The following is a 130,241-nucleotide window of genomic DNA, read 5'->3' as shown; positions in this document are numbered from 1 at the left end:
GCTGTCAGGTTTGGGAGCACCATCCAAGCCAGACCTTCACTTTCAGTCTGCTATAGCAACTGAACTCTTTGTCTTGGCCAAACACACTTGCAGCATGGTCTGCCAGTGCACCACATGTAGGGGTGGATCACTCAGTTATTTGTCTTAGCATGGTCTGCCCTTATTTCATACCTACAGCTCTTGCTGCAGAGTCTAAAATGGAAGTATAAAAAAAAATTAAATTGATTTGAATTGCAAAGTATAAAGTTCTGAGGCTGTGCCTGCTTGAATCAGCACACAGGATGAAATGATGTCCATAAATCTAGACTTTGAAAAGTCATGGCTTGTACACAAGGGATACTTTGTGCTGTTGCCTTTCCTGTCACATAATGGCTCTCCCATGTCCCAGAGGCACGGCCACCACTCCTGGGACAGGGTGCTCCTTGAGCTGGAGAAGCAAACAATCCTCCTGTTGTCCAGCACTGGCCCACGAGCCACCAATTAGACTGCTCTGAATGACAGCATTCTGTTTAAAGGGTTGCTAATTGTATTTTAATGATGATTTAAATGCTGCTGACGATCATTTCAGAGACATCCAGATCACTAATTACTCATAGTCTATGTTCAGCTTTAAGCAGGCACAGGCACAGCACTGTAGAAGCATCAAGTAATGTTATTAATATTCTCAAAGGGTTCACTGCCCTCCCACATGTCAAAAGCATCATCTCCTGTTCCCAGGCCCAAGCCTGGCTCTCACATCTGGGGTCCAGCAACCCAGCTGCAGCACAGGTTCTTGCAGCATTCTGGAAGTAAGGAAAGAGAAGCAGCGAATCAGAATTACTTACATTAATTAAACAAAGTTCTACCAATATTAATAAAAATTAACTAAAATTCCTACAACAATACCACTTCAGAATATTTTAACTTTTAGATAAAATACTAGCTCAATTGAACTGCATCTCTGAACACAGCGTGGTCAGTATGTTTGAATAAACTCACCTGAAATGCAGATCCTAACAAGCTGCCTGCACAGCCAGGAAGGACCTCAACCTGTTGGCACAAGTCCAGAGGAGGCCACCTAGATGATCAGAAGGATGGAGCACCTCTGCTGCAAGGAAAGGCTGAGAGCATTGAAGTTGTTCAGCCTGGAGAAGAGAAGCTTCAGGTTGACCCAATTGCAGCCTTCCAGTACCTAAAGGGAGCTTACAAGAGAAATGGAAGGATGCTATTTACAAGGACCTGGAGTGACAGAACAAGGGAGAATGGCTTTAGACTGACAGAGGACAGGTTTAGGTTAGATATTAGAAAGAAATTCCTGGCTGTTAGGGTGGTGTGGCCCTGGCACAGTCTGCTTACAGAAGCTGTGTCTGCTCCATCCCTGGCAGTGTCCAAGACCAGGTTGGATGGAGCTTGGAACACCCTGGGATTGTGGAAGATGTCCCTGCCCATGACAGGGGTGGCACTGGATGATCTCTGAGATTGCTTCCAAGCCATTCAGCTCTGGGGTTCTCTGACTCTCTCCTCGCTGTTGCAGCAGGAGCAGTGGTGTTGTGGGAACATGGCCGGCCTGCAGAGCTCACACAGCCAGAGCTGTGCTGTGCAGTCAGTCCAAGGGAATTCAGTTTCCAAGGCTGGCAAATCAATACCTGCCATAAGCATCAAATTCCTTCCCAAATGTTTACTTGTATTCTTTACAAGATGCTCATAGTGTGTGGAAGAATCTATTCTCCAGAAAAAATATTTAGAGTGCAAGTCACAATTTTTCCCTTCAGAAATTCAGCCAAAACACACCAAGTCTGCTATCCACTGACAGTGTAGAGCTGGTCAAGATGTTTATACATAAAACACTCTGTCAGTGAGAGTAAAGCACTTATCTTGCCTGTGTAATTGATACCTACAAATGGGGAGGCTGGCTGAGCCCTGTTCTAAAATATGTGCTTTTATGGGAACCTAGGTTATCTGTAGTACAGAGGATTTTACATGCCAAATCTAAGGAGTCAGAATTTTGAAAATACTTTTAATGATGCAGAGAAAAAAGGGAGGCTTGTTTTCTCACTGAAAATAAAATGCATGGAAATAAATCCTAACGCTGTTTTGTTTTTTTTTTTTCTGGTGAAGATTTATATGAGATTAATTACTTTATAGTCCTACAGCGTATTAGTTTCGCTAATGTATCCTCAGTTTGATGTGAGCTTGCTGGCCTAGGACAAGAGTAAGAAGTTTGCTCCACTCTGCAACCAGGCACACGGTGAAGAGAGTGGGATCATCTGTGCACACCTTTCCCCATCGTTGTTGTGCCTGGAGCTACAGGGGCACCTCTGCCTGAGCAAGCCCCTGAAACAGCCTGAAAGGAGACATTTGCTTGTGCAGCTCAGGTAGCTGGTACAGAACAATGAGATTTGCACGTGGGAAAGCCATCTGACCTAAGAGTTTTACTTTTGTCTTGTTTTGAAAGACAGGTGTCTGCTAAGAAAGGCAGGAGCCTCTCCTGAAGTGGAAAATGTGAACTCCCTCCCTCTAAATTATTATAATTTTGAAATTAAGGAGCTCTGAGGAAAAGATATGGGAATAGGAATATCAGTTCTTTACTAGGAAAATTTAAATAAAAATACAGTAATACAGAAAAACAAAACACTGACAGAGTCGGAATACAGCTTGACATCCCATCAGTCATCAGTTGGCAGCAGTCTGATTAAATGGTGGCTGCAGTCCTCCTGAAGTAACAGATGTGGTTCTGTTGAAGCATTGGTCCTGTAGAAGGGTGCAGTTTTCCTCTAGAATCCAGTGGATAAGGCTGCTCTGATGTTCCAAATATCAGATTTTGTCTAGGCAGGAAATGCTTGGCTCCTCTCCCTGAGTGGAGCATCTCCCAATGGGATGATGTGATTTTATTAGTCCTGCAGTGGGATTCAATGGCCCATTAACAGAAGGATATCTCCCTAGAGGAAGGATGGGTTGTGGAAAAGATAAAGAACACTGTCCCACTTGGTTCTAATAAATGGATTAACAGAAGATATCTGCCCTGGAGATAAGGATCACTGCCCCACCTGGTTTTAACAGACAGTGATAGAATAAATCTATGTGCATCTAACTTTTAGTTACATACTGCATTGCACCCAAGACAACTTCCTACATAAATGGTCTGTTTTGCTTGTCTGAGGAAGTCTTTAAGTGTGTTTTTTGTGTGTCTCTCCATTTTCTGAGGACTGTGCCAGCCGTGACAGCTTTGGAAATGAAATCGTGAAAAATCCTTGCACTTTGTTACCAAGTACAGTTTTTTTCCTTTTACATCATTGATAGTATTTGAAACTGAGTAGATATGAGGGTGAATAATTCCCCCCTTTTCTGTTTCAGCAAACACCTGCCTCAGCTGCCAGCCTGCTCCTACAAACCCCACACCTTGAACAGAGAAGCCAAGCTGAGCTGATGCCAGGAAAGTGAAGGTCTTGTAAGAGGTAATGTTTAAACTTGTGTATTCCCAGCTTTTGTAATTGCAGGTTAGTAATTTGTTTTTCATTCCTTTCAGCGAGGTCTGAGATGTTGGTGTCATAGGTTTTCTGCCTGATATACACAGGTTACTTCCTTCATTTATTCTTTCAAAGATACATCACTTGAACATTATCCTGTGGCTTTCTTGCCTAACATCAGTCAGGAAAACATTTAAAATTTAAATAATTAAATATTTTTGGATAATAGATAATCTCTTTTGCAAGAGATGCAAAGAGTTAAACCCTGCAAGCTTGTCACTTGATGACAGAAACCCTTACTTCTGAAAGTTGTACACTTGTGCAGCATGGTCTGTGATCAATGTCTTGACTGCCATGAAACTAGAAATGTTAATTAGCATAAAAAAATTTGCAATCTAGTTCCAAAAGAACCCAAAAAAACAAACCAGAGCAAACAAAAAAAAAAAAAACCCAACCTCCCCCCCAAACAACAAAAAAAAAAACCAAGAAAAAAGGCAAACACTACATAGCTCTCATTTATGAGAGCATTCTTATGTTCCAGAAGACATCAGTTTAATTCTCCAGTTAGTCTCACTATACCCAACAACTTTTGATCTCCCCCCACATAATACAGCACAGAAGAGTGTCTCTTTAAATTCATTTATAAAATAATTCAGGACTGTGGGTGTCTTTGATCTGTTCCTCTCTGCTAAAATACAGAAGAGAAGAACATGTCGCTTAGCAACCCCGCTTAGCCAGCACTGGGGGAGGCAGGAAGGATGGATGGTCCAGAGCCACAAAAGAGGAGGATTAAGCTCCATCAGGAAACTAAATTTTGGACAATCTTTCTCAAAACTGAAGCAAGCAAATATGGTTGTTTGCAAAATTGGGTAATTGGGTAATCTCACTTTTCCCAGTTTTTTGATATCCACTTATGGTCTATTAATAGCAATCTTTCAACCAAATGGAAAAATCTGGCATGGGTTGGACAACACAGGCTTCAACAGCTTCAGGGCTGGGTTCCAAGTGAAGGGAACTTGAAGTTTAATTTTAAACCAGGTCAATAGATTTTAAATAGCATAAGTGTTGTCAAGACTAGTGGTAATTAATCTAATATCACAGTTTTTATCTTAACAATTCAAAGAAATTTTGTCTGAGTCTCATCCTGTTGTACAGCTGGACAGCCTAAGTGTTCCCAGCCTGACTTATTCAGGGTCACTTACCTTGTTGTAAATAAGCCCCAGAATTCTCTGAGTGGTTATCAGGCTGTGATTCGCTGGTAACTAGGTAACATCTTAGAGCTGAAAAAACCCACCAGATAGGAAAGTAACTTTGCACTGAAGCAGATGAGCAGCCCTCAGCCTTCTGTCCTCCCTGCAGCTGCAGGATGGTGACGTCCCAAGAGCCATGCCAGGAGCAGGCACCAACTCAAACCCTCCTGCTCGTGCCCTTCCTGACCAGTGCTGGCCTAGAGCAGCCTTGATTGATTTTTTTTCCCAAACATCAAATCCTACAGTAATGTATGACTGAGTTATGGAAGAAAAAATTATGCTAAAAACCTGTGTCATAGGAAAAATGGCAGAACTACCCACTTCAGCATCTCACACAGACAAAATATAACTCAGAATGAAATGCAGGTAAATTGTTACACCTGCTCTTCTATTAGTGATCATAAAGATTGTTCTAAATCTCCTTAATTTTTGCACCACTTTCATGTACTAATCACCTATAACTTATTAGTGAACAGTTAAGAGAATCCCTAAATTCTAATGGTTCAGGTTTCTCCCAGAGCTTAGTGCAGGCAATCCTGTGTTCAAACTCTGCAGTAAAACTGCAGGTTATTAGACTGATACCTACCTCTATCCACAGGCAGGAAGCTTGTCTAAACTGGCATCTGCTGCATATTCCAGCAATTATAAACATACCTGAAAACAGACATTATTGGACTCTGAAGTAACATTGTTTTTACCTAGTAAGGGAAGTGGCAAGTGCCAGTGTGGAGCTATTCAGAGCTAAGGTTCTTAGAACAGTGTACTGAAGAAGTAATTCATAAGTTACAAGATCATTTTTATTACCCTCTATAGAAAAGACCTGTACAGTAGAATCGTGTCTTCAATGGGAATTTTACTGGTTACTGTAGGGGTACCTGGATTTTACCCAGGATCTCTAAGTGTTCTTTTTGTACTGGCAAATACTCATGTAATGTGATTCTTTGGAGAAATTTAATTAAAGAAAAATGTGTAAGGCACTTGGCATTAAGTGGTGCAGGTTAACATACAGTATGGAGAAAGAAGCTCAAATTAGAAGCAAACAACACTTATTCAGCTGTGAGCATTTCCATAAAAACTACTTTAGTAAAAAACTTCTCTTTTTATAGCACATATTTTCTCTGTACTTTCGCTTTTATGATCCAAACAAATTTAGAGGCTTTATTTGAAGTGTCATAAGCTGAAGCAAATCCTGTCGACTTGACTTTGTCTTTGCTCTCAGTTACACCACAGTTAACAATTCTTTACTGTAACTCAATACTGAGAAAGTAATTTTGCTGACTGCCTACATTGAGTAGGAGGAGTCCAGCAACAGTAGAACTCTTTTTAACTTGCACTTGTGTTTACAGTACCAATTCATACACACAGTGGGTTTTAGGTTTAGGAAACAGAAACATGTCATATCCATAAGGCCAAGATGCTCTTTGTTGGAGATTCTTGTTACAAACAATTTCTGTGATTCCTCTAACAGATACGGACTATCTCCAGCTTCTTCGAGCAGACTTTGTGATGCTGATGGTCCTGAGGAATATGTTTTGGACTCCACTGGCTTCCAAACCTGTACAATTAACATAGCTTTCTGCTTATGGCATTCAGGTTCCCAGATCAGGATGATGCATGGGAAAAGCATGCAGATAAGGCATAGTTTGCCCGAACATGTCATCAGAAACTGACTTCCAAAAGGTATCTCTCAAGTTGGAAAATACAAGCAGATGTGTGATATTTTTCCATTTCAGAGCAATCCTTATAATATCACTATGAGGCAGATTACCTTCATGACTCCTTAATCCCAGCATCCACAGAGAAGTGTAATCTAAATTTGCAGATGCATCATGCTGAAGAACTCTCAGTTTAATGCAGCAGTTTTTGAACAGTATTGGGGAAAACAGCTGACAGTATTGGGGAAAAGATTATCTCTGGCATGGCACCACACTGCAACAGCCCCTGTTCTCAGAGAAGAAGCTCTAATCTAAAATCTATCGGACTATTTCTTTGTCTTGTAATCTCCTGAATGAAAATAGAATTATTCAGCTTTTTGTTACGATGCATAGAAAAGTGTGAAGTTAAAAGTAGATCTCAGCTCTTCCTCAGTGGATGGACAATGGCTGTCTTTTTAAGATAAAAGCCCACTGGTCCCATTGCCTTCTGCTAAACACTTGAGCACCACAGAAGGGTTTTTTGGTGTTTGAGGATCAGTTTCCCCAGAGATCAATAATTGCAGCAAGGAGAACTGCAGAGTGGTTGGACATCTTTACTTCCTGCAGTACTATCACCACATGTCTGACTCCAGCACCAGGCAGCTGGAATATAAATGGACTGAGAAATTAACTGAAATGCTTTTATGTTGTATAGATGCAGAATTTGAAAGGATTATGAGTGTCTATTTTTAAAAGGGAATTAATAAAAGACATTATAAGGCAATGAAAAATACTGTGTGGTATAAAGGAAGATCAGGAAATTCTTGTTCTTCTCACAGTGTAAGGAATACAGGCATTCACAGAAAGAAATACAGTGTGGAAAAAATATGCAAACAAACCAAAAGAAGTCATTCCATGCTGGATTTCACTGTGTCTTGACTGCCTGGTTCACCTGAGTGGAGACCATGGACCAGCCTGCCCAAACCAGCTCTGCTTGCTGTCTCTCACTGAAGTCATGATGAGTATCACCCCCATAGTGCTGCAGCTCTGAAAATTTGTGACTGGAAGCAAATGGTTTTGAAGGAGAGAAAAAACAGGTGCAGAGAGGTCCTTGTCCTCAGAAAGCCTGCTGAACCACGCCTTTTTCCTTGGAAGAAGTCATATTTACATGACAAATTTACATGTAGCGGTGACAGTGGCAGAATATTTCCAAGAAAGTGGAATTATTAATGTTTTGGCAGCATGAGATTGTTTTTTTTTTTTTTTTTCCCAATTGCAAATGTTGCTCCATCTGCCACAAAGCCATTAATTCCAACAGCCTGGCCTTCCCCATTAAAGGTGCATCACAACACATCATATTAGTGGCTGGGGTGTGAGGAGAGGAAGGTGATACCAGTGTGTGACACACTGCAATGGTGTGTCCTGTTGGTGAGGAGCTGGCTCTGAGAAAACAAGGCAGTTGGAGAGGTGTGTCCTTCTTCCTCTTTTCTGGTTAAGTTAGTTGTTGACTGTTAAGTTAGTTGTGTTTGACATCATCTATGTTAAGATTTCAATAACACCCCTGGCTTATATCTGAGTTATACCATAGAAATACTGGTTGGATGGGGCCTTTAGGTCAGCTCCTGCCTCTTGCTCAAAGCAGGACTGAACCAACACTGGATTAGGCCTGCTGTGATTTTACCTGGCCAAATGTTTGGTATCCCCTTCTGGGTAACCTCTTCCCTCTGCAGTCCTCAACGTTTTCAGAGTTTCAGATCATGACAAGTCTGTCTCTGCAAAACACTCTGTTTTAGCAAAACATCACATGCCCACAAAGATACCTTCCTGATTTCTTTTTTGAAATCTGAGTTATAATGAAGGTAAAAGGTATGCAATTCCTTAAATCTAAGGAGACATCCTACATAAAAAAGCGACCTTAATTCTGAAATTACTATTTTAATGATGACTTGTAATCTATGCAGTTTTATCTACTTGATAATACCCAGCTTAGTGCTAGATCTAAAAAAAAAAAAGAATGAAATGAGAAAATTATTCCTTTGATACACATTAACTTATTCAGTTTGTAAATTAGTGGATCTTATCCTGTTATTGGCTATTAGCATGTTACACTTCTTGATGTTGTTCATGAAGAATGCATATGAAAATGAGGGGGAAGATTACCTTTTGAAGTTCCTGCCACTTGATATGTTGACATTTCTTTTAATTTGTGACTGTCCTCTTGAATGCAGTATTCCACTGTCTGGTTTTAATGAGAGATTCTTAATTTTTAATTTGTTCTGCCATTGATCAGACTTTTTTTTAAATGGGTAGCTCTCAAGATAATTACCCTTTTAAGGAAACCATGTTCTCCTAAGTAGTTATTAATGTATCTCTCCCATTCAGTATTCTTAGCTCTTTTTCATTAGGATACTTTCAAGGTCTGGTCAACCTGTACCTGGTACTACTGAAGACAGCAACAATCTCACTACAGATTTCAGGGAGAACAAGAGCAGACCCTGGGAGTCAAGAAACATAATTTGCGTTCACTTTGGCAGATATCTGTGTTCTAGGAGAACCTACAAACAGTTTTTGAGACTCCAGGGTAGACTGAGGGAGTAAAATGAGTGAAAGAAAATAAGGTATGTTTTTTCATCTTCCTTATGACCCAGATTTACATCTTCAGAGGATCCCATAAGCTGCAGCAGCTGTGCTAAGGAGCCTCAATTAGACTGCCCTGTTCCCAGTGCTGGAGATGAAAAGCTCCCTTTTATTTGAAGTCAATGTACATTACATAAACATAAACCCATTCAAACCAACAGTCATTCTGTATATGAAGTTATTTGCTGTTTTTGTCTGCACTGAGTCACAGCCAGTTTCAGTGGGGTCTTATTCTGTACCTCAGGTTTCCATAAGCAACAGAAAATAACAGTTGACTATTTTGTCTGCTCGTCCTGATTCTGCAATCCCTAAAGACCAACATTTTTCCTTTGCAACAGACACTGCACATTTTTTGGAAGAAATACATCAAAAACTTCAATAGGAAAAAGATTCAGAAACATCAATGACACCTTTCAGGAAGAAAATCAACATGAGATTAATAAAATTGGGAAAAAAATTAGAAATAAAACCACAGGTGATCCAACTTAGGTTGTAAAAGTCAGTATAAATGGCTGACCAAATAATCATTGTGCAGTCATAATTTAAAGGGAAGCTTCACTTTGGAGAAGAGCTATGCTTATAGAGATGCTAATTTTATCTTATTGAATACTATTAAAATACCTATTAAATATTACAGTTGTAGTCCAAAATACTGCAGTGCAGCTCAGAGGAGAGCTACCACAGGCTATGAACTTGCTCACATGGTGATCTATGCCTGATACTATAAAAAATACATTATTTCAAGAGCCCAGGCAAGCTGCATGGGTAGAGCCATGTCCTTGCTGCAACTGATAGTTTTGCTAGTGACATTGGTGAAATGACATTTTCCTCTGGTTTTAGCCCATACCAAGTTTAAATACTGGGCCAGGAAACCCATAGCAGTTCTGCTGCATGCAATACCAGTGATTTTAAACACATTTGCTTAGGAGGATTACTAAATGGAATTTGAAGAGTGATTTATTATTGGAAATTGTTTTTGTTTGCTTATTCACCCGGTTTTCCTAATTGTGCCATATTATTTTGTATGGTAGCGTGCCTCTGTTGTACCAGGACAAAATATGCATTTAAGCCTTCGGGCATATGAGGTGAGCTGTTTCCCTTCCCCATTCCACTGGAAAAATCAACAAAAGCAAGCCTTCAATAGCACGAATTCCATCGTGACCCGCCTTAGCAGGCACCTAAATCCTGCAATGATAATTCATCTTTGAACTCGTTAGTAGAGGTGCATAATTAACAAGTAAGCCGCAGGAACATGCAATTACTCCGTATTTACCCGGTATTTGCCGTGCAGTTACGGTGTAATTACAGAGGTGCTACCTGCTCTCTCGAACAGGAGTACACGATGTACCTCATTTTGTGCTATTTCACAGCAGCAGAGCCGAGCCCGGCAGGACGGAGCCGAGGGGATGTTCATTCTGCGGAGGGTGCAAGGGAGCCCCGGGCGGGGAGCGGGCAGGAGCGGTGCCGTGAGCCGCGCTCCGGGGGCTGCCCGGGCTCCCGACAACTTCAGCATGCAGACCCAAAGGCAGGCAGGCAGGCAGAGCTCGGGGCTGCTAGTACAGAAACTTCCCCCTCCGATGTATGCTACTGTAGGTTTCTGTAATAATTACAGGAAATGCGTGGAGAGAATCGATCTTCTTACAAAGTTTTATTTTTATTTTTTTTTTTTTTAAGTTTGTTTGATGCTAGTACATCCCCTCTGCTTTGCCCTAGAACTCCATTGGTGCCGCAATACCAAATGTGAAGTTGCAGCAGATAGGTGCTGGGAAAAAAATACCAGCACCAGTGGTGAAAAGTGCAAATAAATAATGCTGTGTGCCTCTGAGTTGATCACATTTTATGTGATTCAGCATAAACTGTAAGTAAAACTAAATTTAAAGTTTCTGCTAAGTTTGAGATCCACATCTGACAGGAAAGGGAATACTGTACCCATCACTTGGTGCACAAATTGCTGTGCCACTGCTCCAAAGCAGACTTTCCACTCATGCATGCAGAATTGCCTTCTCCAAGGAGAATGCACAGGCCTTTCTACAGCATGGATACAGCACCATACTAGTTAAGCAAATCAGCAGAAGAAACATGGATTTATTTGCTGTTGCCAAAGAGCAAAATTTAACTTCAGCAGACAATAAAACCATCCAAGAGTTCCCTGTTCTGCTCCGGGTAGGAAAAGTAGGGAGCTTTTCTAACTGTAAATTATTGTCGTTCAACTTAATAATAATTTTCCTGTCTTGAGGGACATGATTTATGAGTACAGAGTTAGCAGCATTTTGCTCTGAAGGACTAGCAGTGCAACATGACAGGGCATGAGCTGTGCTGTATTGATTTCCAGCATTGTGTTGGCAGTGTACAGCTAAATCACCAAGATGAGATGCAAACCACCACGGTATAATTATCTCATTTGAATGTCTCACAGTGATTTCACTCTGTGCCACAACCAGGGCTCTCATGGTTTGTATGGGTTCCGCTGACCTTGACAAGGTAGGGCTCCCCCATCCTTATGGCTGAGCTGCATCTGGCACCCAACTTGGAGAACAAGCCTAAAACTGATTGTTTGAACCTTGGGTTCAGGGAACTCTGATGTTTAACATCAAGAACTTATTTCTGAGACAAACATTATCTGAGGAGTTGTTCATGACCAGCGAGAGTTAGCATTTCAGTCCATCTCAGATGGTGCTGGTTAAGGACATGAACACAGTACACTGAGTCTTTTTTGCACTGACAGATTTAAATATCATCTCAGAAGAAGCTAGAGAGCAAATATAAAATGAAATTTCTATTCCAACATTATTAGCTGAAAAAACGGTAATTGGTTTCTCACTAGCAGTATTTCTATGCGGATTTTATCATTTTTTATTGTTTTTCAAGGTCTTCCTGTTTTCATAGTGGACAGTAAGGAACAATGGAGGAGATGCCCATCCATGCCTCATTTACAATCACAAACATCATCATCATCATCCGTGAATTCCATGAATTTTTTCATTTCCATTTTCCCTACTTCACATCACAGAGTGCTGGTGTGGCAACTGCAGCAGCTGTTTACTGTAGCTGGAATATCAGCAAAGCATTTCCCTGGCACACCAACCAGAGCTAAGCCTGCATTTTACAGGTGCCTTCAAAGCAAACACTTCAGGCCAACTGTGAGATTTGGATTTGAAATTCTAAAGCTCCTTAGCCCTGGCGTACCGTGGCACTCAGAATTTGACTTTTACCTCCTTTTCCATATTGTCAGAGTCACTCCAATGCTGTTCTGTGTAAGAGGACACCAGGTACCCAAACCACATCCCACTGAAAAGTGTAATCATTCCATTGAACTTTTCTCTTAAAAGACAGTGTTTTACTGTCTGAGAAGGGCAGTTTCCTCCATCTAAAAAATGGAGAAATAAGAGCTTTGCACTGGGTCCAGCATCATCCTGGTGAGACTCTTCAGCTGGGGTTCCAATACAGCCTTGTTTTTCATTCAAGCATTATAATAACCAGGAGAATCCTGCCATTATTTCTAGAAATGAAGTAAGTTTTAAATGGTGAAATTGTGCATAATTTCAGTTGTTCTCAGGGAGAATACTCAAGACTGAGTATCTCATGACTGACTCATCTTTTGATGTTTTGTTCACAGAAATAGACATGATGCAACTTCATATATACAATGAATGGACTTGGGACAAATGTTTGAAGACTTCTTGCAGCAAATTGCTCACAAATGATCTACAGCGAGAGTTACTTCCAGAATGGTTACTGCACATGTTTGAAAAGAAGATATTCAAGTAAATCAATCTGCTTGTGGACAAATTATAAAAAGAGAAAAAGGAAAAGTTCTTCGAACGAATATGAAACTGCAGATTATTCACGCAGCTCAGTTGGCAACAACCAATTTTTGTGGTAGTAGGAGCTCATGGAGTAGGAGGTAACTATGTGAAGAATGATTGGTTTGGTATCTTATATTGCAATTCTGGAAGGGCTTCAATTTCTAATTTAAAAGCCATCTTCCTCCTTTTACCCAGTAAAGAAAACAAAATGATAGTTGATTTCTGTGAGCTATTGTGGGCAGATAGGATCTATTTTATGTCCCCTGGACACTGACAATGGCTAGCTCATAAGGAAGAGCAGTTATTTATTAGCAAAGATCTCTCTTGCCAGAAAAAAGCAAACAAAGCCTGCCTAAGGAAGGATATTGTCATCACAGTCCTCTGTGCATCTTCCCAGGAAAGACATGTAGTGGGTCTGAACTTGGTGCATCCTTGAGTTGTGGAGCCTTGTGTAAAGCTGCACCTTCACAGCCCATCTTTCAGTATAAACACTGATTTACTTCCCTCTTGGAAGAATATTGGAAGAATATTAAATACATCTGGGACAACTCTGAACTAAGAGCCTCTCCTTCCCCACTCCTGGGATGAAGCCAGCCACCCTTTTGGTGAGAGGCTCTGGAATGCTGCAGTGGGATGCCAGCAGAGTTATCTTCTTCTCCAAACAAAGTGACTGTAGCATGCTCTGTTTGTGCCTGTGGAGTGGTGGATGAGCATTCAACTCTTCTTAACTCCTTACACATGTATTCTTGATTGAATATGTAACTCCTAATTTATTCCTGAGCAGGCACATGCTCTCTTCCAAGGCATAGCAGATGCAAGGGAGTCCACTTCATCCCTACTGCTTTACTTCACAAAACCCTTAAAATGCTGAAGCCATAAATAGGCATTATAGAATAATCTTTGGCTGAATGATCTCCAACATTACTGCAGATCTTAGTCATAGTGAAAGCTTTTACAAGCTACTTTGAGCTAATGGCAAAACGGTTTTCATTTAAAGCAGTGATGTCTTCCTTCCCACAAATGCTAATTGCCATGATTCTACTGTAAATTCTGGGCTTAGTTATACTGAGCTTCAGTTAGCTTGTTATAACTTAACACTAACCATTAACCAGAGATTAATTTTACCCTTTCTGTGGTTTTAGAGAGAAAGACTGAGACCCTTCCATGTCACCAAAGTCAACAATGGGAAGAAGGTGCATTTCTGCAAGAATGTTCTAGGCAACCTCCCCAGCAACAGAAGAACGTGCTGCAGAAGGTGATGTTCAGGAGCCCACGAGGATAACAGGATGACGATGCCTGCACGCAGCTGAGTTGTGCCAAAACCACCTTGACTTCCTGCCTCTTACACCTTTCTTTCCATGTGCTGTGCAGGCACAAGGGAACAGGTCATCTTCGTGTAGAACACCCACAGTGCTAAATCATGATCCTCATCTCCTGCTTTCCCGGCTTCAAGCAGAGGTTCTTTTTCACAACCGACCTAAAAGGGCTCAGAAGAAAGCTCTGTCTTTGGTTTAAATAATTAACTGCTTTGACCTGAATGTTCTGAGAGGCCCGACTAACCTCAGCCTTCACAGCAGTTTCTAAAATAAAGTAAAAACAATAGAATAAGATGAAATAACACAACAACAAATTAAATGAAATAAAATAAATTAGCCCAAGTCACCATCAGTTTTATGACTGAGCTCTTCTGCCACATTCACAGCTCCCACTTATGATCAGACCTGCTGCTTCTCCATCCTGGTTGGTTTGTGCCCAAGGCAATGGCAAGACAGCAGTTTATTTCAGCTGAGGATTTGATGCCAGCTATTTTGGGACTGAGTGAAACTTGTCCTCCATAATTACTTTACAATCAGTGAAGAGTTCTTTCTAGAGCAGCCTGATGTGATACAAAACATGCTTTAAATATTCTGGGTTTGTACTGTGTAACAGCAAGAAAGGACAATGGCCTGGACAGTGCAGGGTGTTCACTTGAGAGGCCACACAAGTGCTATGGCTGTGACAGAAGGGGCAGAAATAGACCATTTAACCAGCCCTGAGGCTGCTAACCGGAGACCAAGGAAATCCACAGGAGAGCTGGAAAGTTTATGATGTGTGATAACACATCCCTCTGTAGCGCTACACGGAATCTTTTCACCAAAATATACGTACTTTAAAATAAATGAAATATCAACCTGTGATTTTATTTCTCTGTTGTAGAAAGAAGGTGAACATATCATTTATTGGGACCCTCTGTGTGTGCACGCACTGCCCGCAGTGTGTTTAACCATGCCTCGGGGCAGGAGCCAAAGCGGGACAGCGGCCACACCTGGCACTGGCACTGAGTACGTGTCCCTTGGTGTCACCTGACGCACGTGTCCCAGCACCTCCCTCAGCCACAGGTCAGAAAATCACCATTTACACACCTGTTCTTCACCCAGCCCTGGATGCGAGATGATTGCACAGACCTTGGGCTAGGGGAGGGGACAGCGGGGTGACACAGCCGAGCCAAGGCCCAACACCTGCCTGCAGCAGGGCAAGAGGTGTCATGGGCACAAAGGGTCTCTGCTTACCTGCCCCGGATGTGGCAGTGCCGTGCCCTGCAGGAGGAGTCCGGGCTCCTGCTCGTGACACGCACAGAGGCAGAAAAGTCATCGGGGGGTGGGTTCCTGGTGTGTTTGTGCCCAGACACCCATCTGGCCAGTGACAACTGCTGGTTGTGCTTGTGATGTGCCCCACGTCCCTGCACGCAGCAGGACGCCAATTCCAGCTCTCGGCACCCTCTGCCAAGGCCGAGGTCTGCAAGTGAGAAGTTGCCACCCAGCCTTGGCCTTGCCTGTACTATGAGGACACTGGGCAGCACCACGAGCCAGATGCCAGGATTTTAATGTCACCTAGCAAATCTCAGTTGCATCCTGTTTCTGGCTGAGACAAATCTTCAGTGCTTGAGAGGATGGGAAAGAATAACAACCCAACATCCACAAGTTAGATGATCCACCAACAGGGAATTTTTTCTTACCCCCACAGATAACCCAGGAACCTAGCAGGGGAAAAACCAAAAGTGCCTTCTGTTTCCAAATACAGAAGTCTACCAGATCCCTCAGGACTCACAACAAAAAGCCATTTTCTCCCTTCAGGAATTTCTACTCAGTTGCACAATCCTTCCACGAGTTTTTCAAACCACCTCTTCAATCACAAGGTGCTCCAGAATTTTTATCCTCCCATTACTTGTTAACTGTCTTCTAATTTCCAGCCTGCATTAACTCAAGACTAACTGATCCCCATTAAAAGAGAGGAGTTAACTTTTAACTCATGTAGTTCTTCCAGCCTGATACTTATCCCTAAGGGTGTTTATGAGTAGTTGTCTGTTGTTGTGCTTTGTTTGGTGGGGCTGAATAAAAGAAACTGATGTTTATCAGTCATGAAATCCTTCCTGCTCAGGAATGAGTGTGTCCCTTCACCTGGGAGCCCAGAATAGGTCTGCAGTTGGCTAAAACACAGGATTCTCAGCTGCATGTAGAAGTTTTTTTTGGCTTGCAGTGAAGGTGGGTGAATTCACAAAGCCCCACGTTGGCAGGAGGACTCAGCTGTGCCAGCGTCCCTCAGCAGTAAAGAGTCGCTGTCACATCCCTCTGCAGAACTGCTTCTGCCACTTTCCTACAGTGTTACTGCTTTTAAAAAAAACTTTCTCCCAGCAGATTTAGACTAGCAAACAACAGAGCCTTTGGGAGCACTTCCTTCAGTTCTGGTAAATTCTCTGTAGTGGTTGCTGGGTTGCCCTGTCCCTGCCCTGCTGCCTTCCTCGCACCCTGCTCCGTTTGCCATCTCGAGCCCCTGCTGTCTCTCATGGAGGAATTACAGAGAGTCCCTGCATGTTCTGAGCTCTGCTGGGCAGGACACAGCCCTACCCCACCCCTCCCTCTGCCCCTGTCCCAAATCTCACACACCTCCTGTACCCTGACAATGCCAGCAGTGAACCCACAGCATCTGGAGGGGCACGAGCTCCAGCCGGTGCATTAAGCACCATAAAAGCCCTCAGGGCTGGGAACGGAGCTAGAGAAGATCATCTCCCACTCATAGATGTTATATTTGGGCCTCCATTGTGTTTAGTCCCCACAAATATTCTGTCAAAATGAGGTGGGTAAAAATATTTGCTAAGAAAGCAACCAAAGCAATTATTACTGCATGTTTGTGAAGCAACAAAGAGTTGGAAGGGGCACATGTCTCCCGGATGCCGTGCTGGGCGCAGCCAACAGCTCCACGTGGGACAAGAGTGGAAATTCCAGCTCCTTTTGTACGCTGAGAAGGTCCAATAGCACCTGCATTTCCTCCATCGCCGCTCCTCCTCCTGGGAGGATGGTAAGGGGCTGCCACCATGGCACTGCCCTCCCAGAGCTGCAGGCCAGAGAGAGCCTGTCCTCCTGGGACACACCACAGTAACTCTCAGACAGGGCTAGAGGGGTTTTAGGGTCCCTGTCTGGTTTTACTTTGCACACGAGCTGAGCAGTGACCAGGACACAGCAGTGATCCGGGGACACCGGATCTCCCAAACTCTTTCCCAACAGGGTGATGCCACCGCTGCTGCCTCACACAGCCAGTGGGGGATTCCTTCCACTGTTCCTGGGCTCACACAGAGCCTTTGCTCATATGAAATTTTAATAGAAAATGAGCCTGTGTGTCACTGTGCAGCCGACCTTCCCCTGGCTGGAGCAGACACTGTGCCCACCAGCTGCAGTGGGTGCCACGCGGAGCTGTCGTTCTGTCTTTCTGTCTTTCTTCATCCTCCCACCCTCCTGTGGTGGGGCAGGAGCAAGGAGCTCTGCTGAGATTCTCCCCCAGGCATTTTGCCACTTTTTTTTTTTTTTTTTTTTTTTTTTTTTACCCAGCAATGCATAAACTCAGAAACTAAACATAGTGACCAGGCTCCTGCCCCAAGTAAGGCAGTGATAATGAATGCAGCACAGCTGCAATACACTGGCTCTCAGCCTCATCTTAGCAGCTCAAAAGACATTTTCCAGAGACATTTTCAATTTTTCAAGGAGGTTTCTGGACAATTAAAAAATCAGTGAACTTTGCTTGGTGTTACGGTACAAAATTCAGCCAAGGAGGTGAAATGGAGTCAGATTTTTTGGAGGACAGCAGCAATCAGGTCTATCTGATCCCGGAATGCTGCTTTCAGTTGACTTAATTAGTTTATACACTGAAACTATGAATAAAGGGGCTGTGCATTGCTTTGGCTTCAGTAGTAACCCCGCAGCCATGACAACTGCGAAGCATTGCTGATCACCATGACAAAGCTGCTGCCACAGAGAGCCAGCTCCAGCATCCAGGCATTCGGTGTAAGTGGAAAAACCTACCCTGAAAAACAAACCCTGAACATCCCCCTCACCACCACCACTGCTGTACTCAACTCTCCAGTTCCAGTCCTCTGCAAAAATCTGTGTTTGGGGACAGGTTTGGGCAGCTCACACATGTTCATGTTGTTTCATGAACTGCTGGTAACAATATCTTGTGACACCAAGATGCAACACAGAGGTTTCTTAAAGAATTTGAATAGTTACAGGCCAGTAAAAGAATGCTGTGCCCCTGCTGGACCCAAGCTCCCATCCTGGCCTGGCACAGGGGAATTCTTCAGGCTCCAGCCCACAACTTGAGGATTTTGTCCTAGATCTGATTAAAAAGAACAATAAAAAAATTCCGTATTTGCTCCAAGCCCTTCCTTCTGGTTCACTCCGTGGTAGGAGACCGGCTCAGCAGTGAATTGGCAGCCACAGGGATGACACTGTCACAGGGTGTACAGGTATGCACCCCCTCCAGAACACCCCCTTCTGCCCCCATGGAGCAGCCCCAGCTACCAGAGACCCTTCCCCCAGGGTGGGCACAGCCCCTTGGGATGCTCCAGCTTTGCAGAACAGGGAGTGGAGGAAAGAAAAAGGGGGAACTTTGATTTTTTTTTTTTATCTGGAAAACACCATCTCGGGCTGTCCCTCCACTGGGGTCCAGCAGGGACCCCCTGGCCCAGCTGAGCCCCCATGCCCTCGCCCACTGGTGGCCAGCACATTCCCACCTGCCCTGCACAGGGGCCATCACTCCTGGGGACACTGCATTTGTCACCATAGCCTGAGCTCCTGGTACTGAGCACAGCCACAAGTTTACCTAGAGAGACTAAATAAAGTGAATAAGCAGTGCTGTGAGAAAGACATGGAATTGAGGCATTTTCCCAACAGGACCAACTCCGCATGCGTGCAAATGCAGATGAAGCACCCAGGGAAGGGAGGTAACTCAAAGCATCTCAGACCTGGCTGAAAAAGTGATGGAGAGCCCAGCCCAGCTCCAAGAGGGTCCCACACCTCTGGGACAGGGGCACAGCCCTACTCTGGGCACTTCTAATTGAGCTGGAAACCTGCTCACAGTGTCAGCTCCAGCTGAAGTGGAGCATTTGGGTTTGCTTTGCAGCAATTGCATCTTCCCATGGAGAAACCACCCAGGCTGGCAATTTCTGAACAATTTTCCTTGTCTGCTTTTTTAATGAGAGGTGGTAGAAAGCAGTGAAGAATAATCATACAGTCACAGAATGGTTTAGGTTGGAAGTGACCTTACAGCTCTTCTAGGGCAGGGACACCTTCCAGCAGGTGGAAGGAAACAGAAAGAAAAGGAAAAATGAAGTCTCCAGCTTCTGAACTCTACAAGATACATGTCCCTGTACTTATATTTGCTCATCAGTAAACAGAAATATTTTTCTTTCTGCATTGGTAATTGCCAGCTTCTTCATATCATCTCTCAGTGTTGAATAAATATAAAATAAATACAGAAATATGCCTCTAGAATCCTACTGCAAGAGCAAATGGGACACTGCCAGCGATTTTCAGTGTTCATCACTTCACACGTGTGAGAGCAAACCCACAGGGAGGGTGTTGAGAGGAGGGTGTCTTCTTCCTGATGCCTTCTCCCATCCCTGCCTCACCAGCCAGCACTGGGATACAGAAAGTTCATTCTGCCACCAATAGGCAGCACAGCAATGCAGAGTTCCACTAACACCAATTCATGTTGTTTTTTTTCTTAAACCAATGCATGCTTTGATTTAACAAGGATAACAAGCACAAGTCACCTTCCAAAGTGCCCCCAGACAAAAGGTTCAGGGCTGCAAAGCCCTATGGAGCCCCCATGCCATCCCTCCCCAAAGCACACACACCACTGAGTCCAGCAGCTCACGTACCATCAGCAAACATTTGAGAATTATGTTGCTATATTTGACATTTTTAACTGGCTCTGCATTTCCGTGAGTGCATTACAAGCCCCTGGAATCCTTGTTAAACATCCAGCAGCCTCAGATAACTCCACATGCCCCAAGTGTCACATCAGTGTCTCACCAAATGTATTCCTTCTTTTACTTTCCAGACATTCTCCTGCTCAGACCACTAAAGCACTGAGAAACTGCACAGAAAATAATATTTAAACATTCTCTAAAGTCTTACAGAAACTGCACAAATAGAGAGGGGATTTGAAACCTTTCTAATCTTCCCCACCCCTCAAAATCAGCAGCCACCCAAACACTTCACTGCTTCAGGAGCCCCTGAAGTTACAGGGAACTAAGCAGTGCTTTAAACATTTGCAGGAATTTCCTTCAATTGACATAAACCCCCAGCACTCACAACCCTTCTTCTCCAGCAGGAAGGCTGGGATGAAACATTGGGACCACAGAATCCTAGGATGGTTTGGGTTGAAAGGGGCTTTACAAGCTGTCCTTTTCCAATCCCTGCCATGGCAGGGACATGTTCCACTGTCCCAGGCTGCTCCAAGTCCCGTCCAGCCTGGCCTTGGGCACTGCCAGGGATGGGGCAGACACAGCTGCTCTGGGTACCCTGTGCCAGGGCCTGCCCACCCTCACAGAGAACAACTCCTTCTTAGTATCCAAGTATCCAATCTAAATTTCTGCTTATTTAGTTTAAACCCATTCCCCCTCACAGAATGATGGGGTGAATTAGAGGATCCCATTCAGTGGTTCATCCCAGAGGAGCTCAGGGACCCCCAGCAGCTCCAAACTGCCAAGCAAGCAGCAAACACAGGGGAACCCTCCCAGGGGGAGCAGCCCTTCAGAGGAGAGATTATCCAAAGCAAAGTGGGCTGGGCAAGGTGGGCATGGGCAGATGTGGGGAGCAACCACTAGCCAGGGCTTGCTGCATCTTCCACTCCTGAGCTTTAATCCTGATACTAACCTTTATTTTTAATCTGAATAGTAATAGAATATTTATAAAATACTTATCTGGAATCAGAGGCCCCTTGGTTCCCTGCAACTGTGGAGGAGCCCAAAGGTCTGTAGGAGCAGTGAAGAGGTTCAGATCAACTGATGAAGAAAGTCTTGGACCCCAGGAGACCCTACAAGGGATTTTCCTGGAGAAAACTACCTTTTAAAATCGGGAACAAAAATCTGAGATGGGGACACAGTGCTTAATTTCTGTGATCACTGGAGTAGTGGCTCATCCCTGGAGAAGCACCTCAGAGACAGACATGATATCCCTGTCCCCCCACCCATCAGGGAGCTGCACTCCCAGCCATGGAAAAGAGAACAACCAAAAGAGAAACAGGAAGGTGTCCTGCTCACCTGGATACCCCTTCTCACACCAATTAGGGAAGGGACAGAGGTCGGTCCCTCCTCTGAGAATTAATATAAACATGCATATTTTGGCCCTGAGGCTTCCAAACTCTGAATTAACCAAGTGCTTGAATGGTTCTGGAGCTTTACAGGTACCTCCACCTGTGCTGTCCTCACCCCTGCTGGTGGACAAGAGGGGCAGAGGTGGAAAGGAAATAGGGAACAACAGCATCAAAGTAAGATTTATTATTTAGGACCACGTTTTAGAAGAGACAGACATGGCAGATAATAAAAAAGAACACCTGGCTCCAGCTGCGAGGGAGGGTGGTAGCGAGAGGCTGACGGGCAGGGGAGGTTCCTGTGGCTCTGGTATCAAAAACAAGAGTGAGGGTGAGAACAGCCTAGGCTGGGAATGCAGGAGGAGCAAGGGAGGCCCGTGGCTGCAGAGACTTTGTAGCCCAGATACAACAGCAGGAGCAGCATTTTTCCACTTCTTGGGACCCAGCTTTCTGAAAACCAGGTGGGTAGTCCTTGGATTAATGATTGCTCGTGAGGTTATTGCTACAAACTACTCTGTCCATCACCTCAGTCCAAGGAGACAGCTGAAACCCACCGCCAGTGAACCCAGAGACAGAAACCCCCACTGCATGGGTTTAGATCATTGAAGGCACTTTAAAGTCTTAAAAATGGCTCAAATTACCCACTCATCCGTGGAAGGATTTCAGTCTTGCGTTTAAAATTAGCAGTGACTTGAGACTGTAGTTAAGTCTGGCAAGAAAACGTGGCCGGTCTATGAGAAAAAGAGAGAGGTAAAAAGGGAAGTGACAAGCAGACTCATTCTCCGGCGCAGGATCTGGAGGTTTTTTACTTGATTTAAGTGGATTTAAAATAGAATCTCATGTTTAAAAAAGAACTGTGAGAAATTTAAATGGAACTGGAATTTATCTTTCTTGTATGTGTGCCTAGTTTATCACTTGGAAAATTGCTTAAAGGACAATGAACTGCGTGAAACAAAAAGCATTTGAAGGAGTGCCTCCTCCTCTTCCTCCTCCTCCCTCTTCTTCATCTGCTGTTCATGGAAACCTGGCTCACAACAGAAGGGAACAATTTGGAACAAAATCCTTTTCCCCCAAAATAATTCTCCTTTATTTTTTATTGCATAACATTTTTGTTTTTCCAACTATAAATAAAAAAACGATTAGAAAGAAGTTACAAAATAGCATTGAATGGACCAGAACAGCATAGAATTCCTCACGCACGGTAAATCATTTCCCATCTTCCTCTTCCTCCTCCTTGGCCGCGGCAGGGCCTCGCACTTGGCACCGTAGCTGTGGGGGCCACGTGTCAGTCGCTGATGGTCTCATTTTCAGAATCTACAAGAAAAAAATCCACATATGGATTTCACATCTAGGAAAACCCAAACCAAACCCAAAAGGGCCATGTGAGCTAGTGGACCTCAAGCGTGCGGGAGGCACTGCTGCCAGAGCACACTCCTAGTCCCACAGGAAGCAGGGACAGAGACAGAGCTTGTGCTCAGAGCTCAGGTGTGTCAACCACATCTTCTGGAGGCAGAAGCCCAGCACCTCTCAGGGCCCTCAGACCGGAGCTCCGACGCGCGTGGGGGAAGAGCCAGGCTCCCAGGAGGCAGAGATGGAAAGAGCCAGCAGACACAGCCAGCGCTGGGCTCCGTTTGCTGGGAGGAGGGAGATGGATGGGACGTGGTGTGCGGGTGTCACAGGAGGGTGGGGGTGCCAGGCCAGGTCGTGGCACTGGCTCCCCACGCCTGCAGGTTTGGCTCCCTCGTCTCACAGCAACGAGCCAAGCCTCAGATCCCAGGAACACGGGAAGAGATGGATGGTGGGCTGGAGGAGAGCTCCCCGCAGCGGGGCCACCACAGGGATGCTCTGGCCACCCTGGCAGGGAGGGGGGATGCACCCGCTGCACAGGAGCAGACCACGGGAAGGTGCTTAGACAGACATGGAGGGCACAGCAACCACAGGACCGGGGCAAAAGGCAAAGGAGGTGCCGAGAGCAGCGCATCGCTGAGGCAGCAGCACAGGGTGTCACCTCGTGTCCCCCCAGCCCACACCACACGGCCACAACACGCACTGGCTGGGCTGGGGACAGGCTGGGGGCCGTGCACCCCAGACAGACAGACAGGCAGACAGACGGACACATGCACGCTGCTGTGGAGGGGCAGCCACAGCCAGGTCTGATGGAGCCGACGGCCCCGGGAAGCGCTCGGAGCTCATGCAAGGAGTCCCTGGAGCAGCGGGGAGGCAGGGGACACTGGGGACACTGCCGGGCTCTGCCACAGCTGCTGCTGGGTCTCTGTGGCCTGGGCTTCATGTTCGTTAAACATAACCCAAACCTTCTCCCACCTGTATTCCCTGCTCTACCTGTTCACGGGAAGAATTGACTTCTAAGGTAAGGAAAAGCGTGTCTTGCTCATAATTCCTCCCCGAGCTTTTGATCATCAGTCCTGAAGATCTGCCTGGATCTACCCCAACACCTGCCCACTGTGGATAACCAGCATTTGGCATGGAGTTTCATCCAGGAAAACAAGACAAAATTAACTATCCCCAGGTAACTGGGAAAAAAACATCTGGCAGCAGCGGGTCAGCCACAACACCCAGAGCAGAGCCAGCTCCCCAGGCACCTGGCTCCTCAAACAAACCCCCACAGGTGCTCAGCTATGGGCAACCACCTCACTTCTTACTCTGTAGTCAGCCTGAGCTTTCCCAGTTACCCCAGAGTTTGTTCAGTGACAGCAGAACTGTGACCAAAGGCAGCCATAGCACACCCTGTTGCTGCTGCCTAATGGGGACAAAAATACCAGATTCAGTCCGTCTAGTCTGATAAACAAACTAGAAATGCTAAGAAAGTTTTTACTTTATTGGCGAAGCCATTGAAAAAAAAATACAAGAGTAAATACTTTTTGGGGCTATTTCATGTCAGACCCGAAGAATCCCCATTTGAAAAGAACTGGCAGCTGGCTATTCCTTTCTAAATCTCCTAAATTTTTACATAGTGTCAGGGCCCTAAATGCCTCAAAAAACTGCAACAGGCCCAGAGAAGTCCCCTGAAGAGTGCTGGAGAGGCTCTCATCATCCTCAGCTCTTCAAAAGCAACAATGCTATAGCTGGTGTTCAAGTGGTGCCTCAGTCATGAAAAGCAAAGTGTAGGGATGTGCTCCCTTCTGAGGGGAAAAAAAAAAACAACCTTAACTTTTCTCTCTGCCTTATGACTAAAACAATATGCTCAATATTCACCATATTCATCCAAGTGCTCCTCGCTCACCAGATTTGGAAAAACCAAGAGCTTCTCATAAGAATTTCACTGTTGTAACAGGTACTTCATCAAATCATAGGGCAGTGTCTATGAACAGCTTCTCCACAGTGACCAAGTGGGCCCTAAAGCTTCCTGAGGCTTTGTGTGTCAGACTGAAGGCTCAACCCATGCAGAGCCTAAACTCCTCGTGAGAAAATTATTTAAAGGGAGAAGTTTGATAATCAACTATAGATCCAGGCATGTGCAGCAACAGCCTTGATAGTGCACACTACCCCTGAGAAGGGAGCAGAGAGGATCACAGCATTCCCAACAGCAGCCACCTCCTGGTCTGAGCCTGACTCCCACCTGAATCAGGTGTTAAGTGATCTATGTGCTCACACAGCCACTGCTCACACAGCAGTGAAGTGCATCCAAACCCCTATTAGCAACAAATTCCTTCATCATGCAGAATTTGTAGCCTGACAGCTCCTAAAATAAAATCCATCTCATTACACTGCACTTGTGGAGCCCGGGAGCCGCGCGGTTGGGGCTGGAGCATCCCTGTCCTGCTGAATCTGCAGGGATCACTTCACAGTGTTGCCCCTGCTAAAAGCCAAGGACACACGAGTCACAGCACAGTTCCCATCAGATCAACAAACTGGTTCATTTCTGGGGTATACTGACGGGAAAATGACTGTCAGGGATAAAACAATAACAGAGATCAGCACATCAGACAACTCCACTGAAGCTGAGTCTGCCCAAGCACCAGCCAGGCACTGCCCAACACCACAAACCACTGAGGTGCTCCTCCAAGACTCAAGCCATGATAAATAACCATAGCCAGAAATCATGGTTTTGCCGTTTTATAAATTCAATCCCATATGAGACCTTAATCCACCCATGACAACAAGCGTGAGCTCCCTGTCGTACACTCAGTAGAGAGACCATGCCCACGCTGCCCCACAGTGTCACAGTGTCACCCCAAATCAGGACAGAGGAGGGCAGACGAAGAACTGGAGAAGCCAAGGAAACCTTACTGTACATGACACACAGTCAGAAACTGTTTCATGGGTGACTGTCTCCAAGCCAACACTTCCAACGCTATCCATGGAAAACTTCAGAGGAGCTAGCTGGCAGCAAGGCAGAACACAAGGCAAGGTTTTGCCATAATAGCTGATATCTGATGGTTAACATCCATCTCACTCCAAGAGCCTTGAACCTTTTCCCTCATTGCAGCAGGGGTGGTGGGAGAGTGGGGATGACAGGGAAAGCAATACTGACATCACATAAATTTCAGAAGGGAGACTTCCAGTTGCAACTCTCCAAAGCCAACTTCCAAGGCATGTGTGAGTACAGATGTTTTTTTCCTGCTCAAACACATGCAAACCAAACAAAACAGACACAGACCCACAAAACATCCACGGGGCTTCCCTGGAAAAAATTCTGCATGTTCCCAGACCTGACAGTAATGCACTAGGATCTTTAAAAAGGCTTGAAGAGCTACCATTGGCAAAGCCAAGTTAAACTAATGATTCAAAGTATTAGCGATTTCCTTCCACAAATACTGAGCAGCAAAACCTGCCCCTGGAGGAAGAAGCTCATTTCAGAAACCCTGTCTCTTAGCACCATGCTCCCAAGACAACTATCTCTGCAGGAGGACAGAGAATGCCACATCTCACCCCTTCAGTCCCTTGTCTTGTCCCCTGTAAATGTCAAGGATTTCAGAGAAAAGAAGAAGGCACGAATGGAACAGTGTAAAGACACCTATGGAGCAACAGTTAAGTAATCATAGAATCCCAGAACGGTTTGAATTGGAAGGGAAACTAAAGCCCATCTCATCCCACTCCCTGTCCTGGGCAGGGACACCTTCCACTATCCCAGGATGCTCCAAGCCCTGTCCAACCTGGTCTTGGACAATTCCAGGAATCGAGGGGCAGCCAGCTTCTCTGGAACTTCTTAAAGATTTCTTTTTCTTTTTAAAAGGAATTTAAAAAATATTCCCTCTTTAAAGTTGTGGAATAGAGACCAGAGTTAAACAAGCCAACAAACTGCAAGGGCCAGGGCTGCATCATTCTTTTGAGTGAAATCTGTGCCAGGGAGGTTGAATCCAGATTTTCAAAAGAGCTTTAAATCACTGCAGAGTTCCTCCCTGCCATCTCCAGTGCCTAGCTTTGCATCCCTGTGGCAGCTGAGCAGTGCCAGTGGCAGCAGCTCCTCTCCATGTCCAGTCTTACTCCAAGCAAGCTGGGAATGCAGTGGGAAAGCAGGATGTGGTCATGCATTAAGGTACTCCATCAAGACATAAGGCAATCAGAAAGCCAAATGAAAGGCACACAGACAAACTTCAACTACTTTCCCAGCTTCCCAAACCGAAAACTCCAAAACTTTCCCACTGATGGATGAGTGACTTTGGAGGTTAATCATTCTTTCAAGATTTGTATTAAGTTTCTGTAACTGAAAGACTGAAAATCAGGGGATCTGTGAGCTCCCTCATTGCAACCTGGTATTTAAAGCTGAGCATCCGTGTTGACTTCCCACATGTCCCTGCAGCACAGTGCTGGCCAGGAACGTCGGGTGATGGCAGAGCTACAGGACATGCAGGACTGGAGCCAGCAAGGCCAGGAATCCTTACCAGCAGGTTTGACCCATTTGCTGCATGTTGAAGCAATATTCAGTCAGGAATAAAATTAGTTCAGTTCTGGGATCTGTAGGGGATCTTTTTAGGTGCAGTTTTCCCACTCTGATGGGGCAACACGGACCCCTCAGTTCCATCTTACTCCTTGGCTAACCTTTTGCTCAAAAAGTTGCTCCATTTATTTAATCTCATGCCAATTGCTTAATTGCCACTGAGGTCAAAGCACCCTGCGACACAATCCTCATAACTGAGGGCAAAAAACCACATGGTTTGAAGTGAACAGCCAGAAGAGCTGCAGCCAAGAGGGCCATCAGGAAATTGAAGATCATGAGTACAACAATGCCAGCCAACAATGTTCTGAGCTCCTGCTTGGCTCCAGTGCAACAGGCAGAAGCACACAGGCAGGAGCACACCCTGGAAGCTGCACCCATGCCCTGCTCCCCAGCCAGCCCACCTCTCCCAGGAGCACAGCCATGCAACACAGCCACCGTGGGGCAGGCAGGCACCAGCATGGCCCAGAGACTTCCCAACCAACTCAGCACAGACAGTAAAGCCACACAGAGAGACAGAAGCAGGAGTGTCACACCTGCACATACTTCCCTTGTTTCTCCTGCAGCCTCACCCAATGACTGTGACCGCCAAGCGGGTGCTGGCAACAGGACCAAGCTTCCTCACACTTAAATTGGTGCCAGGATCCTTCAGAATGCCTTCCCTAGTGCTTTGCAGCTCAGGAGAGAGCTCACAGGTCTCTTTCCCACCTATCAAACTGAGCATCCTCACGAGCAGCACCAGCAGCCCCGAGAGAGCCAAGTGCTCAGAGGAACCAGCTGAGGCTGCAGCCCCTCTGCTCTGCAGAGCCCAGCCCCAGGAGCAGCCCCGGGCAGGGCTCAGTGCCCCCGAGGTGCCAGCACCCACCCTGGGCACTGCTGTGAGGAGTACCCAACAACTGCTGAAGGCACCACATCTGCTCCTGCTACACAACCCAGGGACAAGAATGAGTCTGGAAAACAAACGCAGAATTAACTGGAACAGCTGGAAATTGACACTGTTCTATGTTTTAGGAAAACACTGGGTTTTTCACACCATTTTCAAGCACAAAATGTTTATTTCTCTTTTTAATCTATACAATTCCTCGGGACTTTTAGTGCCACTGACTTTGTCAGTGTACAAGGGATGGACTGTACAGGCAATAGCGACATAAACTGTAGGATTCAGTGCAAGCCAAAGGGAACCCGGTGTGAGAACATATTTTTCCATGTTTGCTCATGAAGCATACAGACATGAATCTAAAAAACCCAAACAAATTAAAGATACATGGTACAGAGAACAGAAATCTCTTACTGCAGTAAGTATTTTGCCCAGGCAGAAGACTCTGCATAATTGTCTATAAAATTCAATTCCAACTGAATTGATGGAATAATATATTCAAAGGGTACAAACAAAGTAATTTAGACAGGTATAATGCTTGAAGGACAATAGAACTATACAATTCACAGCTTGGCAGCACAGGACATCTCTGCCCCTCAGCAGAGGGTTACAAAACGTGGTCGTGGGGCCTTTGGGTGTGGCCACACCCAGGTCCTGTGCCTGTTAACGCTGGCCCTACAGCTCAGGGAGGGAAGGAGACTTACCATGGCAAACCAGCTCTAGTGATTACCGTGTGCCTTTACACCGAGGTGCAGGTGGAGGCTCTATGCACAGTAAAATGGGCAAAAAACAACTCTGAACAGGAGAGGTGTGTCCGTGCCACCTGGAGCACAAACTCGGGTAAAAATAAAGATAAATAATTAAATAAATAAATGGGAAAAAAATCCCAACACAAGGCGGTGAGACTCCAAACCTAAAGTGTCAGACATGATAAAGAACAGCCTCACGTTTTTATTCTGTTCTGGCATGAACACAGCTGGCACACCAGGGCCCAGATGTGGCTGGAGCAGAGCCCAAAGGCACACACGGGGCTCACAGCCACCTGCAGATACCTTCTGCTATGATCAAGAGTTCCATTACTTGTCTTCACCTATGGAACATGCATGAGCTTGCGGTTTAACTAAATTATAAAAGTCCACATACAGAAAGGAAATGAAATCCAGTGTGCTGCTGATCCAGAGGAAAACACCATTTGCTGCCTGTTACAAAATAAAGTTGCCATCTACAATCACTTTACCACAGGCTGGGAAGGAGAACAGAGAGTGCTGCCTCTGAAGCTGTTCCCTGTCCTTGTATGCACCTTCCTTGGATCACCCTGTAAGTGCTCCTACATTACAATGTGCACTTCACTACTCCTTGTACAAACACCAACAATTTTACAATCAGTGCATCAAACAAACATGTCAAGGAAACCTCACATCACAATTCTTATTTCTAAAAGCTTCAGAAATGAAAATTCAACCCATGAGTAAAAACAAAAGCATTTACAGCAGAATAAAGCTGATGAGGAACATCAACAGTAAATGTGCGGTATCTTTGCAAATATAAAGGACTCCAACTCACAAGCAGATTGTAAATAAAATACACCTTCCAAATAATTGTATGTCTCTTTCCAGCTGGGACTGGAAAGCTGAGATTCAAGGCACTGAACTCCTGCAGGGTTAGTACAATTTGCTAATTACCAATTCAAGTACAATGATATTAAGGATTGCAAGTGTGAAACCGAACACAAGAACAAAGTGTCTTCAGCAATGGGACAGGAGCAGATATTGCCGTGACCACAGACGGTCTGTAGTGATGCCATGTCACAGTGATTGCTGACGCAGGGCATGGCTGTGCCCGGGGCCCCCCTCATCCCACGGCACGTACGGAGCAAACACTCCAAGCTGACGGAGTCAAAACTCCGGGTTCCAGGGCGGGCTCACCCGCGCCAGGGTCACCCCCGGCAGGGTCACCCCCGGCAGGGTCACCCCCGGCAGGGTCACCCGTGTCAGGGCCCTGCGTTAGGTCATGCGCAGCCGCGGGCCGGGCGGCCGGGCCGGGCGCTGCAGCGACACCGGGTACATCCGCAGGCAGGTCCGGCCCAGGGGGGAGAAGCGCACGACGCCGGGCGCTGGCACCAGCCCCGGCTGCGCCGCCAGGCCCGGCCAGGGCACTCCGTATACGGGTGAAGGGAACACGGCTCCGTAGTGACACACGGGCATCGCGCACGGCGTCGCCACGCCGGCCAGCGCGGGCCCTGGCACCGGCACCGGCACCGGCAGGGACGGCGCAGCTCCAGGAGCTAATCCCGTGGGCACGGGGCAAACCACTGGAACGGGGCACTTGCTCCCCCCCAGTCCTGTCCTTACCGAATTTACCTACAAAAAGAGAAACACAAGAAGTGTCGCTACAGGGCTCCCGCCATGGCAGCAGCAACCGGGCCCAGCGCCGGGCCCCAGACAGCAGCAGACACAAGTACAGGGGTGCCACAGGGTCCTCGGGGCTCTCTTTTGGGGTCATTTCTTTTGTCCTTTCATACTTTTGTTGTTGTTTGTTTTTGTTTTTTTTTTTTTTTTAAAAAGACAGGATATTTGGAAATTAAGAGAAAAGGCTTATATGAGGCAGAGGGTAAAGTTACCTCAATATAACCTCATTCTTTTAGAAGGCAGGAAGCATGATTAAACAAGTGAAAATGAACACCCTTGCATGTCCACAGGAACTCAAGTATCTGCTAACTTGTGCATAAAGGTAAATAAGCTTCACTAAACTTCACAAAAGTAAATAAACTTCAGAATTAACCCGAATCCTATGCTATTACAGCCAACCTCAAAAGAGCTTTAAAAATTCTAGCCCTTATTTCTGTACAAAATTGTTGCACCCAGCTGTGGGTGAGTGTAGCACGAGACCTGCTGTGGTGGCTCGGTGCCTGGCACCAATGCTGGCCATGCCAGGTGAGGCAAAGCCAGTGAGGACACAGCAGGGCTGCTCTGCCTCCTGGATGCTAAGAACATTTCCAGCCAGTTTGCTAAAATTCTATTAACATACACTTCAATTATTCAGCTTTTGCATATGAGGGCCAGAGAAAGAGCACTCGTCCCTCAATATGGCATGGCAGAGCTTCCCAAATTACTCCATCCTGCATGATGCCATGGGAACTGTTGCTACTCCGAACGTTTGCAGCATTTCATTACATTTTTCATGTCACAGAATTTACAGCTCCCTGCCAGGTTTGCCACCAGCTCATCACCTATTTGTGGCATAAGGAAAAAAAAGGGTGTTATTTAATTCTAGGAGTCTCCCATCAATGTGATAGTTCACATTCAATTGATAAAACTGGTATGAAGGTGACATTTCAGCAGAGAAAATGAATATACATTTATGGCTGCGTGGGATGCTTACTCCACGTTTCTGATTTTAATCTCTCTTCTCAATTAACAATAAAAATGGCAGCGTCCCCTGGGATGTCCAGCTGTGGGGCATTAGCCTCTGTTCCACAGGCAATTTTAGAAAAATACAGAACTATGTGATACTCTCCTTCGCTTCCCCATCTCCCTGAAACCCAAATCTGATGGTGAATCTTGAACTGAAAGAGATGCTTCAGATCATGAATTTAACACCAATAATGCAAAAAAACGTTATAAGAGCAAAATTAGCAGAAACAAAGAACAAGAAACAGAGGAACCAAGGATGTATTTTTAAGACCTGCAGACTTCTGTAAGCTGATACTAGATTCTTGTTTTAACATCCTCAAAATGGTTGTTTCCACCAAACTAAGCACCCGTGAGGAATGCCAACAGATGTTTGTGAAAATACTGCATTTTGGACAATGCTCTCAGGCATGTGTGGGACTGTTGGGTGCCCTGTGCAAGCCCAGGAGTTGGACTATACTAGTAAGAGATTATTCAGTGTCACTGAAAATGCAAGGTGACATTTTTGCCCTTAAAAAAATAATTTCAAAAAGCTTATTTTCAGCTCTTTTAAAGGACTAAGAAATGTGACTCACTCCAGCTCAGAAAATTTGCCTTCTCAGCTGAAATTCCTCAGTAAAGCAGTGGCTGCATTTAATGCTTCATATGTGTGACCAGAAAAAATTGTCATGCCCCAAACCCAACATTACACACACTCATATTAAACCTGACATTGCCATGATAAAAGACACATTAATGGTTTAAGTTTGCTTCCTCTACCTTCCTCCTATGCTTCAAGTGAGCTAAATACACATTTTAAGAGCCATGGCACCTGCCTCTTGCATCTTCCCCTGGGTAGAGGCCTCCTGGGTATGGCCTTTTTTAACCAGTTCTGATAACTCAACACTGACGGAAGCCCACACATCCCATCAATTCCTGCATGAAGGTGCCAACTGAAACATCAGAATTAACACAGGCCAGAAAAGCAGCCCCAAAGCTGTAGATTTCCCAGCTCCAGGAAAGCCATGAGACTGCAAGTCCCTTTGCTGGTCCTGTTCAAAGGGCAGCAGATGGACATTCAGGCAGTGAGGGACAAGGTGCGTGCGTTACGCTGCTGGGATCACGGCACAGCCCTGGCTCAGCATCTCAAGCCAGCCAGGGTGACGTAGGACGACAGCCAGGGAAGGCTCTGGGCTGCACAGTGCTGTGTCCATGGTCAGGGGTTCACTGAGCTGCCAGGGGTGACAGTCACCAGCGCAGCCATGAGCCCACCTGGGCTCCTGTCCCTCCTGTGCTGGCCAGCTTCAGCCCTCAGAGCACCCCCATGGCCTCCCCTGGACTCATTCCAAGTCCTCCCTGTGCTGAGGACCCCAGACCTGCAGGGAGTCCTGAGAGTGGGATCCCAGGAGAGCAGGGTGGCATGTATTATATGGGTAGGAAGGGAAGCTCTTCCCCTCTACATCTCCACTAGGCTCCTCTGCCAAAGCAATGAACTGAACCAAGAGAGAAGTGGCACCTTCACCTGCCACCCTCACACCTCTGCAGTGCCACCTCCTTACCTGCACCCACCCAACTCTCCCTGCACTGACAAACCTCTGCTTGGAGCACCTGTACAAGTCCCTGCAGGTACTAGCCACCAGCTCCTGCTTCCCCCACACCTACCTTCTCCTGACAGTTTTTCCTTTGCGGCTGTTTATTCCCCTTCCCCCAAATAATCACACAAACTCATTTAGAAAAAGAGAGTAATACATACATGGAGAACAACATGCTGGAAAACACTGGTAAAAATGAAAAAACCTCACAAGACAAAGACTAGGGAGGTTCATATACCCCAAATCTGTTCTTTGGACTTGTTTTAATTTTTCCTGTGCTCTACCAGGTAAACATCAAAGTGCCACCCCAGTGATACTCATGGCTCCAGTGCTGTTGAACTACACAGCCAAGCACTGGTGTGACTTACCAAAACCATAAATATGTCTGGTTTTATATCAGAACAGAGGAAAACAGGTAATTCTGCTGTGAAAGCTGACCATAACTATCACAATACATTTGAAAAGGCCGGACTTAGGTAAGTCTTCTTTTGCTGGCTACCCCATTAGCATCAGTGTTTTCCTTCTGTATGGACCAGCTACCGCTGAAATGAAGCTGAATCGCAGGGCAGAGTCAGAGCTGGCTGCCAACACAAGCAGGTAAGGATGCTAGTCCATCTCTTTTATCACTTCTGATCAGTTTGCTGAAACCCCAAAGTTTTAGGCACTCCTGAAGTGTGCATGTACGCTTTTCCAATTCCCTGGAAAACCATTCTGCTTCAGACCAAGGCAGTGTTGAATAGTTTCAAATACAGATTCATTTTTGATTATTTGCCCAATCCAACAGAGACAGAAGGCACAGTGAAGGGGTTATGGCTAGGTTTTGGCACCATGGCCATGCCTAGCCCAGCTGCTCCCAGAAGCACACCCAAGCCCATGAGTCAGGAAACACCAGCAGAGGTTCAGATGCTGCTGAGGGTGTCCAAGCCCCCAGCACACATCACCCAGTGACACAGACCTGTGTGTTCTCACAAACAACCTCACTATGCGCTGGGAATATGGTTCAGCTTTTTGGGGGTAGTATTTTTTTCTGTAAAACCCATGGAGCTACACACAGCCTGAAAAATAAAAACATTTTTGGCAAGCCCTTAATTCTCAGGCACCTCCAAATAATGTGCCTAAGTACACAATATTCAGTATTCTTTGCACAGAAGGCAGCTCACATTCCTAATCTTACTCCTTGACTAATGCTACCCAAAATTACCTGTAAAAATTATTATTTCATCATATCTTTACAAAGATCACAGAGAGAAATCACTCAGGCGGTTTGACCTCAGTTCTTTCTAATATTTTGTACTTCATTTTAAACTGCTGCTGCTGAGCATCTACCTGCATTTCCATACTTCATAAAACCATTTGAAAAGGAACATTTCAATGCTCCTATGATACAATTGGATGAAGGTTCCTCCCCTCCCCCCCCCCCCCCCCCCCAAAAAGGTCCCCCCCAGATTTCTAATATGATCAACCAGGATTTGCAGGCAAATGGACTGGTAACTTCCATAGAAACAAAGTAGAATATGAAGTTTTCCTTTGCATCCCAATTACATTATTTCTGTCTACACTTCTGATGGTAGAGGATGAAAACCACTCACTCTTATTAAACACACTACCAGTTTCTTTTCTATTTCCAGCCTTAAAGAGTGGCCTTCACTTAGTTAAAAATAATGTATTTTATTCACAGCAAACAATTTGCTGCTGGTGGTAGAAGGACTCTTGAGTAAAAAAAGAGGTAACTCAGGTAAATGAGCCTGCTGTCCCAGGAAAAAGAAGATTCCAAGTTGACCACACAACTGCCCTGCATACTTGTAACAGTGGGTGAACAGTAAGGAATTTTAAAGAAAAAATATTTTTCTACTTAAATGTATAGTTAATACTTTATGTTTTTGTGTTGTAATTTTTTTTCATTGTGGGACAACTCCCTTCACTCCCACTCCTGTATGAAACCTTTAAGGGAAGCATTTCTCTTTACAATAACTCCCAGAGATAAGGCAGAAGTAAAGATACAAATCATGCTGCCCCCAACCCCTCATTTCTGACCATCACAAGGGACTGTTCTTCCTAGAAAAGCAACAGCTTTCCCCAAAACTAAGCCCATGTGAGACAGCCCACCCTAACAGCTCTGTACTAGTTTGTACCAGTTAAAAAAAAAAAAAAAAAGCAAAGGCATAAGAATCACCTTGTTTACTACTTGTCCAGCCTTTATTTCCAACATAAAACCTTATTAGAACCTTCTCTGATGGGCTGGAAATCTGCTTAGTGCTCCTTATTATTCTCTTGCATTTTTGAAAAAAAAGAGGCGACAAAAGACAGTGCTGCCAGATGAACTGAAGAAGTACAGCCTGAATTTCAGATTCTCTCTTGGAAAGCTATTTTTTCCACCCTTTCTGTGATTTCCCAAGTTCTTTTTGTCTTTCCAGTTGACTCAGCTGCGATTCAGCACAGGTGTAACATCTCCCCATGGAGCTCATCCCTCCAACACTGACACACAAGTCACTTGTCCAGCTGTCCACAACAGGAGTCCTCTCACGCTGCTCCCTTCCTCCTCCTTTGGCCATTTCTCTCCTAGCACCATGCAGCCCTCTTCTCCCTCAACTTAAATTTCCCCTTTAGGGTCAGTTTCAGAGGGTACAAACAGCAGAATTATGCTGATCTCCCACACCAACCCTTGTCAAACTCTTCTATGTCATACCTGCCACCTGCAGCATTGTGTGCCATCTTCATGGCCAAAAACACTCAACAAAAACTACACCAGCAGTGTTTCCCATCTGCCCTTGCACCTCTGCTGCAGCCAGCACGGCCCTTACAATGATTTCATGCCCCAAACCACCCCAGGTCTCTCCCACCCCAGGACTCCAGCTAACAGCACTCTTCCACACAACAAGGAATGACACAAAATGAAGAGCAGGGAATCTCAACCTCTGCATGCTCTTGGCAAATCACCTCCAAAAAAACTTTTCAGCTCTGCTGATTCCCTGGAACAACTGCCATGGTTGAGAAAGACACTGAACCCTCTAAGATCCAGTGTACTGAGACAGGGACATTCCTGCTGCTCTCACAGTGACACACTACCTTCTCCACAGGCTTTGAGACAGACAAGCCAAAAACTGCAGGAGGTTAAATCAACCCTAAATTGATACTAACAGGTGATTTAAATAAGTAAAATAACCACTTGTTTCTCCACAGATACAGGTGGGCAAAACATCCACATCAAATAAGTCAAACTTCTGCAGCTGTCTCCAGGGAAAGACACCAAAATGCTGCAAAAAGCACATCACAAGAAAGTAAGAAGTGACTTAAAAAAATCTGTGCTCTCCCCACCACTTTATGGAAATCTTCAGTTTGGGTTTAACTAGCACCAACTTTGACTTATTTTATGAAAACTGTTAGGGTCTTAAGTAGACACTGCTTACTGCTGGCTAAAGCATTAGTGAGTATAAGGATTATTTACTCAGGAACCAGCAGGTACCAAAGCAGATGCACTGGTGGGGCTCCTGCTGTGGTGCATTTTACCTCACCAACAGCAACACAGCTACTGCTAAAGCATCTTTTCCTTCTACATCCCAAAAAGGCAGTGGTTTGCTACCCAGATCTAGTTCTCTTGCTTTTAGGGGATCACAAAATAGCTCCTCGCTGTTATTTTCCTCTATTCTGGCTCAATTTGCAGTCTTCCAAGAAAATGAACCCTGCAAAAACTACTAGTCAAAGAATCTCCACCTCTGAGAAGAAAGTGGTTTGGAAGGCCAGAACAGTGAACTGGGATTCTGGATGTGTGCTCGTTCCTTGCTGTGCTGCCTCTATATCAGCCCTCAGCAGCACTGAATGCAGACATGATGCACCTGCAATGGCTTTGTCTTGCTGCTGAGAACATCAAGGGACCAGCATGGGCTTTCCAATTCCCTACCTGTTGTAGGATACTTTGACAGCATTTCTGAGGATGGTATTGTCCAACAAGCAAGGGTCAGCACACCCCCAGCTGTCCCCTCTCCCAGCACTCCAATTCCACTCAAACAACGGCTCCCAACCATGGAGCCACCAGCCCCTATTCTGAGGAAGGTTAATATTAAACATCAAAAAGAAAACTTTAGTAATAGTTGAAACTGAAGTTGACTGAAAGACGGTAACGATAGAAATACTGCATGTATTGCTGTTAAGAAGCAGTTTGGAAGTTAAAAATATATATTTATATATTTCTGCCCATATATCCCTTAAGGTTATTCCAAAGGACAATTTTAAAAAAATTGATTTAGTACTGAATGAAAAGAGCTGGACACTTATAGGAAGCATTTATCTGGAGTATATTTAGTCTATGTCCTCCTCCACATCTGAGTCCTGCAAAGGCTGTCAGACACATAGCAAAAGGTATGTCCTTCAAGGAGGGCCACTTACTCCACATGTCTCACTCTGCGTTTGCATGGGGTTAGCCTTTGGCTCCATGTCTTGCCTTTTTTGGTTCTGCTTCAGTTGATTTAAAGAAGGTTTTGTCTGTGCAGCTCCAACAGTTTTGCTCGTCCACTGGTCCACCAGCTTGTGCAGGTCATCTGTGAACGTCCCTTTCTTGTTGTTACTGTTGTTGGCCTGAACCTGCAGCGTCGACTGCGGGAGGGGCTCAGGACATGTCACCAGGCTGTTGGTCGAGGATCCTGGAAAATCACACAGAGAGCTGAGATGGGGTCTCTGCCTCACCTCTGCAGCTCAAACCTCTTCTTACCTACTGCCACTCCAATGGTGGCTTTTAGGATTTCTAACCCTCCCCCTCCTAGCTGCAGAACACTTTTCCTTGAAGAAATGGTCCAAGTCCAATTGGTTTGCATTTTCTATCACATCATGTTACCTTGGCCACTAGGTAACTTGTGGGTGAAATTAGGGACAGGGAGTGAAGCCAGGAATGCAGCCCTGTAAAGCTGACATCCCATACAACATCTCCTCAGAGACCTACACGAGGAAGAGGGAGGTAGGATGTACTGCTAACGTTGCAAGCAATATGAAATGAATTTACCATTTATTTTACTTGCATAAGTTTACTGTCCTCCTGGAAAAAAAAAGTCATTGTCATAGAGGTTACAGGCAGGGCTCCTGCACCTCCAAGGCTCTAGGAGCCCACCATCTCTCCTGATGATGCCAGGCTATTTGCATATTTTAGGGAAAAAACACATCAGGAACAAGAAAGTATAGAAGAAAAAGGAGAGAGGATGTAGAGGGCAGGGCAACTGAGATAAAAATAGAGAACTTTTGGTATAGATAAAAGCAGCCTGGAAGCGTATTGGTAGAGATTTAATTTTCTATGTTCACTTCTTTCTAGAAGAACTAGTAAAAAAAAAAAAAAAAATTCTGTCCTTTTGCTGCTTAGTGACTGCAAGTCTGACACAGCAAGCTCAGCAGGGGACAGAAACTGAAGGAGCCTGAATCTAACCTATGCAGAAAATGTAATTTCTCAGCTAACATACTTGAGATAGCTAAAGATTGGAACTAAAGACCATCTCTCCAAGCAAAAAGTTCATAGAACTGTAGTAAAATTATTATATAAGCAAACATGAATAGTGTATTTTTCTCCGTTAAATCAGTTACCAGCCAATGAAACAGAGTACACTAGTTAGTCCTACAGTTATATAAAATACATTCATAACCTTTAAATGATCATGCATTCAACCTTCAACATCACTTCTAAATGAATACTGCTCAATTCCTTTTCCTTTACTTGGGGTAAAAGTGAGAAAAGCAAGGACTTTGAGAGGAAAGCTCTTCAATTGGTGTTTAATATTCCATGCAGCTCAAAGGGGCTGGGATGGTTTTACGCTATCAATTCCTCCAGCAGAGAACTGCAGTCATATAAAGGTGTGTATTTCAGAGACAGACACTGGACCCAGTTTCCTGGCCGCATGCGTGCACGGTCTCACACACAGAATACCACGACTCTCTTGCAGCATGCGAGATTCCCAAGACATCACAGCACATGCATTACTCTCAAAGTATCACAATTTATACAGTCTACTTTCATATAAGTGCATCAGCTCTAGTTATTAAACAACTAGCTTATAGTAAACAAAAAAAAAAAAAAAAAAAAAGCAAAGAACATCCCATGCCATGAAGGAAATACTGAGAAACAAAAATGGGATAGTTACTACTACTGTGATCTTTGCCTAGACATAGTCGTTTCAAGGTGGACCCTACAAGGTAAAACAATACAAGACACACAGAATTAGGTAAGACTAAACACAACAAATTGGATGGACAAGCTTCTGTACTTTTAAGCAATCAAAAAGTAGTTATTATGCAAGAAAGGACAGACAAAGTCAGCAGTTCAGGTGAGTAAAGGAAGCCTAAATAACTGGACAGCTCAAACCTTTCTTAATGTGCAGCCATTCAAAAGCTTTCAAAAGTACAGCATGCCAAAAGCAAGAGCTCGTGACTTAAAGATGCATTTGTTTGGGTTTTTTTGGTTGGTCAGTTTGTTTCTTTTTTTTTTTTTTTTCCCAAATTACCTTGGCTTCCTAATAGAAGGTTTTGATTTGTTTCCTATTAATGCAGGAAATGATGTCAATTTAGTTTGTGATTGGAGGCCAAAAATGCTTTCAGGAACAAGTCAAGCTAGTCTGGCTGCAAAGACAAACCATAAAACAACCTAAAAATCTTGTTTTACAAGTCCAAAAAGATACATTGTTCTGCAGGTCTGAGGCCAATTGTTTCCAAATAGTTTATTTGTAGGATTTGTGTCTAAATGTGAGACTCTGAACTTCAGTTAAACGGAACTGTTAATGAGTTTCCCTTATGCCTTGTCCAAGTACAGAAAAATAATCCAACAGGGTAGGCGAGTTTTAATTTAACTAAACTACATGGTTTTTCCATTATTGTCTCGTTCCATCCTTCATCATGATTTTAGTCTGTTGATAGATAGCAGAGTGCCAGAAGTGTGCCGAGACCCCAACTCGACTGTCAGATCTTGCCAGACATCGGCACCATTGCTATTTGGGTGCCAAATTTCCTGAAAGGTATTTTGGACTTGATAAGAAGAATATTGTTATGGGATGGGGGTAGATGACTGTCTGACATGGGCTATGGTGGGTTCATTGGGAAGAAGCACTTGAAACCATGAGCAAAATCAGACTGGGGCAAAAAAGAGAGGATGGATGTACTTTTTCTCTAGAGTAAACGGTGCAACATTTTGTTACTGTGCCAGAAATATAGTTTTAAACTCAGACTGCAGGTCCAGGCTGACACAGGCCCTGAATGAGTCTTCAGAGGAGAGGGAAGCAATTTCAGTCAGAGACTGAGGAAGAGCAAATAGAGAAATGAGGGAAGGAGGGAGGGAGGAAGTAAGGGAGAAGAGATGTTTGTGCTTAGATATGGGTGGCATGAGGAAGAGAAGACTGCTTTGAAGGAATTTCTTATTATTTCATACAGTTCATATAGGTTTCTACCCTGGGAAAAATATGACTACTACAATACAAGAATGACCAAGTTCAGGTCTCATCTCGAAGCCCAGACAGCAAACAGTCGCATTCACAACTCAACCATCTGTCTTGTATTCTTACATCTTTTGCCCTCTTCTCCCTCAGATACACCTTACCTTGCCTATCCCACAGTTAGCTACCAATTCCCACAATGGAAACAAGTCCCCACGATGGCAGTGGCCACGACAGCAATCCTAGAGGTTACTTCCTGCAGCAACACATACTTCTTAGCATAATATGAATGCAAATGGGAAGCACCTGCCTATGAGAAATAAAAAGCAGGCAGCTGACTGCACTATGTGCTCAAACGTGTGTAAAAACAAATTAATCACCAACCTCTCTGCTTCCTGCACAGCCAGGCACAGGTTTCCCAGCAGCTCAGCTGCCAAAACCAGCCCGGGGAAGTGACAGAGAGTGGAGATGCTCAACACACTCACAAAACACCTGTGTGAGGGGCACCTGCTCAGAGGAAAACATCACAGGAGAGTCAGGCACCGAGAAGAGAGCTGCTCCTTCCAGCAGCATCACTCCAGTGTGGGGTTTGGGAGATGGGAAAAATTCCCTAAGCAGTGAGACTGCCTCAAGCAGGGACTGAGAGTCATTAGCCACAGCTGGTTATTATCTCAAATTCAATTAAAAATTCACTTTGTAGATCTAATTCACCAGATTAATTGTATTACTGCTAAAATTAACGTGCATAAGAACTGTAAAGTTAAGGAGATGAACTGTAATTAAGATTTAATGTACGACTGCAAAAGTCCAGCAGAGCATTTTACCTCCAATTCCAGATCTCTTATCTGAAGAATTAAATAGCTATTATATCATACAGAACAGAAAAAAATCCACTGTCCCGTATTTGGACTAACAGCTGCTAAAAAGCTGGAAAGCTACAAAAAATGGAAATGGCAACAAACTGCTACACCATTTCCATAACTGCATATGCACATAGACTACATGAATTGCTACAGACCTGGCAAAAATTGCATTACACAAGATTCCAAGCACAGCCCAAACAGAGCTTTGAAAATTCCACTCACGATCAGTGGAAATTCTTCCCTAGGGCACCCTTGCAGTTTAACCCAGGAAAGAACTCAGGAAAAAACTATGCCAAAGGCAATCAAAAATATTTTATTTCATGAAACATACAAAGGTGGAATCAACACTGGACACGGGCAACAGATCAAAAAGTCCTGGGGAACACTGTGAAAGTGTTCAAGTCCTATGGATCTTGTCACCAAAGCAAGATCCTTGTGATATTGTCTTTAATCCATTTGAACATTCATTGCCAACTTTTCTGCCAGCACAGCAGGTGTGCTGGCATATCCCCCCTCACCAAAGGGCTGGTTTTCCTTAACCAGATATACAGATCCAGAGCATTTCTGAAAACGCAGCACAGTATTTCCCAACAGTTCTCAAACAAAAGAATACCAGGGAAACCTTGACTTATGGAATAGACCCAGGGCTGACTGTCTGGAGCTGACACCAAGCACAGAGGATGGAACCTACCTGCAGTGGTTTGGCTTGGAAGGGGCCTTGAAGCCCATCCAGTGCCACCCCTGCCACGGGCAGGGACACCTTCCACTGTCACAGGCTGCTTCAAGCCCCAGTGTGTAACCTGGCCTTGAACATTCCAGGGATGGGGCATGGATGCAAACATGCTTAGCACCTAATCCAAATGCTTGACTTTGCCTGTCTGCTGGGTCCACTGACTTCCCTTCCAGAGGGGAAGGAACACGAGCCAGCTGGTACTGCCAACATCATCACCTTCAAATAACAGAATCAAAGGATGGTTTACATTGGAAGAAACCTTAAAAGCCTATCTTGTTCCCCATCCATGGGCAGGGACACTGTCCACTAGACCAGGCTGCTCCAAGCTCCATCCAACCTGGCCTTCCTCAAGCAGTTTTTCCTGAGGCTCCAGTCACTGCTGCTCTAGATCCCAGCTCCACAGAACATCCTGCTGTCTGTCCTGCCCACCGCTGTCCCAGCCCCAGCCACCCTGGGGAGGGACAGGAATGCACAGAGCCCCAGCCCTTCACTCACACACATCTCACCTGCTGGGCTCACAGGAAAACAAGCCGGAATATCCTCCTGCCCCACCAGACCTGCCTGTAGCTCAGCCATGGGGACAGCTGAGAGGTACCCCAGGTGAGAGGCTCCCCTGGCAGCCAAGCTGTTCTCAGGCCTGGGACCCTCAGAGCTGACCTATGATTGTAGTGCCACATTAAGTGCCTGAACTCTGCCCGCCTCCCTGGTGTGACTCAGGGACAGAGGAGCCCAGACCTCCCCCAGCATTCACCCAGAGCCTGAGAGAGCACATGGGCTGAGAACAGAAAGCAGTTAGTCATGCTGAGTTATTTAAGCATCAGGAAACTTCACGATTCAAAGGATTTACATATTCCCTTGGTTTCATTCACAACATCCATGCACCCAAACATTTTAAATACACTGGTTTTTAATTGCCATCTCCCAGACTTTTTGCCTACTACTGAACAGTAATTCCATGGAATATTAATGGAACAATTTCTTCCTCTGCACATGTAATTCCCAGAAATTATTGTGGCCACTATAACACTGAACGGGAACATTCGGGAGCTATAATTCCCCTCAGGTTCTCGGAAAAAAAAAATCCCTAAATGCAAAATAGTCTCATGACTTCACCAGCCATTAAAAGCTTACATAATAATAAATTCTGTAAAAGTCAGACACCTGAGTGTTTGGACTTTCAGTTTGCTCATACAAAAAACTTGAGATTAGTTTTTAAAATATTGTTTGCTCACAAAATTAGGAGGCGTGTATTGGAGTGGTCTTGTGCCCCTGACCTGACCCACTTGGATATCAATGAATAGCGCAGAACTCCAAGGGGAAATCTGATCCTACTGTAAACCCACAGTTATTTAACCAAACACTTTCTCAAGAAAGTTATCAGCCCTTCTAAGGTTATATGTAAGTGGCCTATAGTACCTGTTCAGCACAACATATCTTTATTGCACAAGCAAAATCTGTTTGCCTAAAAAGCAGCATCTACAATTGGGTAAAAAAAGTCTCAATTTTTTCATTAAGTAGCTTGATATCGTTTGGTGGAATTGCCAATTACTTTAGAAGTCAGACAAATAGGGTACAAATAGAAGGTGCACAGTTATTTGAGACAAAACTCCTGGATCCTAGCAATCCATATTTCCAAGTATCATCTGAATATCTGATATTGCTTTTTACTTATTTATGCTTTGATGAACTGCTAATTGACTTCATCTCTGAGGTCACATAAGGTCATAAGAAAATAAACTGAGTCAAGTGCTTCAGCCAGATCAGCTTACATAAAAAGTTGACGGCACTCTCCCTTAAGAGTGACCAGATCTTCCTGCTGCTTATGAGTTCATAAAAAAAATTGCTCACTTTAATTAATTTAAGTGACTGCATGGGGAAAAGCCCACCTGGGACAGAGATTTGGAAAGAACTAGCTGGAGCACTGTTGTCTCAGCATTTCCACATGCAAAGAGCGGGGGAAAAAATTAAAGAAAATAGAGTGGATATAAACAGTACTGTATATTGAGTTAATACAGCCCTTGTATGGAAGTTATACCCTCCAGTGACCTTCTAGAATTGTATCAGCTTGCTACATGCATGTCTTCAGAGTCCAAACATGTGTGAAAGAGACCATTCGTCTACAGAAGGATGGATTTCGTTTTGTTGTCGCTGGAACTGGGACAGCAGACACGTATATTTGCCACATTGCAAATAAAATTACTTCAACAGAAATCACAAAGTACAAAAGCTTTGATAAGTTCAGGGTAAAATTTACCATCAGGCTATATATAATAAATGATGAGATCTTCCACACATGCTTTTGGTGCCCAGGCACGAGCCAAAAGCAGTGCAAAAAAAGCTTTCACATGAAAAATTAATATAAATAAGGAGTGTTCATGATGATTACTTAAAAGAAAGAGAAAAAGAAAGAAAAGATGGTTCCGAAAAAGGGGCATCCTGCCAAACATATTAGAGATATAAACCATGGAATTGGAAAAAGGGGTAAAAGAAAGATGGACTGTGATAAAATACAAAAGAACAAATACAAACAGATGGACAAAGACACAGGTCCACTGAGGAATCTGGTACGAGGTTTGCTACTAGATTTATAGGTCACTCTCTCAGACGTTTGGTGGAAAACCGTCCAGCCTGTAAATGAATATAAAGGGAAGAAAACAAAGACACTTATAAAGTACAAGTAGCTGTGATCAGATGTCCTAAACCATCAGTCAAATCAGCTTTGTTAGTTAAACCTCCACATCTCTCCCTTAACTTTGCCAAAGAGGAGCAAGTTCACTGACCATACACAAAGGATGCAATAACAGCAGAAGAGGACAGGTAGGTATTTTGTCAATTAGTTTGGCAGGATGTGCAATGAGAGGAAGGTATTTTAATCATCATTGGAACTTCCCATATGTGCATGGCAACAAGATCAGTCAAAGCCTATGATGAGGGGCAATACACAGACGTCTCAGGGCTGGGGTCTTGGAAGCACAGCCAGTCTAGAGTCCTGTGGCTGGGACTCCAAAATAATGCACTAAGGGAACCCCTCATAGAAAGGAAACATAACTTGGTCCCCTGAGTTTGGTTTCCTTTTAATTTCATTTTTATTTTCTCTCATGCCCAAGACTGTTTGGTAGTTCATAATGAGGAACTTGGGGTCTACCAGAATCAAGGGATTTTAAAGAAATGAAACAAAGCAAACACTCTCCCAGCCTTCGGTATCTTTTTATTTTCTGCTCATTTTTTCTCAGGAATCTGTAAGGCAGACTCCAGAGAAGGAATGAGGATAAAGCCACTGCTGGCAAAACTGAAACATATTTCTTTCCTAAGAATTAGGGGTGTCTTGGGCATGCCTTCTCAAGTGCTGGCAACACTTGTTACGATACTTAAATTTTGCTCTTCTGACTATACTGCAACGCTCTTTTTAAAGATAAATCAGTAATCTGGATTGTCAGAGGCTGACGTTCCTCTATCACTCCCAAAAAGTTCAAGCCTAAGGGAAGGGAACTAATTTCAGCATGTGCTGGGAGAGACAAAGAACAGGTAGCAGGAAAAATCACCTTGGCCAGAGCTTGCATTGGCGTCGGCTGCGTCGGGGCCCAGGCCAGAGCAGATGTCAGAGGACAGAGAGGCTTTGACTGAGCAGGGCTGCTGGGTCTGCACAGCCTTGCCCACGGCAGGGGCTGCGCCGGGAGGCACCGCGGCCGCTTCAGGGGAGCCTGGCTGCGAGTTACTGCTCTCTTTGTGGGACAAGTCTTTAGAGTCTGAAAGGTTACCTGAAAGAGCAAACAAACACGACACATGTGATGGCAACAGCTAGGAAAACTCTGAATAATCTCGGAAAACTCTGCCTAGAAATAATCCGTATCTTGACCCCAAGAGGAACAGCCATTCACCATTCTGATGTACTGGATGGAGCAAAGACTTTGGGGACAGCCTGCACTAGAAAATAATCCACACCTCTTATCACTGATCCTGTTTCTCCAGGTTTGATTTTCATAGTTTCTCCTCTGTGTTTTCTGCAGCCTCAGAAGGAGCACTGCTAGAATAGAGAGCTGCTGGGGTGCTGAGGAGGAGGATGAATGCACAGAATGACAAAGGAAGACATAGAGGCTTGCTCTCCCACACCAAAAGTGGAATTAAGTAAATAGAGAACACTAAAAACTTGCAGCAAAGACGCAAAGAATATTTTATTTACAGCTATTTGAGTGTAATTATCATTGCCACTGTTAGATGCTTCTGTTGATAAATTCATGTAACAACATTATTGCAAAGGTATTTTGATTTTTAAGCCTCTTTACCTGAAATATTTGTGTAGACAAAAGTACAGATAGAGACATTTATCTAGGTATCTACAGATAAGTATCAATATATAAATATCTAGATAGATGTAGAAGTACTGAAAGTATCAAACACTGCTTCAGCCCCTGTGGACAAGAACACTCAGTCTCAAGATGGGCCACATTGCCTCTGAATGTATTGGTTTTTTCCCAACTCAGCTGAAATCCTTGGCTAAAACCAAAATCCTCCTCAACACCCCGTCTATAAAGATTAATGCAACAAAATTCAAAGGGGCCCTATGATGCAGTAATACTGAAAACAAGAGCCACGAGGTTTGAAATAAAGGGTGAATGCTGGAAATGCTGCTGCTCCCCTCAGATAACAGCATGAACTAAACTGAAGAAAAAAATATGCATATTCTATTCTACATTTTGCTGAATAAATAGGCACTGGGGTTTATCAATATTTCCCAGATAAATTGTATTTTTGTACTTTTCCATGAGTTAAAAACTCAAGACTGTAGTGCTGTGTGAAAAACCCACAGTACTTCAGATGGTCAAAGCATCCACTGTGGTTTTGTAACTGCTTTTACCCCCCCATCCATCAAGGGAGCAAATGCAATCCCATCTTTTATATATGACATCTTGGATGAAAAAGTAAACAACAAGAAGATACAGCACCTAATCAACAGCACATACCAGCACCTAAGAAATTATTACAAACATCATTAAATTGCATTTGGAGAACGGCGAAGATGTAACGAGGCTGTTTTCCAAATTAAAGTGGAATGTTATTCCTCTGCCAAGCACTGTAGCCAATGCAGAGCAGGCAGGTATGGCTCACCACGGGGAGATGCGACAAGTCTGTTGAAAAGCATGCCAGCTCAAAACCAACAGAAGTTCTATCCTTTCCAGCAGTCCCAGCCATCACACAGCAGAACCACAACTGACACAAGCAACAGGCAAAAGGAAGCACCCAGAGTACCTACTTGTGCTTGATGTTCCACTCCTGAGTTGCTGGACCAGAGGGTTTAAGAGTTTTCCAGCTTTCAATTTGTTTTTGCTGGTTCTTCGGCGCCGGCCACTTGGCGGGGCGGAATGAAGGAAGCCCAGGTTGGGAGGAAGGGGTTTGCCCAGTCGAATATACAGTGCCTCTATCTCATTCTTCTGCTGTGTCTGCAGCTCAGCAATCTCTTTCATATGCCTAGAAAATTAAAAGTACTCTGCTAGCTATGTATTTGATAGAGCACCACATCCTGACAGCACAATTAATTGTAAAAGAAGAAACAAAACAGTTGTTGGTTATAAAACAATCAGCTGCTCATCCCCAAGCACCCAAAACTACAACAATCTATCTGTGGTGACTCCCCACCCCGGGAAGTGTCTGAGGCCAGGCTGGACAGAGCTTGGAGCAACCTTATGTAATAAAAGGTGCCACTGGCCCATGGCAAGGGGTAGAACAAGGTATCTTTAAGGTCCTTTCCAACCCAAAAACATTCTGGGATTCTACGAGTTATTCTTCTAACTGGAACCGGCAGATACACAGCAGGATGCATGGTGGGGGAAGGTCCTGGCAACACCTAATTTGCCCAGAACCAGTTTACTCCTTACATCTCTGCTCATCTTAAGCTGAGCTGCTGCCAAGATAGGGTAACACAAGCTTCCCTCGCATCACTTGCAACCCAACATACTTTTCTCTCAGGTTCTGCAATTCTTTCTTCATATCAGCATCTTCAAACTCTGAGTCGTTGTCACTGCTCATGTAGGACGACTGCGAGTGGAAGGACGTGATGTTGATGGTAGGAATCTTCGCACCTTGCCCACTGGGCGACTCTGGGCCGGGGGAGCCACCTTTGCCAGACCTCTGCAGAAAAGCAGCTGCTTTTTTAATTAAGTCCGTGGCTGTGCTGCTGCTGGGCGGGGAGAGCTGTGCAGCCGCAGCCGCCGGCTGCCGCGGGAAGAACTCATCAGCCGAGTCGCTTGAGGCCTGGTCGCACAGGACATCCACAGAAGAGGCCGTCTGGACCCTGCGGACAGCAGCCTTCACGTCCGGGCTGGAGGGCAGCTCGTCCAGGTACACGTCCGGGGGCGCCGAGAACCTCAGGCAGTGCGGCGCCGCCAAAGTTAATTCATCCTGCATGCTGATGACTGAAAACCTGCCAATGGTTTTGGCTGGCATGCCGCTCTCCTGAGCCTCAGCCTGTTTTCCATAGGAAGCAGAGCCCGAGCCCGGAGCGCCATCCCTGTGGAAGTTACTCATCGCCCCATCTGCTGCTGCTCGCCGCGTCACGCACTCGGCGTGCGCGGGCGAAGCCGCCGTCCTCTCTGCCTCTTCACTCCTCTGGAAAGCCTCCATCTGTGGAACTGTGCCTGATGATGGAGGTGCAACCTGGAGAAAATAAGAGAGCTTAACAAAAGGAACTGGAAAAATCAAGCAGAAAACTGCTCCTAGTTCTGGTTACCTGAAGGAGGCCTTTTGCTGGAGCAGAAGGAGCTGAAGCGATGCTTGTGGCTGGATCTGTTTTAAAGTTGGGAAAAAAAATGTTTATGTTTGGAATGCTTTAATATAATAAAAGCTTATGTTTTTATTGTGATAAACTGAAGTGTACCACTGAGGAATAATTTAAAACCCCAATCTTTGTAACACAGGCCTAAAAATGCAGGAAGCAATAGCAATATAAAGTATCTGCAGGTACCCAGATCTAGTGATTTGTGGAATTCAGATAATAATAATAATAATAATAATAATAGGTGTGTAGAATTTCATTAGTCAGTTAAAAACTTTTAAGGAGAAAAACGGAAGAATGAAACCTCCATGGTACATTGGGCCTGAACTATCCTGGTGTTCTTGGTGTCTCAGAAACACACAGGGCTGCTGAGCATGGACGGGGCTGCTGCCCCACTCCCGTCACTGACACCTGCTGACACTGAGCAGGGATGGCCAGAGGAGCATTACCTGTTCCACCTGTTGACCCACGTCTTGCCTCTGAGGGATGAGCACTCACACCAGTGACTTCCAGCTTGTCCAACTTCCAGTAAAAGGAAAAAGGAAACACAATTTCAGTCTCACTCACAAAGCAGAATGTGTTCTCCTTCCCTCACTTTCCCTTGCTGCCCAGGCACTACCAGGGAATACTGAACTATTTCACAGTGCCTGTGTGGAGGTGGCCTTCAAGTCTTGCCTCCAACTTCTCAATCTTTTTTGTCCTTCCTTGGAAGAAATAAAGCAGTGGTGGCATCGCAGTTGAAACTGCAGCCCAAGCTACAGAAACCCAGTATATTATATATACACGCACGCTCGGGGCTTTGTTCTTTTTGGGGGCTTTGCTTTTCCAGCCAGACTGTACATTCCTCATTGGTATGTCCAATTACTGGAGACATAACACCTTTCACAGAGAGAGAATTCTGTTTGCTGTGGAAAAGAATTTATCACTAGAAAACAACATGCTCTAAAGAGTCACTCGAGTACAGCTCTTTCTTGTATTGTACAGCACATCTCGAGCAATTTGATAGAGTCCCTCCAGCTGATGCTACACAGAACACGCTCAGCCTTGCTAGTGGGGATGGAGTTAATCTCCAGAAATGCTACTTCTGAGTAAGATACAGAACCACAGAATGGTTTGGGTTGAAAAGGACTTCAAAGCTCATCCCATTCCACCCCCTGCCATGTGCAGGGGCACTTTCCATTAATCCCACCTTGCTCCAAGCCCCATCCAACCTGGCCTTGGACATTGCCAGGAATAGGGCAGTCATAGCTCCTCTGGGCAATCTGTGCCAGGGCCTGGAATAGACACTAATCTAGCACAATGTGCTGCAAATCTGATTATTTCATAAACTTGGAATTTTATCTGAAAAAACATGGGGGCTCAACTGAGACAAAGTAACCACTGCCCCAGACCGCCTGCTACTTCTTTCCTTAGAGGCTTCCACAGCAGTCTTGCCCTATGAAGCTCAGGAGAAGACAAAAGAAACTATTACAGGAAACAGAAGAAACTCTTGCCAATGTAATGGCTGCCTTAGGCTGCAGCATTTGGAGAAGGCAAAGGCACGTGAAGCGTTTGCTTTATCCAGGCTGACTTGGAAGGAAGCAATTGCAACCACTGCCATTCATTTAAACTTAAAACTGAAGCAAAATCGTCTTCATTAGAACCAGAATGACAATACCACACATGCGTTTTACATTCTTAGACTACAAAGAAATTGACACATTTCTGCCTGCTTGGGATGGGACACAAGAGGAGACGAATTAAGTATTATACCGCTTCTAAATCCAAACGGAAAGTCTGGCTTTCACTAACAAGCACTTCCGAAAAATGAATTGGGATGCATCTGACAAGAAAAACTTAAGCAAGCTTTCACACTGGAAAGCAGTCAGCAGGCAAAGATAACGTACCCTGGAGCAGAGCTATGAAATGTTTAGGGAAGCAAAAGATCTACAGGTGTCCTACTGCAGGAGAGTGGGTCGTGAGCTCTGCCCTGAGGCCAGCCCTACAGGCTGGCTTTGAGGGGATGAGCCACTGGGGGACTGACCAGCGGTGGGCAGGGCACGGCCTCTGGGGGAATGAGGGGCACCAGTAGCTCAGCAGCAGCTTTCACCTCCTGGCCGGTGTCCGGAACGCTGTAGCCTGGTTCTCTCCCATCAAACACCATGGCAGGAATTTGCTCTTCGGGAAAAGGTGGTAAGGTAAATTCACTGTCACCCTGTTCAGGTGGCACAGAGGCGTCCGGCGTCCCTGCTGACGCTGAAGAAGTTGGAACGTATTCTTGGTAGAGCAAATTGCGCAGCTTCTCATCAAGGCTCTTAATAGTGTTGTCCACGAAGTCCACCCTGGGAGGTCCCTCGCCGTCAGACTCGGCGGTGCCGGGGGGGTTCTGCTGCTGGAGCAGGCTGACCCCCGCCCCGGCCATCCCCACGCCACCCTGTGCCACCGTCAGCTGCTGGGACGCGGCCGGCGGCACCTGTGTGGGGCTCTGGAGCTGGGACCCCACCAAGGCCAGGGCGTCGGGGCCAGCGGCCGTGGCGATGGGCTGGCTGCCAAAGGGCCCCGTGCCAGGCTGGCCACCCTCTGGCAGGCACGGCCCCTGCGGCGCCAGCTGCCGCTCCAGCCCCACGGCCATCTCCGCGTCGGGCACGCGTGCCGGCTTGTCCAGCTGCGGAGCTGGGGCGTCAGGGGGCTCCTCCAGCCCCACGGCTCGGGGGGCCGGGGGCCCGGGCCGGGGGTACTCCAGCTGGCCCCCGCCAGCCACCGCGGGCTCCAGGACGCTCGGGGCAGACACCAGCGGTGCTGGGGCTGGGAACTCTGGCTGGCTTGCTATGCTGGCAGGAGCCGCTGCAGCAGGAGCCGGTGCCAAGGACGGGGTGGCTCCAAGGGGGCTGTCGCTGACCCCTGCGTGCAGGGGAAGCTGCTGGCCAGCCCCAGCTCCAGGAGCCTCGGTTACTGCAGAGCTCGTTGGCTGGTCATCCGACTGCTCTGGGTCTAGAGAGAACAGGCGAAACAAAAGGTGAACCTTTAAAGGAAAGGAAATCACTGTCAAGCCCCCCAGTGAGCTGCAGGGACAACCCACCAGTGATTCCCACCAGCAAATAGCTATTACGCACATCAAACGAGAATTTTCAGATTATGCAACAAATATTTCACTTAAAAGACACTATAGTGATGAGAATTTCAGCTACCCCATAGCATAAGGTATAGCTAAAATACTGACACTTGACTGAAGCTCAGATAAAGATTCCCAATTTGGTTCAACACCTCAGGAACACACTGTAAATGCACAGCTTAACAAAATTCATCACTTTCTTCCTCTGACTAAATCAAGTGACACCATCACAGCTTAGTGAGGTAAGGACAGAAGAGAGACAACACAGCAGCTCTGGATAGGATGTTTTCTAAAAAGTAAAGGAGATACCTGGCCCTTCCATCTGCTGGGCACTGGGAGGCACCGGGCCATCTGTAGTAAGGTTTTCCACCACTGGACATATGATAAACCACCTTTTTCCAGTATGCAAAACTAGGGATGAAAGGAAATTAACAAGTAAATATATGAATTTCCATTGGCTCCAGATCATGACTTTGTCTTAATTTCACAGGATGGTTTGGGTTGGAAGAGACCTTAAAGGCTTAAGGAGTTCCAACTCCCTGCTATGAGCAGGGACACCTTCCACTAGAAATTCAAAGAAACTCTTTACCATTTTGCTGATACACAGGTGTCTTCATTTGAGACTGACGCTTCTCCTGTTAAAGAAACAACAGAAGAAATAGTGCAAGAGGACATCATCCCACTCATATTGTAAGGCTTAACACAGCAAAAGCATCATTTTTCTAGTTAAGAAATATTTTTAGATTTGTTTTTTTTAACACAAGATGAAAAAGTAATTTAAGTATCTGGCTGTTAAGAAAAAGGAATCAAACTAGCAGTCTTTATTTAGCATTTCTTACCTCACTCATTTCCAGCCTATCAGCATCTTGTTGGGGACTTGTTCCCTGGTCAGAACTTCGCTCTCCTTCTGTATCCTCACTGAGCATATCTTCTGCTTTATCAATTATATCCTTCATTTGCTCAATAAAAGTCTCTTTTTCACTTTGCAAAATGAATTCATTCTCCACCTAGAAGGCCACATCAAAATAAAGAGGAAAACAGAAATGTTTTAATTAATGCCTCATTCCACAGCTGCCGGACAGATCAGGCAACAAGCACACACGAGGAGCTGCCTGAATCAACTGGGAGCTCTGAGAGCCTGTGGACCACCACATCTCACCATGTAAGTGGCAATTTCCTCCGGCGCGTCACCATCCAAGTCGAACTTGAACGTCACCATTTTGTGGTTATGGGTTTCCAGCTGGCACTCCACCATCTTATCTCCGGTGTTACACACCTGCATGCAGAGATTAACAGACCTTATTCCTGGCAAAGCCAAAGGAACTCTAGAGTTACCCTCCAACAGGTTGTACTTGCATTTAATATGGTCAGTTTGGGTCTGTTGGACTTCTCCTGGCGTGAACGAGCACGCGTGGATTTCTTATGCTTCTTCGAAGACTTTCCTTCTTGCTTTCCACTTCCTGTTGCTCCTTCCAAGCTGTCACTCATCTCTTTACCAGAAGCAACATCTGGACTCATGTAGCTTCAAAAGGCAAATGAAGAACAACCCCAAAATAAAGCCAGAGTCACACAAAATGGAGTCATGCATCATGTGTAAGCTACGCAACAGAGGCTAGCAAAAAGGCACATTTGCACTTTCTTTGGCTGGCTCAAACTGAGTCAACTGGAAGATATGCAGTGAGTGAAGGGCACTTCTCCACACCAGGCACATACCCTGGCTACAACACCTAGCAAGAAATGATCTATTAATGTTTCTGGCAGTAAATATATCCCTACATCCCCAATCCCTTCACTTTAGGGGTCCTGACAGTCCCTCTCTGAACTGCACAAGTTCCTACTTTTCTAAAGTCAAGTTTTCTCAGCTCCTGCCCTTCTGCCATCCCAGCAGAAGAGCAAACAGGCTGGGTTTGCTGCAAAGGGAGGAAAAGACAGGTTGCATACAGCTGTACATACACCAAGGCTAGGATGCTGCACCCAAACTAAGAAATTAAAAGAGCTGCAGGTGCCAGAATGGGCACACTGCACACAGAACACTATCAGCTTCTCCCTAGACATGTTCTCAGTCCATCTCCTGGGTCAGGTCAGAAAAAACTGCCTCCCAAAAGCAAGCATTTCTTATGGCAAAGAGGTGATGACAGTACCTTTCACAACTCTGGGACAGAGCTTGGAGCTTGTCCTGTATTGCCTGCTCCTAAAATGCAAGAAAAAGTCATTTAAGCAAACATTATATTAGCAGATGAAAACACCTTTAGGAAAGGATTTGCTGTTGACACCAGTAACCCTAAAACCATTCTGTTTAGCCAGTTCTTGGAACCTGGAGATAAAATAAATGTCCTATTTTACCCTTCCAACATTGCTTCTGTCCAAGGTACCAATCATTTTTTCAGACAGAGACACTAACCCGCCAGTTCCCTTCCTCTGCCCACAGTAGATGAGATGGTGAAAATAATAAAACAGCTCCCACCACCATGGCAAAAGCCAGCTAAGGGACAATTCCACACCACTACCCACTGTCTTTTATTTTCTAATGTATCTGCTAATTTGCTTCATTGCTTTATATAGATCCCTGAAATATGCTCAGTATTTCCATTGTGTTTGGCTTAGTGGGAAAATTTCTGAGGAACTTACAAACAGAAGATGAAAATTCGTCATTTAAGAACACCACTCTAGCATCGTGTCCTTTACACAAATTTCCCCTAAAAGCTTCCCTCTTCAGTGGCTGCAGCTCTGGGACAGACACCACACCATGATTTTCACATCGGGTAGACCCAATCTCACAGAATTTGTGACAATGCTGCAGGCCCTGCTGCAATAAACTTACTATGTATGCACACAGACACACACAGCCGTGTAGGTATATAACTGTGTATATATACTCACACCAGATACACCCATAAATATATATTATTTTATATATATATATATATTTATAACACACGTCTATAAAACCCTTGTATAGATGCACAGCTAGAAACAAGCTCCTCGACTGCCATCGCTATACTGAGCACTCAAGCAGTGGTGGGCTGGGGTTAAAAGCTCCATGGGGAACTGCCAGCCCCACTGGTTCTGTGTCACTTAACCAGCCAGCCCCACTCCTTGGCTGTAACACCACACATAAGCCATGTCAAGCTTAAATGCAGTTTCAATAAAACTGCAACACCAATGAACAGTGAGAACACAGATATAAGGTACTGACATTCTGGTAAAGCATTCAACCCAGTGCCTTACCAAACCTCTCTTGCCTGATTGGTTCAGGTTGGTTTGGATGCAAGTGCTGCCATGTGCCTGGACACAACAGAAGAGATAAAAATGTCATGGCAAAGCAGCAACACAATGCAGTGTTTTGATTATACGGACAGGTATGAAACTTCTTTTACACCCAAGGAAACTTTAGTGGTATAGGTCAGAAAACCAGTATGGAGAGGATGTGGATTGGTACTTGCTTCATTTCTTAAAGTGAATGAGAGAAGGGGGTTAACTTAGAGATGGACATGAGAGTGAAATTAGCAAACCAGTGGTTAAATGTTCTGAGTGATGTAGGATGTGAAGGACAGACGTGTGCCTCAGTGGCCATGAGTTTCTCAGGAGAACTTGTATCCCCCGTATCACAGTGCACAAGGATGAGGTTTGTTCATACTTCCAGAATCTCTAATGGAATGGACCCTGCACTGAAGGTGCCAGCACTGACCCTGCCATGAGCTGTGCATTCAGAAAAAAAAGCAGCTGGAGAAGGAATACCTTGAGCGATGGATATGCCTGACCCAGCCCAGCTTTTCTGGGGAGTCTGCAGGTGAAGCACGGCAGACAGGCTCCACCATTCCTGCTACACCTAACCAACAGGATACAGACACCCACCACGCAATGTCCCACATCACAGCAGGAACACTGGTGTGGTAAGAATTAAACTGCCATTGAGGGACAAGAAAAATGGGGAACTAGAATCCAATGTTAGTGGATCCGTTTTTGCACAGCCCTTCCGGAGCATCATCTGGAGGCAGCATCGAGTTGTGCCTCCAGTGGAATTTCAGGCCACACTAGTCAAGGCATGTGACAAGCCATGGGAACGTGGGCAAAACCAAGAGATTAATTTTGAAAATGTGAAATACATACTTTGGAAGGAAAGGTAACTCAGAACAGAGACTCAAGAGGAATGACTCTGAACACAGAATCACAGGGACATTTCCATCTAGGAGTGGAGAACAAATCAGACTTATTTCCTGAAATCAGGTAGAAATGCTAAAGCTTTAGTTTTGCTTTGTTAACCGGGAGCTGAAGAGAAGGAAATGTTCCGTGATCAAGACTGAAGATTAAACAATTATGGGAGTGGAAAGAAAAGTCAAAATAGCAGACAGGAGGAACTGACAGTTCTATAAGGAAATCAGTAAAAAGCATCCTGCTTCTATGATCACAGAGAACTGGAAACGCCTGAGTGTCTGAAGAAACAAAAATCCCAGGGCTGCAGCAGACATCAGGCAATACAGGAGGATACAATGCTAAATGAAATGGGAATAGGGCTCAAGCTGACAAGCATGAAGGGCTTTCACAGTACAAAAAGACTCAGACTGTGGAGCAGTTTCTTAAGGCAAATGATAGTTGGGTGAACAATTGCCTGAGACATTTAAAACAAGACTGGACAAAACATGCGTGAAACTCTACAGAACATCTAACTCACCCACAGTGAGAATATCTTGAATTCTATATCCATGCTTGTGCTCAGCTACAGACAAGGAGGTGCTTAGCCTTGCTGCCTCATGAATTCAGTGAGACATTTCCTGAGCTACAGCATGAGGTTTCATTTTGAATAGCCAATTATTTGCTGACCCAGAGCTGCTGGCTTAGAGAAGCAGTAGCTGACGCACGGAGGGGGGATAACATCCCTTGTGCAACAAGCCCCCTGTTTCACACAGGAGAAACTAAGAAGATTAAGGCTGAGGCTGATGAATTACTTCAGAGGAAGGGCTCTACCTCTTGAGATGTCTCTGCGCCTGCTGTGACAGCCGAGCAGGGAGCTGGGAGCTGCTGGCCCAGTGGCTGGGAAAGATCAGGCTGGAGCTGCAGCAGAGCAGAGGGCTGGAGAGGCAGGCCAGGCTCTATGGGGACGGGCGGGGCAGCCGTGGCAAGGCTGCCATGGACCTGGGGAACACCGTCGGGAGGGACGCAGGGTGGCACCAGCTCCGGCTGCAGCTGCAACGGGGGCGACATGACCATGGAGGGCTGCACTGGCAGCACGGGCACCTGGGCTCCAGCTTCCAGAGCAAACTGAGTGTGTCCAGGCATGGGCTGCAACACAACAAGAGCTGTTAGCACACGCCTCTGCGCCAAGGGCTCGCCACCTACGTGACAAGGGAGCAAAGTCACCGGTGTTCATGAAGAAAGGACTCGAACTGCAGTGTGACTGGGTTTGGGTGCTCTCAGTAACAACTACAGAGATTAAACATCCTCTGAAATAACTAAATAAAAGCTAAGGAATCTCTCTGTACAGTTACGACAACATGCATTGCTCAGGTACTAGTTTATTAGTAGGGACAATGCCAGATTTTGCTAAGAAATGAAAAATCACAGAATTCCAGAATGGTTTGTGATGGATGGAACCTCAAAGCTTGTCTCATTCCACCCACTACCATGGGCAGGGACACCTTCCACTAACTCAGGCTGCTCCAAGCCCCATCCAACCTGGCCTTGGACACTTGGCCAGGGATCCAGGGACAGCCACAACTGCTCTGGGCACCCTGTGCCAGGGCCTGCCCAACCCCACAGGGAACACTCCCTTCCCCATACCCCAATCCAGCCCTGCCCTCTAACAGCGGGAAGCCATTCCCTGCGTCCTGTCCCTCCATCCCTTGTCCCCAGTCCCTCTCCGGCTCTCCTGGAGCCCCTTTAGGCCCTGGTAGGGGCTCTGAACTTTCCCTGGATCCTCCTCTTCTCCAGGTGATCACCCCCAACTCTCCTCCGTGGCCTCCTCTGAACTTGCTTTAAGATCTTAAGTGATGAATTCATTCTCCTGAATACTTGGCTCTGCTTTCAATAACCCCACACTGTCCATGCAGAATAAAAACACACTACCCATAACCTAACATGGTATTTTAAGAAATCTGCCATATATGTAGAACCAGGACCACCAGGCCACAAATTAATTAATTGATTGTGTCACAAATGACACAATTAACTCTTTCACTGAATATACACCAGTGTCCTACTTCAGTTTACTGCAGTTTACACACTGAAGTCGAACTTAACCCTTGGTGTGTCAAGCTCCCAGTCCTGCCAACACTTCCATGTAGACAGAGGGAGTTTCACTTATCTCACTGGATTTCTCCAGTGCATTAAAATAACTCAAGCATGTGAGAGCTTGGTGGGAACCAGACCCAGTCGACAGGATGCCAGCTACCTTAGAGACTGGGTTGTTACACTGCCTAACAGTCTTTTGGGTTGCACATTTAAAAAGAGAACATTCTCCTTTTAGGTGCATCATGTATTTTTCTAGGGGGACTAAGCTTGTGGGAAGCTGAAGAAGGAAAGAAAGGAGCATATGGAAGAAAAGACAACTTTTAGTACTAGGTAAAAGTGCGCCCAATTTTTACTTTTTCTGAAATATCATTACATAGAGACTTAAGGCTGCTGGAAAATATATTAAAGAAAAAGATGCAGATAGCAACTAGGCCACATGATTTCATTGCTGCATGCTCTCTACAGGTTCTGGGTATGAGCTGAAACTATTATTTAAAGGTTTTAATGTGGATAAAAATAAAGACAGGATGTGCTTCACAACACCTCAGCATTACTTGGCTGCCCAAGGGGAGATTGCTAGACTGATAAGTGTGGCGCAATGCCACCAAAGGGTGGTTCAATTTTAAATCTTATAGAATAATTCACAAAATATTTCAACATCAAATCACAGAATATTCTGACTTGCAAGGGACCCACAAGGGTCATCAAGCTCAACTCTTAAGTGAATGGTGTATACAGATGTAGCCAAGCAAAACAAAATGCAGAGGTGCTAAACATCAACTGTGAAAATAGCATGGCATTATATACAAAAATACCTCTCCATTAGAAGTCTTCATATCAGAACAATGTTTTTATGATATTCCTCTGCACATTGTAATAGCTATTTTTTATCCTAAATTCTTCCATATGCAACTCTTCCATACATATGTGATAGCTAATGACTGTCACGATGGTTTGACAACATCAGCTCTCCAGGTGTGGTATTTGCCATGCTCACTCTGTCTAATGTGCTAGATCCCATTCCCTCTAAAGCCACAGGGAGCACCGAGTAACACTCCCAGGCTCCATGCTGCTAACATTCTCGATGACAGTAATTCTATACCAAATACATGGCTAAAGAGAGAAATTTAAAAATTATGTACTGCTCTGAAGATGCCATGACAGGTTGAGATGGTATGCTACGAATTTTTATTAGCGTGTCATGGTGAAGGGATGTGGCAGAATACAGATTTTCCAAATGCTGTATTAACAGGCTGAGTGCCCTCTCCAGCATGCTTTGGTCAGACTGTTTCACACTGACATATCACAGATGTGCTGAGAGAAATATTTACAGACTTTGTCAGTCCTGAGGCAGTTTCCATGTAAATACTGCTAATACTTGAGCTCATTTATGCTTCATTTCTTTCAAGGGGGAAAGGGTCTGCAGCTACAATCTATCCCTGCAGGTCTGACAGTGCTCTTCCAAGCAGTTTTCTGGAGTCCTTACCAGAGGGCCACTTCCCTTTGCTGTTTTGAAGATGTTATACACTGAAACAACTCCACTGCTCCTGTCAGCTCCCCCATATTTGCTGTCGGTACCCAGCAGCCCCTGCATCTCACACAGACCTGCTACAGGCACTGGCAAAGCTTGGCACACCCTCCTGACCCAGGAGAACCACAGCTCACACTTCCCCAGATCCGAGACGAAGAAGGAAGAGGAAATTCAGCAAGTGCTCTGCTCATTCACTGTCCAAAGCCAGTTGGATTATGTCCTACACCCTTGACGACCCCCACCCCTGCGTAAGGACACGACCTGCTACCCCACCAGCTCCAGAACTGAGGCCAAGAGCTCAACAAAACACCTCCAGAACAGGGATGAACGGCGGCGAGGAAGAGAGCCCGAGGCAGGGCTGCGGCACATTTACCTGGTGAGCCGGCTCAGGAGGGTGGAGGACGCCGGGCTGCAGGGCTGCCGGCGGCGGCTGCGACACAGGCTGGGAGCTCTGCGCGTCGCCGGGCAGCAGCGGCTGGAAGGCGGGCTGGAACACGGGCTGCGGCGGCAGCGGCGGCACCGCCAGCAGCGGGATGGTGGCCGCAGGCATGTTTGGCACGATGGGCTGGCAGGGCAGCACCAGAGAAGCCACGGTGGTGTGAGGCAGGTTGACAGCCTGCATGGGCAGGGCGGGGGAGTTGGGAGCCATGGGCAGCGTGGGGTTCATGGGCAGGCTGGGCAGGATCACGGCTGGGGCGAAGTATTGGGAGGGAGCAGGAATGGGGGGCACGTTTGCAGTAGGGATGTCGGACAGGTTTGGAGGAAGGCTGTCAAGCCCTGCCAGAGGAGTAATTGCAGGAATGACAGGAAACTGAGGAATCTGAAAAAAAAAAAAATATTGTATCACAAACTGCCAGAGCTTTTACTGATGGTATAAAGCAGTTTCATTTGCCACGCAAGTCCCTAAAAACCTCCTGTGCCATGAGGCTAATTACATTTGTTTGTTAATCACTTGCATTCATTCCCTGAGGTTCGCAAACAGCAATAAAAACTGATTTATGCTTAAATCATTAGTAAAAGCAAAAAAAACCAAAAAAAAACAAAACACTCACTTGATGGGGATGCTTTTATACCTTAGAAGCTTGAAACTAGTTTTAACACAAGCTTGAAGCCTTCAAGCAATATCCTAATTAAAAGCTGCTTTCATTTTAACATAAATTAAAAGGAATTGGGCGAGACCTAACGCAGAACTTTTCCATGCAAAATTAAGTGAGGCAATTTTAACCCTTGTTTTCAAACAAGCTGCAACTCAAGCAGCGTGGAAGAGCTCAAAAAAAGGATTTTTACAATCAAAACCTCCCAGTGATGGAGCAGATACTGGCAGCAGCTTGCTCCTGCCCTCTGGCACGAACTGCTTCACGTTATGGTGCTTGTCACTACCAAAGACAGTGACAGCACCATCCACCTTCCTAGGCCAAGGGAAGGGTCTGTCCCCTGCTCCAGAGAACAGACACAGTAGAATGACACAGAGCTAGTAGGTGTTGAGGGAAGTGGTGAAGTCAGGTCAGAAAACAGCAATAAAACCAGCCAACTGCTCATGCTCTCAAGCCTGGGATGGGGAAGAGATTGTGCCAGAGGGGACAGTGCAAAGGAGCAAACCAGAACAACCCCAAAAAATTACTGCCGTTTTGGAACTGCCATTAACTGGATGGCACAGGGTTGGGCACACAGGAGATACCTGATTCACCAAACAAATAACAAAGAAACACACAGGAATTAGGAAAGAGCAGTAATATTCTTATCATCTAAATAAACTGGCATACAGTCAAAACAGCCACACAAAACCTGCAAATCACGTTAATTATTAGCTGGCAATTTCTCCTCAAACTGCCGTGCTCACAGGCGTGGGTTACCTGGGACGGGGCCACGGGCGGGAGCTGCGGCACGGCGGGGATCTGCAGGGGCTTCAGGGGGGTGCTGCTGGCAGGCACCTGCGAGCCCTGTGCCGGGAACGGCGGCAGCAGGTGGGGGGCTGGTGGCAGCGGGCACACGGGCTGGCTGCTGAGCACCTGCTGCAGGGAGGCCGCCTGTGAGATGGGCTGCTGCTGTGGGGACAAGAAGGGAAAGGTTACTGCTCCTGTGCTGCAAAGGAGCCAGATGGCTGGCCACGCTCCCCGCTTCTCCCCAGCTTGCTCTCAGGACAGACCTGGCACTTGGAGTACAGAAGCACAGGCTCATTAAGGTTGAAAAACAACTCTGAGATCACCGAGTCCAACCACTAACCCATCACTGAAAGGTCCTCTCATACAACATGTCCCCATGTGCCATATCGAGATGCTTTTTGAACACTTTAAGGGATGGTGACTCCCACACTCCCCTGGGTAACCTATTCTAATGCTTAACCACTCTAAGTGAAGAAAATTTCCCTAATATCCAACCTAAAGCTTCCCTGGCACAGCTTGAGGTCATTTTCTCTCCTCCCACCCCTGTTCTCTGGGAGCAGAGCCCAACCCTCACCCCTGACTGTCCCCAACTGTCAGGGAGTTATGCAAAAGCTGGAGGTCCCCCCAAAGCCTCCTTTTTTTCCAGGCTGAGCCCCTTTCCCAGCTCCATTCCCTGCCCTGGTCATGCTCCAGCTGGGACAGCTCCCAGGAGAGATGGGCACTCCTAAGTCAAACACTGCACAGGAGCCTATGCTTAAAACACATTTAAATGCAAGACATATGAGCTAAAATGACAAACGATAATTGTCTTGGAGAGGCTATTTGTAATGATTCAGACTCTTTAAATCCCAGAAATTGTTCCAGTTGGCCCTGTGAAATCCCCACCCACTAACTTCCAAGGTGCAGTTAAAACCCAGCTTATTCTGGCTAGCAGAAATCGCTAGACAATGGAGCAGGCATGGAAAGTACAACACTTACTACCTGAGACACAATCAACCACAATAACTGCAGTAAAAGCTAGGTTCCAGATATTTCTGATGTACTGTAGTGACAATGCGGTAGCCAAAAAAGTAGCTTTACTTTTCAGGGAAAGCAGCGCTCCCCTGGCCGTCCAGGCTTTGGACAGCAGAATAGAGGAAAAAAAGTTGCATTAAAGCTGGCAGTCATCAGTTAGAAACCTCCACATTTTATGTGCTATTGGTATCTTCTTCTTCAGTTCCTCTAATTAGTTTTGAAGTACTTTAAAAACCCTTCCGGCTCAAAAGGATGACTCTGAGGCATCGGCTGGCTCAGGGTCACTTACTTGGGACCACAGGGCTGGTGGCTTCAACGGGCCCTGCAGCACACAGAACCTCTGCCATCTCACGTTTGGGAAAGACGTGGCATCTTCCCAGTTACAATCCCAAGCCCACAGGAACAGCAGTGCGGGGGCTGACCTGGCACAGGTGATGGGACAGAGTAAACTGTCCAAGGTGGAGGCACCTGAACAGTCTGAGGGAGAGGTGGATCCCCACTTGCTCCATGGAGGAACTCCTGCTGGACCAAGCCGCAGCTGCGGGCGGCAGAGCCACATGCCCACGGTGCTGAGCAGGAGCTCATAAAGCTGCCAGCTCCCAGAGCCAGCTAATTTCTAGTGCCCCAGGTGTGTTAATCTGCAGCTCAGACAGCTGCCCACAGCCCACCAAGGGGACGGAGGGCACTGGCACTTGTGGCTAGCCACCTCCCACTCCAGAAGATGTTCCATTAGAGCAGGAAAACTGAATGGAGTGGCTTCCTAAAACCTCCCCCTCAAATCCAGCTCGGGACTTGGAAAATGCTTGTGAATGGGATAAGGCACAGGAAGGAGAAAATATCCAGGCAGATTAGGTAACTTTGGCCCATTATAACTTCAGCAGTATAAATGCACAGACACTCAAACTGGAAACAGGAAACAGAACATGATTCCGCACGTCTGGTCCACCAGTGCATATTGATACAAGACCAAAACAATTCCTTCTGTAGGCAGATGAGTTTCCCTTTTCCTGCTGTCCTGCCCAGCCCCTCTTAGCAAGGAGATTCACTAGACACTGCTGTCTCTGAGGAACGTTAAGTGCTCCGGGAAGTTTTGCAGAGAAACTTGGGACACCTTCCACTGTCCCAGGCTGCTCCAAGCCCCAATAGTCAACCTGGCCTTGGGAACTCCCAGGGCTCCAGAGGCAGCCCCAGCTGCTCAGGGACATCTGTGCGAGGCAGAACAGACACAGGCAAGGCCTGTGTTGGTCATAGCTCCATGGCAGAGCCCAGCTCTCACCTGCTGGCCGGCCAGCACGGGAGGCGGCGGCTGCCCCAGTGGGAGCGGGGCCACGGTGCTGGGGACCACGGGGAACGGCAGCGCTGGCTCCTGGTAGTGCTGGGGCACCACGGCGGGTGCAGCCGGCACCGCAGGCAGGACGGGCTGTGGAGAGACAGCAGCGTTAGGGAGACACTGCCAGAGATCCAGGGACAGCCACAACTGCCCTGGGCACCCTGTGCCAGGGCCTGCCCACCCTCCCAGGGGACACTCCCTTTCCCATATCCCACCCATCCCTGCCCTCTGGCACTGGAAGCCATTCCCTGTGTCCTGTCCCTCCATCCCTTGTTCCCAGTCCCTCTCCAGCTCTCCTGGAGCTCCTTTAGGCCCTAGTAGGGGCTCTGAGCTCTCTCTGCATCCTTCTCCTCTCCAGGTGAACATTCCCAGCTCTCCCAGCCTGGCTCCAGAGCAGAGGGGCTCCAGCCCTCAGAGCAGCTCCATGGCCTCCTCTGGATACACTCCAACAGGTCCATGTCCTCCCTGTGTTTTGCTGCAAAGCCACTAATGCAGTTCAGTGCCAACAGACTGGTAAGGGACTGATCAGACCACCATGAAGAGAGGTGAGTGAGGAACACATACAGAGAACCCTGGAACCTGTATCCTCTGGGAACAAGACCATAAAGAATAACATGAAATATGACCCAGGATACAGAACTATTTGAAAAAGCCTCGGACTTACTGCTGAGGGCTGCTGGTAGTGGCCGAGCTGGGGGAGGCTATGGGGCACAGGCTGGCCCTCAGTCAGAGGGGGGCTGTACACCCTCTGGATGGCAGGAGGGACAGCATCCGGCAGGGACGAGTAGATGACGCTTTGCTGGCTGCTCTGCGAGTCCGAATAAACTGTGGAGCCCTGGCCGCTGTCAAACGTGCTGTCAGCTGGAGGAACAGGAATTTTGATAAAAAACTCAACAGCTCCCTATGTTCAAGTGATGATTTTAGAGCGAGGTCACCACGGTTTACGTAATTAGCATTTTTACTCCTCTAACCCTTTCGTTACATAAATAAATTACACAATACCAATTTTTTCCTCTACAAAAGGCCTCTCTTAAGCCAAAAGCCATCCCCATGGATTTTTGCACACAATGATATTTTAGCCACGCTAATATTTCCTTTAAAGGGCATAAGGTTGATCCTAAGAATTGCAGATGTTTGTAGATATTTTAGGATGAAAGGAAACCCCAATTGTCATGTTCAGAGTAGATCATGGGGTCTTTTGGAGTTCCATCTTCCAGGGATGCACTGACTTTAACACTGCTTTTAATAGCAGCACTGAAAATTACAAAATTCTTTATGCTGTATGATTTCAGTCCAGCAAGTCATGCTGTGCTTGACTGTAGTGCAATTAAGGTCAGACACAAACCCGTGTGCAGGTTCCAGTGAGTTTGGCATACTCAGAGCTCTGTGGAGTTTCTCGTGGAGCATTTGCCCAGTTAACCTGTGGAACTGCACAGATACGGGCACTGGGCAAGCACTAGGTCCTTTGTGAACTGAAAATATTGGTACTGATTTAAAAATGTCATTTCAGAACTTTTGAAGTGTGTAAAATGCAAGTGCCCAGCTCTGTTTGAACCTGTTACTGCTTTCTTCACTTGAGAAGGGAAGTGAGACAACCAGACTGCAGCTGGAGTATCCCAAGGACAAATAGCTTATAACAGGGATCTAAAACTTGAAAATGAAAGAAAACTACAACACAGTTTAAAAAAACATCTTAAGTTACAGCTAAGCTTAAACACTATTTTTCCCAACACTTTCCACTGTCTCTTCTTTCCATATTCTAAATAAAGTTTTACTTATTTGGCTTTTAAATAATAAATTATTTTTAATAGCATCATAGATGACATTTCTCTTCAGCATTCCCAAGCTGTTCTCCCAACTGGTTTTTTTTTTTTCCCAAAATTAAACTCTCCTCTCTATTTATTCAATTCATTTCTGAAGAGCCAACACAGCCCTACTCTCATGATGGGATTTCTGCTGCATTAACATACCAATTTATTACAAACAATTATTCAGGACCTCAAAGGAAAAAAAAAAAAAAGAGTCTAATGGTAGAGTGCTAAAGTAAAAGCCGTGAGTCAGTCTCAGGTTTTTACAGAATATACATTACACACATTAAGTTATTAATTTCCACTTTTACATTTGATCTCCAATTACATTAATGGGTGCCACCCTAAATTATAGACGTCCTATGCTAAGAAAACATTCAAATAATCTGATAGCAAATTGCCAAATAATACCAAGTACTGGTTAAAAGTTAAGGAAGAGTAGGAAATAAATTGGGGGGGGGGGGTTTATATTTAGCATAACATTTTGCCAATTCATGTCCAGCAGAGCCATGGGAAGCACAAGTCACTTCACTGCAGCACTAGAAACAAAAAGAGTCATAATTGCAGTATTCCTCAAAGGAATTAGCATGAAATAAATATATGATCCAAAAAAATGAAACAAGCTCATTTTAGTTTCAGATAAAAAGCTTTGTGAATGTGGCAATATTGTGAGTGTTATGCAAAAGTGGCTATTTCTCATATCATGTAAAGGATTTTTCCTCTACACACAGGGTATCCCGGTATGCAAAGCAGTGTAGCCCTTTATAAAATACCTGAGCTGAAGCAGCAGTTGTGTCTTGCTAAGTAATGCATCTTTTACTTAAAGGTGCTTACATAAAAGCCCAGAACAGCAAAACAGAAACTCTGTGACTATTGCTTAGCAGCAAAATATATAGGGAGTTATACAGTGATATCTGTATAATACTGTTTTCTTGAAACTGCATCGCTTTCAAAACTGACATGCACCTGTCCCAGATGTTTCTGTTCTGCACAGGAGCTCAGAACCAGCCACATCAGGTCACCATGGGTTTCCCCTCAGACATTCACCCCTGCGTGCCCACGGAGCCAGCACGAGACTTACAGGCAACGGAGGTGACGCTGGTGGGCAGGTTCTGCTGGAAGGAGTGCTGGTCCACCTCTGGCTCCTCGGGCTCCGACAGGACGTGGTGGCCTGTGTGGGACAGGTAGGTGACCTGGACCTGCTGTGCCTGTGGGGCCTTGAGCTTGTCCACACCCTCCGAGTCGCGGCGCTCCTCCACCTCCATCCTGGGCCAGATGCGCTCCCTCCGCCACAGAATCAGCGCCACGCGGTCACGGATGGACTTGGCCACAATCTTGAGATCGTTCTCGTGGAAAAACCCCGAGTCAATCTGCACAGGAGTACACACTTAGCAAGGTCCCCGAGCGTGTGGCTGGGCAGACACACAAGCACACAGGCCATACTGGAGCCTCTTCCCAGCAGAGAAAATGTCAGTTTGAAACAACACAAACTCACATAAATTTGTTTGTGACAAGAAGAGGAACTCAAAGAGCTCGGTGAGGCGAGACTCTTAGTAAAACTTCTATTCCTAACACATTAAAAAAACCCAGGATATAATGTCTAAGACCTCAATATATACTGGCTCGGATTATCCACCACTAAACATCCATTGAGGAGAGCAAGTTTAATGCCTGGCGGGTCTCCCTTTTTTTTTCTTTTTAACAGTAAAAGAAAAGACAAAACAGAAAAAAGCATCTCTGAACAATGCACCTGGAGTGAATCACGCTGCCCTTACATCTGAATTTATTGCCTTAACCCTTCCAAATTGCTCTGCTTGATAGCACAGCAAATCATGAAGGACAAGATGTTAACAGAATTATGTCTCAAATTAACTTCTCTTCAACAAGTGAAGTTGGTCAGTATTGATTGACTTTTACAAAGAAAAAGCAGACTGTTCCCATTTGATGGAAAAGGAGATGAGGCTCCTCAGAACTCAACTGCTCAACAGATAAAATGGAAGTTTATCTTTGTGCTATTCATTTGCCTAATCTCCTGCAGTGCAGGGTATGAATTTTTATTTAATTATGACCTACCAGAGCTTTGTCTGCTCTCCCTACATTTTTAATGTGCACACTTGACAGATTCGAAAGCACTTGCATCCATGGGGGAAATCTAGAGGATTTCCTGCCTTTCTCTTGACCAAACATAAGACAGTTTCACAGCTTAGATTCTCACTGCTGAAATTAATGGGTGCAATGCATCTTAAAACACAGCTTCATTTAAATGAAGCCATGCCCCTATGCAGTACCCACTGGTTGGGCAATCTAACTTCACTTTCCAAACCCACTAGAATATTTCCAGTTCCCTTTGCCCACATCCTTTGGGCAGGTGGAATTGCCTGACTACCAAAAACCCATCAGAAATGATACACAATTCCTTCCACTCAGAAGATCTACTGCATTCTTCTCTCCTACAGCACATGAAGCAACAAACTGGTGAAAGCACATGGCTTTGGTGCTCTCCACATTTCCTAAGGACTAGAAAAAGACATTTAGGAATAAATACCCCCCTTTTCTGCCCCTGCAACAGCCTCAGGTTTGAAAGCATTTCATGGGCAGTCACTTAGGTAAGCATCACTGTAGAACACAGATTTTAAAATTACTTGGGAATTATTTGGGAAAGGGTACAGTGTCACTGTAGTTTGGGTGTGATCCTTTTAAATATACTTTCCACAAGAATATTTTCCTCTTCAAAATAAAACATCACAACTATGGACCAAGCAACTTAGAGAACTCTGAAATTCCAAATATTTCCATCAATACTTATATGCAAAATATAACACTAAGTAATGGTATCAGAGCAATTTTTAAACTAAATTAGTTCTCTAATGATATATTGCTGTACAAACATTGGACCTACTGCAAGCTAACAGATAAGATGACAAAGGAGCCTGAATTCCTCCCACTAAACTTGGAGTAGATGGTGACAAGCTCCAGCAGAGCAAGGCAGCATTACCAAAATGAGTGACTCCTGAGCAGAGCACGAGTGGTGATGACATCATTAAACGGGATCCCTTGGGATTTAGAGTCTAATAGGAATGTTTCTGCAAGCACAGGAATGCTCAGACCCTCAGCTCAGTTCTTACTGACTCTGAGCCTCTGTGACATTAGAACACGGAAACAACTGCAGCAAGCATCATCAAAATAGGAGCTCCAAGACAATGTGGTGAAATTGGAACATAGATTCCCTAACAAAAGCCCACAGTTATAAAAACACAGAAATTCAGCAAGTGAAACTTATCTTAAAAAATCCAAAGTTTACTCCTAACTCAGTTTCTCAGCTAATTTCTAACTCCTAATCCAATTTCCTCACAAAGTTTGGGGGCAGAGCAGCTGACCACAAACCTTTCTCATCTACATTTCTTCTAAGGAACACCAACAGAAAAGATGGTGAAAAGTGTTTCGGAGAATTCAATGCAGAATATTTCCTGACTGAACTTCTGAACTCTTCTATGCATTTCCAGCTACTGTCTGGAATTAAACAGATTACAAACAAATTCAAAGACATTCAACAGCCTACAGAACCTGGCAGAAGAGCTTGGAAAATGTAAAAGTAGACCAGACCTCTATGGTCCCTAAGCCACGTAAATTGTGATTTCAGGCATCTGTTTTCAAACAGTATGTTTCAATTACTTGTTCCCTGTTCACCCCTTTCCTGCAGCAATCATTCCAAAATCAATGCAAAGTGCCTAAACCAGGCACCTTGAGTGGTGTGAGTGAAATTACTTTACCCAACTAGTTTCTCTTGCCCCTTGAGATTTATGCACTACTTTCTATATATACACATTTTTGTCAGAAGTGTATTTTACCATTTCTTGTGCAACATCATCAGGCGTTTCCTTCTCCAGATCAAAAGTAAACTCAATAGCTCCATTATCTTTGGGTTTTCCTTTCAGTTTCTTAGGATCTTCTACCCAGAGTCTTAAGGCAATAGAGGATTTCCTACCATGGTCTTCTTCTGCAAGTTCCACTCTTACCCCAGTATCTTCAGCAAAAAAGGCATGGCTTAATAAATCTTTAATTTCATATCTGCAAAGGATATAAAGAAGATTCAAACACTGCAAGTCAACAATTTCAAAAAGGTTTTATAACAATAAACCGCTGTTAAACGTGGAAACAGTTACACTACGTTTGATGTTCACCCACAGTGAATTTGTGTTCTTTTTGAAAAGACAAGGGATTTTGAAAAGGAAGTGAAATCGAAAAAGTGATATTTCCCATTTCTCAAAGCCTTAGTAATACACCACAAGCATTTAGAGAAATGCAGATTACAGCTTTGTTCAACTTTCCTCAAGTATCTGACCTTACAGAGTACCAGAGAAGAGATTCTCTCTAGGCAGTCAGTCAGCTGCAGTCCCTAAAAACTGTATTTGTTAAAGTCAGGAAATACCGAGCACAAGACAACTGACAGAGACCAGTAAAACATCAGTTTTTAAAACCAAAGCTGGAAACAAGGCACAGCACGTCTACATGTCCAGAGACCAATGAAATTTGCTACAACAGCTCATGATGTTGTACCACCAATACCAACCTTTATCACCCTCACTGCCCCCACAGAACCTTCCCAGTGAGATTTTTTTGGGGAAATTGCAAGAATATCCTAGCTCAGCTCCACAGTGATGCTGAGGGGCTGAGAGACATAACAGCATTGCTTATCCTGACACTGAATGTCAGGAAAGCAGGAAATCATTTGTATTTGCACTCCTATGCTGCATTTTCTCCTGCACAGGGGAGACCCACAGACAAGAGCAGAAAGCCACAGACAGTTTTGAAATCCTTGCATACACATTATTTAGTACAAAACTTGATCCCTTGAAACAAACCTTTCTTCTTTGTTTTTGCAGATGCACTCCCCAATTATCTCCTTAATTTCAGGATCAGTAACTTTCTCAAAGCTTGCTGGCTTTATACCCTAAAAGCATAGAGAAGAACAGTTGAATGTGAAAAATAATTACATTATACCGCTTAATTAAGCATATTTTCTCTGCATTTGAAAGGCAATTCAACCCCAGAAGTAGCTAATGCTTTTAAGCTGCTAGTCTTAATGAAAAACTGAGTTGAGGATTTCGGGGTACTATATTTCTAAATACCACTGCACTTCAAAATTACTGTACTAGTTTGCACAAACTCAGCCATACATAGTATCCCTTTTTCTTTACCAAACTTTGCAGATTTCGCCTTTATAGCCTCTGGACTCTGAAGGGAATACTGAAGAAACAGATAATTTTTAATTTCAAAAATAACCATTTTCTGAAATTATTAATTTTATGGTTTTGACATAACTCTCAAAGCACTAAATTAATAAAGACAACTAATCACAGTTTTCTTCAGATAGCTAGTACTGAAAATGAGTAAAAAATATCTTGGAATATTCCATATTCCTGTTTCCCACAAACCTCTTGCTTTTCCATGACCCAAACACTCCCCAACACATACTCCTCTACATAAAAAAAATAAAAGATTAACCCCAAAAACCAAGCAGGGAAGCAGAAGAATACACTGAATAGCTCTGCACTGCTCCTGAATCTCCCAGGATATTGTCAGAAATTCCCTTTGGGAATAGGTGATAGAGCTGGTGCAACCTGTAAATCTAGTTAAATCTCAGTCAAATGCTAGCATTTTTGCTGGGAACAGATTTGGAACAGCCATCTATAAGCATGGCTTTTCAAGGAGAAAACCCAAGCACCCACTGCAGATGAAAATCCTGGGAAGCAGAATCAGCGTCCCCAGACCTATGGCTCACATTCAGCTACAGATGACAAGTGGCAACACAAGAAGTTCTTCTGTTTATTTGTGATGTCCATCTTAAATCATAGAATTAATTAATTCCCTTTTAAAAACACATTATTACCTCTACCTACTAAACCAGATGTATATGGATGAAAATATGACAAAATTAATTTGAGAAGAGGTGATGCAGTTAAGGACCCCACCACTTAAGGACCCAAGTACTTCCAATGAAGTCAATAAGCAGAACAAAAAGGAAACACAATTTCCTTTACCTAGAAAACCAGAATGTGATTAAGTACATAACTGAATGGGAATTGGACATTTAGCTCCATTCAAATACGTTTAAAGTTTCACTCTGAAATTACAGTAAATAATGGCTCATGTAGATAAGGAGTCCTGCAGAGTGGACTGCTGGCTCACCCAGTGGATTAAAAGAAAACAAGTATTTTCAAAGAGTGTCTGCAAGTAATACACCATAAGTCTTGAATAAATTTTTTGTATTAATTTTAGTGAGGGCTGGAGCCTCTCTGAGAATTTCTGAATATTCCAGCATCTTATTATACTTTTATTCTTTTATGAACATTCCGTTGCTATTCAAGCCTCAGATTCTACTTCAAATTTATTAATTAATAATTTTAGGTCAACAACGCCCTATTTGTCTTAAAAATTCTAGAGTGAAATATGTAAATCATAAATTTTGAAAAAACAGTAATAAATATACACAATAGCCACACAAAGACTCAGAAATCCATTTTTGTGAGAACAAACCAAAATACTCTGTACACGTGGCTGGCTGGCTGTCACCCACTAAAAATAATTATTTCCTCAAGAAAACCAAAATCTTACTGATGAGATGAGGGTTCAAATTTTGCATATTAGAAAAATGTGTCAAAAGGCACCCGAGTGTCCAGGCTGGCTCCAATGTGCCAAGGTGAGCTCTTAGGAGAGCTCTGACACCTGAATTAGAAATGAGAGAAAACAAAGCACCACCAAAATGCATTTTCAGCAGGATTCCTCTGAAAGGAGTCTAGTGTGTTCTTCATCAGAAAGGATAGATCTATACACTTAATTCAGTGTTGTGTGCTATGAGAAAACTGATTTCCATGCTAGTATGACCCTCTCCATAAAGAAATGGTAATAAGATCTAATAAAGGCTTTAACCTGAAGAGAGGCAGGTTTAAATGAGACATAAGAAAGAAATTCCTCCTCGTGATGGTGGGGAGGCCCTGGCACAGGGTGCCAGGCACAGAGCATCAGATCCCTGATGACTGGTTCCCAATACTGACCTTACAAATTACTTCCATGAATTAAAAAAGCAATTCTTCCATCAACACTTTATTTCCCCCATCTTTGGATGGAATACCAACTCCTCTCCAAACATCTATTGTGTTCATCTGCTGAACAACTAAGCTATGAATAGATGATTAAAACAAACAAGGACATAACATGCAGAGTGAAGTAGTGAACAGAGCTGCTTTGTCAAAGTGTTTCTCCCTGCCCCTGTGCTATAGGATGCTTTTGTTCCTTACTCTTCATTAAACTCTCCAAGGCCAGCTCACTGGGATGCTGCAAACCCTCCCTGCAGCACAGTGTCCCTGACAATCAAGGGGGATTCTATTTGCCATCAAAGGATTCATCTCATTCACCTAAACAAAAGCCATCTCTCTTCCCTGAGCATTCCCAAGGAAACATGGCACCAAAATTCAAAGTGTATTAGCTAAGAAATTATCTGTGACAATTTGAAAACTGTACAGCCTTTTATAAATTAAAATAAACTCAATACTACCACACATGAAAGGAAGGGCTTGCTGGGTGGCATAAGGATAATACAAGTTCCTTAAATGTTAAGATTTATATATATATATATACACATATATAAACCAAGAGCAAGATAAGAGATCAAATAATTTCCCTTTTGAGAATTTCTCTGTCTCAAAGAGGATGATTCATTCCAACTTCCTTACCACCACTTACTCCCATCCCCTTCTTTGTGAAGCCATTTGATTTGTGATCTATTGCACCCGAGTACAAAGCAGCTGAGTCTACACACACAGACATTACAGCTGTATCCCTCATGTTGAAGGAAGATGTGTGCTGCTTGTTCTGCAGGGTCTAAAAACAGCTGCTTGCCATTTTCCATCAGCAGAGCACACTTTGGAAGAGCAACACGTGATACTCTGAAGTGACACAGTGAATGCCACACAAGTCACTGGCACATCTGACCCAAGTCAGTCAGGTTTCCAGAGGCTTTCCTGGCCCTGAGAAGTGCCCTTCCACCCCAGAGACAGCCTGCTCTTGGCTGCCACTGCACCTTCCACCTGAAGGTAATTATAGGCTCATGTCATTCCTAAAACAGGAAAAAACATTCTACCAAAAAAGCTGAAGCCATGTTTCCAACTAAAACTGCACCCTGGCACACACTTTCTAAAGACACTGGAATGAAGGTAAAGCTTTCGATTTTACCAGGATTTTATTCCATGACATCACTGTGTACAATTATAAACTCGTCTCTTTCACTCCAGAATGGTGCTCCATCTTAATGCCAAACTAAGAGGATTACCTGAAGATCTAAGAAGATCTCCAAAAGCCACAAGAAGTCCACGCAATGACATTCACAGCATTATTTGCCTGCTGTCATTGTGCCACAGCTACACAGCATTTATTCTGCCTGTGTGCACTATGGCATACAGCCTGTGAATGCTGAAAAACTTTCAATAGTTGATGAGAAGAAACAATATGAAAGCTTTGTATGCAAACCAGAACACTGTCACAGGGTGTCTTGTTCTGAAGCTCAAGTTTGTAACACTAAATTCGAGGAAATGGCCAGGAAGTCTCTGGAGATGTGGCTGCTCTGTTGTGCCTTCTGCTGCGAATCCCTAAGAAAACACTGGGCTGGAGCAGCCTGGGAAAGTCACGGATTCCAATGTTTCATCACTATTGTCTACATCAAAATCACTTGGCAGAGTGCTTAAACACAAAAAAAATATCTGAGTAAGAAAAACCATCAAGTTATGCATGAAAAATGAGATTATGGCATCAGAACGAAGGGCACTGCAAATTGCTGACCAGGAAATCACTTCAAAGTGAACTGTGGTAAATGTGGCCTGGCCCCTCTGCTCGGGAAAGATGAGTTTTCTATTTATGGTACATATCCATTTTTTAATGTTTACACTCCATCATTCAGGCTGAAAGAGCAGAAAGATGTGAAAAGTTGGAACAAGCATGTCTCGTCTGCCAGAGAAATGAGGCCCTCTACACATTCCCAAACATGATTACCACCTTATCCTGGACAACTGCAAACACACAGGCACACGTGGAAAAACAGGAATGCAAATATTAAAGCAGCAATTAAGCCATAAGAATACGGTCAGACAGAGTAAAAGGTCACTGAAATAAATTAAGAACAATAATCTTACACTACAGAAATGCAGAATGTGACATATGCTGAAATAATAATATCTCAGAAAGGAAATGTTTACATTTCCTACACCAGTAAGGACGATGAATGTGTGTGGCTTGGACAGCCAGGACCTGAGGTGTATCTCATGTCCCTAGTAGCAGGCAAGGGCATAGTAGAGTGTTAGGATACAGAGCAAAAATTATTGAAAAGGATATTGTAGCGGCAAAACCCAAATCATGCCCTGCCTGTGCTGGGCAGCAGAGGGAATGTCAGCTTTGTGGGACCCAACAGAAGTTAGGCAGTCTGAAGATTTTTTGGTTGTCTCTCCTTGATGCAAACTCTAGCCAGCAATTCCAACCCCTATGAATGCTATCAACACCTCTTGTGGTTGCCACTGCAATGCTGAGCCGAATGAAGGAAAAGTTATTTAATTTTATGCTTTTTAAATAAAGGCATCAGGCAACTCGACACAGCAAACACAATGCACTGACCCTCAGTTTAAAACACTACAAATAGTATTTATATTTCTGGTGCAAAAAAGCCCCAGCTTCATAAAGAAGTAAATGTCTCACTAGGGATGCAGCATTCAGGGGCTCCGCATCCTCTCCGTCCAAGAAGGTGAGAGCCACCTTCTGCTCTAGTGAGAGCCCCAAATCTAACCTAATACTGGAAGAAAACAATCTAATTCAGCCTCTTGGGTTCAGCCTACACTCCATTTTTGACTATATTTCAGTCTCTAAGTCCCAAGGCTTGCACAAGTTGCCACATCACCAACCCTAACCCTTCATCCAAGTGATTTTAGAGTTATATTCTGTTTGTAGTCACTGCCCCAGCCTAGGGCAGACCCCACTGCATGGTGCTGGCTCAGGATCCCACGCCCCAAACTCCTCCACCTCCTCCCTAAGCTGCTGCATCCCTCAGACCCCACAGCCACTCACGCTGCTCGGAGGGGAAGCAGGGTCCCTTCTGCCAGCAGCTCCTCTGCAGATGCAGCTCTGCTGGGGAACCTGCGGAGCCCACCAGAAGGCTCCTCCTGGGACAGAGGATCTCCCCCAGGAGGAGGCTCCTCCTGCAACCTCACCCCAGAGGTCCACCCCCTGCTCCTCCTTCCTGCCTGACAGTCCTGCAGCTCATGGCATTTGACAGGGCTTTCTCCACTCCACAGGGAGCTGGTTAACCCTTTCCTTGGAAAAACAGTAATGCAAACTTTGCCATCTAAGGATGGCGCCTTTGCTCCCACTGCTACTACCCCAAATTCAGCTGAAAACCTCCGTGCTGGTACCTGATGCTTTTGTCTACAGCTTTCCATGTCAGACAGTTCTGCTTCAAAAATACCCCTTACAATGATCTTTCAACAGCTTCTCTGCCATTGCTTGTTCTATATGATAAACATCATCTCCCACCTCTCTGAAGCTGCCAGTTTAAAGCCAGTTTTACAAAACTATAATAATTTACCATCTAATCCTGAGCTGTGTAAAAGTTACCGCCATAGAAAATGAGTTGGCTCAGGTTTCCACCAGTGTTTAAAAAAAAATGGCTACTTAAGTCTAAAAACTCAAATGTAACATCTAATTAGAAATCCTCTGATTAATCATTATTCTCTTCCATCTTAGATATTGCTTTGATAAATGAGGCTTAGGAGCCTTGCAAAGTCTTAACTGCCAATATTCCAGATGGCTATGAGGTGTGCACAGAGCTCCTCTGGGTATATGGAGCAGTGAAGAACTCAGTGTTCTCTGTAGCTCCAGGTGCACATGCACATTCCCACAAACACCAGCTCCCCTGGTGCTACTGGGTACCTGACTGCTCTCACATGCAGGACATGAAGCTAGAGAGCCTAAAATTAGAAGAGCCTCTTGTAGCCACTCTGTGAAGCTCTAGAATCCAAGGAGGTGTCCCCTAAGCTGCACACTCTGCAAGCACTTAGGCTGTATCTGAAGGACCATACCAAAACAGAGCCAACATGCCTTGTGCCAAAGGTAATAAACACTGTGATAAAGAACCACAGAATAACAACATTGAGTAACCATATGGCTCTAGGATCACAGAATGGTTTTGGTTGGAAGGCATCTTAAAGGCCTTCTCATTCCAACCTCCCTTGTAACACCTTCCACTAGGTAGATCCAAGCCCTGCCCAACCTACCCTTGAATAACTAGGATAAAGGCAAGGAACTCCCCATAGCCATCAAGCCCACTTCATGTCTCTGAGAAGCTGCATCATGGTTTGCAGCCAGCCCATAATGCAGAGCATGGTCAGCAGCCAGCAGATCCATGGCCACACACGCTGGCCTTTGTGCAGTGCCAAGGCAGCTGCTACAGCCACGGGATGAAGATAACTGCACTGCTGAGCAGTTTCTGAGGCCTATTGTGGGCTTTAAAATTATTTCTGAGTTGGGTTTGTGAGCTCTGGGTTGAAAGCAACACTCTAAGAAGAGTTAAACTACCAAGCATCAGCCCACTGGGGTGTATTTGTGACCGATGGAGATAAAAATCAGTGATAAAGATTACTGAAAATATTTGATGCAGCCGCATCCAGTCAAACACACTCCAAGTGTAGAATTTAAAGCTTACACATAAGCCTGAAACAGTTTTGTGTAACCCAGAGCTCAGACACCTCAACAGCAGTACCAACACCTCACTGAAATATGCTTTTGAAGCTTGCAGTGATAAGATCCAGTACCAATTAAGGGCGTGTACTCACACAGGTTACTTTTCGGTAGATTTGAGCAGCATTCTGGCATTCTGAGTAAGGGTATTCTGAGGTAGCCATTTCCAGCATGCACATTCCAAATGCGTAGACATCCACAGATTCATCGTAGTGTTCCTCATACATTTCGGGGGCCATGAATTCTGGTGTGCCTACACAGAGACACAAAGATAATGGTGATTTTATACAGGAGTCTAAATGCCTTTAACCAAAAGCTTTTTCACCTGTAAGAAGTGTGCCCAGCAGAACTGTGTATAGGTGCATGCAAGATCATTTCAAAAGAGCTCAAGCATCCCCCAGGGAGGAAATTCAAGGTCAATGTTATGCACTTCCATGCCCATGACTTGCTGACAACAATCCAAAGGGGGGAAGCAGGGCAGGAAGGAAGCAGGGCAATGGGGGAAGAAAAAGAATGAAATATTTCAAAAATGAACACGAAAATTAGCTATGGTTCATTTCCCGCCCATACTGAAGTGATGGAATGGTTTCTGTCTGGCTGGAGAGAAGGATGTGTACCAGGCTGGGGAGGGGGCAGGGGGGGAAAGGGAGGGGAAAAGAAACAAAATCCTTCACTCTTGTTTTTATCAGTGAAAATTTGCATTTTTTAGTTTCCTCCAGAGACAGAGTAACCACCAGCAGGCAGACAGCACTTTGAAAGCCAGCAGTATCACAAATCACCTACAGAGTCAAGCACAAAACATCAAACCTAATTCTGTCACTAGTTTAGTGGGACAAAACAATTATGCTACTCAGAACAAGGTCCTACTCAATAGGGATTAGGGTGTCAAGAATCTGACACAAGTGGGTAAATATGAAGTGAAGGCACTGGAAGCTGCAGCTTGGGGACAAGCAGCAACTTCCAACACCCGCAACATTTGCTCAGCAAACTAGTCTGAAAAGGGGGCTTTTATAAAGCAAAAGGGGAAACTATTAACACTTGAGTAATGCACTCCAGGAACTGCATCTCATACTGCAATTCATGCTTAGGAGTAATGACTAGTTTATTTCCTTTCTACATAGAAAAGATGAAAGGAGAGCAATCAGTGCAATGGTGTGTCAAGGGACAGTAGCAGCAAGCTGCTGGGATGCCAAGAAGAGCAGCAGATTTTGGACATGATAAAGACCCAGATAAACTCTGCCTGTCCCTAGCCCTGGCATATCCCATCAGTGCTTTGTTACGCCACCAATAATCAGCAGCAAAAGCACAACTGTAATTGAAGTAACATTTAATCAGAAAAAGTAGTTCTGGCATATCTCAAGATAGTTTGGATTGGAAGGTACCTTAAAAATCAACTCATCCACCCCCTGCAACAGGCAGGGACACCTTCCACTGTCCCAGGCTGCTCCAAGCCCCAATGTCCAACCTGCCTTGGGCACTGCCAAGGACCCAGGGGCAGCCACAGCTGTGCCAGGGCCTCCCCACTCTCACAGTAATATGTTTCTTCCTAATATCCAATCTAAATCTCCCCTCCTCCAGCTACAAGCCATCACCCAAGTCCCAAAAGAAATTGAGGAACCCCATCCCTGGAAGTGTCCGAGGCCAGGTGGGATATAGCCTGGAGCAAGCTGGGATAGTGGAAGGTGTCCCAGCCATGGCAGACAAGATGATCTTTAAGGCCCCTTCCAATCCAAACCATTCTAGGATTCTCTGATTTGTCCTAAACTCAAAACGGTAACATAAAGGACAACCCTCAAAATTCGGGTCTGCTTTTGCACACATCCCTGAAGCAGACTCGACCTTAACTTGTGAACAAGTATTTCTGTAAAATTAATTTTGCAATTCAAAATTGATCTCTTCCCTTGTATATGTTCCTTCCACCTCAAACACACTCATTCCTCCAGCCTCAGCCAATCAACCTGACCCATGTCATGGAGGCTCAGCACAGTCCCTCTCCCTGGGTGTTTGCTCCAGCTGCCACCAAGGCAGAGGCTGCTGCTCAGAAAGTGTTAACAGATGCCATGGGGAATTATTTTGGAGCTGCTGCCTTGCCTTAGAAGGAACACGCCTCAGCAGCAGGAGTGAATCTCATGAATTACACAGCATTTAAAACAAACCTGAAAAAGTGATAGCAATAGTCTAAGAAGCAAATTGAATACATGACACCATTCCAAAATAGGACAAAAATTACATTTCCCCCCATTCTTTGGGGTGGAAAGGAATACTTACAAGCATCCTTCAACATAACAGCCCAGCTAAACATGAAGCTGTTCAGCACCCCTTCAGCTGCTCTTAGCAGGAGCACGTTTGCCCTGGCTGAGCTCACACAGAGACACTGCAAGGTACTGACTTCTTCCCAGTCGATGTGAAATGCAGCTACTGATGTCTTTAGAGCTACTCACTCTGCAGAGGGGCAGCATTACTCATCACCAGTGTTTCCAAGCTTCCTTAATACTCTCCTTGGAGCAGCACTACTCAAAAATTATAAGCTTGGTTTTATTGTCAAAATCAATGCAGACACTTTGCCAGCATCCTGCAGCCCTTCCAGTATCAAATTCCTTTCAGACATAAGTGTATTTTGATGGTGTTCTGTTCACAACTGATTTTACAAAAATCTGCATGAGTATTACTAATATTCTTACCAATACTGGTAAGAATACTGGTTACTGATGTTACTCCTTGTATTGGTACTACTGATACTATTCCCAGTATTGGTACTTCTGGAATTATTCCCAATATTGGTACTACTTATTTTATTCCCAATATTGTTATTATTGATATTATTCCATTATGTCCCATGAACAATTGTTATCCTGCAAAAACATTATTTGAAGAAATACTGACCCTCAAGAGAGAAAAACACCACCACCGTAAGTTAGAAACCAGAGAAACTTAACAAATATAAACAAGCACAAGTTCACTAAAATCAATGAGGTTAAGCAGACCCACAGCAGCCAAGCACATATCTGAAATTTCTGTTGTTTTAACTTCACTGGGTGCCCCATGCATTAAGGTTGATAAAGGAAGAAAGAGAAGAGGAAGTTACGATACCATTACCTACTAATTCCCATTTTTATAGTGGTATAAAGGCAACAGTCCCAAACCCGCTTTAATCTCCACTACCAATCTGTAACTTAAAAAACAACTAATGCAAAATGGGAAAGGAAGATGTTGAATACACAGCCACGATACTGACCGAGGGAAGCCAAGGAGAACAGGAGTATTACCTATGACACTTTTGGCAAATGAAGCTCTCTTGAGTGTTGCCAGACCCAAGTCTCCTATTTTCACAGATCCAGTTGGTCCAGTAATAAAAATATTATCACATTTCAAGTCTCTGTGAATTATTGGTGGAGTTCTTGTGTGCAAGAAAAGAAGACCCTTCAGGATTTGCCGACACCAACTCCGCAGGACTTTAGGTTTCATCACTTTAAATCTCTTCAGATACCTAGAGCATAACATACACACAAGTGGGTATAAGGAAGTGAAAACATTTTATTAGAGATTTGAGGAGCTTTAACAGCTGAAACTCCATTATGGATAAAAGCCCCTTATTATATGCCACAAAAGCAGCACAGAAATATCCCAAAATCAAATTAAATGGATCTTCTGAAAGGAAGAATTAGAGCATTCAGTTTTAGGGAGGATGATAATAAGCATTTTTGCTACAAATACAACCAAATATTTTGAAGTCGAATAGTTCAGCAATTCATTGCATGCAGAGAACGGCTTTAGAATATGCTCACGTATTTTGAATCAGAAGACGACTGAAGTTTAATTTTGATCACAAGACTTGGACCTTTGTACCACGCACCTGCATTTCTTTCCATTTACCTGAAGTGCTGGCTGGCACCACCAGCATTTGGGGAACGTAGGGGATGGGATGTCTGGGGAAGATGTAGGCCCTGCTAATGCACTGGCAGAGTAGCACACTGGCTGAGTACTGCTTCCACTGGGGCTGAAAATCTGTTCCAGAATTCATGCCAACTGCTTTATATCGACCTTAACAAGACTGTCAATACCAGAAGCTATCAATTAATATTGTTTAGGAGATAACCTAGAGCACCTTCAGCTTCTATGAGATTCCACCATTCAAGTGCTATTCCATTTGAATTCCCTAACAAAACATGCAAATACAGGCACAAAAGCAAGCACAAAACACACCCTGACAAATCCAAACATCACGGGTGGAAGATGAAACATGCCAGAGAACAGCTTCCAGTTACATAGCCCAAACAGGGAAGCAGGCAGAGAGAGATGGAGGCCAAAATTCTGCCTGTCAAACTACTGCGGTTCAAACGCGGGGACAAATGACAGACACCAGAGAACAGCTCCATTTTTCACTTTTATCTGGAGATGGCTTTTTTCAGCGTACAAAAGTAGGATTTTGCTATAAATGTCTGCTGCTATTCTTAGTTCTTTGCCACGAGCGCAGTACTTACGTCTTCAGCGTTCCAGAGGTCATCAGCTCGGTAACCAGCACAATGCATCTTTTGCCTTTTGCACAGGATTCCCAGAAGTCATAAAACCTCACAATATTTGGGTGCTGTAGACCTTTCAACATTTCTGCTTCCTCTTTAAATCTCTGCCTCTCTACTTTTGTGAGTTTTCTGTCCTATAAGCCAAAATGAGACATTATTATTAGTGACCGACAAAAACAACACTCTACATTGCCAGGGTATTCAAAATTTTAGATTTATGCTTGTGTCAATGAGCAATTATAAAATCTTTTATGTAAGAGAGCAGCTGTGTGTATGAACTAGAGCACTTGGCCGAAATCCAGTATCAAGAAGACAAAGAGATGCCTGTGCTACACCATGCTCGTGACAGCACTAATATTTCAGGTACCATGAATACACCCATGGCATGATGGATCAACCCTCAGCTATTTCTTCACGTTTGGGTGTTGTGAGGCTCCTTATCCAAGGGATTAATATCCACAGGATGTCATTTCCAGGTACATAGGTGCTCACAGCCAGGATGGCTCCCACTGCCCTCAGCTGCTCCTGGGATGCTCTGGCACAGAGCACCAGCTGAGGTCCCTGCTCACAACACTGGGCTCTACAGCCCATCCTGTTTACCTCAGGCTAAATTAAAACCATGTCACCTTCCAAAAAAAAAAAAAAAAAAAAAAAAAAAAAAAAAAAAAAAAAACAAACCCAAACACATCAATTTTTCTACGTGTTTGCTGTTCAGCTTCATTTTACAGACTTCTTTTTGGTAAAGGAAATGCTTCCAGCTGTCCTTCAGCTTCTTCCATAGGCTGCATATGAATAGAAATTCTTTAGATTAGAAATGTGAAAATGTCGTTTTCTACTACTCTGGTTTTCCTAGAGAATTTCAGGGCATTTCCCACAAGCTCTGGGCCCTTGCTGGACCCTGCCCAGCACATGCATGCCCCTCCCATGGCTCAGGAGAAGCTCTGGGGCTGCCTAGACCTCCCCAGCACATGGAGACCCCTCCAGCAGGCAACCTGCACACTCACTTTGACCTCTTAGGATAATGAAACAGAGCAGCAGGGGAGTTCCACCCCAGACCCCACCATCACACCTGCCTGATTTGCCCCCCTTGAACAAAGCACTGCCCTCCCCCGCCCAGAAACTGAGCTTTTGGGATCTTTAGAATGTGCTCTTACTCAGAAAGCCAAAGGCTCACCAATCACCAAGATTAATCAGTTCATATTTTAACCTCAGACTTCTTTTTCTCAAGTTATTTATGCACGACTATACAAGCTGCACTCCTATGTACACAGAATGAATTAAACGGGAGCACAGCTGACTTGTAGCCAAGACACAAAAGGAGCAGCCACTGCCATTACCACAGCCTGCCCTCAGCCACAATCCCAAGAAGAGGACAAGAATTCCCATGGCTACACACAAGTCAGCTACACACACAGATTTCATCAGAGGAAACACAGGCTTGGAACATTGATTTGGCTCTTGGTGGATGACAAAACCCTGCCACAGCACTGTGTGTGCATGGGGGGAGCATTTCCATTGGTAGGAGGGCTGTTCAGGGTGTTCTCTGTTCCCTCTGAGATCCGTGGAGCAGCATCAGAGCAAACACTACCCAAAGAGCAGCAGCCCTTGGGCTGAGGAGTGCAGGGTATGCAGAAACCTGGCTGGGTCCCCAGGGCAGCCAGAGCCCCCTGTGCCCCACAGGGACAGCAGCACACAGAACAGCCACAGCCAAGCCAGGCAGCACCTCTGCTGCTCTGAACCAGCTGCCTTTTTCCTAATGCAAAAAAAAAAAAAACCAAAACAAAAGGGCAAAAAAGGAAAAAAAAAACCTAACAAAAACCAGGCTGTCTAACAAGTCAGGCAAGAAGAGCCACAGAACTGCTCTGAAATCCATCACTTCTTCCTTGCTGCTGAGTTTCTTTCTAATTTAAAACCTGTAGAATAAATCAGACACTGCTGTTAGGAAGGAGAAGGAGCAAGTCCCTGGTGCAGGACATGAAGAGCAGAGTGGGAGCTGGCAGAGGAAAGGAAAGGTGGCCACACAGATCCAGCAGATTTGCAAATACTTTCCAATTAAAAAAAAAAAAAAAAAGTAATACCATAGTCCTTGATTCTCATTTCTAGGTTTCTGAGCAATCTGAGAACTTTTCCACCACTACTTTATTGGTAACTTTTAAAACTACCCTTCAGCAGACAGTCATATTCTCTATGTTCTACATATTATGAGCAGGATCATTCTAGCAACTGCAACAAAGTGATTCTGGAAGGCAAATGTGTGTTTTATTCATAATTACCATAGAAAAAAATCTTGATTTTTTTTTCATCAGATTGATATCTGAGCATTGTTTTCCATCTGGAGAGGCAAGGGGAGGCTGCAGTCTCCACCACAGGAGAGGTCTCTGGTGCCATCAGGGCTTAAACCTCTAAAGTCTTCCAGGCTGAACCTGACACATGAGTCACTGGCCAAAACATAAGCTGATTCTGAAACAGCTTAAGGGTCAAAGTGTTTTCTACTCTGAAGCAGCAGAAACACCTGTTTAACTGCATGACTCACTGAGGGTTTAATCCAAACCCAAGAAACCTTCACTGGGGTCACAGACACTCATTCCCTACCATATAATCCACACAAGGCAAAATGTTCTCATCCTGAAGATAAAAACCTGAAACAACCTCCTGGCATCACTCTTTAAGATAAGAGAACAGGATTGTTTGGAAAGGTCATGACAAAGAAAGGTAGTCATAGACTCATGGAATAGTTTGGGTTGGAAGAGGCCTTAAAGATTATCTGGGTGTGAGGAAGAAATTCCTCCCTGTGAGGGGGTGAGGCCCTGGCACAGGATGCCCAAAGAAGATGTGGCTGCCCCTGGATCCCTGGCAGTTCCAAGGCCAGGCTGGACACTGGGACTTGGAGCAGCCTGGGATAGTGGAAGGTGTCCCTGCCCATGGCAGAGGGTGGACAAGATGGGATTTAAGGTCCCTTCCAACCCAAACCATTCAATGATTCCATTAATTTCTGATGAGCACCTTACAGCCTCAACCCTGGTAAATCCTACACTCATTTAAACTGGATTAACGTGATGTTTGCAGCAGGAAGATACAAAAAAAGTGAATATCCTATCTATAATCAAATTTCTGCTAATCCAACATGTATGTTCTCTGCTTCTCCCACTCATCATGACCAGGGCAAAAAATGCCTCTCTTTTAATACAGAATTTATCCCTTCATTAAGTTCTTTATGGGGAACATCAACAAAGACAGGAATTAGTAAGTAAACATGTTAACAAAAGGAAAGGGAAAACTTACAAATTAAATTTCTGGAATGGCACCCAAATTGACAGCAGGAACATGTTCAGTCAGTCATCCCCAAGCATCATTTCCTCCAGGTTGTAACATATGGGCTCTGACTAAGGATCTGAAAATTATACAAGCAAGAGACTGGCTTTCACCTGAGCCTTCGGAAGACTTCCAAGATTAAAAACGAGGTCAAGTTTTTTGCCTAATTCCTTGCAAGGAGCGAACAGATTTGGAAATCAACTCCATCCTCCACCATGAAGAAAAGGGTTCTTGCAAACAAGACGACATATATTTTTCACATTCAATGCGTAGAACCGTGTAGGAGTAGGGTCTGGAACACAGCTGTTGTAAACTAGAAAGTTGTGCTGCTTTGCAGTTTCACAGAATTTTTAAAATTTTCTCCTTTTAAAGTCTTGAATTTTCACTAATGTTAAAAAACTAAAGTACTGCAGACACTTGGGTATCTTGCCTACTTCCTGGCCTAAGGACTTCTGTGTCCAGCTAGCCTATAAATACTGTTTTCTTGGGGGGGCGGTTTGTGTTTTGTTTTTAAACTCTTCAACTGACATTGCTGCATTTACAGATGGCTATTTAATTTTGTCTCATTTTGAGCAGACAAAGGCCTGACTGTAAGGCAAGTAGGAGCATTAGGTCAGAAACAAGGGCAGGGCTCAACCCCATCATGCAGAAGCCTGACTCACATTGGTGAAGAAAGAAAAACCAGAAACTTCTGACCCAGGGACAGCAGAAGGAACATCTGTTCAGACCATTCAGTTTTCACATCTGCATTCCAAGTAGGTACTTTTGCTTATGCACCACAACTAGAAAGATGGCTCAGAAGTGAAATCAGCCACGGGACCCACTGTCAGCTATCTCCTGTGGAACTGCCTGTCTGTTTCCCGTGGATTTATGGACAGCAGCACAGTTCTGCTCTTATGTACCAGCCCTACATCTTTAGTATCACCCTGCTTATGCAATAAACATTTAATAGCATCCAGGACCTTTCATTCCCACACTCCATACACTCAGTCATAAGTACTTATTGCTTAAAGCAATCCTAAAGGATAAAATCCCTTCTATGTGAACCAACAGCAAATGCCGTCAAGACAACTTGCAAATCAAGAAAACAAATTTTACAGCTTCATTCCCTATCAGCATCCAGCCAACATTCTTCTTCAGTCAGTCACCCTTGGTGAAGTTACAGCCTGCTATTTGTCAATGGCACTGCTGAAGCGCAGGAAGGTTTTCTCAGGGGGAACTCATTTTCCAAAAGTTTAAAACCAGATCTTGTCCCAGTGGATACTCAAAATTCAGTGAACAGGAGCTACAGAACAGGCTGAGGAAGATTCACTTACTTGCCTGAGTCATTGCTAGAAATCTATGGAAAATTAGGAGTTGAATTCAAACCTTTATGGCTAAATTTGGCACAGTAGAAGAGGCTGAGTGTGCTTTTTTGCTAGATTCAATCATAGCTTGCTGCTTTCTAAATTGATTAAGGCAATTATTGAAGCCTTACAGCAGAGGAACACTGGGATTCACATCTTGTACTGAACCTCAGAACTTAAGCAGCTTGTCCTGCAAGGGCAGGAGGGAGGGGTGTCAGTACCCCAAATCTCCAATCCCAAAAGAGCCACAAACACACCTAAGAAACACAACACCTTGGACAGAGCATGCATTTTAGAGGCAAAAGCCTCCCAACACCATGAGCAGAGTGTGTTTTACAGGTGAAAACCTCTCAACATAACCACACCATGACAACAGATGCTTAAACAAATTCTTGTCACAAGCAATTAAATTAATTTTAGGTAGCACCTCCTTAACTTCCTAATTGCTAGTGCTTCACAGGCTCCACTTAGGCTTGTGATTGCAGATGACATACCAAAACAGTTCTGACTTGCCTCACAAAACACTTTTTTCAAAGGAAACTCTGAAATCAGTGTGTGAAAAAAGCTCCACGACACCAGATGCCCTCTGAAAGGAAAAAGCCCTAACCACAAAAAAAAACACTTCAGGTATGTCATGAGAACCTGGTATTTCAGTATTTTCTGGAATCCCTTCTGAGCCCAGCATTCACTGAAGCTTAAGCAACAACTGGTTGTGATTTTAAAAAGCATTTTGCTTCACTGAATTCCTTTAACCCACAAACACAGTAACCGGGCAGGTAAATTACCCTCATTCCAGTGCTGGACTTGCCAGCACAGGAGGGATCCTCCAGCCATCCCTTGGAGACTCAAACCTGGGCTGGCCCACAGCAGGAGTGGAGAGAGACATTTCAGTGCTGCTGCCGAAAAAAATCACCTTCAGAGAGGAGGAAATGGGGGAGAGGAGCCAGAGAGAATCCACTGCCCTTGAAGGGCTGTGCCTCCTGGTGTGCTGTGACCATTAAAACTTGTCTCAGCACAGCCCAGCAGCAGAGTGCTCATGTGCTGGGAGGAGCCATCCCCTTTGTTCTTCCTTCCATCTCACTTTACCCCAGGGCAGTTTGTAAATTAACTTATTGTATAGGTATGAAATCTGCTTATATTTTCTGGTCCAGTGGAAGGTCATAGGTGTTGGAAGATGATCTCTGAGGTCACTTCCAACTCAAATCGTTCAAAGATTCTGTGATTCTCTTTGCTGTGTGTTTGCCACACAGATATGGTATTTCTCCTAAAGAAGGCAGATGCCACCCCTTGCCCATCAGAGACCCTGCCAGAGATGCTCTACCACCCTCTGCAGCCTGACAGGAGGCACCAACACCGTTGTTATTTACCCAATGTTACCCCACAGCATGCAGACATTACTGTTCCCTTGGCCAATGAGATTCACCAACCAAAATTAACACAGCATGAAGAATTAGCAGAACAAGCAAAGTTTGATTTAGCTTTGCTCAGGAAAATTTAATCTTGAGGCAGCATTCAACCCTGCCTTTCTAACAAGAAAACAGCATTTTCATCCCATTACTGCTACAATTTCCCATCTTGTTATAACCTAGCAATTGCATACTTCAATCTGTAGAGCACTCTTAAAATGAAATACTCTTACCAGCAGGCAATAGGATGCTCAGTTGGCCTGAGATCACAGTTTAGGATGGTACACACCAGTTTTGCACCCCTCAGTGAGACTGTCCAAGCCGAATGCTGCTTTCTCTCATTCCCTCACTTAATGCTAGGAAATGTTGTATTTCTCAGCAAACCCCAGGTTCGGCAGCCTTACCAATCCTAGAAGATGCCTATGGAACAGCCCTTCAGGCTTTGTGATGATGTCCTGAAGGGTGGGTTGTCAGTCTTCAGTTACACACTGAGTACATTTATTTTAGGAAACTACCTCAAAGAAGTTCAAATTAGTAAGAAAACCACTACAAACCCACAAAACACCCCAAGATTCCCCACCAAACCAGACAGATGGAGTAAACTGTAGGCAAGACTTTCAGAGTTCCTCAATTCATCTTTCCTACACAAACATGAGTATACCTCTATTAGTGACCACCCTTCTAACAAAATCACCTTGTGTCACATAAAAGCAGCACTAAAAAGCCTTTTCTCACTTGATTCTGTGCTGAGCCAAGGAGATCCCTGAACATAAGGCAATCCCCTTGGTCACAGAACCACAAAATCCCCCGACTTGGGAAGAACCCGCCAGGATCACAGAGTCCAGGACTTGGCCCTGCACACACACCCCAACAATCCCACCCTGCACATCCCTGGGAGCAGTGTCCAAAGGCTCCTGGAGCTCTGGCAGCCTCGGGAATGTCACCGTTCCCTGGGGAGCCTGGGCAGTGCCCAGCACCCTCCGGGGAAGAATGTTTCCCTGTAACCCAACCTAAACCTGCCCTGGCACAGCTCCATGCTGGTCACTCTGGTCCTATCACTGGTCACCATAGGGGAGAGATCAGTGCCTGCCCCCTCCCCTGTCCTACAGAAGGAAGCTGCAAACCACAATGAGGTCTCTCATCATCACCATCATCAGTCTCACTGGCCAGAGCTGCAGCAGCCACCCTGAGCTCTCTGTGGAGAACATCTTGTACCATCCACATATTTTATCACCCCAGTGACTGGAGCCTGATTGAGCTGGACATATTTTATCTTGTTGCCAGTGGAGAGCTGTCCTGGTGTCAGGCAAACATGGAAAACTTGAAATTTGTCCATACAGCCTTCAGTGTGAGTTCATCTCAGAACTTTTCACTTCCCTGTTTCCACAAAACATGGAAGACTGACCAAGTTCATGTGTACCTTTATACAGACATGCTGAAATTAATTATACAGAGGGACAGGACCTTAAAATAGCTAGAAAACAGTAAAGTGATGGTCTTTGCACAGATCTTAATTTAAACTCTAACAGTGGCTCAATGGGTCCTGGAGAGAGACTTTCTCAGTTCTTCCCTCACACTGGGGCCTGCTGAGCCTACTACACCAAGTAGTAGGAATTATGTTTCAGGAAAAGCTGTTTCTGTTTCAAAAAAAAAAATCTTTGCAGAGGGCGATATAATTGCAAATATCCAACTTCCCAGAAAATGTCCAAGGCCAGGCTGGACAAGTCTTGGAGTAACCTGGTCTAATGGAAGATGTCCCTGTCTATGGCACAGGCGGAACAGAATGAGCTTTAAGGTCCCTTCTAACACAAACCATCCTGCGATTCCATGATTCTATAAACTCCTGCACCTGAAAAGTCATGAGCCTCAGAGACCCTGAAGCTGCTCCAGGAACACTCTGCTTCTGTTCCAGCCCTGCTCCACAGCATGCAGCACCCAAGAAAGGTTCAACTGCTCCCTGCTGCTGCTGGAGGTAAAATTCCAATGAAAAGATGAGTGGGAAGAATATAGTGTGGAGACAAAGGAAAAAGCTAGTAGCTCAACTGCTACAACAACTCAAGAGACTGGAGAGGCATTCCTTGCAGCAATGCTTACAAAGCTCTGGGAAAGTGAGGAGAGGGACCTTTTGCTGTCAACAAAGCCACTCTTCAGATTGGGGTATCCCAGCTCCTAAATATTTAACAGAGCTATGTGTCTGGAGTTTGGAAATGTCTTCCTTTTGAACCTTTCTAAGCGCTGAAAGGAGCTGTCACTTTTGGTGCATTCCTAACACCACTTACCACCTGACAACCTGTTAGAAAACACTCCAAGGCAAATGCTGCACTCCCAGGAAGGATACATTCATCACAGTCTCCCATAATGGTGAGGAATTAAGCTGAAAGCATCCCATTTGTAACAAAATAGCTCCTTTTTCTTGCTTTTCTCTCCTGAAAAGCTTGACATTCTATAGCCCTGCTCAAAAGAATAACACAAGCTTGTCAACTAAAACAAACTAATAGTTAAAACTGAACTCACCATCCCTTGGACAGCAAGGCACGAAAGGGTAACATCAACATGGGTATGTGAGAAACAGATACGGGCCATTTTCCAAGGAGATTATATGTTTGGGTTGATAAATATAATAACATTTACATAATAAACTCATATTTCTGCAATGCATTTGCTTCACACTAAGAATTATAGTGAAACAGAAAATATCTGTTTACATTAATTAAAAATTGGGTAAGCAATAAAAATACACATCCTTGAGGATTTTCATGAGGTTTTGCTGGGCTCAGGTTTTATTCTAACAAAGTGACTTGCATTTTTACAAAGAACTGTAGGGAAAAAAGCTCATTGCTAGTAACAAATGTTACACGTTAGAAAGAATTAGGAGAGTATTGCAGCATAAAGGTGACAGACAGGTCACAAAGAGAGACTGAGCTTCTGGTGTAAACTGCGTGTGAGCAGCCCAACAAGGCTGGGGCAGGACAGACAGCCTGACCATGGACTGATCCCAGCAGGGCCAGGGATGCAGCACAGGGGCAGGACAGACAGCCTGACCATGGACTGATCCCAGCAGGGCCAGGGATGCAGCACAGGGGCAGGACAGACAGCCTGACCATGGACTGATCCCAGCAGGGCCAGGGATGCAGCACAGGGGCAGGACAGACAGCCTGACCATGGACTGATCCCAGCAGGGCCAGGGATGCAGCACAGGGGCAGGACAGACAGCCTGACCATGGACTGATCCCAGCAGGGCCAGGGATCCAGCACAGAGGCAGGACAGACAGCCTGACCATGGACTGATCCCAGCAGGGCCAGGGATGCAGCACAGGGGCAGGACAGACTGCCTGGCCATGGACTGATCCCAAGAGAGTCTGAGGTACCCTCCTGCTGAGAAGAGCAGCTCCCAGGGCAGAGAGCACTGTGGCCCTTAGCACAGACCCTGATTTACAGATGGGCTGTGAGAACCAGTACAGCACTGGACCATACTGGCCATGCCTGAGGAGTTCAGGGTATGCAGTTTCTCTGAGAGTGTCAGGGATTACCAGATTCAGTGAAGAAACTCTTGCAAACTAAGGCACACAGAGGAGGCTCAATCAGACAACCACAGAGGTACTTCATGACCTGAAGTCTGTGGAATCACTCTGCTACAGCCCCAGTAATGTTACAGGACACATGACCTTGGCTACATGCCCAAAATACTAATTCAAATGGCAATTATCAAATGCAAACAAAGTCCAAATCTTGGCTGGACACCACCGATGAAAACAAAGTCAGCAGCCCTGAATCTAAACAAATGTGAGCGATGCTCAGTGATAGGAGCCCCTGCAGCCCATCATGACAAGAATTTGAAATCTGAATAAACAAAAAAAAAAAAAAAACCCAATCAAAATAACATCCATCTTGTACTTGCAGATTCCCAACTGGTGGGCACAGACATACACACTGTGAGTTGATCACAGCTGTTTAGTAATTTAAAATCTGTGGCCTATAGCAGTATAGATTTTATATTGTGATACATAAAACTATTACATGGACTGTATTTACTAAAAAACATTAGAGAGATTCTATGGAAAGCAAAAATAACCAGGAAACCCTACCTTTAATTTTCTGGAAGATTTCAAGAACAGAAACACAGAATGATTTGGGTTGGAAGGGACCTTGAAGATCATCTTGTCCCCCCAGCCATGGCCAGGGACACCTCCCACTGTCCCAGGTTGCTTCAAGCCTCAGTGTCCAACCTGGCCTTAGACACTCCCAGGGATCCAGGGACAGCCACAACTGCTCTGGGCACCCTGTGCCAGGGCCTGCCCTCCCTCCCAGGGAATACTCCCTTCCCCATATCCCATCCATCCCCTGCCCTCTAGCAGTGGGAAGCCATTCCCTGTGTCTTGCCCGCAGTCCCTCTCCAGCTCTCCTGGAGCCCCTTTAAGCCCTGGCAGGGGCTCTGAGCTCTCCCAGCCTGGCTCCAGGGTCTCCTCTGGACTCCAGCAGCTCCACGCCATTGTCATGTAGAGGACTCAGAGCTGGGCAGTGCTCCAGGTCCCACCAGAGAGGGAGAATCCACTCCCTCGACCAGCTGGTTTTACAGCCCAGGATCCAGTTAAAGAATACCCAACAGGCTTTCAAATGGGAAAACCAGGTTTTGGGAAAGAACTGCCTGGTAGAGTTTGAGCTTCACACTCAGATTTCATGGAGTAGAGTGAGAAGACAGTGTTTACAGAGACTATTTGCCAAAAAAGGTTTGTTGTATGTTTAATCACATATTGTTTTCTAGATTCATACAACCCAATACAAGTTAGAAAAGCATATGAAAACCTTCCATTCTCTGCTCTCCCTCTCTCCTCAGCTGACAGGAAAAAAAATGCAAAAGCTGACTTTACCAGCTCCCTTAAAAGGGGATCTATAGAGATGACGCTGCTCTTGGCTACCTTCACGTGCACCTACACAAAGCAAACAAAAAATCCTTTCCATCCAGCTGCTGTTTGAACTTCAGGCACACCAACAAAGTACTGTGGAACGGATTAACCCATCCCCAGAGAGACATGCAACATAAGGATTTGCCCTCTATCAATTTCAGTAAATAAAAGGACTAAAATCTATTCAAACTAAACATCTGAAGAAAAAAACATTAGTGCACACATAGATCATATTAATTGGGGTGAACAGAACTTTATTTGATTACTTGGATTTGTTTGGTTTTTTTTTTTAAGAAAATTGCATTGCCAGCAAAACAGGATTGTAGAACATTGGGTTCAATGTACCCTAAAACAGTTCAATCCACCAATCCATAAATAACATTATTGGTACACATTTTTGCTAAGAAGTTTTTGAAAGTCACCGTTTTTTTCTTTGAAGATGGATCTCTTTGCTCAGCAAAATTTTTTAAAAAAATAAAACATAGTATCATGAAAAACATGACAAGAAGTTTGGAGAAGTGACCCGGAAACTATGTCTAGTTTCCATGTGACTTTAAAAGGCTTTGCAATATTTTTTTTTTTTTAACTTGACAAAATTCAAGTGCTTCATCTCTCCTTAGAGGCCTTTCTGTTTAATAAAGACCAATCAATATGCCCATTTATGATTGCAAAGACTGGTCGCTCTGACTACCCTGTGACTGCATAGAATAAAAGCTTTTTTCTACTGTGAAACAACAGCTTAACTACTAGTGAAAGAGAACTTGTAATTGGAATAAGACTTTTTTAATCACCAGCAGTAATGGACACTCACTGTACGAAATTTAAGTCCTGGGACTGTGTTTCCCACAGTCTCCAGGACAAGTGACAGGTAAGCACATGAAAGGGCTTCATCAGTCAGCAAGTTATTGTGCAGTCTTGGGGAAATGGTACTTGCACAGAAAAACAAAAGCACAGATGTCTGCAGTGTGGGCTGAGAAAAAAGCAAGCAGCCTATTAGCCAGTACCTGCCTCGCCCTGGGAAAAAGAAAGGTTGCAGGAAACGTATCTTTTTGAACATTGCAGAGGAAATGCAGGTAAGACACCCTGATAAATAGCACAAGACATGAAAAATGCCCTAAAAGCCTACATAAGAGGGCAGGGCGGCCTTTAAAACTCACTGGTACATTAAAACCCAAGGCCACATGCTCACTCGCCATGGACTGTACCCAAGCACGAGGCACACACAGCAGTTTCAGTCCACCTGAAAGTCCAGCTGAAGTTAGGAATAGCAATTTGTGCTTTTCTTCATAGCTCATACTTGTGTGTGGGGAGAGGTACTGAAAAAGTTCAGAAAGCACAGCTTAAACAAAAGGGGGGCTTCTGACCTTTTTTATTTTCAAATCACTGTGCAATTTGGCAGCTGTTTATCCTGTTTATCCTCATGTGCACATACTATCAATGGGGTTCACTCCCCGAAAGCGGCCAGGGATTTCTGGGCCTTCATACTCCTTTCCAAACAAAAGCTTTATTACAGATATTGTGCACTGCCTTGGTGTTCCCTTCAATCCACACAGTGTTTCACAGATGCTAATTTTGCCAGGTCACACTTCTGCAGGAGAGAGAAGCAGCGAAAAATGACCACCAGCCTGAACCCACCCGGGCAGTCCTTCTCCACACAGCTTCCATAGAGGGTCCATCCCCAGAGAGGCAGAGATGTCAGCCTGAGCCCACCCTGCAAGCATCATCACCCAGAGCAGGCTGGACTGACTGTGCATGTACAATAAATTAACACACCCACACCCGAGAGCTGGGCTAAGCACAGCCTGCCCACCCACCTCAGGTCCCTGCCAACCACGCAGGGAGCCCTTGATTTCCTGCACAAAATGTACAGACTCATCAAGAGGAGATGCCCATGGAAATCTGGGCATTTAACAGCTCTACACAAGCCTCACAGGAAATACACAGGAGCCCTGTTTTCTTCCTCCTGGTGGTACCCGTACCTCCAAGCTCTTCACTCCACAAACCACTACCCTGTCAGCAAGCCAGGCAGCACCAGATTGGACATACAACACTCCTCTGACTAAACACCATCTGCTTCATGTGCCCAAGAACACTTCCACTCACAGCCAGCCAGCACTACTCTCTAGAAGAGCACCAGTGGAAGTGATTCATGCCATTATTAAATAATACCGCTCATGTTCTACTAACAGAAGCACAAGGACCCATTTTTGGTTATGAAAACACTGTCAAGGTCCACTGGCTTAATTTTATCCTGAAATGGAAGCATATGGAAAATGGTGCCCTAGGGAATGATGCTATTCTCCTCAACAGATGTTCTTGCCAAAGGAAACATTTGGAAGGAAAGCAGGTGTGATTGATAAGATGGTTCACAACTGTAAACCTTGGCCACAACAGCAACACTATTTCCATTTCATTTTGGGCTATATCAAGAAGAAAGAAAAGCAATTACATTACTGTAACAAAGTCAGGAAAAGAGGAGTGCAAACACACTCATTCTGTGTGCTTAGAGAAACCATACTGTGTGTTAAAATAACACCTAGTAAAAACAGTAATAATTTAATAATCTTTCCAATAAAGTGTTATTATTTCACAAAAAAGCCCCTTCAACATAATGACAGTACAGTAACCAATTTAGAGCTGATTTACCACTACAACAAATCAGATTAGTTTCTCTTTTGTTATTACTACTGTCTCTCTACCAACCTTAAGTTAATAACCAAAGATTTCTTCTAGTCTATTTACTTGGCTGCTTCACTAAATACGCACTGAGCCAGGAACAGTCTTACTCTCAAGAGACGAGGTTTTGCGGAAAAACAAGCATTAACTTCAGTGCTTTAGCCTCAGTCAAAAACGGCACATTAACACCTCACTGCTTTTGAGATTTAAGTGCTGCATTTTTCCTCTGCTATGACCAAACCCCACCACGTATGCTGTGACAGAATTGGCACTAGCTCGACACATTCGGCTTATGCTGAGCCAAAGGTAGCAAGGCACTCAATACATCATCATTGGGAAGACTGTGTTCTTACAGTGACCTTGACAAATGCTCCCAGACACAGCATTTCTAGAAGGTATCAAGACAAGGCTCCTTCATTCTGCAGGATTCCGTTCGATGTCCAGTCAGCCTTGCAAATGACAACTTGCAAAAAACACTGATTGAAAACCTTTTTCCAACACTGTCATTAAGAAAAAAGGAAAAAGAATCACCACTAGTAGGCTATTTAAAACAGATCAGAAAGACAGCAGAAAACATCATCTACTGGGAACACCCTACCATCACTTCCACAGCTGTAACAATGAAGATGGATAGAGTACAGATGACAAAGTTAGTTCACGTAAGACCCCATCACTTTCAGCTGGAAGGTGAATCCCAGAGGAATGGCAAGACCCCAGGAGCCAGGGCCAGACACCAATGCTGCCCCACCCTCGCTCTGAGGCTTCCATGTCTCGGCTGACAAGGCACCGTGACCATCTCTGCACACTGAGCAGGTCACACACTACACCTGTGCAGAGCAACATTTTCCTTAAAACCAGTCCAGACCTCCAGTGCTAGACAAACCACTGTCAGTCAGGCCACATCAGTTTATCTCTGCTCTTAAGTTCAAGGCTCCACTGCCATCAGACACTTGGCTGAGTTTTCCAATTCTGAGCCTACAGTCATCACCAATACCTCCAACAAAAATCAAACCTATAAATGAAAGTGTAAATGCACAACCTTAGAGGCACCAAGGCTCATCAGCAGAAAAAGAGCCTTTTGTGCTGTTTCTTTTTAAATAGGAAGCACTCCTGGAAAACAGAAATCTTAGTTTTTACTGGTATATTCAAAAGCCAAGGATTCCTGCACGAGCAAACTTGGTACAACTTCAGGATAATACAGATCTTAAAAAAAAAAAAAAAAAAAAAAAAAAGGCAAAACCTCACAATTCAGAAGCAATATGAGCACTTAAAAAATATATTTTCAAATTAAAAGTGCAGGGGATTTAACCTTTCTCTTCCTGAAGATGAAACCTAAAAATTTTGACAATATGTTCTTGATATTTGAAAAAAGAGACAAGCAGTAGCCCAAGGTCTTAGAAGAAAGAGATGCTTCTTGTGGAAGCCCCCTACACGAGAACAACCAAGGTCAAATGCAGGACATGCCAGATAACCAATCTTATTCATAAACTTAACAACCTTCATATCTAAACAATTAGAATTCTTGCCATGTCACTGCTAAAGCAAAGCTGTACTAAACCTTTCCTCCTCCTCCTTGCCAAGTCTACTCAAAGCCAGATCTTCCTGAGTTAATTTCACCCTCTAGCCTTCACAGCTCTCTTCCTCATAGTGCCTTTTCCTGCTTTTGCCTTTCTACAGAGTTATTACAGACCTCTTAGCTTGCTAGGCTTACTGAGCTGAAGTCCAGCCTTGCTTTAGAAGCAAGGTTCTACCTTCATTTACCCACTCTTGTGACCTGTCATGACATGTTCTTCCTTTTTGAAGACAGCTGTCAGGGCAGTCCTTGCACCCAGACAAGTCCCTGCTGCTCTCAGGTGCTTGATTCCTCTGCAGCAGAACAGGACAATTTTTGCTCACTGGCAGTTATTTGCAATTATGCACCACAAGCCTTACATGATCTCAAACCAGTTCAACCCACTGTTTTTGAAATAAATGCAAACACAACTTGCCAACATCTCTGTTTAAAGATAACTATAGGCTGGCTCCCTACCAAACTAAACCAAACTTTTAATATCTGTGTGCTGATTGAAATAACAGTGCTCACAGGACTGGCCATATCAATGTCAGTGCAAACCTTGTGACACGGAGTGCGTGACCAATGCCATGGGACAGAGTAAGAGAACTGCAGCAAGTGGATGCGGAAGTCACCAGGAAATACCCCCAGTCTGCTCCCTTGCTCCAAGACAGGAGCAATCATCTTTAAACTATTCCTGACAGACCTGCACACAGGTCCAGTGAGCCTGCCTAAGGAATATTTGTCAATGCCTAACTGCTCTTAGAAAGGTCTCCCTGTTCTCTAACCTACATGTCCTTAGTTTCATTCTAAGCCCATTAGTTATTTGGCTGTACATGGTGGCCATGAAGACTCATTCACTCAGGTCCTCCTTTGAGAGAGTGTTTGGATTGTTTTACAGATACTATTCTTCAGATGGACAAACCATCCCTCACTATCAACCACATACCGGAGATCTCTCTGTGCTGTCATAACCATGTGCTGGATTCTGAAGGACCAGTCCCACATCTTTCTTGAAGTGAGATGCATGCAATGCTTTGCACCAATAGCCTGTGGCCAGTTATCCCTGGAAGTGCCCAACATTTGTACAGTAAGGTTGCAAGCATCACCCGAGGGCAGAGTTCGTGGTTCACAACTTCCCTACTGATACATTACCTTGCTTTTGGGAAGAGCAGAGCCCCAGCAGGTGTTCAACAGATGCTTAATTAAAATTAATCTGAAAAGTAGACATTGCATTGCAACACGCAGCAGCAGCAGCTGAGGTTAACCTGAGTGCTCAGACTTTGAGCCATAGGTTTAGTTTACCTGTGGGACCAGGTACACAATACAGCTCTAACTCATTTTCTGGAATACTTTTTGAGTTTGGTGCGCTCGCTCTGCCTTAGAATCACAGCACAAGGCACTCCAGTTAGTAAAATCCAAGAAGGCTACAGGCACTGCAGCATTTTGGATATTAATCTTTCAACAGAAACAGCTTTTCAGAACAGCCTGAAGAGGTACATACATCCCAGTTAGATACATCCCTCCTAAAGCAACACCTCAGAGGAGGTTCTTCATCCTCCTTTCCCAGCAACTGCGTTCACATCCAAGCCACCTGGGCCAGCCCACTTGTGTGCATCTCCCCCCAGCCCCACTGCTCTATGCATGTGATGCCTGCTGTCCCTGCCCACCACAGCAAGGCAGCTGGCCAGGTACCACCAGACATCAAACATGCTGCTCAGAGCAGCAGCTGAAGGACAGCACCAATCCTGCATCCCACCTGAAAGGTGGAGAAAGGGCAAGGACTTTATCCATGACTCAACTGCAAATGTAATGCAAAAGGAGAAAGAGTAATTCAGGCAAAATCTTCCCAGAGGGAAGAAATCCTCCAAGCCCCATCTCACACTGAAGACTCAAGCCAGCTCTGCTTAGGTGAAGGAACCAGGAGAGAGGCAGGTAAGAAAGCATCCCTGCTCTGACTGCATATTGCTGGCAGCTCCCAAACCATGAGCTTGTCCCTTTCCACAATCATCCCCCCCAACACGTCCCAACTCCTTCTCTCCCCGCCCCCAGTCATCCTGAGTGACCCGTCTTGCAAGCATCCATTCATTTTCCTTATCTTCCCTGGAAAAACACTTGGAGCGCTATCTTAATTCTCTACTGCACTGACATTACTTTATTACTTACCTCCCAGAAAAAAATCCCCAAGCCTAAACAGTCAATCAGTGCAACACAATTTCCAGCAGTAGCCAAATTCAACCTGACACCAGCAGGGTGTGTCAGGTTCCGGCTACTGCAGAGCCCTAAGGATGACCTGCCCATGGTAAAGGAAGCCGGGCAGAAATGACAAGGCAGAGGCAGTGCGTGGTTCACTCATCTTAAGATCTTAATTAACTCTTTCCTGAGCTTCATTTACCCTCTGCTGTGTCCAAAGACTACCGAACACAATGCAAACATTTGGGATCCAGCAGACTGATCAGTGTCTCGGACAATCCCATTCCCTTTGCCTGGTGTGTTGGTGTGGAGTGCCCAGTTCTCTGTTCTCCACCACTCACAGTTTCACTGCAGACAACAGCTCTTGCTGTTCTTCATGCCCCCATTGTGTAACTGTGCCTCTGCAAGTGGACAGAGCTCTCCATGACCAGCTTTCACCGCATGTCCCCCAAACACTCACAGCAGTTTTGAGAAGAAGGAACATTAGGAACTCTCTCCTATGAATCATCCTCTTCGTCAATAGTGCAGGCAACCAAGCAACAGCCTGTGCAGGAACAACTTGTGCATGGCAAGAAAAGGCCCTAATGGTAGGCTGACCTGCAGCCATGCTTTACAGGAGGTTCTGTTACAATTCCCCCATTTCCAAACAGCTCAAGTTATTCATGCAACAAGTTATGCAGGTAACAAGTCAGGCAACAAATGAGACAGGACAGAGGAGATGGCCTAAGGGAGGTTTAGGTTACATATTCTAGGAAAGAAAAAAATTCTTCACAGAAGTGGTTGTTCAGCCCTGGCACAGGCTGCCCAGGGCAGTGGTAGAATCACCATCCCTGGAAATGTCAAAAAATGTGTGGATTTGGCACCTGGGGACACGGTCTGGTGGTGCGTATGGTGGTGGTGCTGGGGATGGTTGGACTTGATGGTCTTAAGAGATCTTTTCCAACCTTAATGTGTCTATGATTCTGTTTGCCTGTGCCAGCTAACAGAGCAGGAGGACAGTCCCCACAGGGCCCCCGGCAGCCTCATCATCACCCACTGATCCCATCACAGTTTATCTCCCATCCCCGAAATACCCACACACGTGTGGCTAAACCCACAGCTTTCACAGCAGGTAACCCCATTAATCCTTGCCTTCCTGCTCTGCCCCGTGCCCCATGCTTGGCCAGACCCCTCTCCCCGAGCTGCTGCCCTACAGACACAGACTGGTCCCATGGAGATGTCCCAGCCCACCATGCACAATGGGGAGATGCAGAGGCCACACAGGGAAACACATCTGCAGCCACCTCTACCCAAGTTTCATTACTGATGATAAAAAATATATCTGAATACATTCCTCTGAAGACAGCTTCAATTTCTCTGCAGCAGCTGAGAACTACTCTCTGTCACAGAAAAATCTGCTTGATTTTTTTTCATATTTTTAACTTCAGACAGAAGATCTTCCATTAACTGCAGAGTATTATATGGCACAAGCAAATCTTATGATGCACCTTGCATTCATTATAATAAAAATGTGATTTGACATGTAATAGTTTATTTAAATTGTTAAATTGTGAGGAAAATATTTCCTCACTCAATTTAATTTTCAGGCTCTTAAGAAATTCAGGAATACTTCAACCTAAAAAATTATGCACAACAGATGGAGAGAACATAAATTACCTTACAAAAAATAGGTGTGCACTTAAATACAGAACAGAAAACACCTCTTAATTCAATTAAACTCAGCAGAGCTTAAGTAATATAAAATTGGACTTCAAAGAAATTACAGGAATAGGTCAGTTGAGATTAAATAAGTATTTTCAGGCCCATACAGGTTAGTTTCGAGGACATCCTGTTAAACAGGAGGATATGATTAATAATTTTCTTACTGTGGCTTTTATATATTGGCTGCTGCTCCAAAGATGGATTAAATGCCACGGCTGCTTTGTTAGGTATCAAATTAAAAGCTCAGTGATGACCCTTCATTCCCAATGGGGCATTTTAGTCGGTTTTTCTTTTTTGAAAAAAAAAAAAAAAAATCTATTAACTACACATTAGGTCCTCCAGAACATTACCCTGAGTAAAAATGGTTTCAAATGAAAAAGAAAAAAATAGGATAGGAAACAAATACGTCAAGAGATGTTTGGGTTATGAGTCCATTGACAAACCTCCCAGATGTGCATCCTGTGGGCAACCAAGGGGAGTTCTTGCTATGACACACCTGGAGCCCTACAAGCACCAAACACCAACACCACGCACTACAATATTAAGACATTTCACATGAAAATAAGATTTTGCAACTCAATAAACACACACAACTGATTTCTTCTAAAAATCTCTGGGGCTTGGCCTGGAATACCATCCAGTATATCCAATCTTCAATTCTGTGGGTGACGAAGGTAAAAGACCAGTCCCAATCTGCAGCTTCTGAACGGAACCAGGAAATACAGGGTGAAAAGTAATTGCCCTTACCTACTGAACTTTAAAAGGAAAAAAACTGAACAACACTAGGGTAAGTTTATTTTTTGTGTTTGATTCCCATTACCTTTTCTAGAGTGGGAGAAATTCAAGTGAGTCAGGGAGTTTTCTCCCCAAAAACTAAGACGAGACTGGCTGAAGAGATTTTCCTTATCACACCCCTTTCTTCCAAGACATTTATATGGGACAAAACCACATTAATTCCCCCTGTAATAATATACACATAAAAAAATAGGTTACTAAAAGAGCATTGCAGGCACTGGGCCCCAGCATGCACTCCCAACTGCATGCTACCAAGACGCAGCACAGGCTACAGCTGTCCTTCCCACTCTCCCTAAACTATAAATCCAGAAATTTTCTCCTGACCCTTTCCACTCTTTCAATTAACCTGATTATAGAAATAATCTGTTGGATTTCTCTGCTGCAGTGCGAAGAACTAGAGCAGTGGGCAGCCTCCCTGGGGATTCAGTAGCAGCAGTAAACTATGCCAAGCCTTTCATCTGAACAAAAGCCTGGTTTTCATCAAGCTCTAGATGATAAAGTTCTCAGAGACCACTCAGTTTGTGTTAGAACTCTTGAAACAAACAGAATATGATTTACTGCAAACAGCATTCTTTTTCCAGAATGTGTTTTTTAGTCTGAAAACCTAAAATTCAGGTAAAGTACTTTAAAATATTGTCTGTGACATCAGTAAACTAAGATCCCTTTACAACAGGGATACCCATTTGGTATCTCTATTTTAGTCAACAAGATAAAAAATATACTGAATACTCCAGCTCTCGTAAATTATTTTAACCTACAAGATAAATGTGCAAGTTGGATCTCTAAAAGGTTCTAAGTAGCTGTATTTAAATTCTAGATCTCTCAGCAAAGGATGCTCAGAGGGATTCAGGAAAGGACTTTTTGCAGCAGGAGGCTGGATTAGTCTTGCCATCAGATTCAGGTGATTTTCATGAAAGTCGATAGTTTCAATATGACTAAAGTGATAATAATACATAATAAAGATCTAAACATGGATTACCATCCCATACAAAAGCCCAGACATTTTCAAGATGGGGAAAAAAAACTTGTGAGTCATGAAGTGATTCACTCAAAATATTTTAAAAGCTTTGTTTTTGGGAGCTTTCAAAATTAGAACTGCCATGAAAAATTTATGGACTGCAATGAAACAAAAAGTCTTAGCACAGCCTTCAATGGAGCTGCAATTCCATTTTAAACACCAAATTTCTTAACTTTCTAGCACTTTAGATCAGCATGGTCTCACACACAGTACTCAAGGGAGTACTGATTTATCAGTTGCAGAGTAAATACACTACCAGACATTTGTAAAGGCCTTAGGTAGAACTATCTAACCAATTCACAGTCCACCTAAACAACTCCAAGCACTTTTTAAAGAAAGTACCTGAAAACTCACAAGCTGAAGAAAATTTAGTATTTTTTTTAAAATCATTCAGCCTACTAGAAGCACACCGTCTACTCCATTATGAATGTTATGTACTGCAATTAATTTTCAAACCCCCATATGCTTCAAAACAACTTTTAACAAATGCTAATATGCACTGCCATAATCTCATTTACTAGTTTTTAATTTAGGAGAACACTGACAAATTTAGATTCTTGTATTTATGTCACGTGTCCAAACACTTTATAAAAGACCACACTGTGCATATGTGGTCTTTTAAAGGAATGCTCAGATACATCTTAGGGACAAACCTTAAGCAAAGCCCAAGAAAACCAAGGGCAAACACTTGCCACGAATATGGAAGAAAACAGCAACTCAACAGTGAGACCAAAGCAACCTAATTCAAGTGTAATCACTCCTCAGGCATCTCTTTAGGGACTACCCCTCCACTTGCAGTGCTGTTCCGAGATCTAACTCACATCAGCTTGAACAAGGTATAACACTAAAAGATGAAGCCAGAGAACAGCACCAATGTTCCTCAAATCAGCTTCATAAAGAAAGGCAGAACTACCAGAATATTCTCTGAAGAGCAAAGGAAGCATTTGAGCCTCCGTATCTAATGCTGAGGAGAAGTCAAGCCCTGGAACCACCAACTCTCCACCTATGCTATAAAAATATATGTATCTGCAAACATGCTGATTTTGCATGTTTCCCCTGTGGTGATTACAGGCTTCTGCACTGCTGCATACCCTACACAGCTACAGCGTTGCTTTCCATGTCTCCTGTCAATTTTAAAAAAAAAATAATTGTGTGTTCATTTTCATCCGGCCAGATTCTTAAGCCCTGTCACCATCCCAGCACGATCAGTACATGCAATTATTTCTAAAGCAGGTAAATTTACATGGGAATTTTGGGCAACCTAAAAATAAAAGCTTCTGATTTGGGAGTGTTACTACATTCCAAAACATGTCACATTCTTAAAGAATAGACTAGGCAGAACCTTATTGAAACATGTATAAACCCTGCCTCAGGGGGCTTAAAACTTGGGCACACAGGTGCCTTAGAAACATTTATGTTTCTTTTTTAGCTTTTTTTTTTTTAACTGAAGACCTTAAAAATGGGTGAACAGGGTTTCATAACTAATTATTCATTTGTCTTAGATCTCTATGACTAATTAACGTTCCAGCATACGCAAGATCTCCCAGTTAAACCAGTCCATCAATTTTCTTCAGTCACACAATAAAACACTTCACTGTGTCACAGACTATAGATTATTCAAGGATGTATCCTCCAAAAAAAATACAGACAAAACTACTGGGAGTTTGGTATGGTGCATCAACAAATTTACAAAGAGCAAGAATTCTTTTAGGGGACAAACTCCTCCCAGTGGGGGTGTTGAGGTCCTGGCACAGGGTGCCCAGAGCAGCTGTGGCTGCCCCTGGATCCCTGGCAGTGCCCAAGGCCAGGTTGGACATTGGGGTTGGAACAGCCTGGGACAGGGGAAGGTGTCCCCACCATGGCAGGGGTGGCACTGGATGGGCTTTGAGGTCGCTTCTAACACAAATCACTATGTGATTGTAAGATTAAGAAAACTCATCCTTTCTTGTTTTTCTAGTGGCTGTCAAAAACACATTCAAAGGTTGTTTTTCAACCTTTGTTTCTTGAGGAAAATGTGTTCCACAACACATTTAGTGGGCAAATCAGTATAGTGACACATGCAAACAAAGTACTTCTTGATTTTTGGTAAACTTGATAGAAAAGGGAAGGAGAAACTCTCCAGTTGGCCCCACTGAATACAAAGCTGCAGCAAAAGCCCAACCTAGGTAGCTGCAAAGCTCATAGAATGGCACTATCAGAAATAAGCAAACTGTTGAAGCAGCCACACAGGGAGTTCACATTCTCTTCAAGGACTCCATTGCCAGAGGATTTCATTAGTTACCCTGCTGTCAGAAATCCATTAGGAAATACACCCTACATCTTTTATACCTATACATCTTTCAAGGCACAAAGGTCACAAAAGTCACAGGGCACAAAGTCCATAAAACATCGCATTGTTCTCTATTTTTGCACACAAAAATTAGCTTTGTGGAAATATGTTAATGACTCTTTTCTTTCTCTAACAGAAATCATAAATTACAATTTCAACCCTAAAACTAGTACAGGATAAAGCATACAAAAATGAACAATATATAAGAGCATTATGGAAGCTTGTTTTCAAAAGAAAAAAAAAAAACACTTCCAGCATGCAGACTGTACTTGCAGGACAGTACTTTGTATCTTGTCTCACTAGGTGCCACCCTATTTTTCTTTGTTTCTCTTCAAATTCTGATTTCCATCCCGGGTTCATTAGGACATTCAGAGACACCAGATGCTGTCCCAGCTGCTGCTGACTGATGGTCCCAAGGCTGCACAAAGCAGTGCCCCAGGAAACAGCCTGCACAACTGGGAGGCTCTCAGGTGAAATGGCATCTCAGATTTATCACAGGAAATAATTTCATGCAACTGTGAAGATGACCCTCTAAAGAAAAATAAGGAATGTGAAGAAAGGATAAGTATATATACCCTGCAGCAGTGCAGAAGATGTTAAGAGCAGAATGGGGTCCTTTTAGCTTTTAGAGGTGGGCATAAGACAAGAAAGAAAAAGAATGAGAAGGAAAAAAGTCATTTAAGCTGCTCTTTAAAAGACTACTGGAAAGGTGTTGTGAAGTAGCATCCATTTTACTAATAAAGCCTTCCTAACAAGGCAGTGAGGGTAATGAGGCACTGACAAGAGGTGGCTCAGGGAAGCAGTGGATGCCCCATCCTTGGACATGTTCAAAGCCAGGCTGGATAGAGCTTGGGACAACCTGGAATAGTGGAAATTGTCCAAGCCCATGGCAGGGGATTGAAATGAGATAGTCTTAAGTTCCTTTATAACCCAAACCCTTCTGTGATCCCAAAAATGCCAAAGGCAGGCAGGAAGGGGCTGATGAAGCACCCTATAAACCTTTCCTAACTTGTAACAAAGCCAGACCAGCATCAGTCACACTCACCACACCCAGACAACAAGGGGTTCAGCAGCAACACTGAATTTAACTCTCAGGGCCCAAGTGAGTAAAGTGTGTATTTTTTGTGGTGTCCTGCTTGGACAAAGCCAACTACCCCAAGCACAGACCTTCTCTTTCCAGGCACTCTCCATCAGCAGCGTGATGCTCAGAGATCCCCTCCCAACAGGGCTGGGACAACAACCCCTGGCGGAGTTTGTTATAAATGGTGTTATTATTCAGCAACATCACAAAAAGAAGAAAAAGTCCACATAGTATTTGTGTGACTAAAATCAAATGCCCAGTCCCCTCTTTGTGGCAGTTGCTTTTGAAAACCAGACTTCATTACACCAAGAGTCTCATTTCACACAGGGGGAAAAAAAGCAAAAAAGCCAAACTTTCTCTGAAGCCCACAGGTGCATAAGCCTGAGCTTGTTATCTCCTCCCCTCAAACAAAAAAAATTGTTTCTATATACTACAGAAAATATAACCATGTTTCAGTAAATGAAGAAAATTTAATGATTTAATGTTTCAGTGTTACTCAGAGAAAGAATTCCTATTTCTAATAGTTATGCAGCTTTACTGGTTAAAAACTTGTCATGTTGGATTCATCTAAGTGAACAGATGACATGTACATTTTAATCACACTTTTTAAGCACTAACTTGCCTGCCGTAAGGGGTGTCTGCCTCCCATCAAAGCCTTCCATGTCACCAGCCCCTGTGGGGACATTGTGAACCCACTGCATGGCAGAAGAATGGGCCCTGGCTCACGAGTGGGGACAGAAATTCAAGCAGTCAACTCCTAAACATGAAAATTATCATTTATTCCAGCAAGGTAAAAGGACATTTCACTTCCCTCTCCCAACCACAGTTATTTGCTACAGGTTTCTTCTTCTCGTACTTTGAAAAGAAGGCTTAATCCTCTTGCTCAGAGAGGGATTCAGAGCTGCCCATAGCCTGGAGAAGCAGCAGCATGCCTCTACAGCAGTATCTTGCATCACGTGGGAAACTATCCAGTTGGCTTAATTTAACATGAGACTGTAAAAAAGCATAAAACTGACCTGGGTCCAAATGCACTCTGCTGAAGGCACTTGGGGCTCTGATGGCCAGTCAGCTGCCAACACACTGAAGGCTCTGTGCCTTTCATCAAGGTGAGGTGCCTGCAGGAGCTCCAGCCTCCAGCACACACCCAAATAGCCTCAGCCTTGGAATGTGCCCCCCACCATGAGTGAACACAGCTGGGACCCAGAAATTAATTCTGCAGCCATTCTTCAAACTGCACACCCATCACATGGAGACAGAGCTGAATGATGGCACCTGGAAGAGGTTCTGCCCTCCCACAATGGCCACACTTAGACTAAAGAACTCACCAGGAGGGGAGATTCATTCCCAGCTCCCCTTGTGTGTGCAAGGCTCATCGGAGCCTTTACCAAACCCCCCTGAACTGCTATCCTGACAGCTAAGGAACGAGTGAGGGCCACAGCTCCTGCAACTTCATGCTTTCAAGGCAGAAGATTCTGCCATTCCTAGTAATATACGTTATCATATTTTGAGATAAAAATCCATTTCATTAGTGTAACACTTGCTTTATTATCTACAACAGCTCTCCAAACATACATTGACATGAAAGAGAAAAAAAAAAAAAAAACAAAAAACAAGTGCAGATGCACACAACCATGCCTGTTTTCCTTAATTAATCAGTAAAGCCTGGAACAAAACAAACCCATTTTGATAATATCTGGCTCTTGTAAAACTGATTCCAGTGTTTCAGCAGTGCTGCACAGGCCTGCGGCAATGAGCTACATCCACTGGAAATTTTGTGATTCCCCCCACTTTTCCCGGGGTTCTGTTTGAACTGTAGGCTTGATTCTGCTCAGTCAAGCACCACAGCTGCACCAGCTCCAGTCAGCACAATGAGGCACCTGAAACAATCCAGCATCAGGAAAGGCAATCTGAAAAAGCCGCTTATTGTATAAAAATCTGGAATAAACACCACAACATTAATCCTTTGAGCATGCACTAGTGAGAGAAAGGAACATCTATTTTGGAAGCAGACAGAAGCAGTGCCTTACTTTATGCTGCTTCTGTAAAATCAATACTCAGTTCTCAATACATGATGTGACCAACTGTCATCTGTTCTTCTTAATAAAGCCTTATTTTACAGAATATAGAACGAATTTTATTATTCACCTAAAGAAAAAAAACCCCCTTTCTCCATCTGTTTAGTCTGACTGGGTTTTAGACAGTTTAAGCATGTGAGATGCCCTGACACTGCCTTTAGACAAGCCCTGTTAATTGAGGAATACAGGATACCACATTACTATGCTCAGTTCTGAACCACAGTTTATCAAGGCTCATGCTTTACTGAAAAGTTAATGGAAAATACCTGACCATTCCCCAAAACCAGAGAAATATATAAATAAAAAATCCCCAAACAAACAATAAGGCATCCATTTACCCATACAGGTTTATATTCAAATTCTCTGAGTTACAATTAAATAAAAGGCCTTTAAAATAGGGAGACGTGGACTATAACAGGACTTCCAGAATCCAAAAAAGTAATTAATATCTTTAGTAACCAGCCACTGTACTGCCTCCCCCCACACAAAAGCATTACAAAAAAAAGGACTACTGTGTAACAAAAAAATTCTCATTTTGTTTTAGGTTTCTTTTTTTCAGAAAAAAGTATTAATTTAACCCATCTAACCAGTATCTAACCAAAAGTTACATTAAAATTCAAATTAACTTCAGTAAGGGGGTGCTGAGATTCATCACAGGATCAAATACCATTCTAAGACCTTTTAATTTTCCTTTAAGAAGGTCAAGAACGAAGATCAAATTGAATTCACATAAAATGGCCAAGTTAGAAGCCCCCACCGCGTTACTTGGCCACCTTCCCCTCTCAGTTTTCCTCAGAGCTCATGAATAAGTGGTGCATAGCCCTCTGCAGCAAACAACTGAAGAACAGATGGTAGTAGGTCTTCAGTTACTCCTTCCTTGACAGTTTAAACAAGATGGACATTCCCAGAACATACCTTTCATTTTGCCCATTACTCCCACTGCACATTTAACCACTGTATCACACAGCCATATTACTGCATTAACACTATACACATTAAAATTACTTTCCAGTGGGTGCAATTTTTTGTTTTTTCCAAAAGCATTTTAGGGATTATGATGAACTAAAAGCACAGGTAAGACCATTCAAGACCAAAATTGAGCATTTCCCATACAATTCAAGACCAGTACAGGTACAAGTTTACTTATTTTTCTTTTAGGGGTTTGAGATGAGACATCACCACCCCCACTACCTGCACATCACAAGAGTCACTCCAGAATGTTTTCAGTGCACATTTATTAACAGCTGATTTGAAACTCAGTCTAGGTTCACCAGCTGCTACAGACAACCAGCTGTGAAATAAGATGCTTGCTAAGGTTTAGAGGTGTTCAGTGATATATGACAAGTTCTATCCACAACACATGTGATAAGGACTTGTGATCCCCTCCACTCCCAAACTTCTAGTATCTTTTACAGGGCATGGGCATATACATATCAAAGCCATCTCCCAGAAGCTATGCAGCTAATTCCAAATGGACAAAATCCCCAACAAGCACACTCTTTGTGATAAGCATAATGCCAGAATGAGATATGGACCTGATTCCTTTGGAGGATAATGAGATTTTAGTCAGGAATACTGGAAGTTGCTTATGGTTTCCAGAGAAGAGAGCAGTCACGCATAAAAGGGGCTCTATTTTGTGGTTTATGTAGAAACTGGGTTTAGAAGGATGTACAAGTACTCTTGTTCTGGTGGAGAGTCCAGGCAGAAACAGCTGCAGCCAAGCACTGCTGGAGAAGGTGGCTGTGACCCCTCCTGCAGAAGAGCTGACCTCTGCTTCCCAGGAGGCAGGAGGGCAGCAGGGTCAGGGAGCTGTTCCCTTCTTTCATAGCTACACAGGAATAGCAAGGTGCTGGATTGAAGGTTTTTTCCACCTGACTTATCAACACCACCAGGAAAAACCCCTGCTACCCTTCTTGGCCAACCTGGGTTTCAGGTACACCAAAATCAACGCTGGGATAGCACCCATGCTGTCCACAGGTGTCACTTCAGGGAAAAGATACATTTCCAAACATAACATCATATATATATATAAACTTAAACATGAAGCAAACCAGACCCTTCTGGATATTCTCCAGCTGCTATCTGCAAGCCCCTCCTGTTGCAGCACAATGAAGACATCCCTTCCAGTTGGAGTGCCAAGTGTCACATCTTGTGTGACACACCTTTGTGGCTGCCCTTGCTTTACGCCTATGGCCTGTCCAGGCATCACATATCAGCACTTGGCTCATATTTATGTTTTCTGGCCAGCAGACCCAGCCCAGAGCTTAATGCACACACAGGTAAGTGTCCCGCTGCTGGCCATCAACAGCCACATCGTGGCAAGCCTAAAAACCAAATTTATCAGCACTGCAGTAGGCTTTTGAGGCAGGAAAATTTTATTCCTACCTCCCTCCTCAACAGTGCTTTCACACCCAACCCTTACAGTAGGGCTTCTACTTGCCAGGAGACACACTTTCAAGCCTCCAAAGCATCTCTAATCCTCCAGACTATCAAAATGTGTTAACTCCAGTAGCCAGCCTCTTTCAGCAGATCACTACCATCGCCTCTGAACTCTTAAACCTCGGTTACACCCTAACCACCAAACAATACTACCAGTGTAAACATCACTCAAGTCAGACTGCATATCAATTGCACGAATCACCACGGTGACAGCTTGCAACACCAACTTTTTCCACCCCCACCAGATGTGGATATGAGATGACCAAAGGGACCAGAAATAGCCTTTATACCCAGCTCTGATTCGAAGTAATTTCTTCTTATGGCGACTGGACCCACACATTTAGCATGAAGAGCTTCACCAGAATTAAAAGAGCACACAACCAACCTTGAGGCACAATGTGCTCAGAAGCGGAAGAAAGAAGTCTTGTGTGAATCACAAGCGGAATGTGAAGTCCGACCCAGTTCTATTTTATTTACTGAATTTGAGAAGCAGTCTATTAATAGTTCACAACCATATCCCTGCCCTGCTTCTCTGTGCCAGGACAACAGCTCTGCTAACAAACACAAGTGATACAGGCATACACTTTCATACCGACACCGTAAAGCACAGCTAAACCAATTGTTTCAATTTAAACACAAGTCACATTCACAAGAATTAACTGGAAACAGACTAAACTGGTCAAAAAGTTCAGGTACTGTGAGCAGACACCAATAGGAGACTCAAGCTTTCAGGTACAGTCTCTATGTCCTTTCTTCTCCCCTATTTTCTAAATTATTCTGTTCATTTACACTACAAAGTGTATCTGGCCAATAAGTTACCAGCACAGATAGAAACCTGCTACTATTTTGACATCAGATGAATGCTGCCAGCCAGCAAGGACACTAACAAAAGCAAGCTACCATGCCAGTGGAAATCCTGGAGTTACTACCCTCTTCAGGGAAAAAAGTCTGGAATTTTAATACAGGAGTATAAGACTGTGATGATCACCAATTCATCACCAGGCATCTAACACTTCCCAGCAACAGCAGGATAAAATAGCCCAAACATCCCCACTTCTAAAAAAAAAAAAAATAAATAAAATCCAAGTTGGATACCACAGCAATATTCACAGTCCAAACAAGAACCATAAAGTACAATGAGGCCTCTGCATTTCATAGTACCAGGTCTGACTCTTTGCAGAGTCCCCATATATTCTCAAAGGGAAACATGACGGGCATTTTGAAACCATTCATCTAACTAAAAGGAATAGCTGGCTTGCAATCAGGAGAGTGGCAAAGCTTGTATCCCTTATTCATGACCCAACATTTTACTTTAGAATGCAACATTGCAATACTGTTATGCCAAAATCTTACCACACAGCGATTGTACACCATCAATTAATATTAATTAGAGCTGTTGAAAACCTTGGCATGCAAACCCTTCTAAAACTGCAAGGCCACACTAATCCTGCTCTGGCACTTCAGTTCCATGAAGGAACAATAGGCTTGTTTTCTAGCTAGAACTGAACTACAGCTTTCACCTCTTCAGACAGGTCTAAAGCCCAGATCATTTGGTTAGCGCTTGGATCCCACCCTAATAAGAGCTATAACTCCAGTTCTGAACCCTAAAGCCATCTTTTCAATGAAATAAAGCCACTGAACAAGAATGGCTCGGGAGGCCTCTGCGAGGCCTTTGTACAGACAGACAAAGACACACAGGCAACAGCACATGTGGGCTCAAAAAACCACTGAGCCAGGAAAGGATTAATGGAACCTCAAGGCTGTCCGCTTTAACTTCCCCGTTCCAACCGGAACAAGCACAAGTGCATCTCCAGAAGGAAAAAACTACAGGTTGCAGCAATTTTTCCACAAAAAGGCTCTGGGCTGGGTTCTGATGGTATGGGGCTGCAGAAGAAGGCATTTTGTCTCCAACAGCATAGTAGTATGATGGCTTGCACTCAGTTTCCTGGTATCTATAGGGAACTTCAAATCTGTGCAGAGAAATACAAATTCGGGGAGATCTAACTGGCACAGCTCACCAAAAAAAATTAGCAAGCAGCCAAGATTTACTTGACAGCATCCTCTGAACGTTTTCCCTGAAGTTCCCCAGCTGAACTGAGAGAGTATTTTACAAGTCAAAAAGCTGGAGACAACACAGCCATTCACACCTTCTCCCATTGCCTCCTCCATGCAAATCCAGCCCAGAGGCACAGGCTTTAATCCTGTAGTCGTTTAAGGCTTTTGTCATTCAATGAGGCTTTCCCAATCCAGACCGAAGCACTGGCTTCCAAAGTCACATGCCATCTCACATTACATCCGGCATCACTCAAAACTGCACACAGCAGAGTTTAAGGAGATCCAGCAGCCCCTGCCTCCTTCTAGGGATTCACACCGATTTCTCTAAAGCAGCCCATCAATAGAGTCTTCTTTCCACATTTAGAAGCCTAAAGCAAGTCCTGTATTACACTGAAAATATCTACCAGTAAGATCTGATTTGGGCTGAAGCACATCTAGTGAAAACTAATGGGAATTTGAGCATTATACAATTTCTTCACACGGAGTCATTTGAAGAATTCCTCAACACGTGTAACTAGGAATAAGAATGCCATTCACCAGGTAACAAAGTTTCCACTCTGCAGTTTTCCCTTCCCAGTCTCTTGCTCAGACTAGCATTTCCAAGCAGGGTTCTCCAATATATTTGGTAGGCTTTGGTCGTTAAAGCTGCTTTACTACAGAACACGTGTGGGAAATCCATCTGTCAATGCCGCTGCTAGAGCCCTCTGAGAACAGCCGACATCATGCTGAATTCTCGCCATCATGCTGAATTCTCGCCTGCCCGATGGCTCTGCAGTGATGGAGCTGGCCTGGGCTGCGTGGGGTGACAGGAGCAGCAGCAGCCTCTGCCACCCTGCCCTCCAACACCACCCCAGCCACCATCCCTCATGGATTTCAGGCTGCTTCAGTAGAAGCCTTACACACTCCGGATTCAATCTCCAGCCAAGCCAGACAAAGCCCAGGCCTGTCCCCAAGCTTTCCACCAGTAGCTCTCTTTTAAATCCCCTTAACAACCCCCCAGGCACCCCTTTCCCCAAAAACCCTCCAGGACCCCCTGAGGGGTTCAGCCCCTCACCACCAGCTCACCACACCTTGCTCAGCTGCTGTGCCTCCCATTCTGCATCCCCTTCTGATAAAAGCTGGGGAATGCACGACTATGAAGACTGAGAAGTGTTCCCCATAATTCATATTAAGGGAGCAGTGCTGCAGTGAATTATAATTATGTTGAGTAATGAAATCAGAGAATGAAGATGTGGCTGCACATCCATCTTCTGCTAAGCCAGGCAGCCAGGAGTAATTTACAAACAGATTGGGCCAACATTAAAATATCAACAAACAGCCAGGAGCTCAGACTTACATTTCCATGTGAGTTTCAAATACTCTTGTAGGCCATAAAGCTCAGCTACTCAGTGGAAGTTTAAAGACCCCAAATTATTATGAAGAATTCACACTAAACCTCCTTTCAACCTAAGTTTCAGAGTAACTCAGGCTGAAAATAAAACAATACTATCTGTATTAGGTTTTTCTCTTAGGTCTCCTTCCAATGGATGCCAACAAAATTGAGGTAACAGGCACTATAAAAAAAAATTAAGCATGTACTATTGTGATTTTTACCAAAGGCTACAAAACCCACCAAGAACAGGGTAACAGCAAAAGACAGCATTTAAACATTTGATCCCGTCAGAGCTTACTGGATGATACTACTTCATTCTGAAGATCTAGAACTTAAATGTAAAAATCCACCTTTTCAAAGGTATTTGGACAGGTAAGTCTTTGACCTAACCAAAGCACTGCACACAGGATGCCAAAAAAAAAAAAAAAAAAAAAAAAAAAAAAAAAAAAAGGCAAGAACCCGGACATAATCAGACGTTTGATTCACCAGGACAGTGACAATTTCGTAGCATGGGAGAGGGAAGGTCAGGGCGAGCAGCTCCTCAGCCTTCATGAAGCCGTAACACGAAAATAAGTTTTCCTCCAGCAAACGCACTCAAATCACCGACTGTCGGCGTCATTTTAACGGGGAGCTGCTGCCCCGAGAAGGGGCTGGGGCCGGGCCGAGCATCCCGGCTCCGCTCCGCCCTTTCCCCGCTGCGGGAGCCACGCGTGACCTTCGCTGCGCCAGGCGGATCCCGGCGGCACCGCGCCGGGCCGAGGGGGTTAAGCGTGGGAGGAGTGTACATAAGGTGGTGGATCCGGAGCCAATGGGGATATTGCGCTATAGTTAGACACTGGATCCTAAGCGACGGTGACCATAAAGGCTGCTCAGGACGACAGGGGCACGGTGCCTCTAGCTCCCGGCTTATAAGGCAGGGGGGAAAGAAGAAAAAAAAAAAAAAAAAAAAAAAAAAACAAAAAAAAAAAACAGCAGAGAAGAATAAGCTGCGCTTACCTGCAATTCGCACCACGCGACTTCCACCCACGTCTCCGTGTCCAGACCCTTGTAGACCGTTTTGAAGGATCCCCGCCCGAGTTCAATATCAAACTTTAGGAACCTGCCATCCGGCGAGGTGGCAACCGCTTTCATGTCAGCCTCCTCCTCGGGCTCTTCCTTCTTAGTTTTGCCCTGGTCCTTGGCAGCATCCTGCGTCTCTCTCCGCTCTGCATCCTTGCCTGGCTCCTTCTGCTCCTCGGCGCCGGCGGCGCTGCCCGCGGCCGGCCTCGCCCGCGGCTCCCCGGAGCACTCGGCCTCCCGGCCCGCCGCCTCCTGCCCCGCCTTCGCCCGCTCCGCGATTATCCTCCTGGTTTTGGGGAGCAGAATGATTCTCCGCTGGTGCTCCGCCTCGGGGAGGTCAAAGGCGGGCTCCTCCTGGTCCGAGTCCACCACGCTCCTCCTTAGGAACCGCTGATGGACCAGCTTGGGGTCCCTGGAGCCGGGGCCGCGGGGCTGGCGGTTAGGGGCCCCGGGGGCTGCCGGCGCCGCAGCGGCGTCCGTATCCGCGGCTGCCCCGCTCCCCCCGCCGCCGGGTCCATCCATGTTCACGCCGGTCTCCGCAGCCGGGGGAGCGCCGGGCTCGGCGGCCGCGGGAACCCCACCACGGCCTCCGCCTCTGCCGCCCCGCCGAGGTGCCGCTCTGGCATCGCCCCCAGTTTCCATCCGAGCCGAGATCTCAGCGCCCGCCGCCGCCTCAGCCCGGGGGTGTCACCGCGAGCCGCGCCCGCACCGCCACCTGCGCGGGGCAGAGCGCAGCCCTGAGGCGAAGCCACGGCCCGGCCCGGGCCCCGGGCACCTCCCCCGGGCCCGGGGCTCCGACGAGCCGGGCCCCCGGGCCGGGCCGCAGCCGCTCTACCGGGCTGCCCCTTGTCCCCGGCACGGGCGCGGCCGAGAGCGCCGGACGACCGGTGCAGCCCCTCACCTGCGCCGGGCCCGCGCACAAAGGCGCGGCGGGGCCGTTACTTACGTGCGGAGCCGGAGGCTGCCGTGCTCAGCGCCATGCGCGGGGAAGGCGGGCGGCGGAGGAGGGGCGGCTCCGCCGAGCGTGCGCCTGCCCGGGTGCGCGGCGGGGCCGGTGGAGCCGTTGCCGGTGCGGGGCTCCGAGCCTCAGCTCGGCTCGGCCCGCCCCTGCGCCGCAGCCCGCCCTCGCCGCAGCGCCGGCCCGGCCGCGCCTCCCGCTCCCTGCCCGGCGGCTCCGTCCGCGGACGCCCTGCGGCAGCCCCCGCCCGCCGCCGCTTTTTGCCCGGGGGAGCGCTCCCGACCAGCGCCCGTTTAAGGCGCCGGCGCTCGGCGGCCGCCAATGAGGCTGCGGAGGGTGGGCGGCCGCCCCTCGCCCCCCGGTTCCCCCGCCCCGCCCGGCCCCGCCGCAGACAATGGGAGGGTCCCGCGCTCCGCCGCCACCGCCCCGCTCCGCGCCCGGCGACGCCCGCCCCTCGGCAGGTGTCCGCACGGGCCCGAGAGCATCCCCCGAGAGCGTCCTCCCGACGGGCATCCATCCTCCCGACGGGCATCCCCCGAGTGAATCCCCTCCGGTGCAGCCCGCCGAGACCATCCCTCCCGGAGCGTCCCCCAGTGCATCACTCCCAGACATCTCCCCCAGAGCATCTCCCCGAGGGCTCAGTTCCCGCGCAGGCCTCAGCTCTGGATCCGGGAGGTGGCTGTGCCCAGCAGCCGATTATCACGGCTGCAAGCAAAGGGAAGGTGACTTGAAGGGAACTGGATGCTCTTTGCACGCAGCGTCTCTCGGCATCCCTCAAATGCAAAATATGACCGGGGACTAACTCACGTGTGGCCACTGCAAACACCACACAGCCCACCCATGTACAGTGCCACGGGTCACAACACATGACAAGCCTCACGACCTTGGATGATCTTTTTCAGGTTTTTTTCTTTATTCCAGGCAGTTTAATAATCACTCTGTGGATATTGACCCCATCATTCGCAGTTACCAAAACTTGGAATTAGCCTGGATGGAGGGGAACTGGGATCTTGAAACCCATCTGTCCTTCGAAGAACCCACCTGGAGCACTGCCTTCGGTTCTGGGAGCCTCAACACAAGAAGAATATAACTCCAACCTGTTGGAGTTGCTCCAGAGGAGGCCACAAAAATAATTGGAGGGTTAGAGTACCTCTGCCCTGGAGCCAGGCTGGGACAGCTGGGGCTGTTCACCTGGAGAGGAGAAGGATGCAGGGAGAGCTCAGAGCCCTTGCCAGGGTCTAAAGGGGCTCCAGGAGAGCTGGAAAAGGACTGGGGACAGGACACAGGGAATGGCTTCCCTCTGCCTGAGGGCAGGGTTAAACAGGATATGGGGAAGGAGTCCTTGGCTGTGAGGGTGGGGAGGTCCTGGAAGAGGTTTCCAAGAGCAGCTGTGGCTGCCCCTGGATTCCCTGGAAATGTCCAAGGCCAGACTGGACAGGGCTTGGAGCATCCTGGGATAGTGGAAGGTGTCCCTGCCCATGGCAGGGTTAGGAATGAGATGGGCTTTAAGATTTCTTCCAACCCAAACTTCTGTAATCCACCCTTAGGTGAGGTCAGAGATGCGGGACACTGGCTTTGCCAAAAGCTGTGCCCTGTGACAGCTGTGACATTTCTGCTCTGTAAATTCACAAAAGGACTCTGGTCACCACTACTGCCAAGTTGCTTTCTCAAGTATTAGCTTCATACAAACATGCCATATGTTTTCATAATTAAAATTTAAGTAAAGAAAAATAAAGAGAGAGGGTTTAACAAGTACTTATTCCCTGAGATTTCTGAGGGAAACTGACTGTCAGGTAACCATAATTAGTTCTTCTTTTAAGGAATTAATTTTTCATTAAGAACAATTTAAAACAAACCCAACCATTTTAAAATAAGAAACGGGATAGTCATTGTCATTAGAATCACTGGTGCTTATTTTTACAAATCACACTTCACTAATAATTCAGCCTCATGGATGCATTTGATCTTTCGGTGGTTTGCTTTTTGAGGTGTTCAAATATCAGTGATATTTCTAGGACTTGCAATTGTGTCATAAAACACAGATTTACAGAATGTACCATGTACAGAAACCCAAATTCCTAAACATGAGTCCTGTATGCTGAGCTCTGCACCTCTCTGCAGATGGAGATTTGGTACACAGAGAGCACTCTTCAGTTACCAGGAAAAAAGCAGGGAAGGTGAAGAGCTCTGACACCTCCTCCTACTTATTACATAAAATGACCTAAAACTCTCTCCCCAGCAATGAAAATTCCCACCGCTATGTCAAAAAAGCATAGGATTCAGGCTAATGAGAGGGCTAAATGTAGCTGGCAGCATTTCACTCTGCAGGTGGACAGGAGAAAATGGGGAATATTCTAGAGCTGACCAAATACCAACCCCAAAACCCATAATCAGGAAAAATATGGGGAAAAAAAAAGACTGGATTTCCCTGTCTGCCAAGCCTTGTCAGAAGAAAGAGGGACTGTGCACACCCTCAGGTGTAGGGAGCATCCCACCCCTGCCTCAGGAGGACACACGAGCACTGCCAAGCTTCACCAGTGTCCCCTGACCCCTTCCTTCCCAGGGCTCCACAGATGAAACAAGACCTGTTCTCACAGCTGAGTTTTTGTGCTGCCGTGTGCCAGATGGTGCCCATGGTTCTTCCTATGTCCATTTGTCTACTGAAAACCTAGCAAGCATCTGCATGCCACAAACTTAATTGTGATCCACTATCAAGTGCTCTGAGTCTGTTACATCATGATCTTTGATACTACTCAAAAAAGAAAAAGCTTCTTCCCACGTCTGCTGTTTGACCTTTTCCACACTGCCCTCTGCCAGCTCCATGTCCCCAGGTGAGTGGGCTGGGCAGAGGTGGGACCGGGGGCCACACCCCACTCGGGCAGTGCCACACCTGCAGAGCAGCATGGCATAGCGTGGGCAGCTCTGGGACTGGCCCCAGTCTGACCCAGCACTCCATGGCAGGTAACAATGGCCCATCCCTGCAGAGAGATGCTGCCCAGCAGATAGAGCTTTTCCTCAGCCATCAGCAGCTGTCATTCCAGGCCTTTCTCAGTGACCACAATGGACACACAGCCGGGGAGTGATTCAGCGCCCAGTTCTCCCATGTCCTGTGCTCAAGCAGTCCCAAGCCAGCCCCCTGTCCCAAGCTCATGCCTGATGGGTGGGGAATGCTCAGCAGGCACATGGGGTGGACTGGAATGAAACCCAAAGTACAGACTGACGCACTCTTTGTTTCTGCCATTTACCCAAAGCCCTCAGCCACTGGGAACAGGAGCAGTCACCTGTAAGCTACCTCTCCATAAGGAAGAACGTCTGTCCTGGGCAGGGGACCTCACACTGGAACAGGCTGCACAGAGAGGGTGTGTAGTCTTCCTCACTGGGGATACTATAGTATTCCCACACAATCATGTGCTCTAGAATTACTCTGCTTCAGCAGGAGCACCAGGTGACCCACTGTGATCCCCTCCAACCTTCCCCATCCTATCATAAGCTCTTTTATGGAGTTGCCTCTGCTTTCCTCAGTTTACCCCAGAGAGAAGCCTGTTGATTCTCCTGCTGTCCTGTTTCAGCCTGTGCAAGCCAGCAGACACACAGACACAAGGATTTTGTTCTACCCAAGCAGCATACTACATCAGTGTGTTTTATTACCAAAGGGCATGGATAAAGATGAACAGTTTTCCTGATTGTTGGATCATCAACCATTATCAGAGCAAGCTGGAAGGACCTTCACTCTCGAGAGTTGACTGAGAGGCAGATAGCATTGGAAATTACAGCATGTTTCAACTAACAGGCAGTGAAGGTGCTACCTCAGACTGTGACCTTAATCAAGCCTTTGACTTGGAGAACTGCTCTTTGCAGGAGTGAAAGCCAAGATGCTCATCCCCTGGGTGAAGTTCTCTCTCCATGCACAGCGCTGAGTGAGACACACGTCACCCCAGAGCACAGAAATGCCCAGATGGGCATTTCCACTTGACAAGCAGATTACCACAGGTCTGTCTTTGACTCCCCTCAGTTCTAACAGGAAGAGTCAATCACTCACTGACACAGAGCAGGATAGCTTGTCCCAATTTATAGCTAGTGTTAGTTTAAAAAGAGAGAAAAAGAACCATTTTCACTTAATAACAGCCCATGTTTGTTAGTTTTGAGTGAGGAAGCTCAGTCCAGTTTGACCAGCTTGACTATCAGGTTCTCAGATACTGAGAAATTTTTTATTTGTTTAAAATAAATGCTTGCAGGAGACCATGGAAACCTCTGTACTGGCCTCCAGTTTTCTATTAACTTGGGTTTTTTTTATATAATTTATAACCAGATTGAGATCAGGTCAAATAGCTTTAGAGAGCTACTTTCTGTTGCACCCAGGGTATGCTCTTGCACCTGCACATGTGCTATGGGCCCTAATGTAGTGTTATGCAGTAATTGCTCTTTCTTTGAAAGAGCAATAATGATCATTTAAAAACCTGGTTTCACAATATACTCTTTGTTAGGTCATCTGTGTTCTGTTCTAACTATTTGTTTATAGAGACAATATAGATACAGTAGTCCAAGTATCAGAATCCTAGAAAGATTCAAGGTCAACTCATTCCACCCCCTGCCATGGCAGAGACACCTTCCACCATCCCAGGCTGTTCCAAGCCCCAATGTCCAACATGGCCTTGGACACTTCCAGGGATTCAGGGGCAGCCACAGCTGCTCTGGGCACCCTGTGCCAGGACCTTCCTAAGTATCAGTTGATCTCAACTTAACAGATCAACTTTAACTTGATGTTAAAGATCTTTTCCAACCTTAATTACTCTGATTCTAAGTCACTGAGTTAATATGAACTCATCACAAAGGTGTAAAAAAGCATCTCTCTATGTCAGAATGATGGATGCTGTTGGCAAACTCACCTTGCAGGTTAGGGAGCCAGGCAGGAGGGGTGGGAAGATGTGTGCCACCCTCCTCAGGAGGGGATGGGCTCCATTTATCTTTGTTTGCCCTGCAGAGTAACACTGGTACAACACCTTGTTCTAATATGCATGACATGCTTAGGCTGAAAAAATGTTCCGGGTTTTGAATTCCTACAGATTTTAATAGGCATAACAATATGCCACCACATTACCTCTCAGGTTCTTAAATAAACAAGCTTAATGGTGCTGCAGAGAAGTTAATGGGCAGGATCTTCATTGCTGTATGGATTTATGAGGTGTGATTGCTGCTCCCCAGCCCAGGAGCCAGCTGTGCCTAGGGAATTGTGTTCAGGCCTCCTGAAGGGGAGCTTAATCAGCAAAAACACAGTTATTTTACAATTCTATGATTCACGTCGAGTATCATCTCTCCAAACCATTTCATGAAGCTGGGGTTTACTTTTCAGACAGGCAGCCTGTCACCTTTGCCATCCCAAATCTGACCAATGATGAATAGCTGTTTTAAAATGACTGCATAATTCCAAAGTTTGTATTTAATTATTTATCTGCTTTTCTTTGCCAGAAAACAATGGCTTTCAGCCTGCCATAAACCCAAATGAATGACCCAATTAATTTCCCAATGCTCCTGCATAGCCACAGGGATTTCAAGAGTTCAAAGAGTAGATTGGGTTTTTTGAAAACCTCTTTCACCTCTTGTGGTTTCCTGCTATGATCCCTCAGGTACCTTTATAATGAAAAAAAAAAAATAGATGGAAAGAGCAATGTAAGAATTAGATCAAAACAAGGAACAGAGCAAAACAGACCAAATCAAGGAGTTGAATGTGACATTCAGTAGCATGGGTAGGACTTTCCAAAACATTAATATTTAAGTTGGGCAAGTGAATAGCCTTTACTTTTTATTTTTAGCATGAAGCTATATTTTATCAAAGAGCCCATCTAACACATTGTGTTGCAAAAATAGGCAGATTTAAGACATAATGACAGTGCTATTATTCTTCCTAACATAAAAATGGGGTATAAGTTCTTCTAACTTCAATAAGAACATCTGCTGATCTCATCTCCATGTAACACTGCTCATTATACAGGGCTCTTTGATCCTGGATTTTCCATGAACTGAAGAAGTGGTGAGAGCACAAAACCTCAGCACAAAACCCTCCCTCCATGCAATGTGCATTTAGTGACACGCTCATGTCACAAATTGAGTTAGAATGGGTGCTGTGCTGCAAGGATTGCACCCATGTGCCTGACTGGTTCCACTGGCTCTGAACACACCACTGGGAGGAGCAGCCAAAAGTCACAAGTACCTCTACTATGGCATTAACCTCAAGTTAAAACAATATTTACGAAGGTTGCATTAACCTCAAGTTTAAACAATATTTACAAAGGTTAACCACTTAAGTAATACAGAAACTATCACACACGAACAGCAGCAAAAGACCTGAAGAGTCAACACCTGTGCTCCAAACAGCCTTCATCCTCCGTCCTCCCCATGAGAAGTCTCCTGTTTAGTACACTGGCACTTCATTTTAACCTTCATCCTCTACCCTCCCCATGAGAAACCTCCTGCTTAGTACACTGACACTTCATTTTTAAAGGCTTTTAAGTAAGCAGCAAACACTATTGACTTCCTGAGGGGAGTCACCACATGGACACACAGAGCTCCAAGCCTATTTAGGGGTCACAAGAAGGACAAGGAATCTCTTGGAATCCCAAGATGACTGAGATACATGACACCTGAGATACATGACCAGGCCTTTCAGTGCTGATTGCTCTGCTGGAACGCCAGAGCATCCTTGGAAAGCAGTCAGTACAATCAGGATAAAGAGGTCCATCCATGGACTCAGTGCTCAGACATGGAGTGTGGGCTGCACAGGAGAGGTGGCCTTGTGTCATCTCTTGCAGTCGTATGCAGTTGCTTACCATAATTGTACTGTTCTCTCTGCTGGATCCCCTGCAAACATCTAAAAAAGTCACAGAATCAGTAAGGTTAGGAAAGCCCTCTAAGGTCATCAAGTCCAACCCAGCACCACCTTATTCACCAGTGATCTAAGCACCACATCTACACATCTGTTAAATTCCTACAGGGATGGTGAATCTACCATCACCCTGGGCAGCCTGTGCCAGAGCTGGGCAGCTCTTCCAGTGAAGAAATTTTCCCTGTTACCCAATCTAAACACCCCCCAGGGCAACTTGAGGCTGTTTCCTCTTGTCGCTTCATACCTGGGAGAGAAGAAACCCCCACCTGGCTACACCCTCCTGTCAGGGAGGTGCTGAGAGTGAAAAGGCCTCCCCATGGGCTTCATTTACTCCAGGCTAATTCAATTTAAGTTACATCATCCTTTTGGGCAGAATTACATGTGTGGCTTTTTTTCTTGCAATAAGAATTAGTGTAGAGCCATTGGCACATGTGTGTTGCAGAGTCACAGCCAGCTCTGAATTGCTTTTAGAGGTCCTAATAGAATTTTGCTCTTACTCTTATGTCTTGTAGAATCATACTCCAGAAGAACATTGATATAGTACCAGCTTTCAATATTTGCTGAATATGTATTCTATGAAAAATATGTCTGCTATGTCAAAATTTCCTTCTCATCTGTCAGTCCAACACATTAAAAAAATAAATTGAGAAATACCATGGTGTAAAGAAGCTGCAATTACCATTTCCAGTTCCCAACAGGAAGCCAGAAAATCTATTGAAGATCCTACCTCAGACCACAGACAATAGGTTCCAGGACTGAGTCTTTTGTTCCTTTTCCTTCTTTTCCCTGACAACAGCAAAAGGCTGCACGTGAACCCTTGATCTTGGGACTCTCCTGACACACTTGACATCCTGCATGAGGAGGGTTTAGGAAGAGCCTTTGAGACCTCTTAGTTACAACATACCTCCAAAAACAAAAGCAACATACTTCACTTTGGGCACCAAACAACAAGGTCTGGAGTTCAGGTTCAGGTGTTAAAATTCAGTATTTTCAAAACATCAGATACAATTCACTGGACAGTAGTATTTGTCTGATAATTTAGCATAAGTGTTGAACAAACATACAAAACTAAACCTCTGTAAGATTTGTAGAGCAACTAACTTATACTTAACAGCAGATAGTTTAGATGACAACAGAGTGAAATTGGTATAATGTCCTGGATTTCCAGGTAGGCTCTAAGCACAAGTGCTATGTCTGAGCCAAGGTCCCAATTCTGGTTTAATTGCACTGACTGGGCATTGATGTAAATGAAGGCAGGATCAGCATGTGATTTAATAATTTCTTGGTTTCACTGTGGGTCTGCTCACTGTCCATGTACCTGTTGAGTAAAAACATGCATTCAAATAAATGTGAGGTCTCCCACTCAGATACATCCCAAAATCTGCATGGGAAATTAAAATGTGATTTTCAATCTGAAAAATAACCGAATGTGACATAATTCTACCCATCTCTCATCCTATATATCATAAATTCAAAGATCCTAAGCCCGTATTTTAACTTTTCCTTTGAAATTAGCGTACTGTACGTTTTATTGTTTTTAAGAGGAGATGATTACCAAAGTTGTTAGCTGCTAGGCACCAGCATCTTGCTCATTAGAATGTGTGGTACTCCTTTGGGTTTACTTTCCGGGCAGGGATTTGGCCCATTTTCAAGACACAGTGACAACTGGTTGTGTAATTGAAGAGTAAGTTTACAAAATGATGTATATGAGAGCCAAAATCACTAAGCTCCACCAAGTGGCATAAGAGAGAAGGTGTTGCCACAATGTCTGAGCATTAGAATGGTTTCAGAGGAACTGATCTCCCTTAATGCTGCCATAATTCAGTGTGCAGCTACCAAGGTTCTCTGACTCGTATGTGGCAGGTGATTTGGGCATTGAGGGAGAGATTCCCTGCAACATAATTTTTATCCACTACTCAACTTGTGATCCCGCAGTACAGGTATACTCACCCATCCCACTGGTTACCATGGAATCATGGAATATCCTGAGCTGAAAGGGAGCCATAAGGAACATAAAGTCCAATTCCATCTGTGTCTGTATTTTGAGCTGTAGACACATCATGTCCTTTAAAGTATATACCATTAGATAAATATTATAAATAAATATGAACAGAAATAACAAGTTCCTTGTTAATAGAGTGCATATTTGTCTACTCAGCTCTACTGCTAAATATTTGAGTGTTCTCCTCACTTCAAAACCACTTATTAAGAACACCTGCATGTTACAGGTGATTTTTCACAAACATGTAGTAAATGTTTGTCCTGCAATACTGCTACATTAGATTTCATAAAAATAGACCAAGAAATTCAAACTGATCTGCTAACAAGGTAAGCATGGTGGTATACAATTTTGAAAGCTCTTTGCAGACCTTTTTTTTTTTTTTTTTTTTTTAATGAGGTGAATCATGCAAGTGTCACAATCCTGCATAACCACTGCCTCTGTGGATATCTGGCCCACCAACACCTGGTGTAGCTTATTTCCATGTCAGCAGTGTATTGGGCAGGACACACATGGTGCTACCAGCACCAAAAAATAATGATGTCTCCTGCTCTGGAATGTTTCCAGACATTAAATTTACCCATATTCCTTTTTGGAAACACTAGGATAAGGGTAGGACAGGCAAGAGAATTTAATGAAGACAAAGGGGTGCCACAGCTGCTGATAGTCTTGATTCCCAGGGCAGGAACACTCTCAGAAGCCCTGCCCCATCCCACAGGTTCAGGTTGCCAATTCCACTCTGGTGTCATTACACAAATCTTAAGTTAAAATTGGGTTGATTTCAAAAACGTGTCTGCTTTTTCCAGGTCTATCAGGTGATGTGATAAAAACTATCATTTTCATCCAGAAAAAAAAAAACCACCCAACAATCTTCATTGCACAGAACTCCAAGGATGTTACTTTTAGAATCACTTAACGTGTTTAATGTCAACCCTAGTAGGGTGTTCTCCCCCTTGGTGAATCATTCAGAATTGCAGTGCTCCCCCAGGGCAAAGACAGAGACTGAATGTACTATGGGAAAGGTGCCAACACGCTGGGACAGGTCCTGTAGTGAAAGTAATAATAAAACTCCCTTACAACTATTCACAGTACTCTTATCAGTAGTGGTTTGGGGGAATCTTTTACCCTTTGTTTATTATTAAGGGGACTATTACATGTCATATAACATGTTTTAAATTCTGGATTTGACATGGGAAATAAGCCAGATATGCTTTGGTGTGCCCAGAGCTTAGAGGAAGAAACCACACTGGGAGAATAAAAGCAGTAAGTACTGTGCAGTTCCCTGACTGGACTGGTGTGATGGAGCATGATGACAGGAAGAGTGAAGCCATCACTGCAGCCATGAGGCATCTCAGGGTGCTGGCTGGTAATCACATCAGTCTGGAACTGTTGGGATGGCACTACCACAAGCCAGGGAGGAAAGGAAGGAAAAACTGAGAGAAAAAAAAAAAACAACTCAACTAAACAGTCCCAAACAAAAAAGAAAGAATGAAAAAAATGCCCTGTGGGACCCTTCCAGCTCGGGGTACTCTACAGCTGTATAATTCTATGTTTCATCAGTGTCTTGCTAGTCTGACCAGAATGACTAAACCTCAGTTAAACCCTGCAAGCTATCTAAAAATAACGCTAGATTTTAATCTTTGCCCAAGATAATTCAGGGTATTTTTCTCCCTCTCACATATTACTTGTTTCAGTAACGTCAGGACTGACATTAAAAGAGGTTCCCTAGCACAGAGAAGAAGCTATTACTATGTTCCCAGGGTTTAAAGATGAATGCCTTTTAATATAAAAGTTTCCTAGCAACATGTGTTCTGAGGCCAGAATGCATTCCAGAGGCAGTGATGCTTTTAGCCTTGTCTCCATCGCTCCATCTGAGACAGTTGCTGTGCTCTGCTGCCATTCCTGCCTTCACAACCCACAGTATTAGAGAACAGCAGTCTCCTCTTCCTAGGTTCAGCTTCTCACTGTCTCCCACTTTGCTCTTACACATGAAAATATCTACCCACCCTTGTCTAGTGATGTGTATCTGTTGCTTTTCTTCAGCGTTCTGAGGAAGCATCTCCTTTTTCCTCACTGAATATCAGTCTCCTGATTATTTCTGGCTCTCACATTACTTAGACTGCACATGCTCCAAACTAGGCAGCTCTTTTATCTTTGTTTGGAGAGCTGTGGATAGCTGAAGGATGGTCATGGACCAGTGCCAGCACCTACCCGCCCGCAGCACCACATTCTGCAGCACTGTGCATGACCACAGAGCAAGAGCAGGGAGCAGGAGCACCTTCCACATCGGGAACTGCATCCCACAAAAGGAATTAACATGAGAAAAGGCTTAGCAAACCCGATTTTTATATGACTGGGGAAGAAGGAAAGGGGAAAGTAAAGGAAGAAAGAAAGAAAGGAAGAAGGAATGGAAGAAGGAAAGGAGGAAGGAAGAGTGAAAGGATTATCCTGTAACTCCTTTGAAAGCGAATCATGATCCAAAAGGTTATGCCAGGCCACTGAGTCTTGAGGAAAATCCTTTGAAGCATGGGTGTGGAGACTCAGGTCTGTGGCAAAAGGTTCTTCCCAGGAGCAGATCCTGACCAAATCACCACCCTCTCTATCCCAGGATTCCCCTCTCATGATCAGGGGTCTCCAAGTGCTGAGAGAAATGATGGGGGAGGGAGGGCACAGGTAGGGAGATGGGATGCTGGGGGATTGGTGAAGGCTGAAAGGGAAAAAAAAAATCCCACTCCTGAGTATTTCTTGGAGGAATTGGACCCAAATGCCAGGTTTGTAAAGTGCAGACTACTGTCTCGCCAGCAACTTGAAAAAATACTAGAAATACCAGTGGTGTGTACTGCTCCTCCCCTGGGAGCAGGGAATGCCAGAAGAAAGGCATGTTTGGGGATCAAACAGAGAAATTGCACAGCCTCAGAGGGAACGGTGCCTTCCTCACCCAGAGGTGCAGCTGGTCCTCAGCAACTGAAGAGCGGATGTCACAGAATCACAAAATCACAGAATCACAGAATCACAGAATCACAGAATCACAGACTGGCTTGGGTGGGAAGGCGCCTTAGAGCTCATCCAGTGCCACCCCTGCCATGGGCAGGGACACCTTCCACTGATCCAGACAAGCCCAAATGTCCAGCCTGGCCTTGGACACTGCCAGGGATCCAGGGGCAGCCACAGCTGCTCTGGGAATTCCACCCTGTGCCAGGACCTCTCTACTGAGCAGTCTGCAGCTTGGGCTGGAAGTGCAGCTCTCACTGGAATATTTTACACAACATTTCACAGCTCCCAGGAACATTTGAGGATGTGTGGCATTAGGAACTATACAATGTGCAAAGGCCAAATAACCCAGACCCTAAAGCTTTGCCCTGAGCACTTGTTGGTCTCAGAGGAATAGGAGGGCAGAGGGATTTCAGACAGTTCCCTTCTAAGTAAGGCTGTTCCAGCCCTAACTACAAGGGGGCAGGCTGCTAGTGAATACTCTGCACAGCAGCATCTAGGAGCAACATCTGAGCTCTTTTGCGATCCCTTTCTCACTTATCTACTGCAAAAGCATACTAATGAAGTTTTACAAACACAAGGATAGGCAGAAGCAGCTTAGATATGACACTGTCAGTGGTTTTGTGATACAGCATTTGCTTTAATGCATCCCTCAACAGCAACTTACAAGACTGAGTTACAGAAGATTCAAAGAACATTACTTTCAATTTACTCAGTTCCTACATGGAGAAATTAATCTATAATGTCCCAGAAAACAGCTTCATTCCTTCATTTCATAGCAGTTCTACAGTGTCCCATCCCATTAAACGAAGGTGCCTCACAGCAGCTGTACTAGCTTTGGACCCTGCAAGGTGCAACAGGGAACACAAAGCCAGGAGTCAAACACTGACATACAGAGCTCTCTGCCAGGGGCTGGACAAGCTTTGGAGTTGCCTTAGGACAGGAAGGAAACCTTCTTTGGGTTTGTTTATAACACCGGTGGTCCTGAAGCCATAGGAGATATATTCTATACATTAACCTGTTCTTGTTAGCAGCCCCTTAATGTTTGCAAATTATGGGATCTCTAGGCTGAGGAGACAAAGTTGCCCAGAAAAATTCTAGCACATCATTCCTTGCAAGGGGAGCCATGACCCTACCACAATGGCTTTGAGAATTCATGCACCTGCTAAGAGATTTCATCCACAGGACAATAAGCATTTGAGTGCCTTTTCTTCCTTTGGTTAGGGCAACTGTGAAGTAGAAATGGCTTTAGAGGAAAAGTTATCTTTGTGCATTGGGGACTGGTGGAGGAAAGAAAGGCTCTTCATTTCCCTTTGACCACAGAAATCAGCCCCCAGACACGTCTATTTGGGTGCCAGTGCCTTGCTGAGCACAAATTCCTTGATGCTGAATGTTACCAATCCAGCAGCATTCTCACAAGAGACAGATTTGGACTTGGCAAAGAGAAGGCATAACTGGGATTCCTCTGCTGAATGTCAGGGGTGTCTCACCCTCTCCCTTCCTCTCCCAGGGGACTGGGCTGCAAAGCAGCTCCTGGAAAGTCTGTATTTTTCTTGTTTCTGCTAATTCTGGGATAAAAAAGATAATTTAAGTTCTTGCTACGGGAGAAAAATATTCAGATAACCTTTACAGTTTTAATTGCAGCATACACAACCCAAGCTTAAGCCATATGTTTTCATTTGGGTCACAGAGCACACTTTGCACATTCTCCTCTCTCCTTATCAGGTTCTACATCTGATGCACTTTATTTACAGACATCTGTCTTTCTCAGGCAGTAACTCTGGCCCTTCTCACTCTCCACAGCTCCCTGACAGAAGGCTGGAGCCAGGGAGTCTGTCAGTCTCTTCTCCCATGTAAAAAGTGATAGGACAAGAGGAAACACCCCTCAGGTTCCCCTAGGGAAGGTTTGGGCTGGATATTAGGGGAAAAAAAAAATCACTGAAAGAGTGGCAAAGTATTGGAACAGCTCTGAGAGTCCAGGGCTGCTCAAAATAAGAGCAGAC

The 130,241-nt window shown here is 44.9% G+C and overlaps 1 protein-coding gene across 1 annotated transcript; it reads right to left on the bottom strand.

Annotated features, from left to right (window-relative positions):
* Positions 1-30,082: 30,082 nt before the first annotated feature.
* WNK2 (WNK lysine deficient protein kinase 2) lies at positions 30,083-116,052 on the bottom strand. The gene is made up of 28 exons (XM_062500535.1): positions 115,348-116,052; positions 82,059-82,231; positions 80,844-81,064; positions 77,673-77,830; positions 70,665-70,753; positions 69,651-69,870; positions 66,884-67,172; positions 64,659-64,855; positions 63,941-64,084; positions 61,621-61,812; positions 60,141-60,587; positions 56,974-57,288; positions 54,150-54,199; positions 53,365-53,530; positions 53,168-53,284; positions 52,848-53,015; positions 52,598-52,643; positions 52,318-52,419; positions 50,941-51,887; positions 49,367-49,439; positions 48,873-48,928; positions 48,102-48,799; positions 47,400-47,614; positions 45,691-45,906; positions 44,678-44,776; positions 39,272-39,316; positions 37,539-37,792; positions 30,083-30,534 (listed from the first exon to the last, which is right to left on the bottom strand). Exons 1-28 carry the CDS (start codon positions 116,050-116,052, stop codon positions 30,178-30,180), a joined length of 6,759 nt encoding a protein of 2,252 aa, XP_062356519.1. The 3' UTR covers positions 30,083-30,177.
* Positions 116,053-130,241: the final 14,189 nt, after the last annotated feature.

The sequence above is a fragment of the Cinclus cinclus genome, chromosome 12 (assembly GCF_963662255.1).
Source record: "Cinclus cinclus chromosome 12, bCinCin1.1, whole genome shotgun sequence".
NCBI classification, from domain to species: domain Eukaryota; kingdom Metazoa; phylum Chordata; class Aves; order Passeriformes; family Cinclidae; genus Cinclus; species Cinclus cinclus.
The sequence above is the reverse complement of the archived record's forward strand: the minus strand, read 5'-3'. Positions and strand labels throughout refer to the sequence as shown.

What these genes read in the sequence shown, in the direction of transcription:
- WNK2 (XM_062500535.1), bottom strand. Translation starts at nt 116,052, where the DNA reads ATGGAAACTGGGGGCGATGCCAGAGCGGCACCTCGGCGGGGCGGCAGA. An exon ending in ATAGGCTGGAAATGAGTGAG is followed by an intron (nt 52,644 to 52,847) that starts GTAAGAAATGCT and finishes TTTCTTTAACAG; the next exon opens with GAGAAGCGTCAGTCTCAAAT. An exon ending in ACCTGTGTCTTTGTCCATCT is followed by an intron (nt 39,317 to 44,677) that starts GTTTGTATTTGT and finishes TTTACCTTGTAG; the next exon opens with GGTCCACCTTGAAACGACTA.